The sequence below is a fragment of the Rana temporaria genome, chromosome 9, assembly GCF_905171775.1.
Source record: "Rana temporaria chromosome 9, aRanTem1.1, whole genome shotgun sequence".
NCBI lineage: Eukaryota > Metazoa > Chordata > Amphibia > Anura > Ranidae > Rana > Rana temporaria.
In genome coordinates this window covers 144,190,135-144,300,827 of record NC_053497.1, presented here as the reverse complement: position 1 = coordinate 144,300,827, position 110,693 = coordinate 144,190,135, and the positions used below count along the sequence as shown (strand labels likewise).

At 44.0% G+C, this 110,693-nt stretch overlaps 2 protein-coding genes across 3 annotated transcripts; one reads left to right on the top strand and one right to left on the bottom strand.

Moving 5' to 3' along the window:
* Positions 1-14,290: 14,290 nt before the first annotated feature.
* ZDHHC12 (zinc finger DHHC-type palmitoyltransferase 12) lies at positions 14,291-65,769 on the bottom strand. 2 transcript variants are annotated; one of them, XM_040324728.1, is made up of 5 exons: positions 65,621-65,769; positions 51,977-52,137; positions 51,411-51,497; positions 25,509-25,675; positions 14,291-15,102 (listed from the first exon to the last, which is right to left on the bottom strand). In XM_040324728.1, the coding sequence occupies exons 1-5, from the start codon at positions 65,715-65,717 to the stop codon at positions 14,787-14,789; spliced, it is 828 nt and encodes a 275-aa protein (XP_040180662.1). In that variant the 5' UTR covers positions 65,718-65,769; the 3' UTR covers positions 14,291-14,786. The 2 variants fall into 2 exon arrangements, with proteins under 2 accessions (XP_040180662.1, XP_040180663.1); XM_040324729.1 differs by having other exon boundaries at positions 52,004-52,137; positions 65,621-65,768.
* A 15,164-nt stretch (positions 65,770-80,933) lies between these two features.
* PTRH1 (peptidyl-tRNA hydrolase 1 homolog) lies at positions 80,934-102,245 on the top strand. Its single transcript, XM_040324727.1, has 5 exons — positions 80,934-81,072; positions 89,834-90,053; positions 91,648-91,747; positions 101,043-101,088; positions 101,790-102,245. The coding sequence occupies exons 1-5, from the start codon at positions 80,965-80,967 to the stop codon at positions 101,991-101,993; spliced, it is 678 nt and encodes a 225-aa protein (XP_040180661.1). The 5' UTR covers positions 80,934-80,964; the 3' UTR covers positions 101,994-102,245.
* The last annotated feature ends 8,448 nt before the right edge of the window (positions 102,246-110,693 follow it).

The window sequence follows — 110,693 nt, the reverse complement described above, 5'->3', positions numbered from 1 at the left end:
TAACATACATACACACACACACATACATGTACATACATACACACACATACATACATGTACATACATACACACACATACATACATGTACATACATACACACACATACATACATGTACATACATACACATACACACACACACATACATACACATACATACATGTACATACACACATACATACATACACATACATACATGTACATACATACACACACACACATACATGTACATACATACACACACATACATACATGTACATACATACATACACATACATACATGTACATACATACACACATACATACATGTACATACATACACATACATACATGTACATACATACATGTACATACATACACACACATACATGTACATACATACACACACATACATACACACACATACATACACATACATACACACACATACATGTACATACATACACATACACACACATACATACACATACATACATACATACACGTACACACACATACACACATGTACATACATACACATACATACATGTACATACATACATACACACACATACATACACACACATACATGTACATACATGTACATACATACACACATACATACAGTTACATACATACACACACATACATGTACATACATACATACATGTACATACATACATACATGTACATACACACACATACATACATGTACATACACACACACACATACATACATGTACATACACACACATACATACATACACACATGTACATACATACACACACACATACATACATACACACACATACATACATGTACATACATACACACACATACACACATGTACATACATACACACACATACATACACACACATACATACACACACATACATACATGTACATACACACACATACATACACATACATACACACACATACATGTACATACATACACACACATACATACATGTACATACATACACACACATACATGTACATACATACACGTACACACATACATACATGTACATACATACACATACATACATGTACATACATGTACATACATACACACACATACATGTACATACACACACATACATGTACATACACATACATGTACATACATACACATACATACATACATACATACACGTACACACACATACACACATGTACATACATACACACACATACACACATGTACATACATACACACACATACATACACACACATACATACATGTACATACATACACATACACACACATACATACACATACATACATGTACATACACACACATACATACATGTACATACATACACACACATACATACATGTACATACATACACACACATACATACATGTACATACATACATACACACACATACATACATGTACATACATACACACACATACATACATACACACACATACACACATGTACATACATACACACACATACATACATGTACATACATACACACACATACATACACATACATACACACACATACATACATGTACATACATACACATACATACATACACACACATACATGTACATACATACACACACATACATACATGTACATACATACACGTACACACATACATACATGTACATACATACACATACATACATACACACACATACATGTACATACATACACGTACACACATACATACATGTACATACATACATACATACATGTACATACATACACACACATACATGTACATACATACATACATGTACATACACACACATACACACATGTACATACATACACATACATACATGTACATACATACACACACATACATACACACACATACATACATACACATACATACACATACACACACATACACACATGTACATACATACACATACATACATGTACATACATACATGTACATACATACACACACATACATACATACACACACATACATACATGTACATACATACACACACATACATACATGTACATACATACACACACATACATACATGTACATACATACACACACATACATACATGTACATACACACATGTACATACATACACATACATACATGTACATACATACACACACATACACACATGTACATACATACACACACATACATACATGTACATACATACACACACACACATACATGTACATACATACACACACATACATGTACATACATACACGTACACACATACATACATACATGTACATACATACACATACATACATACATGTACATACATGTACATACATACACACACATACATACATGTACATACACACACATACATACACGTACACACACATACATACACATACATGTACATACATACACACACATACATACATGTACATACATACACATACATGTACATACATGTACATACATACACACACATACACACATGTACATACATACACACACATACATACATGTACATACATACACACACATACATACATGTACATACATACACATACACACATGTACATACATACACACACATACATACATGTACATACATACACACACATACATACACATACATACACACACATACATACATGTACATACATACACACACATACATACATGTACATACACACACATACATACATGTACATACATACACATACATACATGTACATACACACACATACATACACATACATACATGTACATACATACACACACACACATACATGTACATACATACACACACATACATGTACATACATACACACACATACATACATGTACATACATACACACACATACATACATGTACATACATACACACACATACATACATGTACATACATACACATACATACACACATGTACATACATACACACACATACATACATGTACATACACACACATACATACATACATACACGTACACACACATACACACATGTACATACATACACATACATACATACACACACATACATACACACACATACATACATACACATACATACACATACACACACATACACACATGTACATACATACACATACATACATGTACATACATACACACACATACATACATGTACATACATACACACACATACATACATGTACATACATACACACATACATGTACATACATACACATACATACATACATGTACATACATACACATACATACACACATGTACATACATACACACACATACATACATGTACATACATACACGTACACACATACATACATGTACATACATACACATACATACATACACATACATACACACACATACATGTACATACATACACACACATACATGTACATACATACATACATGTACATACACACACATTATTACATGTACATACATACACACACATACATACACATACATACACGTACACACACATACACACATGTACATACATACACATACATACATGTACATACAAACACACACATACATACACACACATACATACATGTACATACATACACACACATACATGTACATACATACACACACATACATGTACATACATACACACACATACATACACACATGTACATACATACACTCACATACATACATGTACATACATGTACATACATACACACACATACACACATGTACATACATACACACACATACATACACACATACATACATGTACATACATACACACACATACATACATGTACATACATACACACATGTACATACATGTACATACATACACACATGTACATACATACACACACATACATACATGTACATACATACACACACATACACACATGTACATACATACACACACATACATACACATACATACATGTACATACATACACGTACACACATACATACATGTACATACATACACATACATACATACATGTACATACATGTACATACATACATACATGTACATACACACACATACATACATGTACATACACACACATACATACATACACATACATGTACATACATACACATACATACATACACGTACACACACATACACACATGTACATACATACACACACATACATACACATACATACATGTACATACATACACATACACACACATACATACACATACATACATGTACATACATACATGTACATACATACATACACACACATACATACATGTACATACATACACACATGTACATACATACACACACATACATACATGTACATACATACACACACATACACACATGTACATACATACACACACATACATACACATACATACATGTACATACATACACACACATACATACATGTACATACACACACATACATACATACACATACATGTACATACATACACATACATACATACACGTACACACACATACACACATGTACATACATACACACACATACATACACATACATGTACATACATACACATACACACACATACATACACATACATACATGTACATACATACACACACATACATACATACATGTACATACATACATACACATACATACATGTACATACATACATACACATACATACATGTACATACATACATACACATACATACATGTACATACATACACACACATACATACATGTACATACATACACGTACACACACATACATGTACATACATACACATACATACATACACGTACATACATACACACACATACATACATGTACATACATACACACACATACATACATGTACATACATACACACACATACATACATGTACATACATACACACACATACATACATGTACATACATACACATACACACACATACATGTACATACATACATGTACATACACACACATACATACATACACATACATACATGTACATACATACACACACACACACATACATGTACATACATACACACACATACATACATGTACATACATACATACACATACATACATGTACATACATACACATACACACATGTACATACACATACATACATGTACATACATACACACACATACATACATGTACATACATACACATACACACACATACATACACATACATACATGTACATACATACACACACATACATACACATACATGTACATACATACACACACATACATACATGTACATACATACATACACATACATACATGTACATACATACACACACATACATACATGTACATACATGTACATACATACACACACATACATACATGTACATACATACACATACATACATGTACATACATACACACACATACACACATGTACATACATACACATACATACATGTACATACATACACACACATACATACATGTACATACATACACACACATACATACATGTACATACATACACACACATACATACATGTACATACATACACACACATACATACATACACATACATACACACACATACATGTACATACATACACGTACACACATACATACATGTACACACATACATACATGTACATACACACACATACATACATACACATACATACACATACATACACATACATACATACACGTACACACACATACACACATGTACATACATACACATACATACATGTACATACATACACACACATACATACATGTACATACACACACATACATACATGTACATACATACACATACATACATGTACATACACACACATACATACACATACATACATGTACATACATACACACACACACATACATGTACATACATACACACACATACATGTACATACATACACACACATACATACATGTACATACATACACACACATACATACATGTACATACATACACACACATACATACATGTACATACATACACATACACACACATACATGTACATACATACATGTACATACACACACATACATACATACACATACATACATGTACATACATACACACACACACACATACATGTACATACATACACACATACATACATGTACATACATACATACACATACATACATGTACATACATACACATACACACATGTACATACACATACATACATGTACATACATGTACATACATACACACACATACATACATGTACATACATACACATACACACACATACATACACATACATACATGTACATACATACACACACATACATACACATACATGTACATACATACACACACATACATACATACACACACATACATACATGTACATACATACATACATACATGTACATACATACACATACATACATACATGTACATACACACACATACATACATGTACATACATACACATACATGTACATACATACACATACATACACATACATGTACATACATACACATACATACACATACATGTACATACATACACATACATACACATACATGTACATACATACACACACATACATACATGTACATACACACATACATGTACATACATACACACATACATGTACATACATACACACACACACATGTACATACACATATGGATTTCTTGCTGTATGGAGCCATATAAAAACTCTTATATGGCTCCATTGAATGTACTTACCCTAAATACACAAGGTCTAAACATGTAAAAGATGTACAGAAATAATGGGCGCAGCTTATCTATGTACAGCTCTGCGCTTTAGGAGATACACACTCAAATTGTCCAACTTCAATAATGATGTACCATGGATAAAAAGCAGCTGCTAAAAAAACAGTCCAAAAGTGCAAAAGGCAGAAAAGTAATAAGTTGACTCCCAATGGGTCCAATACAGTCCTGCAGCAGCGCTGCAAACTCAACGTTTGCTGTGATCCTATACAGTGTAGAGGTAGAGAAGATGTGCTCCCAATCACCATGGTTGTTCACCACGTGGGGGATAGGAAACCCCTTCAGGGGATGCACTTACCAGATGGTAGACAAGTAACAGCATGTAATCCACCTCACTTGGTAATCGTCAGACTTTCACCATACTCATGATATTCAGCATGTATGAGGAAAAGAAAGCTCATATAGAGTAGTAACGTTTTGAAAAATGTATTGAACAAAACTCCCCCAAATGTGCTTTCTCCTTCAATAATATGCGTACCACATAAAAATGAAAAACAGGCATGTAATCAATAATTGTTTGGCTCACGATTGTTGACCCTGAAGACCGCTCTACCTCGTTTCCTCGCAGCGGCTTCCTGTTTCTTTCCTCGTGGAGCGCAAACGTCACTTCCGGTCATTGTGTTTGGAGAGTCACGTCCTGATGCGTTTCGTCACTTCCGGACTTCAACTGAGGGCGTGACTCTCACAGGCACAGACCGGATTTATACAGAGCAGCACCGCCCATCATCCACGAATGATCTACGCCCCCTTGCGTCATTCGCGTCATTCGAAATGCTTGGCTGTGATTGCTCACATTATTTATACTGAGGGCGGAAGTCTCTGCATGCACTATGTACTGCGCTACTGATACCAGACCCTGTTGCCACCATAATCTGGCCCAGAAAGCGCGCTGACACGCTAACTAATGCTGCGGTCAAATACATCGAATAATGGTAACAGTATTAGGGTAATCACACCAATATTACCAGATATATATAATACAAATGTATCAGCAGACAAGTGAGGTGACTCCACACTTAAATGCTGTCCATGCTCAAACACAGTGTTGTATAGCCAATATAGAATCCATGCTACATTCGTATTACTACTGTGGAGCACAATATAGATATACAAAGGCATAATATCTGTATAATCAAAAATAAAATCACAGATAAAAATATCTAAAATATCTAAAAATATCTGTGCAAATAAAACATCCCTATAAAATTAATCCTCATAAAATATGACTATAAAATTATGCAATGAATAAAATCAAAGTACACACAATTACATAAAAATCCTTATGCGCCATATATTGGTCTCTTGCTCATATAGATGCTTATCTATATGTAAAATATAATATGTTACAAAATAAATATAGAATATAAAAATACAGCATAATACATACATAACCATCCTCCTAACAGAAAAAACAGTCCACCCTAGTTCAACTGAGATCGTAGATGTATTAATGGCTAATTCAATTATATCTGTCGGAGCGTCTGTATAGTTATGTGATGAATGTATTCATTTTAAATATGTAAAGCCATATATTTATCTAAAAAAATATATATATAGAAAAATATAAAAAACACTGGACTTGCAATATAATTCTCACCACTTGGGGCAGATAAAAACAGGGTCAGAGAACAAAGCAACAGTATCCCTGAATAATATAGTTCCTGTTAACATAATAAGGGTGGTTATATCTCTTCAGAGTGGAGAATAAATGTTAATAGTGGTAAGATTTAAATTAGGTCATTTGATTAAAAATCTTTATCATACTATTATTGGAATGGCAATTGGAATGGTCTAAACATACCTCATAAACGTACTAAAGTTTTCAGGTCACTTTCAGCATCAAAAGCACACATAGTCTGCCTCCAGGAGACTCATTTCACTGAATCCTCCACCCCTAAATATTTTGGTGCAAGCTACCCCCAGGTTTATACAGCCTCAGCCAAGTCCAAACACAGAGGAGTGTTAATAGCATTTCACCGAACTACACCCTTTTCCCTAGAAACCGAAATCAAAGATCCAGAAGGTCGCTACCTCATACTTATAGGCAACCTATGCGATATCCCAATAACAGTAGTCTCATATTACGCACCCAACAAAAGACCAACATCATTTTTATCCCACCTTCTTCAAGTTATTGATACACATAAAGTAGGCATACTCCTGATTTGTGGAGATTCCACTCAAACAATTTATCCCTATTTAGATAAATCACCAATCAATCTAGATCGTTTCAGAGACTCCTTCAACAACATTCATTAACAGATTCTTGGCGTGAAATTAACCCATCCAAACGTCAATACTCCTATTCTCACCCTCACAAATCCTTTTCCCGTATTGATCACATTTTAATTTCTATTTGTATGTCCCCTGAATTGCTCACCTCATATATCAAACCCTATACATAGACCGATCACTGCGCTATAATTTCCACCTTTAACTCATTACTTCCAAAAGCACAAGACTCAATGTGGCAAATAAACAACTCTCACTTATCACACCCTTCACTCTCTCAAGACCTAGAAAATGCCCTAACAGAATACTTAAAAAATAATAAATCCTCAGATATATCCCCACTAACACTATGGGAAGCGCATAAGCCTGTCCTTAGAGGGTATTGCTTACGTCAAGCATCACATCAAAAGAAAGAAAAGAAAAAACTGCAACAAAAACTTGAAACTGAATTTAACAACTGTCATAATAAATTCCAATCTAGCCCTACACCGCAGAATAAAACACAACTCGAGAAAGCTAGCTTAAATCTAGACCTATTTTTATCTGAATCTGTAGATAAAGCTCTTCGTAAATCCAAACAAAAATACTACTTCCAAGCCAATAAACCTGGCACTCTCCTTGCACGTGCACTTAAAAAATGAAACAACCCATCCAAACCAATCCGACTGAAAATCTCCCATGATAAATATACAAGTAATCCAGTCAATATCCTTCATACCTTCCACAAACATCTTACCTCCTTGTATAAAAAAGAAGGCTCTTTCGACCAATCCTCAGCAGAAACTTTTTTTTCTCAAATAAAACTCCCTACTGTATCCCAAAGTCATTATGAAAGCCCCATCACTCCCATTGAAATTGAACAAGCAATCAAATGCCTCAAACCTAATAAGCGTCCGGGACCAGATGGGTTTTCAGCCCTTTACTATAAAAAATTCTCACATATATTAACTCCCATGATGTTAGAAGCATTCAACTCCATCATTAATAAACAATCATTCAGATCTGAAACTCTAACAGCAATTATATCTATGATTCCCAAGCCACAATCTGATGACTCTTCCTGTGCTAATTTTAGACCTATATCGCTCTTAAATCTAGATATAAAATTATTAGCGAAAGTGATTGCAACCCGATTGAATAGCATAATAGGTACCTTAATAAGTAACGACCAGGTTGGTTTTATCCCAATGCGCCAAGCAACTGATAATGTTTGTAGGGCCTTGTTGCTGATCCAAGCAGCCAAAAAAAGAAGAATCCCTAAGTGTCTACTGTCACTAGACATCAAACAAGCCTTTGACATGGTAACGTGGCCCTACCTACATTTCACTTTACAAAGATGGGGCTTTGGCCCACATTTCCTTAGTTGGGTCACATCTTTATATAATAACCCAAAGGCATACATCAAGTATGCAGGGTATAAATCAGCTATGTTCAATATTAACAGAGGCACTCGCCAGGGGTGCCCCCTCTCCCCACTGTTATTTGCCTTACTCATCGAACCCCTAGCTCAAGCTATTAGAACAAATCCATCAATTAAAAGGTATAGAACTGGCTGGCCACCATCATAAACTCTGCTTATTTGCTGATATTTAAATTTTCATGTCCCCCCCGCCATATTACAGCTCCCAACGTTATAAACAAACTTGACCATTTTGCCCATATATCTGGATTAAAAATAAACATGCAAAAATCTATGGGCCAGATTCACAAAGAGATACGACGGTGTATCTACAGATACACCATCGTATCTCTGACTTACACTGGTCCTATCTATGCGCCTGATTCATAGAATCAGATACGCATAGATAGGACTAAGATCTGACAGTGTTACACGGTGTTACACTGTCGGATCTTTTTTTAAATTTAAAAATGGCGCCGGGGGCGTTCCCGCTGATTTACGATAAATAATATGTAAATCAGCGAGATACGCAAATTCACTAACGTACGCGGACCCGACGCAGTCTTCTTACGACGTTTCCGTAGCGGCGTACCCGTCGTATACTTACCCCTTCTTTTATCAGGCGCAGCCAATGTTAAGTATAGCCGGCGTTCCCGCGTCGAATTTGAATTTTTTAACGTCGTTTGCGTAAGTCGTTCTCGAATACGGACGGACGTCGTTTACGTAAGCGTCGAAACCACTGACGTCCTAGCGACGTCAGTGGGAGCAATGCACGCCGGGAAATTTCGCGGACGGCGCCTGCGCAATTAAATCGGCGCGGGAACGCGCCTGATTTAAATAGTACACTCCCCTAGCCGCAGAATTTGAATTCCGCCAGGGGATTTAGGATCCGCAGTCGCAAGTTTGGAGGTAAGTTGTTTGTGAATTAGCCACTTGCCTCCTAAACTTGCGGGAGCGGATCTTAATTCACATAGATCGAGCGGATCTATAGATCCGCTGCACTACGTGAATCTGGCCCTATAGCTTTAAACGTTTCTTTGCCCCCAGATATACTTCAACAAGCGAAGATATCCCTCCCTTTACATGGTCCGCGACACATCTCTCATATCTAGGTATTGTACTTACCCCTGATCTAAAAGATATTTTCTCCGCCAACTACCCTCCACTGTTACAGAAAATTTCAAATTATTTAAAGCAATGGTCCACTCTCCCCTTATCTTGGTTAGGTAAAATAAATGTTAGAAAAATGACTATATTACCCAAAATGTTATATCTCTTTAGAGTTTTACCCATTCCTATTCCAGCCTACTTCCTCAGAAACCTACAACGAAAAACACAATCATTTATATGGAGCACTTTAAAATCTCAAATCTCTCCACACACCCTATACCTCCCTAAACTTAAAGGAGGTTTAGGTTTCCCAAACTTTGCCAATTATTTTCATGCTGCGCAAATAGCAAACATTCCCAAATACCATGTAAGCCATGAAATCCCACTATGGGTAGTAATTGAAACCACTGATAGCGACCCAATCTCTATACCAAATCTCATATGGTCCACCTCCTCTAACCACAAAATAATCGACAATGAGATTACAAAACATACAATCACTATTTGGGAAAGATTTAAAGTGACACAGGGTTTACAATTCCCACATGTACCCCTTGTATATCTTTTAAGAGAAACTCAAAGTTTTACCCAACCCTCACATTTCCTAGAACCTTCACAAGATGGATTTCAGCGGGTCTAACACAATATTGTGACTTTTTAAAACCTGCCTCATTTAAAACATTCCCAGAAATACGTGAAAGTCATAAACTTCCGGCATCAGAAATTTTTCACTAGTTACAAATTAAAAATTTCTTTGCACCATATTTACAAGGTATAAATAAATTGAGTGACATGACGCAGTTTGAACGAATATGTAAACGAGTTCCTCATTCAAGAGGACTCATTTCAATACTATATAGCCAACTAAGTACTAAGCTTGCCGCAAAATTACCTTCATATGCTGAAAAATGGATGAACGACCTTGGTTTCAATATAGATATATCTACCTGGAATAAAGTATGGTCAAATACTAAAACGTCCTCCCAAAATATACTTGCTATGGAAACAAATTATAAAGTTCTCATGTACTGGTATTTGGTTCCTGTTAGAATAGCATAATTTGCTCCCCATTATTCCCCGCTTTGTTTTTGCGGCTGTGGTGATCCAGGAACACATTTACATATTTTCTGGGAGTGCCCTGTTACAAAATGTTACTGGAAAGAAATATTGCTCATGATTTCAGCAGTTTTCAAGAAATCCATTACTCCTGATCCGACTAACGCACTCCTAAATTTAAAACCGGATTGTATTTCCTATGCTCAATTTAAACTGTTCCTACAAATCACCACAGCCGCAAAGCAAACCATCTCCAAAGCTTGGAAAACAGCTATGCTTCTAGATTCTAAAACCAGAAATAGAGTACACCAAGCCATGCTCCACTCAAAATCAGAAGCCATAACCAATGATTCCATAGACATATATGAAACAATATGGAACCCATGGGCGACCTATACTATCTCATCAAACCCAGATGATTCTCTATTGAGACCTTGGTAAGATATTGTAAGCCAGTAACATTTTGGATACAGTCTATCTATATTATTACTATCTCTATTATGTAACAATCCCGGAGCCTTTCCTCTATCCTGTACTCCCTTTCCTATCCTATTGTTTTCATCACTTTCCACTTTTTATACTCCACATTCTGTCCTTTTTCTTTCTTTTTATCTCTCACTTCTTCAAATATATAGCTCAAGCTATCTCATTATATAAAATGGTAAATGTGAATATGTAAATACGATATCTAATTTTGCTCCTATTGTTTTAATATTTAACATGAATAAGATCCTTCTCCCCCCTATTTCGGCCAGGTTTTGAACCGATTCATTGCTAAAATTCCAATTGCTCCATAGCTATAGTTCATATCATAATTATATCCGGTTCCATTTATATCACAATATTCTATAATATTTGAGTTCAAATGCAATAGACTAACATGATTGGTTTGACTATAACCTGCTTTAATGATCCCTTTAATATTCCTCATAGGATCTACAAATATTTATTGGATTTTTCTATGTTTCAAATACTCTTATTACATGATACCATTTTTATTTTTCTGTAATCTTTTATTGTCAATTGTATCTACTGTTTTCTCTTTACTTCAAACCCAATAAACTAATTTGACAAAAAAAAAAAAATGACAACGCAGCAGTGCTGGATTAGGGCTGGAGGTAGGAGAGCAATGTAGTTCAATTTTAGGGTGAACCTCTGCTTTAACTGTTACAAGGAGAACATTTTTACAATAAACTTGTACTTTAGTAGCACATAACGACCCTTTTTTGCAGTTTACTACCACTTTAATTATAGAAAAAAAAAACACACAGCACAAATTTCTATTAAATCTGCAAATGCTTTATAAAACTAGAACTCTTTGATTTCATTTTAATTATAAATGAGACATAAATATGGCAAATATATACGATACACATTCTGATTTACGGATCACGATTAATGTACAAAACTTGTTTGTGTTCAAAAATAACTTAAAGTGTAACTATAAAAGGAGGGTTATAAACCCCCATCAGTTTTTTATTATTTTGTCATCTGTATCCCACTGGGGAGATTTCCTGTCCCCTAGCCGAAGCGTCACCGGAACTAGTGTCTCCCTTGGAATATTTTTTCTCTTAGGCCCCTTTCACACTGGGGCGTTTTTTCGAGTGAAGCCTCATCTGCAACCCCAATGTGCTGGTAAAGCATCCGCTAATACCCTAACGTTTTAGGGTGTTTTTTTAAAAAGCCCATAGTTTGTAGACTCTATAACGTCGTTCCCACCCACAAACCAATCACTATACACTTATTGGGATTTTTTTTTTTTTTAACCAAAAACATGGCCTAAATTTATGAAGAAAGTTTTTTTTTGTTTTTGCACAATTGTCTGGCATTTTTGTTTATAGTGCAAAGAAAATATAAAATTCAGTGGTGATCAAATACCACCAGAAGAAAGCTCTATGTGTGGGGAAACAATGACATAAATGTTATTTGTGTACAGTGTTGCATGACCATGCAAATTGTCATTTCAGTAACTCAGTGCTGTATAGCAAAAAATGGCCTGGAGATGAAGGGGGGTAAAATTTTCCAGAGGTCAAGTTTTGATAATAAAAGCTGATATGCACAGCTGCACCAGATTCCCTGTGCACCCGCTTTAGTTAATCTCCCTCAATAACATTTGTCTTCCGCATAGTCCCTGGAACTTCCGATCCAACTCCAGGGCAAGCTGTTGTCCGTTTATCCAATGATTTGTAATCCCAGCTGACAGACGTAAGTGGCCAATGTATTCTCCAGAATGTGTATTATTCTGAAGATAAAAGTGAAGACTTCAGTGCTGCTGACATTCTCTGTAAACTAAAATGCAGTAACAATTGTTCTGCAAAATAATACAGATATGAGGTCCGATCCTTTTACTCGTTTGGCAAACAGTAGTCCAGGTTTTGTCCAGAGTCACGAGGGGGGTTTCATACTGAGTTGTAAGCATTCCTCAAATATACCCACTCCCAGGTCACAGGACCGTGGGTGCAAAAGAAGTTCCACAAATTCCGCACTGTTCCCCTGTCAAAGGGGTTGGAGTCAAAGTCGCACTGCTTGAGGTAGGAAATGCGATAATAAGACATGAATTCCCAGGTGGTGTAATTGCAGGAGATTAGGTAGAGCTGGCATACAATCAGCAGGCACACCACTACTGTGACAATACTGATCAGGATGAAAGCCAGGAGCAAGAAGAGATTCACACGCAGCCATTCACTCCAAGTGGCTTCAGAGTAGAAACCCGACCTGTACCAGGAAAATCACATCGTTAAAACAAAACGCTCAAGGAGAAATTGCTTATACTCAGGGTCTAATTTAACAGCATTTTGCCACTTTTTCATGTAAAAGCAATCTTACTCACAACACCCCCCCCCCCCCCCCCCCAAAACCATAGCTTAGTGCAATGAGCCGTTGTCAGGATAGGTGTACCATGTGGCACAGGGGTGAGGAATTGCCATAAGGATAGGTGTACCACAGGGGGTGAAGAACTGCAGTCAGGATAGGTGTACCCAGTGCTGTGTCTTGGCCCAGGCTGGCACTTTGGGGGGGGGGGGGGCCTCGTAAAAGACCCCTGACCCATTTTCCTGAGTCCAGCTTGCTGTAGCGCAGCACTTGTAAATATTATGGGTGTGCTTGGTCGGGTCCCCCAAAAGCAGCTGGTGACTGGCCAGACTGGCTGCACATAATTTGACTGGCAGAGCCTAATGCTCCACATGGCTTTCCTACACTCTATCTTCTAGCTGGCCTGGGGTGGGGTCTGTCTGTGACAATAGGAGAGAAAGGATAGCAGGTAAAATTGATTGTTACAATTATTATTTGTAATGTGCGTGTGCCAAGCAGCCAATCACATTTAAAGGGCTTAGTATGGAAACAAAATATACAGATCATGATATTGCAATAAAGTGATCAGTGCTGCAAACTCCTTAAGCCGTTCACATTCAGTGAAAGTACAAGTACTGCAAACTTTGCAATACATGAGCATTCACTGAATGTGTACGGTTTAATGAGTTTGCATTGATTTCAGCATGTGCCAAGTGCTCCATGCATGCTTAAATCAATCTAAACTCATTAACAAGGCGTTCCGCCCACCACGTGTACCACAGGGGTGAGGAGCACCATAGGGGTGAGAGCAGTGTTAATTTAGTCAACTAAATGAATACTATTTTAGATGACTAAAACTAAAACAATTGAGATGACTAAAACTAAAATAGCATTTTAGTCAAAAGACCGAGACTAAAACTAAATTGAAATTTGACTTCAAAATTAACATGGTCTGTAGTGCATGTTCATACCTCAATACCATAAAATATAACATATTAGATTTTTCACTCCGACTAAAATGGACTGGAGAATTAGTCGACTAAATAGGACTAAAACAATTGCAGAAGACTAAAGTGGGGACTAAAACTAAAATGCCATTTTAGTCCTAAGACTAAAACTAAATCGAAATTTGCTCCCAAAATTAACATTAATGAGGATGGTGTTCATCATAGGCAGTTCATCCGTTTGGCACCCCCACTCTACTCGTGATCTGGATTTTTGTACTCACCGTAAAATCCATTTCTCTGATCTAGGATTTTTGTACTCACCGTAAAATCCATTTCTCTGATTTCATGGACAGACACAGCAGCATTGACCTTAGGGTTATGTACCTTTTATCTAGGAGAGACTAGGCAGAAAAAAACAGCACTTTTAGTGTTAAAAACACTTTTCAGTACAGCATCTCCCATGGGGGCGTGTCCCCCGGGTACATCCCACTCTCTGGAAGCATCCAGCCTCAGTTCGTAGACAAGCAGTACAAACAAAGGAGGGGTGGGTGCTCTGTCCGTCCATGAATTCTGAGAAATGGATTTTACGGTGAGTACAAAAATCCTATTTTCTCTTTCGTTCATGGACGGACACAGCAGCATTGACCTTAGGGACGTTCCCAAGCAGTGTCAAAAATTTCGAGGGGTGGGAAAAAACACAGCAAACCAGGTTTCACCCCAAACAAACCAGAGTTCCTCAACGGAGGAACTTCAACCTTAAACTGCCGCCTGTAAAACCTTGCGGCTAAAGGAGGCATCCGAAGATGCACTCACATCCACCTTAGAAAATTTGGAGGTGTGGATTAACGACCAGGTCGCCGCCTTACAAATCTGTAAGACAGCCGCTTGATGACGGAAAGCCCAAGAGGCACCAATCGCCCTGGTCGAATGCGCCGTGACCTGAAAGGGAGGCGCCCGCCCCTTTAGGGCATAGGACTGGAGCACGACTTGTCTGATCCACCTAGAAATGGTGGCCGACGAGACCGCCAGACCTTTTTTAGGACCAGTCACCAACACGAACAGTGAGTCCGACCTCCGAAACGGAGCCGTAGCAGACAAGTACACCCGTAGGGCTCGAACCAAGTCCAAGGAATGTAAAGTGGTCTCCTTTGAGTTTTTTCGGCTGAGGGCATAAGGTTGGAAGAATAATGTCCTCATTAATGTGATAGGCCGAAACAACCTTTGGAAGGAATGATGGCTGAGGTCGCAGCACCACCTTATCCTTATGGATAACTAAGTAGGGAGTAGCAAGACAAGGCCGCCAGTTCAGATACTCGTCTGACCGAAGTAATTGCCACCAGAAAAACTACCTTCTGAGACAGAGTCAACAAGGGGATCTTCCGAATGTCCTCAAACAGAGCTTCTTGAAGCGCAGAAAGCACTAAATTCAAGTCCCATGGAGGTAGCGGAGGACGCACAGGAGGGGCCACATGCCGGACCCCCTGCACAAACGTACGCACCAGGGAGTGCGACACCAAGGGTCGCTGAAAGTAGACAGCTAGAGCTGAGATCTGACTCTTCACCGTACTCAAGGCTAGAGCCTGATCCACTCCACGCTGTAAAAACAGCAAAATTCGGGACACCACGTATGTACGAGGGTGCCACTTCATCTCTTCACACATAGAGATGTAGGCCCTTCATGTATGATGGTAAATCTTTTGTGAAGTGGACTTCCGTGCCTGTAGCATGGTAGAAATCACCGGGCCCGACAGGCCTCGGTCCTTCAACACCTGGCTCTCAACAACCACGCTGTCAAAGCCAGCGACTATAAAGCAGGGTGAAAGATAGGACCTTGTGACAGCAGGTCTTCTCTCAGGGGTAGACGCCAAGGGACGTCTGCCACCAACCGCACCAGGTCCGTGTACCAGGGACGGCGCGGCCAATCCGGGGCGATCAGGATTGTTGGTATCCCTTCGGCTTCCACCCTGCGTAGCAGGCGAAGAAGAACCTGCAGGGGAGGGAAGGCGTATATTAGGCGGTAGTGACCCCAAGGCGCTACCAGCGCATCTGACGCGTCCGCCCACGGGTCCCTCGATCTGGTCACAAATCGTGACACCTTCTGATTGAGACGGGACGCTAGAAGATCCACGTCTGGAGTGCCCCATTTCTGGCACAGAGTCTGGAACACCTCCGGGTGATGTGACCATTCTCCTTGGTCCAGCTTTTGGCAACTTAGATAATCGGCTTGCCAATTCAGCACCCCCGGAATGTACACCGCCAACAGAGATGGAACGTAGCTTTCGGCCCACCGGAGGATGTGCGCGACTTCCGTCGCCTCGCTTCGTGTGCCCCCCCGATGATTGACGTATGCCACGGCCGTGGCATTGTCGGACTGGATTCTGACCGGTCTGCTTGTAGGCCCAGAGACCACTTGGAGAGACACAACTTGATCGCTCGCAGCTCCAGTACATTGATCGGAAGACGGGACTCCTCCTGAGTCCAATGCCCCTGGGCTGACTGGACACCCCAGACACCCCCCCAGCCGGAGAGGCTGGCATCTGTTGTGATCACTGTCCAGTGACACGGCAGAAACGACTTTCCGTCCCTGAGTACCGGAGATGTCAGCCACCACACTAGGGAGGACTTGGTCAGTCGACTCACCCGAATCTGGTAATCCAGAGACGAAGGAAGCTTGTTCCATCGTGACAGAATCTCCCTCTGTAACACTCAAGTGTGTAATTGGGCAGACGGGACTGCCTCGAAAGAGGCCACCATCAGACCCAGTACTCTCATGCAAAAGCGAAGCGACACCCATTTCTGGGTCACCAACCGCTGCACCGCAGAGTCTGTCGCTTCTCTGCTGGGAGGAAAACTTTTGCCTCCGAAGAATCCAGGACCAACCCCAGATACTCCAGCCGCTGAGACGGTACTAGTACTGACTTCTGTATATTCAGTAGCCAACCGAATTCCCAGAGGGTCTGACAGGTGATAGACACGTCCTCTTCTAACTCTGAGCTTGAGGAAGCTCTCAGAAGATCGTCCAGGTATCCCACGATAGCGATCCTGCTCTGCCGCAGCAGGGCCAGAATCGGGGCGAGCACCTTGGTAAAGACCCAAGGTGCCGAGGCCAGGCCGAACGGGAGGGCCACAAATTGAAAGTGGTCCTCTCCGATCGCAAAACGCAGAAATCTCTGGTGTTTTGCACATATGGGGACATGCAGGTACGCGTCCTTGATGTCCAAGGACGCTAGGAAATCCCCCTGATGGAGCACTGCTATTATTGAGCGTATCGACTCCATCCTGAACTTTTGTACTTTGACAAAGCAATTGAGGGCCTTGAGGTCCAGGACTGGACGGACCCCGTCCTTCTTGGGGATTACAAACAGATTGGAGTAAAACCCCTGAAAGCGTTCCTGTGAGGGAACCGGCACAATCACTCCTCTGACCAGAAGATCCTGGACAGCCCCTGACAGATCCTTTAGGCGACCCGGAGGAAGCCGGAGGTTGGAGGGAAAAAATCTGTTTGGCGGACAAGAGAGAAATTCTATCTTGTACCCTGAGGAAACTACTTTGCAAACCCAACGGTCGGAAAGAAGAGACCTCCACCGAGTCGCGAATTTGCGAAGCCGGCCCCTCACCTGCGTTGTGGGCGAAGGCAAACCTTCAGGCGGAGGCAGGTTTGTCCGCAGGCTTGTTGGGCTTGCGGTACCAAGTGCGCTTTTGTCCTTCAGTGGACGTCTTAGCACCCTGAAAACGTTTTCCTGTCGCACTTGGCGAACGAAAAGACCGCTTGGGGGTAGTAAATGAGGGCCCTTGCCTACGGCGAGGCTCCCTTCCCAGACTGCGGGAGCAGAGTGCTCTTACGCCTGTGTCATCCTTTATGATGTCATCCAGGGAAGCCCCAAAAAGCCATTCACCCTTAAAGGGTAAGTTCACCAGGGACTTCTTAGAGGACTGGTCCGCAGACCAACACTTCAGCCACACAATGTGGCGTAGTACCACCCCGGAGGCCCTGGAAAGCACGGGAAGCGTATCCAGGGCTGACTCACAGACAAATTTTAGACCTTGGACCAACTGGTCGGCCAGGTCAACGCAGGTCTCAGAAGCATTCTGCGCTTCCAGCTCCTGCACCAGGGACTTAGCCCGTTCAGTAAGAGTCTGTGACACCAGAGCCCCGGCCAAAACCGGTCTCACTGCCGACCCCACCACTGTGAATAACGAGCGGGCCTCAGCCTCACCTCTCCTGTCTGCGGGGTCCTTAAAGGCGGGAGCCCTTTCCACAGGCAATGTGGTAGCTTTGTTCAGCCTGGACACAGGGGGTCCACTGACGGAGGAGATACCCTTTTGGGGAGGATTTCCAAAAAGCAGAAGCAGTACCTGATTCTGCGTCAGTGACATCCCCAGAAGCAGGCTCAGGGAGGGGGCGCTTTTTACCGCCCTTCTGGCCACTAGCCGCTTCCATCCTGGCAACAAATGCCTCCAGGACTGCCGTCACAGCATCCAGCGAGGCCACAGGAGCAGGGGCACTAAGGGTTAAGTCTGTCATGAGTGGGGAAGAAGCCTCACATGAGGGCCCTGGTGGTTCAGACTCCATGCTGTCCACCACAAAAAAAAATGCCACCTTAGCAGCAGACCCAAAAACAGGACCCACCGGTCACCCTCCTGGCTGAAAACGAGAGCAGGGACCCCCGGGGACTCACCACCCAGGACAGGCTGTACCACTGAGCAGAGCTGAGAAAAGTGCTGTCTGTGCTGTGTCGTTTCCCTCAGAGAGAAGCCACGGTGTGCACGCCGTTATTTCAGGCACTAGAGGCCAAAGAATTTCTTAAATGGCCACCGACATGCACAAAACAGCATGCAGGCTACAGTAAAATGGCCGCCGAATACATAGAACCGCGGCTCTGGCAAAATGGCGGCCGTACACGTGCAGATACACAGTAAAACACACAGCCCAACACAGACAGCACCTCAGTAAAAAAATAGCAGCCCAGTACAGTAAACACATAGTACCCCTCAGAAGAACAACCCCCCCCCCGGCAGTCGCAGAGCCCCCCCCAGGTGGACCCCCACCTCACAGCCGCCACCCAGAAACGGGGAAGGAGGGAGAGGAAAGCAGGGCGGACCCTCAGTTGACCTCCCCAGGAATGCACCAGCCGAAATCACCCCGCCGAAGCAAGGGGACACTACTTACCCGTCCTGCGACCACCGGCTGGAGGCATTCTAGACAGAACCAACGTCCGCATGCGGCATGGCTGTCGGCCCGGCACACTGTGACACAGCCATAGAGACCGGTCATATGTGCGCCCTGGAACATGTAGTTCACCGGCCGCCCCTGGAGCAACGGGGCATGTCGTGGACGGCCTAGTAAAAGACCGGCACACGCTCGATGGCCGAACATGGGACGACTACAAGGATTCAAAATCCAGCCTGTCACCCAGTCGGCAGTTGATAGAGATCCCAGGATCCAAAAAGCAGGAACAAAAAATAAATCAAGGCGAGAAAAAAAATCGCAAAAAAACTCCAAAGCACATGGACTCCAGAAAAGGCCAAGCTCTCCTGACGCTAGGCAGATGAAAGCTGAGGCTGGATGCTTCCAGAGAGTGGGATGTACCCGGGGGACACGCCCCCATGGGAGGTGTTGTACTGAAAAGTGTTTTTAACACTAAAAGTGCTGTTTTTTTCTGCCTAGTCTCTCCTAGAGAAAAGGTACATAACCCTAAGGTCAATGCTGCTGTGTCCGTCCATGAACGAAAGAGAAATATTTTCCTCTTAAAGTCTGACAGTAGCTGATAAAGTAAAAAGTAATGTTTTGCATTATAACTAGTTTGATACCTGTTAAAATCGAGCCGTTTTATTCACCTCCGTCACTCCTGAATCATTATTCTCACTAACTTCCTGGTTTGCGGTGCGCATTCATTCTTGCTACATCACGGCCTAATGGGAACTACAGTTCCCATTAGGCTTAGCCTCCATGCCTGTGAGGGATAAGAGAGCATCTTTACACAGGGCTGTAGTCATAGGGAGGGGGTGAGCACATTCTGCTTTCCACCATGCAAAACGGCGAAGATGCTGGTGGAAAGCAAGAAGAGGAGAGACAGGAAATGGCATTTTCAAACCTGGATTACTGTATTTTGGAGGTCAAAAGGAAAAACGAGGTAAGTGATATTTAAATGCTCTAGCTAACAGCAATCAATTGATCTAATAAAAAACGAACCTTTAGTGTTCCTTTAAGAGTAGCAACCCTTCCGCTGCATACAGACCTTTCAGTGTTGTCACTCTATTAACAGAAGTTTCTGGGGTCAATCTTTGCATATATTTTTTTACTAACAGTCTGGAAGCATTTAAAGTAGAACACATGCCAAAACACTGATCTACAGAGGAAACTTTAAATCTCTTTAGATAGGGGACTTAAAATTTAAACGAAGACCTGTTACATCACCCCCTCATCTTTATGTAAGTGGAACTTTACCTAGAACAACTTATAATTAATAAATTAAATAATGTTTTTTGGCAAGAAATATACATTCCACATTAAAGTGGATGTAAACCCACTGTCATCATTTTTAAAGAATTGCCACATTTCAAATATATAAGGCTTTACATGCTTCCTGCAGTTGTCCGTATATTTTTATTGTCACCCCCTCACTTGCTAGGAGCCTCCGCAATATTCCCGAATCTGTGGGCGTTTTAGTTCTCGGTGGGCGGAGACGTGACGTCAGACGACTGCTCTGCCCACCACTACACTGCCCTGGCCAGCCAGCATTGCGAGGACGAGCCTCACGCCTGGTGACACTGCCGTGCATGTGCAGGAGTGACAGAGCGCATTCTGTGAAGAAGCAGAACGTGCTCGCGGCCCCGTCACTTCTGCACACATGAGAATGTCCAGTGACAGTCGGGGGATGATCGGTGCGACGGGACAGCTGTGAATACCGCGATCCCCCTTGCATGGTTTTCATCAGCCGCTTCTTCTCTCCCTCCCGCGGCTTTCACCTGAAAAGCTAGGTATGGGGGATCGGTGTTCACAGCTGTCCCTGCTGCACCGATCATCCCCGACTGTCCTCCATGTCTGCCTCCTCCAGCGGCCCCCTTCTTCTCTGGCCCCCTCCTCATCCGCTCGCTGTGTCTTTCCCCTCCACCCCCTCAGCCACCAGCTTCCCTCTCCTCTCCCGCAGGCTGGGGGGGGGTTGGGAAATCTGTCACGATGGAGAGCGGAGAAACGGGCCAATTACCGATCACTGCCCCACCGACCACTGCCCCCGACCAACTCAGCCGTCAGCTTCCCTCTCCTCTCCCACAGGCAGTGATTTTAATAATGCTTAAAGTGAAACAATAAAAATGAAATATTCCTTTAAATATCATGCCTGGTTGGTGTCTATAGTATGCCTGTAAAGTGGCGCAATTTTCCTGTTTTTAGAACAGTCCCGGAGCAAAATTACATATCTAAAAAGGTAAAAAAAGTCATTTAAAACTGATCGCGGCTCGAATGAATTGTCGGGTCTCGGCAATATAGATAACATGAAAAAAAACGGCATACCCCAAACCAAAATTTAAAAAAAAGAAATGGCGTAGGAGTCCCCCCAAGAATCCATACCAGACCCTTATCCGAGCATGCAACCTGGCAGGGCGCAGAAAAAGAGGCGGGCACAAGAGAGCACCCCCCTCTTGAACCGTACCAGGCCCACATGCCCTCAACATGGGGTCTGACCCCAAAGCACCTCATCCCCACAACTCTTGCTCGATGGTTGTGGGAGTCTGTGGGCGGGGGGCTTATCGGAATCTGAAAGCCCCCTTTAACAAGGGGACCCCCAGATCCGAACCCCCCTAAGTGAATTGGTAACGGGTACATTGTACCCCTAACATTTTACCAAAAAAAGTGTAAAAAAAAGACGAGACAGCTTGGGACAAGTCCTTTATTAAAAAATGTCCATTGATGTAAATCCACGTCGCCAGAAAAAAAAAGCAATAGTTCCACCTCCATGGGAGACTCCTGCCGAGTGACACTTCTTCCACCAGTGACAGCTGTTATATAGCGGAGGACGGGGCTGCCCAGGAACGTAAACGTATGACCCTGACCCCACGGGGAAACCCCTGTGGCATCAGAGGGGGGCGGGGTCACCCGTTTAAGTCACCGGGTGGGCCCTGCCCTCAGCTATATAACAGCTGTCAGAAGCATCACTTGGCGAGAGTCTCCCATGGAGGCGGAAGCTGTTGTGGCTTTTTTTATTTGTATTTTCGGTACGTCTGGCGGCGTGGATTTACATCACTGGAAAATATTTTTTTTTTAATAAAGGACTTGTCCCAAGCTGTCTGTTGCCTTTTTTTACAATTTTTGTGTGAAATGGTAGGGGTACGATGTACCCATTACCAATTCACATAGGGGGGGCGGGATCTGGGGGTCCCCTTGTTAAAGGGGGCTTCCAGATTCCAATAAGCCCCCCACCCGCAGACCCCCACAACCACCGGGCAAGGGTTGTGGGGATGAGGTCAGTCCCCAAAGCACCCTCCCCATGTTGAGGGCATGTGGCCTGGTACGGTTCTGGAGGAGGGGGGCACACTCTTGTCCCCCTCCCCTCTTTTCCTGTGGCCTGCCAGGTTGCGTCCTCAGATAAGGGTCTGGTATGGATTTTTGGGGGACCCCTATGCCATGTTTTTTTTTATTTGTCGCAGGGCTCCCCTTAATATTCATACCAGACCTGAAGGGCCTGGTATGGAATTTGGGGGGACCCCCCCCCCGCAATTATTTTTTACATTTTTGATTCGGGGTTCCTCTTAATATTTATAACAGACCCAAAGGGCCTGTTTTTTTTCAATGAGTTTTATGTATATTGCAGAGACCCGACAATTCATTACAGCCGATCAGTTTTAAATTACTTTTTTCCTTTAGAAATGTAATTTTGCTGAGGGACTGTTCTAACCACAGGAAAAATGTGCCACTTTATAGGCATACTATAGACACCACCCTAGGCACGATATTTAAAGAAATATTTCATTTTTATTGTTTCACTTTAAGCATCATTAAAATCACTGCTCAATGCTTGAAAAAGGAGTGCGCCTGGTAACTCAGAGCGCATGCTCCAAAAACGTTGTCGCTTTTACTACTGCCCATGACTTCATCGCGCCCGACGCTGCGCTCCAAGCCTCGCTCTCAGCATCCTGACCATCTGGATTTCCTGTTAGACGAGAGGACGAAGATAGACAGTGACAGGAGAACCATCACAGCCTGTACCTATTGCGGATTGATGCCACACTATGGGCCAGTTATAGGACTTGTGCCGGATACACAGTAATTAGATGTAAGTGGATACATGTGTCTGTTGTAAATTAAAGATTACACTGTTTATAATCTGGAGGCGCCTTCTCTCTCGTATCTACTAGTAGAAGTCTGGAACAGAAATATCTACTTACCAAGCTAAGTGGAAGGCCCATAGAAGAACAACAAGCTGGACAACCAGATATAACATAAAGACTCGATGGTTCTTCTCTCCAACGCAGTTCTCAATCCAGGGACAATGATGATCATACCTTCTCACACAGCGATTACATGATTTACAATGTCTGGCCCTCATTGGCCTCTGTAAAAGAACAGATTAAAGTGTTTTAGTTTTTTTTCCCCTTTCCATTTCATTCAGAAGTACATAGCCCTACCACAAAGCACAGCCAGCCATGTGCCCTGAATTTTCTCTACTGTGATAACCCCACAGCTTGATCACCTTACTGGAATGTGAAGAAGCAGCAACATACTAGTGAGGTAGTCTTTGTTCTTGTACTTTCAGAAAGATTGTTACCAGCACATGTGAATGCACGACACCTATTGGCCTCAGAAACTGCAGCCTGGTAAAAATGTCCTGCCCTAGGCAAACCAGACACAAAAATTCAGAGACTGTTGGGTCATTCCACAGCTTACAGGGGAAGATGGAAACTGCGATAACAAAATTGAAAAAATAAATAAAGTAACAGCTGCTAGCAAAAAAAGGAAATATATCCAATCCTTCAAAGCAATAAACATAAAATATGCAGCGCTGTAATGATTAATAAACGTGAGTTACATAAAAATAAGAGTCCTGTGTTAAAAAAAAAAAGTCCAATGTTCCCACTCAGTAAGTGCAAAAGAATGTGTCTGACCACCATATAGACTGAAGGCTTACCAGAAATTGTTATCTACACAATTAAGTGCAGCAAAGGCACTTTGATGATGCCACTCTATGATGAATCCTCTCCTTTGATCCTTATTTTTGGAACTCCAGATAGGCCAGAAAAAGGAAAAAAAACTAATATAGTGTAATATTGTTACCTCTCTGATAAATTACACCCAAGTGAGTAAAGCTCCATACTTAAAATATAAGTGCAACTACCGATCACCAGCCTCCACCAGCTTTCTCACCAATGCAGTGCGCACTCACCAAACATAAGATCATAAGAAGCATCAAAAGGTGAAAATAGGATTTTTACGTCATACTTGCCTGTAAAATCCTTTTCTTTGAGTACATCATGAGACACAGAGTCAAGCTAATATTCATTACCTGCTGGGTTATACTTCATCATCAGGTGAACTGGTAGACCAAAAGTCTTTAGACAGGAAGTGATCACTCCTCCCATATGGGAAGCACATCAGTTTTGTAGCAAGCACTAAATCCCCAAAAAAGAGGGGAGGGATCTCTGCGTTGCATGATGTACTAGAGGAGGAGGACAAGCTCTGGATTATCCAATGTGCTCATCTCCTCAGGCATGCTTAAGCCTAAACTGGTGGTTACAGGATCAGAACCTGCAAAAGAGGAAAATCCTTTCTCCTGGTAACTTGGAGAGCCCTGACTACAGATGCCAGTCTCTCAGGCTGGAGAGCGACCCTTGGGCTCTTAGCTCAAGGGAAAGGGTCAAGGACAGAATGATCCTGTTCATCAACGTCATGGAATTACGGGAAGTACGTCTGGCCCTTCTAACTACTTAGAGTCTGGAGACTCTAAGTAGTTGGAACTACAAACTTGGCCGTTAGGACCAGACAGTCCTTGATTGAAGACCCTGGATGGATGGTATTTTGGATGGATGGAACGCAGGGCCAGATTAAAAACATCATGGGCCTGGTGCTGAGGATTTTGGTGGGGCCTTTTAGGCTGCATTCACACCTCCGCGACAAGTAACGCCGCGTACGCGGCCTATTTTGCCGCGAATAGTGTAACTTTTTTTTTACAAATCCTTCCTATTGCTTTGTATGGCCGAATGCCAATGCCGCCTGGAAAAAAGGGTCCGGGACTTTTTTTCATGCCGCAGGTGTACGGCGTCTATGAGATGTGAACCATCTCATAGACAGCAATGGGAATTCTCCCCTCCAGCGGCACGAGCGGCCGGCGTCGGGCGTTTTGTCGCGGAGGTGTGAATGGGGTGTAATAAATAATAAATAAATGCGTGGGAATGACATGAACGCAGCCCAGCCAAGGCAAGTGACCAAAGGCACAGAACCCAGAAGGAAGACCGGGTGAAGATAGAAGTGTCCAGGCCCCGCCTGATTCATCACAGCGCTGGAGGGCTCATTCTGAAAATTGAAGTGTACACTAATGTGCTAATATGCTGTGCATACTTGTACGTTGTGGCATAACCTACCCCAGGGCCTCTAAAAAGTAGTAATGTCAGGAAAGTTTACTACCGCTTTATTATCACAGGATCCCAGGAGCCTCTCATGGGGCCCCCTACTGACCCGGTGGACGGTGGCCCTTGGGCAGTGCCTAAGTGCACAGTTGCCAACATTTAAAAAATATTTTCAGGGACACTTTTTTATATAAGTGCTATATTTAGAATAGCTAAGATCCCCGATGTTCCTCTATACATCATAGTAGTAATCACAAAATTAAATGAGTACTAATAATGGGGCAGAACAAATATGAGAACTGAGATTTCCTTTAGTTGAACTATCAAAAGTGTGTCCATTCTAGAGCTGGTAACATTGAGGATATTCAGTATAATTTTAAAGAACTGTTTTTGTGGGTAAGCGACATAGGGGAGGAGTATGGACGGTATATAAGTGGGAAGTATGTGCAGGTGAGGGAGAGGAATGTGGAGGGTCTAACAGTGGGCACTATGTACAGGAGAGGAGTACAAAGGGTACGGAAAAAAGCACTATGTACAGGAGAGGAGTGTGAAGGGTATGACAATGGGCAGTATGTACAGGAAGAGTGAGGGGGTATGACAGAGGGTAGTACGTACCAGAGAGAAGTGTGGAGGGTATGATGGGGCAGTATGTACAGGAGAGGAGTGTGGAGGGTATGACAGTGGGCAGTATGTACAGGAGAGGAATGTAGACAGTATGATAGTGGGCTCTATGTATAGGAGAGGAGTGTGGAGGGTATGACAGTGAACACTATGTATAGGAGAGGAGTGTGGAGGGTATGACAGTGGGCACTATGTATAGGAGAGGAGTGTGGAGGGTATGACAGTGGGCGGTATGTACAGGAGAGGAGTGTATGACAGTGGGCACTATGTATAGGAGAGGAGTGTGGAGGGTATGACAGTGGGCACTATGTACAGGAGAGGAGTGTGGAGGGTATGACAGTGGGCGGTATGTACAGGAGAGGAGTGTGGAGGGTATGACAGTGGGCACTATGTATAGGAGAGGAGTGTGGAGGGTATGACAGTGGGCACTATGTACAGGAGAGAAGTGTATGACAGCAGGCACTATGTACAGGAGAGGAGTGTGGAGGGTATGACAGTGGGCACTATGTATAGGAGAGGAGTGTGGAGGGTATGACAGTGGGTACTATGTATAGGAGAGAAGTGTGGAGAGTATGACAGTGGGCACTATGTACAGGAGAGGAGTGTGGAGAGTATGACAGTGAGCACTATGTACAGGAGTGGAAGGATATTTAGGGACTGAGTAGTGGTTAAGCGGGTCATACATGGATTGAAATTACGCCAATTATGCAGAGACCAGCCATAGTCAGTCTATGTATGGGCTAGCTGGTTTTACACAAGTCAATCTATTAATCAACTTGAGTACAACCAGCCTTTTTTTTCTTAAAACAATCAGTGCTGCCAGGTAAAGTTAGCAACACTGATCATTGTACGCACTGGCAGAACACAATAACACTGCAGGAGTGATTCCCCCATCCACAGGTCAGCAGGTGAGAGGGTATGTGGGGACAGGCTGGGGAGAGATACTAGTCAGTGGCTGGGTAGTGACTGGTAGTATCAGAGCCAGATACACACAGGTTACATACGCCACGATCGTTAGAGCGAGAACAATAATTCTAGTACTAGACCTCCTCTGTAACTCTAAACATGTAACCTAAAAAAATGTAAAGCATCGCTTAGGATACCAAAAAAAATTGTGCTAACTTAACTAACTAACTGTTTTTTTAATGAATGAAACATTTTTTTCCAAAAAAACATGTTTGAAAAATTGCTGCGCAAATACCGTGCTAGAGCTGCACAATTAATCGTTAAAAAAATTGTGATCTCGATTCAACCCCCCTGACGATCTTCAATGCAGAGTTTGCTGATTCTTTCATATAACAAGTGGAGAGACTTTCAGCTGTCAAAAGAAATTATCTGGGCAGTCTGCCAAGTTTTTAACAGGAAACATTGTAACTGACACTTCCTTCTTAGATCAAAGGGATACACTTCTGTGTGTAAAGAACAAATCTGGGCAGTCTGCGAAGTTTGTAAACAAAATGAAACATTGTAACTAACTAACATTGTAACTAAATTTAACCACATTTCTTAAGTTAGAAAGCAATATTATTTGCTAGAAAATTACTTGGAACTGCCAAACATTATATATATTTTAGCAGAGACTCTAGGGAATACAATGGCTATTGCTGCAATATTTTATGTCACACTGCATTTTCCCACTTCAATGAATAATAAAAACCATTAAAACAAAATAGTGAAGTTAGCCCATTTTTTGGTTTTAATGTGAAAGATGATGTTACGCCGCAACAATCGTGAGAGAATCGTGATCTATCTTCTAAGCAAAAAAATTGCAATTCTCATTTTAGCCAGAATCGTGCAGCTCTGTACCCTGCAACATAAAAAGTGCAAAGACCACCATAGAGTAATTTTCTAGCAAAAAAACAAATGATGATTTTTACATGTAGGAGAGAAGTGTCAGAATTGGCCTGGGTGGCAAGGGGTTAATTACCATGAGTAATATACAAATAATTATGATAAGCACTGTGATCCTATCAGTCTGCTGCAGTGTGTCAGCTTGTATTTATATTGGCCGCTCTGAATGTAGCTTCTGACAGGCTGTGCAAGCAGGCCCGTATCTCCGGAACCATAAATGATAGCCGTCCCATATTTTAACCAGTTGTGGGGTAGCTCTTCCCATGCCTACCCCCAAATGTGGGGTTTCTGTGACCTCTGGTCATCGAGCTACAACCCCCCAAATTCGATCTTAGAAAAAAAAATTCTTAAAAAAAAAAAAAAAAAATTTTTTTTTTTTTTTTTTTAGGAAAATGGGCCTATTTTGAGAAAGGGGCCTGGAGCTGCAGCTCCATCAGCCCCATTGTTAATCCGGCCCTGATGGAACGGACCAGAGCTTACAGGGCATCCGCCCAGCTTCCAACGGGTGTTGAGAAATGGAAAAGAACCCCCAATGGGGTTAGCAAGGCACGATGGAACAGCTCCAAAAACTAAATCCAACAAGTCATGCAAGGAAAAAGAAAAAATGGTGCAGGTCAAAATGGTATAAAAGGTTTTATTGTTATAAAACCAACAAAAACATGACATTAAAAGTGATCACAACTTGAAAAAAATGAAAGATAAAAGCAATATGGGGAGTGGCGTACCAAGCCCCACGTGTTTCGTCTGACTAGGACTTCTACTGGGGCATCTACCTGCTCCCCCATATTGCACATGTATTTATAATAAACACTCCAAACTAAACTGAAAAACTGGCCAATGAGACAAGTTTCACAACGTATGTCTGCGATTGGAGGAGAGTCAACCACATGACCTGCTGAGCTCGCACTCTCCAAGCACAGACCAATCACATTTGAAAACATATAAAACCCCTCTCAGGTCAACAATGACACCTGTCTAAGACCCGGAAGTGATCTCTATTGAGCCAATGACAAGCATTAGAAAAGCCCACCAAAATGCTGGGGGGGGGGGGTTGTGACACGCGGTGATAAACACCCACGTGTTTGCCCCCCGTACTGCATTGGCCGGGTCTCAAAAGTAAGTGGCCAATGAGAACACTTAATCGAATTCTCCAATGAGAACCCAATGGAATGAGTATAGGACAAAAAGGGGGAGGGGAGAATGGTGTCAAACGCTGCAGCGTCACTGATGGGCCAATCACCAAGACAGACTCACAGCACCACACAGCCACATGACCCCTGTAAACGAACAACCGCATGTGCCAAGTCCCCGCAATGGACGAGTGGCAAAGGGCACACGCATGCCTGTAACACCAGGCTAGACACAGAGCCACGCCGCAAACATGACGTTGTGACGTACAGAGGAACGTCGCAGCCGTCACATGCAGCACAGCAGTGGAACGCAGCGCATAGCCGAGCACGAAACCACGCCCCAAGAGTGATGTCACGACGTACAATAGACGTCGAAACCGTCGCGCATAGGTAGTAATGAGGTGCAGTGCGCCGCCGGGTGAAACCCTGGTCAAAGCTGGACATATATCCTATGGGGCCAGATCACATGGTATCTGGACTAGGATAGAGCAGTGCCATCTTGTGGAAAAGGAAGGTACTACAAACGTCCGGATATGACAAACATCAAAAATGTTCACATGGGGCTGGCAATATGTGCAATATGGGGAGAGCAGGTAGATACCCCAGTAGAAGTCCTAGTCGGACGAAACGCATATGGCTTGGTATGCCACTCCCCATATTGCTTTTATCTTTCATTTTTTTCAAGTTGTGATCACTTTTAATGACAATGTTTTTGTTGGTTTTATAATAAAACCTTTTATACCATTTTGACCTGCACCATTGGAGCTCCATTTTTTCTTTCTCCTTGCATGACTTGTTGGATTAAGTTTTTGGAGCTGTTCCATCGTGCCTTGCTAACCCCATTGGGGGTTCTTTTCCACCTCTCAACACCCGTTGGAAGCAGGGCGGATGACCTGTAAGCTCTGGTCCGTTCCATCCATCCAGAATACCATCCATCAAGGGTCTTCAATCGAGGACTGTCGGGTCCTAACGGCCAAGTTTGTGGTTCCAACTACTAAGATTCGCCGTTTTGGGATTTTCCATGCCTTTATGATCTGCTGTCGCTGACAAGTAGATCCACTGGTTCTGGTAAGCTTATTCCATCTATTTCACATAGTCAGAAGGAATGTTTTCCGCATGATGATCCACGTGGCTATATGTTTTTCAGCGTCAACCCACGTTTCATTGATGGACATTTATTTGTTTGTAATTTTTCTCCTTTTTGTGGACTTTTTGGCACATTCACTCATATTGATAGTGACACGTACCTTGGGAGTGAGCCTGACGTGCAGAGGGAGACCTCTCGTACCGTCCTGGTTCCGGGGTCACTGGGGTTGAGACAGTGACCGTAGGAGCACAGTGGGGTATGAGTGCCTGCAGAGTCTCTGAGATTGGAGATGAAGTCTAATGAGAAGGGCTGAAGCGCTGTAGGTGCAGGTCAGCTGGATGCAGATCAGCGGATGCTGATCAGCGGATGCAGGTCACCGGATGCAGGTCAGCGGATGCCGATTAACTGGTTAGCAGGATGCTGGTCAGCGGGATTCAGGTCAGCGGATGCAGGTCTGCGGACGCAGGTCACCGGATGCAGGTTAGCGGACGCAGGTCACCGGATGCAGGTACGCCTGAGAGCAACATGCACATGCAGGTGCAGGCGACAGCAGGAGAGGAGTCAGACAGGCCAGGTCATACACGGAAGATCAGTACAGACAAAAGCAGCAGGCAAGGAATGGTCAGATTTCAGGCTGGATTCGGCAACAGAGGATCTTGCAGACAGGTAAACAGAGCAGGTCAGGACTGGAGATGGCAGCGGAGTCAGAAAGCCAGGTCAGAATGATGCAGGTTCAGGATCAGGTCTCTGGATAAAATGCAGATCAGACAGCAAGGACACAGTGCTGCTGAGGGGTTTAAATAAGGCAGCCTGTTGCCAATCATTGGAATCAGTCTGCACTGTTAACCCTTAGGTGGCAGATCCCTGACATTGCCCCCCCCCCCTTATGGGCAACCTCCGGGTGCCCAAAAGAGCTCTTTTTTGAGGGTGGCTTCAGAAGAAGGCCTGGATCAGCTCTTGGGCATGCACATTCTGCTTGGGTTCCCAGGAGTTCTCCTCTGGTCCATACCCCTTCCATTTGACCAAGTATTGTAGTTGGTTACCTCTTTTCCTGCAGTCTACGATAGCCTCCACCTCATATTCCTCGTCTCCATCAACCATCACAGGTTCAGGTGGCCCCGGTCCTCTGTCTGGGAAGGGATCAGGTACTGTGGGTTTCAGCAGGGACACGTGGAACACCGGGTGGATCTTAAGTGAATTAGGTAAGATAAGTTCATAAGACACTTCATTTAGTTTTTTCTTGACTGAAAAAGGCCCAATAAACTTTGGTGCCAATTTCTTCGAGGGACAAGCCATTCTAAGATTGGTAGTAGACAACCACACTTGGTCCCCCGTGTTGGAGACACAATTCGCCTCTTCTCTTTCGGTCATATATTCTCTTATTAGTTGCCTGTGCCTTGACCATAGTCTCTTGTAACAATTTGTTGTTGCGACCCAGGAAGTCAACAGTATTCTGTACTGCTGGAACTGGAGATTCAGGGATAATGTTAGGTAAGAAGACAGGATGGAACCCATAATTTGCAAAAAATGGAGACTGACCCGTAACCGAGTGACTGGCATTATTGAAGGCGAATTCTGCCAACGTTAATAGTGCTACCCAATCGTCCTGAACAAATGTGGTAAAGCATCGTATATATTGCTCAAGAGTCTGGTTCGTCCTCTCGGTTTGTCCATTTGTCTGAGGATGGTAGGCAGAGGACATAGATAGTTCAATTTTCAGGGCCTGGCATAGTGCCTTCCAAAAGCGAGAGGTGAACTGGACCCCTCTGTCAGACACAATGTTGGTTGGAATTCCGTGTAGCCTTACAATCTCCCGGATGAACACCTGGGCTGTTTCCATTGCAGAAGGCGTCTTTTTCAGGGGTATGAAGTGGGCCATCTTGGAGAGGCGGTCGACCACTACAAAGATGGCTGTATGTCCTTCGGATGGGGGTAACTCGACTATAAAGTCCATGGCTATCATACTCCAGGGACGGTCAGGGACTGGTAACGGTCTTAGAAGACCCCAGGACTTGGTCCTAGCAGATTTGCTTTGGGTACAAACAACACATGACTGCACATATTCTTTGCAATCCTTCTCAAGCCTGGGCCACCAAAACATGCGCTGAATCAGGTCAAGGGTCTTGTGGACCCCGAAATGGCCAGCCAAGGGATGATCGTGACACAGGCTCAGAACTTTGGTCTGGAAACTTGCCGGTACAAAGATTTTACTGTCTTTCCAAAGTAACCCATCCCTGGGTATCAAGGACACCCCTGGTGGACTGGGCATTCCTGCTGAAACTTGCTTTAAGCTGGACATCAGATCTGTCTGGACCAGCAAAAAGTTGCCTTCGGATAGAATAGTATCCGGAACTGAGGCATCCTTTGGATCATCGAACATGCGTGAGAGAGCGTCTGGCTTGGTGTTTCTTGATCCTGGCCGATAGGTGATGTGAAATGCAAATCTGGAAAAGAATAGCGCCCACCGTGCTTGACGCGGCTTCAGGCGCTTGGCAGTTCTCAAATACTCCAGATTCTTGTGATCTGTATAAATAAGTATGGGATGTGCTGCACCCTCTAAGAGATACCGCCACTCTTCTAGTGCGGCCTTAATGGCCAAAAGTTCACGATCCCCCACATCGTAATTTCTTTCGGCTGGGGAGAGTTTACGGGAGAAAAAAGCTATGGGATGCATGAGATCTTTGAGGCCTTGACGCTGGGAGATAACTGCCCCTACCGCTGTTTCCGAAGCATCTACCTCGAGTAGGAAAGGTAGTGCGGGATCTGGGTGGCTCAGGATGGGAGCAGAGGTAAAAAGTCCCTTCAGTGTAGAAAAGGCAGCCTGGGCCTCGGAGTTCCAGTGGAAACGGATGTTCTGCTTTGTGAGCTGAGTAATGGGGGAAATGATTGCAGAGAATCCTTTTATAAATCTCCTGTAAAAATTGGCAAAGCCAACAAAACGCTGCACCCCTTTCTTGTCTGAGGGTGCAGGCCAATCCAGAACAGCTGTTACCTTTTGTGGGTCCCATCTTAAACCCCTCCGTGGAAATAACCAAGCCCAAGAACTGAATAGTCTGCCGCTCTAATTCACACTTTTCTGGCTTGGCATATAACCCATGCTGACGGAGGCGGCAGAGTACCATCTTAACGTGTTTCCGGTGTTGATCCAAGGATGTGGAAAAAATCAGGATGTCATCAAGGTAAACGATTACAAAGATATCTAGCCAGTCTCTGAAGATATCGTTTACAAAGTGCTGAAAAGTGGCCGGGGCATTGCACAGGCCGAAGGGCATCACCAAATACTCAAAGTGGCCGAACCTGGTACGGAAGGCCGTTTTCCATTCGTCCCCTGCACGGATACAAACTAAATTATAAGCCCCTCGAAGATCAAGTTTAGTAAAAACAGCGGTAGTTCTCAGTCTCTGGAACAGCTCGGGCACCAGGGGTAAAGGATACCGGTTCTTAACTGTCACTTTATTTAGTTCCCGGTAATCCACACAAGGACGTAAGGAGTGGTCTTTTTTCTCCACAAAAAAGATTCCGGCCCCTGCTGGAGAGGTGGATGGTCGGATGAATCCCCTCTTAAGGTTCTCGTCTACATATTCCTTTAAAACCTCTAGTTCCCGTTCGGACAGGGGGAAGATCCGCCCAAAGGGGATCTCGGCTCCAGGCAATAGCTCAATTGGGCAATCGTATGAACGGTGGGGAGGAAGAGTCTCAGCCCCCCGTTTGCTGAACACATCTAAAAACTCGTGATATGGCTTGGGTACTTGTGAGAGTAACTCTGTATCAGATTCCAGGCATAGCAGCGGGCCCGACACCTTAGGAAGTGAGGGCAAGCAATGTTCTTGACAGTAAGAGGACTGGAACTTTATTTCCCCGGTGACCCAGTTAACTTGCGGATTGTGGGCCTGGAGCCATGGTAGGCCGAGGATGACCGGGAACAAGGGAGATGCAATTGCATCGAGTTTCAGAAGTTCCTTATGACCCGTGGCCGTAACTACGGGTAAAAATGGAGTCTCCTGGGTGACCAGGCCAGATTTAATACGGGAACCATCTGCCAGAAAGATGGAGAGTCCTTGTGCCCTGTGCTGGAGTGGAATGCACTGTTGGTTGGCAAAGTTCAAATCAATAAAGCAACTACATGCTCCAGAGTCTATAATTGCAGTAGCAGGCACAGTCCTTCCTGGGAGCTGGAAAGAGATGCAAAGGGCCAGGTGAGTTGTATTGGCAGAGGGTGCTGGTTGGCTGGTAGGCGAGATGGACAAACATCTTTGGGTTTTTACTGGACATGAATGTACATAGTGGCCGGCCCCCCCACAGTACAGGCAGAGATTAAGCCGTTTCCGGCGTGAACGTTCCTCAGCAGATAACGAGGGTCGTATTAAACCGACTTGCACTGGTTCAGGAGAGATTGGCAAAGATCTAGCTGAGACAGGTCTGTTGGCAGCAGGATGTGTGGTCATGACTGTGACGGTATCGGTATGATATCCCCGTAAAACATTCCCTCCTCTCCATACAAGAACATCACAGGATTCCCCACACATGAGTCAAGACTGGATGCTGGAACCAAGACACTTTATTGACACAAAAACTCAGCTTATATGTGGTTACAGCCTGTTAGGAAGGCCCCCTCACACAGTGGGGTTTCCCATACAGATTATAGGAGACAAGTCGGAGCGACCCTGCAGACACGTTTCTTTAGATAAAGACATCACTGGAGTTAATTACTACACTGAAGCAATCAGAATAATTAACATACTACTTCTCTAATCAATTTAGCCTGATGATACAATACACATCTTTTAAGGGTAAACACAGATCTTCTTTACACAACACAATAGATCAATTAACGTTTAGAATAGTGAGGGGACATTAGCACGTCAATAACCTGTCAGAGGAATGAATCACACATGAAATTCCTTTCTACCTCTACCCATGGGCTAGCAGGGAGCAGTACACTGAGACATATAGGCAAATGTATCACAATGGCCCCCCTTTTGCTCCCTGCTCCGGCAAATCCGGTTGGACCTCCCTGGTCCAGTAGGGTTGACGGGTTCAGAGCTTTTTAGTCCGAGGTTAACTCCGTTTGCATGACTGACCTCCCTTGACAACTGCTTCAGACTCAGGTATGTCACCGGGTCGTCAGATCACACGCCGGTCAGTCCCAAGTCTTTGTGCAATCTGCAGAGTCACCAGAAGTCAGTGTGAAGACAGCGAATGGGTCTGTGCTCCGCCGTCTAGGTGTCCGCTATGGGAGGGGGCAGGTTTATGGCTCTGAAGTGACAATCACAGGAGATTCATAAAAAGGAAAAGTTATATTTGTTGTAGCACTGGTGCTCAGAGTCCGGGGGGGGGGGAGAGAGAGGGGGACTCAGAGCCCCATAAGGTCAGCCACCCCCTGCTCCCTCCGCAGCCGCCGGTTCTCCTCTTGGAGCTTCTCCAGCTCCATCTCCAGTTCATGGAGCCTGGGGGGGTCAGCCTGCTGTGACCTCAGGTGGTTGTTCTCCTCCTCCATGCGGCTTATGCACTCCTCCAGCTCTATGTACTCACGGATCAGATCCTGCTTGCTCATGTCCTGCAGGCTCTCCACGTGGTCCTTCATCATCAGGAACTGGGTGGTGGTGTAAGGGGCCACCGGTGGGCCCTTGGCGAACATCTCGTCCCGCATCTGGGACGCCCGCTGCGACTCCCTCTCCTCCAGTCGCTTCTTCTCCTCCCAGGTCTGCTGGTTATATGACTTCCAGGACCTCTTCTTCTTGAAGGATGGCCGGCAGTGCCTCTTTCTGCCCAGCTCCCTCCAGGGCCCCTCCGGCTCAGGGCTGGAGCCCATGACCAGCTGACAATGGTGTTCCCTGTTGTCCGTAATAGCAGATTGTACCATGAGGGCTTCGTAAGGGGTGCCCAATGGTTCTTCCCGACCCCGCTCCTGGGGATCCCAAGCCGAGTCTACACAATGGGCTGCTGCTGGTGGGCGGTACCCAGGTTGAGACCAATTTGACCTGGTGTTGTCATTCATGGGGCAATTCTGCTTGAAGTGACCCAACTGTTTGCACCGGAAGCAGCGTTGTTCGTTGTCCTCCTGGCGTGGATAGCGAGGGCTAGATGTCACCGGTCTGTTAGGAGGTTGGTATCTAGCGGCTGGTGGGTGTGAGGGCGCCGTGGTCGTGGAGGTTGTACCCGTGGTGTGACCTGGTTTGTCTTGCGAGTATCCGCATATTCATCCGCCAACTTCGCGGCCTCTGGTAGAGTCATGGGCCTGCGATCTCTCACCCAATCTTTGACATCCGTCTGGATGTGATTGTAAAATTGCTCCAGGAGCATTAGTTGCAAAATGTCCTCTGCGGTGGTGGCCTGGCTGCTGTTAACCCAGTTAGAGGCCGACAGGGACAGCTGGCATGCCCATTCTGCGTAAGAGTCTTTCGTGGTTTTGCGTGAGTCCCTGAACTTCTGTCGGTGGGACTCTGGGGTTACTGCATAACAAACCAGGAGCACTTCTTTAACCCGGGCGTAGCTATGGATATCCTGATCTCGCACGGTCCGGAAAGCATCAGAAGCTTTGCCTGACAGTTTGCCTGACAATATTGCAACCCACTCTCTTCTAGCTATTCGGTGCAGGTTACATTGTCGCTCAAAATCCGCCAGGTAGTTATCAATTTCACAGTCCTTTTCATCAAAAGCTTTAAAAGCGCTAAACGGAATCTTCCTTGCGTCTGCTGTGCTGTACTCACTGTTCGGAGAAGGTGCGGCTGCTTGTTGGACTGCTGCCAGTTTAACTGTAGTTCTGCGTCCCTTATTTGTTTATCCTTCTGTAGTTCTGCGTCCCTTATTTCTTTAGCCTCCTGTAGCTCTGCGTCTCTTATTTCTTTAGCCTCCTGTAGTTCTGCGTCCCTTATTTGTTTAGCCTTCTGTAGTTCTGTGTCTCTTATTTGTTTAGCCTTCTGTAGTTCTGCGTCCCTTATTTGTTTAGCCTCCTCCGCTAACAGGTCCATCACTTTCAGCACCACATCCGGCGTTGGGTTCGGGCCGAACCACGCTAGCTTCTCTCTCATTAGCTTGTTGGCTGGCGATTCCTCCTCCTGAATCACTGGTGTATCCATCTCTTGTACTGCTGGCGTTGCTGCAATCCCGTCCTCCTGGTCTATCTCCATTGATTCCGCTATGATGACCCGCTTGGTTTTGTTGCTAGCAATCCTTCCAGTAGTTCTTCCAGTGTCTGCTTGGAATCCGGGTGTGAAGGAGAGTAGAAGGGAAGATCCCGCTGCTGCCAACCAATTTGTGACGGTATCGGTATGATATCCCCGTCAAACATTCCCTCCTCTCCATACAAGAACATCACAGGATTCCCACACATGAGTCAAGACTGGATGCTGGAACCAAGACACTTTATTGACACAAAAACTCAGCTTATATGTGGTTACAGCCTGTTAGGAACGCCCCCCTCACACAGTGGGGTTTCCCATACAGATTATAGGAGACAAGTCGGAGCCGACCCTGCAGACACGTTTCTTTAGATAAAGACATCACTGGAGTTAATTACTACACTGAAGCAATCAGAATAATTAACATACTACTTCTCTAATCATTTAGCCTGATGATACAATACACATCTTTTAAGGGTAAACACAGATCTTCTTTACACAACACAATAGATCAATTAACGTTTAGAATAGTGAGGGGACATTAGCACGTCAATAACCTGTCAGAGGAATGAATCACACATGAAATTCCTTTCTACCTCTACCCATGGCTAGCAGGGAGCAGTACACTGAGACATATAGGCAAATGTATCACAATGACCACATGGGGTAACATCCAGGTGGGACGAGTCTGTTTTATTTTTTCTGCACTGCGTTCCCGAAGGCGCCGATCTATCTGGATAACCAATGCCATTAGGTTCTCCAAAGAGTCTGGTATGCCAACTCGGGCCAGTTCATCCTTTAATCTTTCAGACAGGCCTAAGCGGAACTGGTGCCGTAAGGCTGCATGATTCCATTGGGTATCTGCACTCCAGCGCCTAAAGTCCATTATATAGTCCTCGACCGCTCTGCGGCCTTGCTGGAGTGCATGAAGAGCAGCTTCGGCTGTGGAAATCCGTTGGGGATCCTCATAAAGGAGCGACATGGCCTTGAAAAAGGACGACAAGGAGTCCAGTGAAACATGATGTTCTTCAAGCAAATTATGTGCCCAGGACTGAGGTTCCCCCAGCAGTAATGAAATGACAAACCCCACTTTAGTAGTTTCCTGGGAGAACGTTAGGGGTTGCAGGGAGAAGTACAACTTGCATGCCTCTCTGGGATGGGGACCCTTGGCTCTGGAGGCAGCATTGTTATAGAGGGTGCAGAAGTGGCTTCTGTAGGTATCCTGTTGGTAGGTGGATCCGTGGTGGTAGCCTGGTGTTGCATTTGTCCCTCTAAGCGTGCATGGCAATCCTGGAGACACTTCACCTCTAGAGAGAGATCAGAGAGGAGTTGGCAGATCTCGGTGCAAGAGGTCCCTCTTGCAGGCTCAGGCATGGCTGTCTGATACTGACACGTACCTTGGGAGTCAGCCTGACGTGCAGAGGGAGACCTCTCGTACCGTCCTGGTTCCGGGGTCACTGGGGTTGAGACAGTGACCGTAGGAGCACAGTGGGGTATGAGTGCCTGCAGAGTCTCTGAGATTGGAGATGAAGTCTAATGAGAAGGGCTGAAGCGCTGTAGGTGCAGGTCAGCTGGATGCAGATCAGCGGATGCTGATCAGCGGATGCAGGTCAGCGGATGCAGGTCAGCGGATGCCGATTAACTGGTTAGCAGGATGCTGGTCAGCGGGATTCAGGTCAGCGGATGCAGGTCTGCGGACGCAGGTCACCGGATGCAGGTTAGCGGACGCAGGTCACCGGATGCAGGTGCGCCTGAGAGCAACATGCACATGCAGGTGCAGGCGACAGCAGGAGAGGAGTCAGACAGGCCAGGTCATACACGGAAGATCAGTACAGACAAAAGCAGCAGGCAAGGAATGGTCAGATTTCAGGCTGGATTCGGCAACAGAGGATCTTGCAGACAGGTAAACAGAGCAGGTCAGGACTGGAGATGGCAGCGGAGTCAGAAAGCCAGGTCAGAATGATGCAGGTTCAGGATCAGGTCTCTGGATAAAATGCAGATCAGACAGCAAGGACACAGTGCTGCTGAGGGGTTTAAATAAGGCAGCCTGTTGCCAATCATTGGAATCAGTCTGCACTGTTAACCCTTAGGTGGCAGATCCCTGACAGATAGTCTAGTATATATTTGTTTCACATCCAGTGATTATGTGTACTCAGTGTGATACTGAGTTCTCTTCACAATCACCAGCGCTACATTTATATATTTTATACTTTTCAGAGGTCCGATATTGTTCTATGTCCTTGATTTATTAATTGTAATATTCTAATTTTCTGAGATTGTGAATTTGGGGTTTTCATGAGCTGTAAGCCATAATCATCATAATTATGACAAATCACGGCTTGAACTATCTTGTTTTGCATGTAATGTGTCTATCTCATATAATAGTTACACCTTTTAAGTTGCATTAGTGAAATAAATTAACTTTTGCACGATATTCAAATTTTTCGAGTTTCAGCTGTAGGTCTGGTTAGGGTTGCAAATCACTCCATGAATAGAGAATCATAGAAAATAAATATTCCACATAGCGTGATCCTGTTTAACAATTTTAATGCAAAACCCAACCCCCTAAAGATTGCACTTACAAACAGTTTAACATAGTCACCAGTCCACTGATACAGGAGACCGCCAGTGTAGGTTACACAGAATTCCCCCTGGTTTTCTCTCGCTGACTGTGACACTCATGCGTTACTTACGGTCACCACGAGGTCGCATCCAGACACGTTTCGTCATTACGACTGTCCCCACAGCACAACATCCCGGCTATTTGTCGATCCTTAACTCAGCTTGTTAACCTTTGTTGTGCTGGCCAATCAAACCCACAGTGGTGCGTGCTAGCAGCGATATCCTTACACACAGGTAAAAGACAAAACTACCTAAGCGATCGGATCTCAAACTTATTACCAGCAAAAAAAAAATACTAATGAGTCCAAGTGTTCAATAGCCACCTAAAACAAATTTAAAACTAAAACTAAACATTAGATACTAATAAATCATCATTCTATATACACATAATTAAATGGCAATAAATTACATAAATCCAAATAAATCGTATAAGTAAACAAGATAAAATCAACAAGCTCATTACTCTAACCCAGTATTAAAGAAGCATTGCTGATAATACAGTATATGCATTAATCATATCATAGATCCAATATACATATGAAACACAAACTAAAACCACTTAATGCATATAGTGATATTAATAGTAATAAAATAAAATTATAAAATCACTATATAACTAAAAATTTATTTATTAGTATAAAATTTCATTAATCTATACCTCAGGATAGCGTGAATGGAGGAATCTCAATGAAAATGTATGTGTGTATGTCTAGCCTACACTCAGATTTTTCCTTAGTCCTCAGACATCGCCCCTTTCTTGCCTTTGTTCTGGGAGGATTTTACCAGAGTCATGCATGATTTTATAGGCCAAATTGCATCTTTGATTGCTGACTCTGCCTTCAGAGGTCAAATGCATGCTTCTCAACTTTGCCTGCAGAAGCCTTATCAGATCAGCCCAAGGCCTCTCAGGCTTTAGCCACCAATGTTCTATCAGATGCTGACCCTTTAAAGTCCTTAGCAGACGCTTCTACACCTGAAAAATCTCAGACATCAACCATTGCTCCCAAACGTAAAGACATCACATTAACTCTTATTGACGCAGTTTGCACTACTTTATAACCAGCCTGTAGCTTCTACCAGTACAATTTCCAGCCTAGAAACTTTTAGGCTCCCCAGGACTGCAGCAAACTTTCCAACGCTCCCTGTTATTTCCTGTCACCTGTGCGGAGACTAGGGTTGCCACCTTATCCCTTTAAAACAGAACACATATTAATTACACAGGTTCTGTGGCTAATTAAGGTGGTAATTAGACTCATTTGGTGCCTTACCTGCATTAAATTAGCCTCAGAACCTGTGTAATTCATATGTGTTCTGTTTTAAAGGGATGAGGTGGCAACCCTAGCGGAGACTGAAAGAACTCTGCTAAACTATTCACCGCCTCCCAAGCAACTAGCAATTCTGTACCCACCTGAGGAAGACTTTGCTAAAAAAATAAAAAATAAACTGCTGTTAAATCGGCAGTATCCCATCTTAACTATTCCTGTAGCAGATGCCGTTTTCAAAGACCTCATGGCCAAGCAACTAGAGGCCGCTATGGATCCAGCAGTGTCCCGTTTTAACCATTCCCAATCGATTGAAGGCCCTTTCTTAAACTTTAATTTTTCAGGATGGTTCTGCTTTGAAACCTGCCCTGGCCATATCAGTAAACCTGCCCTAGCCACATCTGTAATAGGTCATCAGAAGGGATCGATTTGCTATTTAAACTGATCTTTTGCTTATGGAACGCATGCTTGCAGCCTTGAACTACTATTTGGACATGTTGCTAGAGGTCTCCCATCTCATTTTACATACCAGTCTTCTGTCAGAGAAGATGAGGTGGATACTATAGGGCTCAGAACTAGCATGTTAAAAGCATCTGCTTTGCATGCTCTTCTAGAGGCAGAACCTATTCAGAGCTGTCATGGACACCCTTATCCAGGATGTCATCAGGGGCAAGAATACCCATCTATCCCAGCAGAAAAAGCCTAGTGCTCAGTCTGTAAAGGACTTCCTTGAAGCCCAAAGTTCCCGTTTTTTCCCAGGCCTCAAACTCCACAGCCAAGCCCAAGTCTGGCAGCCAGTCTACCTGCAATTCATGGTCTTCCAAGTCCCTTAAGCCATTTGACAAGTTTTTTTTCAGCATGAAGGGGTACCCCCAAAAGGCCACAGTTCCCATATTTCCACTGGCCTGCTTTACTGCACACATTAGCAGACCTCCACGCAGCCCTTGTGAGTCTTTGGGAGCAAGAGGTCATCAATCCCAGTACCTGTGCTGGAATGGTCCTACACCAACCTGTTCAGTTTTCAAGCCAAAAGGGGGCATTCATCCCAATTGGGGCAGCCTCACAGATCATGGGTGACGCGGTGGGTGGGGGGGGGGGGGGGGAGTTACAAGCACCGATCTTATGCCACGTACACACGGTCGTTTTTTTGTCTTGGAAAAAAACGTTTTTTATCATGAAAAAAAACGACGTTTTTCAAACTTCATTTTAAAAAACGGCGTTGCCTACACACCATCGTTTTTTTCAAAAAGCTCTAGAAAAGCGCGGTTACGTACAGCACGTACGACGGCACTCTGTTCCATTCAAGCTTGCGTCATAACTTGCTTCTGAGCATGCGCGGGTTTAAAAACGTTGTTTTAAACGTCATTTTAGCCCACACACGGTCATTTTTTTATGACACAAAAAACGACATTTTGAAAAACGACATAAAAAATTGAAGCATGTTCGAATTTTTATTTGGTCGTTTTTTAGAAGACAAAAAACAACGTTTTGCCCACACACGGTCATTTTAAATGGCGTTTTTAAAAAATGTTGTTTTTTTTCATCACAAAAAACGACCGTGTGTACGCGGCATTACACACACAGTTGTGCAGAATTTATGATTACTTGGCCATTTTTCAGAGGATATAAATGAGAACACAAAAACATTTCTTTCATTCATGGCTAGTATTTGGCTGAAGCCATTTATTATCAATCAACTGTGTTTACTCTTTTTAAATCATAATGGTAACAGAAACTACCCAAATGACCCTGATCAAAAGTTTACATACCCTGATTATTTTGGCCTGATAACATGCACACAAGTTGACACAAAGGGGTATGAATGGCTATGAAAGGTAACCATCCTCACCTGTGATCTGTTTGCTTGTAATTATTGTGTGTGTGTGTGTATAAAAGGTAAATGAGTTTCTGGACTCCTGACAGACCCTTGCACCTTTCATCCAGTGCTGCACTGACGTTTCTGGATTCTGAGTCATTGGGAAAGCAAAAGAATTGTCAAAGGATCTGCAGGAAAAAGTAGTTGAACCGTATAAAACAGAAAAGGGATATAAAAAGATATTCAAGGAATTGAGAATGCCAATCAGCAGTGTTCAAACTCTAATCAAGAAGAGGAAAATGAGGGGTTCTGTTGAAACCAAACCACTGTCAGGTAGACCAACTAAAATTTCAGCCACAAGCTATGAGTAAGCATCACATGATGTGAAACATGTCAGCCACCTTAAGAGCCGGTTCACACAGGGGCGGCACGACTTCGGGGGCGACTCGGCCAGGCGACCTGAAAACGACTTCCAAGGCGATTTGCAAAATGACTTCTGTATAGAAGTCAATGCAAATCGCCCCGAGTCGCCCCCGAAGTAGTACAAGAACCTTTTTCTAAGTCAGAGCGACTTGCGTCGCTCCTATTAGAACGGTTCTATTCACTACAATGGGACGCGACTTGTCAGGCGGCTGTGTCGCCTGACGAGTCGCCCCAGTGTGAACCGGGTCTAATTCTGCTGTTCACTTCATTTTGACTGCATCGCTTTGGTTTTTTGGATTTCATTTGTACAATAAAGACATCGTTTTAAGGAGTGCAGCAGTCCAGGATCTTCTTCTATCCAATGCACCACTTTAGTGGGATGGAATCAGCAGTTTTTAGAGCGGTATCATCTCTCACTTAAAAATTCAGCCACAACTGCCAGGAAAATTGTTCGGGATGCAAAGAAAAACCCACAAATAACTTCAGGTGAAATACAGGACTCTCTGAAAACATGTGGTGTGGCTGTTTCAAGATGCACAATAAGGAGGCACTGGAAGAAGGGTGGTAGCTGCATGGTCAAGATGCCAGAAAAAAGCTATTACTACGCAAATGCTACAAAGTATCCCACTTACAATATGCTAAACAGCACAGAGTCAAGCCTTCTGCCACAAAGTTATTTGGAGTGATGAGACCAAAATTGAGCTTTTTGGTCACAACCATAAGGCTTCATTTCCATGGACGTTTTTACAGCCACTTTTCTGAGCGTTTTTTGCAGCTTAAAAACAGCTCTCCATGTTAGTCTAAGGCCTCATGCCCACCATGACGTTTTTGAGCTGTAGATGGCTGAGCCGTTTTTAAGCTGCAAAAAAAAAAAACCAGGACCAGTGCGTTCTGAAGCTCCAGCATTAGAGCTGTAAAAACGCCAGATGTTAAAAAACGCTCAAAAACGCTACTGCAGCGTTTTTGAGCTCCAGCTCAAAAAAATAATAAAAAAAATAAAAAAAACATGGACAGGCGTTTTTAAGCTGTAAAAAAAGGCTAAAAAAAGTGGCTGTAAAAACGTCCATGGAAATGAAGCCTAAACACTACATTTGGAGAGGAAGGAGTCAACAAGGCCTATGATGAAAGGTACACCATTCCTACTGGGAAACACAGAGGTGGATCGCTGATGTTTTGGGGAAGTGCGAGCTACAAAAGACACAGGAAATTTGGTCAAAAATGATACCAAGATGAATGCAGTATGTCATCAAAAAATACTGGAGGAACATTTGCATTCATCAGCCAGGAAGCTTCGCATGGGACGTACTTGGACATTCCAACATGACCAAGATCCAAAACACAAGGCCAACCCTTATTCCCCCTTTTTCGTCCTAACTTGGCACGGCACTCGCACAGACTCCCCGCCTGGTTCGTACCCAGGTTCCGGTGGTCTGGCGGACAACTTAGTTCTTCCCCCTCCAATGCACCAAGCTACGATTGTTTGCCCCCATACCCTCTTTGGTTGCTGCCCACTTGACTACCTGGTTGCCCTGGGAGCCGGGGCGGCTGCTGGCGCCCCTCCGGGTGTTGGCTGCTGCGGCGGCCCTCATGGTTCCGATTATGTTTATTGCTGATTGTTTATATATGCATATACAGTGTGCCATGTCTGAAGTATGTTTTGTTTTAACTGTTTGACGGCCCTTCGAGGCCGGATCTTAACACAGGACACCCTGTTGGACATGCCTGACATTTGTCTTATGTGCTTTCCCCCCCCCCCCTCCCTTTTTCTGTTCTTCTGTTTCCCTTTTCATTTCTTCAATAAACACTGATTATACAAAACACAAGGCCAAGTCGACCTGTCATTGGTTACAGTAGAATAAAGTGAAGGTTCTAGAGTGGCCATCTCAGTCTCCTGACATCAATATCATTGAACCACTCTGGGGAGATCTCAAATGTGCCATTCATGCAAGACAGCCCAAGAGTTTACAAGAACTGGAGGATTTTTCCCAAGAGGAATGGGCAACTTTACCATCTGAGAAGATAAAGAGCCTCATCCACAAACACCACAAAAGACTTCAAGCTGTCATTGATGTTAAAGGGGGCAATAAACGGTATTAACCACTTAAGGACCGCCTAACGCCGATATACGTCGGCAGAATGGCACAGCTGGGCACAATCACGTACCTGTACATCCTCTTAGTGCCCAGCCGTGGGTCGCAGGCATGGTCCCGCGATCGCTCACAGAAGCTGAAGAACGGGGAGAGGTGTGTGTAAACACACCTTCCCCGTTCTTCACAGTGGCAATGTCACTGGTCCTTTACCTGCATATTGGTCCGGGTCTTAAGTGGTTAAAGTGGTTGTAAACCCTTACAGACCACTTCAACCTACAGGTATAGAGCCATGACAGGTCCTTTTATACTCCTTTATACATGTATAAAGCCATGACAGGTCCTCTTTATACTCCTATACATGTATAGAGCCATGACAGGTCCTCTTTATACATGTATAGAGCCATGACGGGTCCCCTTTAGTTATCATGAAAATAATGAATGTGGGGGCCTTTTGGTAGGCGTGATTTTTTTTGGGGGGGGGGGCAGCATTTCATTCTTGGTCCCAGGCAGCACAATGTCTTGGGCCGGCACTGGACGCAGTGCCGAATCGCAAAAAGGGGCAAGGTCCTTTAGCTGCATTTTGGTCCGGGTCTTAAGTGGTTAACCTTGTATTTAGTGTCACGGTTCATGCCGTAAGCCCCCTGACCTTAAAAACCGCACTCTCAAGCTAGGAGGTAGCATGCGTGGTTAGGCAGCAATTGTCAGACTTTAGATAGATTACCTTTCACACTCTGGCTAAAGATAAAAAATAAGGCACAGACAAAAGTAAATAAATTAAATAATAGATCAAATACAAATCTTTCAGAGGACTGCAAAATTTTAACACTAATTTAAGACTAAAATGTCAGAATCTGGCATAAACCCAGTCAATGCTGATAATATTTATGGCTCTCTTTAAAGCAGACCTTCAGTCGTTTTTTTTAATTTTCCATCTATTAAACCTTCCGCTCTTGTTGTTTAAAAATTGTTTTTTTCTGCCAGTAAATACCTTATACTGCCCACTTCCTGTTTCTTGTCTGGTAAAAAAAAAGCCTAGGCTTATGACATCATGCACAGCTCTCTCACTCTCACTCTTGTGAGAGTTTGCAAAGAAGGGAGGGGGGATAAGTCATAAGCAGGCCAATGAGAGCTGCAGAGCTTGAGGCATGTGTCTGTGTAGATCCAGGAAGTGAACAGGCAGCAGCAGCTTCAGCTGCCCACAGTCAAAATGGCTGCAGCCAGACTTGAGGGAGGGAGATTTCTGCAGCATATTTGGCAAGTACAGAATCACAGTATATATAAAATATGTAAAATGGTTGGAGGGAAGCTTCAGAATAGCAAAGATGTTTTTATTACAAATTATGTAAGCAGACTGCAATTCCTCTTTAAAGCAGAGCTCCACCCAAAAGGGGAAACCGCTTGTTCGACCTCCACCCCCCCCTTCCACTGCCACATTTGGCACTTTTTGGGAGGGGGTACCTTGTACCCTGGTAAGATCACCGATATTTGGCATGTCCGGCCCCTCCTCCTCTTAGCTGCCTTCTGGGACCTGTGTGTCCCAGAAGACGACGGGACCATTCAGAAAGAGCGGTAACAAACCGGCTGTGACGCCTGGAGGCATCACAGCAAGCTTCCCCTTACTTCAATGCTATCGCCTTCACCCGGAGCTGATGAACGAATCAGCTTGGGGTGCAGACATTGCGGGATCCCTGGACAGGTAAGTTTCCTTATATTAAAAGATAGCAGCTACAGTATTTGTAGCTAATGACTTTATTGAATTTATTTTTTATAGGCTGGAACTCCGCTTTAAGGTCCTTATACAGTCAGTGGGTCAGTCTTTTTATAATGTGGAGGAGAGAGCAATGCCAAATGTAACTAAATTTGGGCAGCACAGTGGCCACTTGGTTAGCACTTTCACCTGACAGTGATAGGGTTGTTACATTACATAGTCAGGTTGAAAAAAAGTCCATCTAGTTCAACCATAAAATAAATAAAATAAAAAATATCGTACAATCCAATATACCCATTTCTATACCCACAGTTAATCCAAAGGAAGGCAAAAAAAACAGCAGAGCATGATCCAATTTGCTACAGCAGGGGAAAAAAATCCTTCCTGACCCCCCGAGAGGCAATCGGATTTACCCTGGATCAACTTTACCTAAAAATGTTAGTACCCAGTTATATTATGTACATTTAGGAAAGTATCCAGGCCTTTCTTAAAGCGGGAGTTCACCCATAAAACAATTTTTTCAAACAATCCCCTTAGATGGATGCTCATTTTGTCTAGGGGAATCAGCTATTTGTTTTAAAATATGAGCTGTACTTACCGTTTTTGAGATGCATCTTCTCCGTCGCTTCCGGGTATGGGTCTTCGGGAGCGGGCGTTCCTTCTTGATTGACAGTCTTCCGAGAGGCTTCCGACGGTCGCATCCATTGCGTCACTAGTAGCCGAAAGAAGCCGAACGTCGGTGCGGCTCTATACTGCGCCTGCACACCGACGTTCGGCTTCTTTGGGAAAATTGTGACGCGATGGATGCGACCGTCGGAAGCCTCTCGGAAGACTGTCAATCAAAATAGGAACGCCCAGTCCCGCAGCCCATACCCGGAAGCGGCAGAGAAGATGCATCTCGTAAACGGTAAGTACAGCTCATATTTTAAAACAACTAGCCGATTCCCCTATACAAAATGAGCATTAAGCTAAGGGTAAAAAGTGTTATGTATGGGTGAACCCCCGCTTTAAAGCGGAGTTCCACCCAAAAATGGAACTTACTCTTTTCAGAACCCTCCCCCCCCTCTGGTGTCACATTTGGCACCTTTCAGGGGGGAAGGGGGGTGCAGATACCTGTCTAAGACAGGTATTTGCACCCACTTCCAGGCATAGACTCCCGTGGGAGTCATGCCACTTCCCTCCCACTGTCTCCTGGGAAACACACTGGTCCCAGGAGAGAGCAGGGACCAGTGAGGCCTTGCGCAGTAGGGAACCGGGCAGTGAAGCCGCAACGCTTCTTTTCCTGATTCCTTCACCGAGGATGGCTGCGGGGGGCAGCCGAGAGACGAGCGATTGCTCAGCCTCGGCTGCCGACATTCGGGGAGCGCTGGACAGGTGAGTGTCCATTTTTTTAAAGTCAGCAGCTGCAGTATTTGTAGCTGCTGGCTTTAAAAAAAAAAGAATTGGGTGGACCTCCACTTTAAAACAATCTACTGAGCTGCCCAGTAGCTGGTTGTTGGTTTAAATCCCAACCATGGCACTACCTGTCTTGAGTTTGCATGTTCTCCCTGTGCCTGCATGGGTTTCCTCCCACAAGATATGCTGGTAGGTTAATTGACGTCTAGTAAGTGTATGTATGAATGAATGTGGGTTAGGGACCTTAGATTGTAAGCTCCTTGATGGCAGGGACTGATGTGAATGTGCAATATATGTGTAAAGTTCTGTGTAAATTGATGGTGCTATAAAATTACCTTTAATAATAAATAAAAGCTAATAGGCCATCACCATACTCTTATACCATTAAGGTAGGCGACTGGGCTATTATTTGGAGAAAAAGACTTTTCCTGGGTTATGGCTGATACATGCATGTCTGACAGTTATCAAAGTATGCTGGAATCCAAGCTATTAGGAATTTGATTAATAAACAAAGCATTACCATACAGTCCAAAAAATCCTGGCCTTATCTGTACATAAATATCCATGCAATGCCAGAGGAATGTATTACTCACAGACATACTTTTAACAAGCAGTATCCACACCGCCTCATTGAAACTGTGCTGGAGATCATTGTACTTGTCTCCTGCTCCGCAAGCTCTGAAAAAGTCTTAAAAAAAAAAAAAAAAGTATAATTAGTTTATTCAGACTGTCAATTGTGCTGGGTGGTATAAACAGCAGATGTTACAAGTAGGCATACAAACAGAGATGTGCCTGCATGTTCTCCAATATGTTACGTTTTTCAATTAAGGTGCTTCTTATTACCTCATAAAAGGGCAGAGATGGCTAAATTATCATAACTAGTTCTTGTAATTGAGGGCATTGCTTGCTATTCTCATGCTTTAACACCCTACAGGGGGGCACTGTTCCTCCCGCTGACACCAACAGGGGGGCACTGTTCCTCCCACCGACAAGGATAGTAAACTGGCCCTTTGTTTAAAAAGTTTGGAGACCCCTGATCTAAAGGAATTACAAATCAGCTTCTTCATTTCTCATTTCCAGTGCAGATCAGAATTGTGAAGAGAAGCCGATCGGCTACTTTACACAACAAAAAATATTCTCCCTCAAACATTTTACACCAAGACATACATTGTTCTGAAAGACTGGAACCATCACCTTCTCGCTGTCAGAGAGTACATAGCCCGGGTCCATGAGTGATACAGCAAAATACAGCCCCACAGAACACAGGACTGTTAAGATGAAGAGAAGAGGCTTTAGGTATATCCATTTATTCTCCTGGTTATAAAGATCTGAAATAGACATGACAAACAAGTTTTAGGCATCAAATACTACTAAACAGTACTGGATAAAAATGTATTCTCATTATCTACAACCTTTTTAACACCAAAGGAATCCCTGAAATAATTTTCAGGTCTCAAGAGAACCCATGCTAAAAATTATTCTAATTGCAACACTTCGTACGTTAGATGTCGATATGGCACACCTACCTAGAGTGTATGACACCAAAGTGGGTTATTTTTTTTAACATTTGCCTTTATCTGACAGAATTATTTTTCAGTAACATTCACTATTAAAAAGTAATCAATGAATCACCAGAAAGGAAATTAAGACAGATCCCCTTAATTTCCTGGACAGTGCAGGGTTTCCTTCCATTGGGGGTCAGTACAAAGTATTCCACCTCCACTGAAGGAGAGTGGGAATAATGCGTCTTTTTTTTTTTTTTTTTAAGAGCTTGCTAATCCTAAAGTGATTCCCTGTTTTAGGGGTGACTTTAGTCTGTTGGCCCACCCATTCTGTATCAAAACTTGGTCAGTATTGCACAGAAACATGCCCTGGATTTTGCATGTATTCTAGTACAGAATGGTGAAAAAAGGGGTTTGTCAGCCAGATATCTGAGGAGCAGGGCACCACATCCCAAAAAGTTATAAAATGTATAGAAGAACCAAATTTGGGAACTTTTAAGGTGCCAGACACAAACAACACATACAGTGTTTCCCCCGAAAAAGAGCCCTACCCTGAAAAATAAGACCTAGCATGATTATCAGGGAGGGCTGAAAAATAAGCTCTACCTCGAAAATAAGCCCTAGTAAAGTTCATGTAAGACAAAATTAATCCATTATATAAAACTATTATAACGTGCGTGTCTCTCTTTGTAACTGTATTATGTAAAATACTGTATTTACAGTGCCACTGACCTGCCTGAGGTCTTTTTCTCTCCTTCTGGTTGACTGCGGCCCCTCTCTCTTCAGTGCTCGGAGCGGGCTGACGTCTGCGGCTCCCTCGGGATCTCGGAGCGGAGAAGAAGAGCTCAGACAGGTCACGTGAGCGCCCAGGGGCGCTGTATATAAGGAATTTCTCATAATACAGTTACAAAGGGTGACACACTGCACCTTATACCGGTATAATCTTTTTCTAAAACAAATTACATAATTTTATATGGACTAGATAAGACGGAACACAGGAACTTTAAAAAAAAATATTTTATTGTTTTATTCCAAGTTTTTTAGAACATAAATAAGACATCCCCTGAAAATAATTGTGTGTTTTTTGTAGCCAACATTTATATAAGAGCAGGTCTTTCATTTTGGGAAAACATGGTACTACATCAGGATGTAAAATCCACATCAAATGTTATTTGGAACATGTTTTAAATACTTTGTAAAAAGGAAATATAAGAACGAAGATCACATGCGATCCAAGTATATGGTACAGCCATTATTGCTCAACACGTTTTGACAAAAGATGGCTTCTTCAGGAGACTTTTTAAAATTACTGTACAGAATATTCACTGTAAACAGAAAAACATACATTTAGAAACAGCATAACATAGGGCCATACAGCCCTGTTATTATTTATACATAATTAATTGGTATACATCAAAATTACAATGAATCAGCATGAGAGACCGCTCATACCCCAGAGATGCCACCAGGTATGTATATGTCAGCGCAGGAGCCACAGAATTACCATCATAGGAATATTAGTGTATCATAGGAGGACCATGTCCCTAAAACAGACGTCTATGAAAAATATCAGATAATTAATTGGTATATATTAGTATAAATTGGTATTATGTATGAATAAAAATAACAGGGCTGTATGGAACTATGTTATACTGTTTTTTTCTGTTCACAGTGCATATTCTGTTCAGTAATTTAAAACGCTCCTGAAGAAGCCATCTTTTGGTGAAACATGTTGGCTGTACCATATACCATACCATATACCTGGATCGCATGTGATCTTCATTCTTATATTTCCTTTTTAAAGTATTTTAAAAATGTTCCAAATAAAATTTTATATGGATTTTAAATCATGATTTAGTATAATGTTTGTATCTGGCACCTTAAAAGTCCTCAAATCTGGTTCTTCTATATATTCCTGTACAGCAGGGATATGCAATTAGCGGACCTCCAGCTGTTGCAGAACTACAAATCCCATGAGCCATTGCAAGACTCTGACAGCCACAAGCATGATACCCAGAGGAAGAGGCATGATGGGACTTGTAGTTTTGCAACAGCTGGAGGTCCGCTAATTGCTTATCCCTGCTGTACAGAATTCAGGAGGGATGACACCAGCTGCTGTTTGGCTGGATCCTTCTAAATGTTAACCAAGCCTCTTTGATTGAGACCACACGAACAATACTGTGGCAATAGTAAAATACAGTTGTATTCAAAATTATTCAACCCCCCACTGAAATTGATTGTTTTGGCCAGTTTGACATTGATTTTGATCATTCAGTCATCCTGCTTACAATTAAATCAAAGAGGCACGTGTAGGTCAGACAAATATAACATAACATTTATAATAAAATAACCACAAATGTCTTTTCTGTGCTCACATCATTATCAGTTTTATTCAACCCCCAAGTGACATTTAATCTTAGTACTTAGTACAACATCCTTTTACAGTTATAACAGCTTTTAAACGTGAAGCATAGCTTGACACAAGTGTCTTGCAGCGATCTACGGGTATCTTCGCCCATTCGTCATGGGCAAAAGCCTCCAGTTCAGTCACATTCTTAGGCTTGCGCACTGCAACTGCTTTCTTTAACCTGCCTGGCGGTATTCCCGAGTCTGACTCGGGGTTAGATTTTCCTGCTGCGAGCGGTAACCCCGAGTCAGACTCGGGCTTGCCTCGCTAGATCCACAGGCATGGTTTACTTACCTTGTCCCTGGATCCAGCGATGCCACCGCGCTGTGTGAGCGAGCGGGACCTCGCTCGATTCACACAGTGCCTCCGTGTGACGCCGATCTCCGTTCCCTGCGACGTTACGACGCACGGGGACGGAGAACGGCGCCAAATTCAAAAAAGTAAACAAACACTTTACATACAGTATACTGTAATCTTATAGATTACAGTACTGTATGTAAAAAAAACACACCCCCCTTGTCCCTAGTGGTCTGTCCTGTGTCATGCATGTCATTTTATATAATAAAAACGTTTCTTTCTCCCTGCAAACTGTAGATTGTCCATAGCAACCAAAAGTGTCCCTTTATGTCAAAAATAGTTTTAGATCAGCTAAAAAACAGCGATAATAAATTATAATCACTTGCAGAATTGTGCGATAGCGATTTGTGGGGAAATTCGTCATAAAAAAAAAAAATAATGACAGCGACAATTCTGCAACTGAAAAAATTTCAGTGATTTTGATTTGATTACATTATTGAATAATTTTTATTATAATTATATTATTATTTGTTATAATTATTTATAATTATTTATTATATTATAATTTATAATTTTGTTTTTAAAAAAATCTCATACCCGGGATGCCTATTAGAATCTTGTTTGGTCAGATTTAAGTGAGTTATTTCTAAAAATTACAGACCTACAATATAAAACGCCAAATTTCCTTGCAAATAATGGTACCGCTTTCAGCATGTTTTTTCTGAAAGAATCATACCGCCAGGGAGGTTAAGTCCCACCAGAGGTTCTCAATCGGAATTTAAGTCTGGTGACTGCGATGGCCACTCCAAAATGTTCCAGCCTTTAATCTGCAACCATGCTCTAGTGGACTTGGAGGTATGCTTGGGATCATTGTCCTGTTGAAAGGTCCAATGTCTCCCATGCCTCAGGTTTGTGACGGACTGCATCACATTGTCATCCAATATCTCCTGGTACTGAAGAGAATTCATGGTACCTTGCACACGCAGAAGCTTCCCTGTTCCTGCAGAAGCAAAACAGCCCCAAAGCATGATTGAACCCCCGCCATGCTTCACAGTGGGCAAGGTGTTCTTTTCATCATAGGCTTTGTTCTTCCTCCTCCAAACATAGCGTTGATCCATGGGCCCAAACAGTTTCATCAGTCCTAAGAAAACAATCCCAAAACTTCTGTGGTTTGTCCACATGACTTTTGGCATACTGCAGTCGACTCTTCTTATTCTTTAGAAACAGCAAGGGGGTGCGCCTGGGATTTCTGGCATGGAGGCCTTCATTACGCAGTGTGCGCCGTATTGTCTGAGCAGAAACTTCAGTACCCACATCTGACAAATCTTTTCTCAGTTCCTCAGCAGTCACAAGGGGACTTTTCTCCACTCTACGCTTCAGGTAGCGCACAGCAGTCGAAGTCAGCATCTTCTTTCTGCCACGACCAGGTAGCGTTTCAACAGTGCCCTTTGCCTTGAATTTGCGAATGATGCTTTCTATGGTGTCTTTTGGTATGTTTAACATCTTTGCAATCTTCTTATAGCCATTGCCCTTCCTGTGAAGAGTAATCACCTCTTCTCTTGTCTTCCTGGATCATTCTCTTGACCTCACCATGTTTGTAACCACACCAGTAAATGTCTAGAAGGAGCTGAGTATCACAGTCATTTTAAAGCTGCCTAATTAATGCATATTAGGCTTTATTGCTGCTCCTTGACATCCACAGGTGTTTTCAATACCTGATTGAATACACTTCAATGAACCTCTGTTCTTCAGAGTGGTAGTCTTTAAGGGGTTGAATAATTGTGTAAATGAAGAATTCACAAAATAAATATTTACTACTGTATTACAAAACCAATTGATGTCATTTTAGTTGCATATGGTTCTTTAGAAGTCCTTGTAGGATTTCATTCTGAATACAATTACAAATGTACACTAAATTCCCTAAAACCCTTTACAGCATTGGGGGGTTGAATAATTTTGAACACAACTGTATGTTGTCAGAGGGAGACCAACTTCTGGTAATTTTTTTTTTTTACAACACTTTCACTTCTACTAACATTTATTAACATAAAAAATAAAAAAGGTACTGATCTCCTCCATTTATTATATTTTATTGAGCAGCATCCCAAATGCATACTCGCTTCTACCCCACAAATTAGTGAGAATGTATAATAGCCGGACCAGACCATTGAGATCTCAACTATTGTTAAATTCTAAGTAATCAGCTACCAATTGGAATTGTTTCCAGACACAACTTAGCAGGCAGCAAAGAGAATTCTCAGTTGGGTGGACAAGGAAACCTGTACCAAGACGGTATAAAGGCTGCCACTGCTGGTCCCTCCTTCTTGAAATGCTAGATGCCGGGTTGTCATTGCTGAATCAGTTGTTTCATGCTGATCGGAAGTCTGTTCTCTGATTTCTCTCATCAGCTGAAAAGGAGCTCAGGACTGGCAGCTTTCATTATACCTCAGTACAGGCCTTCTTTAACCACTTAAGCCCCGGACCTTTAGGCAGCTAAAGGACCCGGACAGTTTTTGCGATTCGGCAGCGTCGCTTTAACTGACAATTGCGCGGTCGTGCGACGTGGCTCCCAAACAAAATTGGCGTCCTTTTTTCCCCACAAATAGAGCTTCCTTTTGGTGGCATTTGATCACCTCTGCAGTTTTTATTTTTTGCGCTATAAACAAAATAGAGAGACAATTTTGAAAAAAATGCAATATTTTCTACTTTTTTCTATAATAAATATCCCCCAAAAATATATAAAACATTATTTTTTTTCCCTCAGTTTAGGCCGATACGTATTCTTCTACCTATTTTTGTAAAAAAAAAAAATCACAATAAGCGTTTATCGATTGGTTTGCGCAAAATTTATAGCATTTACAAAAAAGGGGATAGTTTTATTGCATTTTTATAAAAAAAAAATGTTCATGACTGCGACATTATGACGGACACTTCGGACAATTTTGACACATTTTCGGGACCATTGTCATTTTCACAGCAAAAAATGCATTTAAAATGCATTGTTTACTATGAAAATGACAGTTGCAGTTTGGGAGTTAACCACAAGGGGGCGCTGATGGGGTTATGTGTGACCTCATTTGTGTTTCTAACTGGGGGGTGTGGCTGTAGGTGTGACGTCATCGATTGTGGTTCCCTATAAAAGGGAACACACGATCGATGACAGCGCCACAGTGAAGAACGGGGAAGCTGTGTTTACACACAGCTCTCCCCGTTCTTCAGCTCCGGGGACCGATCGTGGGACTCCAGCGGCAATCGGGTCCGTGGCCACGGAGCTTCGGACCAGGTCGCGTGCACGCATGCGACCCCACGGCTGGGCTTAAAGAGCCACGTACGTGGATGTGCCCAGCCGTGCCATTCTGCCGACGTATATCGGCGTGAATGGGTCCTTAAGTGGTTAATGGCCAACTCCAAAAACATCCCCATAAATTATTTATTACCTCATGCTATTATTTTTTACTATCATGTTTCTATTTTTGTATTTATCCAACCTTCTGATGTTGCATATACAGTGAAACTTTGCATTGCGAGTAACGCGGTTAACGAGCGTTTCGCAATACGAGCATTCTTTTTTTTTTTAATCCTGACTCGGTTTGCGAGTGTTGGAGCAGGATTCAAGCCACAGCGGAATGCCGTACTGCACATACAATACACCATTCCCGAGTTCAGCCGAGCTGTCTCCGAGCCTTTCCGAATATTTCCGAGGCTCTCTGGCACCCCCTTTGGCCAAATGCGGTATTGCATGCCATTGAAGTCAATGTGGAACAAATTATTTTCATTTCCATTGACTTCTATGGGGAAACTCGCTTTGATATGCGAGTGCTTTGGATTACAAGCATTCTCCTGGATTATACGAGTAATCCAAGGTTCCACTGTAGTTACATAGTAGGTGAGGTTGAAAAAAAACACAAGTCCATCAAGTTCAACCTATGTGTGTGATTATATGTCAGTATTACATTGTATATCTCTGTATGTTGTGGTCATTCAGGTGCTTATCTAATAGTCTCTTGAAACTATCGATGCTCCCTGCTGAAACCACCGCCTGTGGAAGGGAATTCCACATCCTTGCCACTCTTACAGTAAGCAGTTTAAGGCAGTTTAATCTAGGAGCCAGCTAAAAAAGTTAGGAGTCAGAAAACGCACCCCGTCCCGACGAGCTTAAGTAAACGGTGTTCAAACCAAACATGTGAGGTATCGCCGCGATTGGTAGAGCGAGAGCGATAATTCTAGTCCTAGACCTCCTCTGTAACTCAAAACATGCAACCTGTAGAATTTTTTAAACGGCGCCTATTAAAAATTTTAAAGGGTAAAAGTTTGTCGGCATTCCACGAGCGGACGCAATTTTGAAGCGTGACATGTTGGGTATGAATTTACTCGGCGTAACATTATCTTTCATAATATTAAAAAAAATGGGGATAACTTTACTGTTGTCTTATTTAATTAAAAAAAGTGTAATTTTTTTCCCAAAAAAGTGCGCTTGTAAGACCGCTGCGCAAATACAACGTGACAGAAAGTATTGCAACGATCGCCATTTTATTCTCTAGGGTGTTAGGATAAAAAAAATATATAATGTTTGGGGATCCTAATTAGAGGGAAGAAGATGGCAGTGAAAATAGTATAAAAATAACATTAGAATTGCTGTTTAACTTGTAATGCTTAACTTGTAATACCAACGGCCACCATCAGATGGCGACAGCCCACCTTCCAAGCCAAGTCGCCAGGACACTATTTCTAGTCGCCATGGTGACCGGGATTTGTCGAGCCCTGGTTTAAGGTTAAACCTCTTTTCTTTAAATTTTAATGAGTGGCCACGTGTCTTATTAAACTCCCTTCCACAATTTTTTTTTATCCCTTTTGTGGGGTCACCAGAAGGGCATTTGTAAATTGAAATCATATCCCCTCTCCATGTCTCTTCTCCAGAGAGAACAAGACCATGCTAATCCTCCGGATGTTCCCATTGTGGCTTTTGTTTGCTCCGCCTCCTCAGCTTCCGAGCTGGATGCACTACACGCCCACCATCTTGATATCCAGCGTTTGGCGATTTATTTCAGCCCGTCGGTAAGTATGAGGTCTCTGCTTTAGACCTCTCTTGCCAATCATTCCGCCTGCCCCCATTCATCAACATACTTCTATTGATTTTATCACTTACATTGAAAATACAACATTCATGCATCCGCCTCTGAAGAAGCGAGCAGGGTGTCGCAAAACGCATAGGGATTTATTGATGCTTGTTTTATGCCGGTACATGCTGGATGTTATTGATGTCTGCATTATGTTTATATACTTCCCTGTCTATATTTATGTACATTTTATTTTCTTATTGTGTATGTGTATCCACTGGCCCACATTTTGTGTTGCTCATTGATGTATAACATTGGTCATAAATCTTTATATATTTACTTATATCTGTGTTGTGTCCATTGCTTATTATGCCGGGTAACTCGCAATCGTTTTTTTGACGCTCCATTACATAACATTTTGAAACAAATAAATAGATTTTGTCTCATTGTGCGCTGTGAACATTGGCTAAACCTCTCTCACCCCTCTACATAGTTTAATGTTAAACCTCTTTTCTTCTAATTTTAATGAGTGGCCACATGTCTTGTTAAACTCCCTTCCACGAAAAAGTTTTATCCCTATCGTGGGGTCACCAGTACGGTATTTGTAAACTGAAATCCTATCCCCTCTCAAGCGTATCTCTTCTGCAGGGTGAATAAGTTCAGTGCTCGCAACCTTTCCTCATAACCAATATCCTTCAGACCCTTTATTAGCTTTGTTGCCTTTCTTTGTGCTCTCTCCATTTCCAGTACATCTTTCCTGAGGACTGGTGCCCAGAACTGGACAGCATACTCCAGGTGCAGCCGGACCAGAGTCTTGTAGAGCAGGAGAATTATTTTATCTCTAGAGTTGATCCCCTTTTTAATGCATGCCAATGTTATGTTTGCTATGTTAGCAGCAGCTTGGCATTGCATGCCATTGCTGAGCCTATCATCTACTATGACCCCCAGGTCCTTTTCCATCCCAGATTCCCCCAGAGGTTCTCCCCCCAGTGTATACAATGGGATCATTATGGCAGCAGAGACAAAGTTGAACTTAACCCAAAATGGTTAGTTCTGTTTAAACACTGCACCCCCTGCAGCCTTTCTGAACTAGGCCAGAAGGACGTTGTGACGGTATCGGTATGATATCCCCGTCAAAGATTCCCTTCTTCCATAAGAACATCACCCCAATATTCCACTAGGAGGAATATTCCTGAGATCGCCCATTAAGCCACACACATTAGTCCAGGCTTACTGCTAGAACAAGACAGACTTTAATGTTATAACACACAGCTTATATGTCATTTCCAAAACTGTTACAATGACAAATCTCCGCCCCCCTCACACTGGGGCTTCCATACAGATGATTAGGCAGACACGACGGAGCCGAGTCTGAAAACACATTTTCTTTAGACAATGACATCAAGGACGCTGATTACTAGTTGTACTGAATACATTAACTAGACCGCTCGACCCCGCATATAGAGAGATAATTACCACACTGGAGCAATCAGAATAATTAACACAAGCCACTTAAACACAGATCTCCTTCACACAACACAATAGATCAATTAACCTTTAGAAATAGTGAGGGGACATTAGCACGTCAATAACCTGTTAGCCGAGGACAGAATTACACAGGGCAAGCAGGGAGAATTAGACTGAGACATATAGGCAAATGCATCACAGACGTGTCCCTGGTCCAGGAGCCTCTTGGGATACTTGCATCACATCTTCCAGGAGGCTGCAGAATCGGGGCACTAAGCATGGCCAGAGGATAGGCCCAGCGCATCATTGGTAACTGGCTAGAAGACTCAGCCAGCTGAAGTGGATATGGATGGCAGTGTGGGGCCCAGATTATGCCACTGACCAAACAAATCGCAGCAAGACAATGATGGCTCAATGTGCAGACGAGTATGTATTTTGAAGAAAACGTAGGAATACAGGTAAGAGGGGAATAAAAAAAAAAAAAAACATGGGAGCTAGATGATGCATTAAAGCAGAACTAGAATTCACTTTCCCAAACTGTGAGCAGGCAGGCTCTTGATTGCAGAAAAGACATGCAATGGGGAGAATAACTAAAACTGGAGCTCACAGAATCTGGTGCAGCTACGCATAGAAACCAATCGGCTTCTGTATTTTATTATCAAAGCTTTAGGCCAATTTCACACAGGCGGTCTGATCAGGTCTGCCAGTCAGTTTTTCAGGTGGATCTGATCGTCCCAGCCATTGTTCTCTACGGAGCGACAGATGTCACCCGCCGGCATCCGATCCACCAAAAACAGATGGATGTGGGGACCCTTTCCCCATCTGTCGGGCGGATCGGATAACAGTCGGATTGAAACAGACAGGCGGTCCATTTCCATCTGACTGCCCCATAGAGAACAGCAGGGCTGTGTCCGTTCTGCTTAGCGGAGTGGACACTGACCTGTCATCCACCTGCTTAGCGAGGAACAGCCAGCTGAAAGAACCCCTAATAAAAAAATGGTGGATAAACATTACGGAGTCCACCCCGTGTAAAAGGGACCTAACTGTAGTTAGAATCTGATTGGTTACTATGAACAGCTGCACCAGATTCTGAGTAAATTTCCTCTAGTGTCTCCTCTGCAGTAAAATACACCTACCTGCCTGCTCACTATGTCTGCATGGCATGTAAACTGAGTAAAGCATGTGCCGCTCAGCTTACATCCCCGACACAGTCCCTATGAAGAAGACCAGCACCCAGCAGAACATGGCAGCAAGGGACAGGGACTGAGGAAGGAAAGGCGAGTTTAGCTCAGTTTTAAGTAGATCAGTCTGCCCACCATCATTCCCAGCTGTGCTATGTCTACAAACTCCACGTGAAGGCACAGTCTGCATGTCAATGACAGCCAGGCCACAAGGGAAGGATGATGAGGATGACGATGGACGTCATCCTGTCCTGAAGTTTCTCTTGGTCTGCAGTGGAAGGATTGTCTACCTACATTACAAATCATAGTCCGTTCCACAACATTATAATCCCACTCATGGGGGTGGAGGGGCTTCAATGCTGAGCTCATAAAGCAAAAAATAACCCCTTCTAGCTAAGCTGTCTCTGGAAACTATAAAAATTTAGGGTAGATTTACTAAAATTGGAGCACTCTGAATCTGGTGTAGCTGTACATGGTAGCCAATCAGCTTCTAACTCCAGCTTGTTCAATTAACTACTTGCTGGCCGACGGCCACAGTATAGTTAGTTTTTAGTATTTGCTAAAAGTGATCCTGGCAGCAGATTCGCCACGGGATCACTTTTGGTGGTGGTGGGTAAGGTGCCCCCCACCACCACTTTCCAGTCATTGTCCGGGTTTACCAGAGCCGTCAGTAACCCGGGAAGCGATCCAATGGGTGGATAGGCAGAAAGTCGAGTGAGGCCCCTACTCAGCTCTATGCCCTTGGAGGACCGGAGCGACCTCCGATGTCACTTCCGGTTTTTGGGCTTAAAAAGGGTTGTAAAGGTAAAAAAAATTAGCCCATATGTGATCTCTGTGCTATATATATATATATATATATATATATATATATATATATATATATATATATATATATAGTGAATATAGTTATTTTTTTCTTAAAATATATAGTTACCTGTTAAACAAGTATGTTATTTATCCACTTCCTCAATCCCTCTCACGATTCTCTCCTCAACTTCCGGGTTTCAGAGCGCGCTCACTAAAGCAATGTCAGAGTATCAAAGGAACTACATTTCCCTTGAGGCTTTGCACATTCGCAATGCCGCTTTTTCGCCTTCTCACATAACGAGAACAAGTAGAGTCCAACTCTCAATGCAGCAAATACGTGAGGCAGAGCTACAGAGGCGGAGCCTAGACACTCCCGCCGATCCCCTTCCTCCCGTGTCTGTGAACGTTCACAGCATCTCCCCGCAGGGATGTAGTCCCAAGGGAGGGGGCGAGCATGCTGACTAACCCCCAGCTATATATATAGCTGGGGGTTAGTCAGCATGCTCGCTGGGTTATAGTGATAAAAAAAAAAGGGACAGTGTAAAAATACAAAATAAAATAAATAATTTAATTTAATTTGCTCCCCATTCCTCTGTGTTCACATATGCAAGTCGTACCCGCATATCTAAACAGTGCTTAAACAACACACATGAGGTATCGCCGTGATTGTTAGAGTGAGAGCAATAATTCCAGCACTAAAGCTCCTTTGTAACTCTAATCTGGTAACCGGAAAAATGTTTAAAGCGTCACCTATGGAGACTTTTTAAGTACCGTAGTTTGTCACTATTCCACGAGTGTGTGCAGCATTAAAGCGTGACATGTTAGGTATCTATTTACTCAGCATAACATCATCTTTTATGTTATATAAAAAAAAATTGGGCGAACGTTGGTTTATTTATTTATTATTAATTAACCACTTCAATACCGGGCTTCAAATATCAGCTTTCAGCGCTGTAACATTTTGAATGAAAATTGCGTGGTCATGTAACACTGTACCCAAATAAAAATGTGAATTTTTTTCCCCCAACAAATAAAGCTTTTTTTGGTGATATTTGATCACCACTGGGATTTTTATTTTTTGCTAAACCGAAAATTTGGGGGAGGAAAAAACGTTTTTCTTTGTTTCGGTTATAAAATCTTGTAAATAAGTACGTTTTCTCCTTCACAGATAAAGGCAGCACTGATTATAAGGCACAAATATGTGGTGGCACTGATGGGTACTAATAGGTGGCACCGATGAGGAGGCACTAACAGGCATTACTGATGGGCACTGATTGGCATCCCTGGTGAACTTCCTTGAAGGGTCTGCACTGATAATCAATGCACTGATCAGTCCAGACCCCATCTTATCAGGAGAGCTGCTGATCACTTCTCCTCTACCAGTGCTTTGTCAGTGCGAATAGAGGAAAAGCCGAGAAACGACACTTCCTGGTTATCACGTGATCAGCTGTGATTGGACACAGCTGATCACATTGTAAAGGGTCTACAGCTTAGGCTATTTACCAAGATCGGAGCTGCAGTGTGTCAGAGCGACCCACTGCACTATCGTTGGGCTTATCCTGCTGGATGACGTACGACGCCCAGCCAGGATAACTGATCTCTGCTGCGGCAGGTCATTTTACAAAACGGCGCAGGGGAAGTAGTTGAAATGTAATTTTTCCCAAAAAATTACATTTGAAAGACCGCTGCGCAAATAACTTGTGACATAAAATGTTGCAAAGCTTGCCATTTTATTCCCATGGGTCTCTGCTAAGATATATATTTATTTATATATATATATATATATATATATATATATATATATATATATATATATATATATATATATATATATATATATAAAATGTTTGAAGGTTCCAAGTCATTTTCTATCAAAAAAACAGGATTTTAACTTTAACAGAAAAGGCAAGTGGTTTAGCAATAAAAACTGGAAGCTAATTGGTTTCTATGCATATCAGCACCAGAGTTTGCACTCTCCAGCTTTAGTAAAAAAGCCCCTTTGTCTCCTAGCAACCGCTCACATACAGGAGGCATACTAACAACAGGCGGTGTCACAGTACACCGTGCAGTCCCTGGCCCCGTCGGATACTTGCCAGTGTCGTGCAGAAACAGCACCAGTGTTACCCCCCAGGTGAGCAGCGAGTGTCCCGTCCTCACCAGGCAGCCGGTGCCCGTCACACCGCGCTCCATTTCTCTTCCCCTTCCCCACCCGGAAACCCAGAGACCGCCGTGGAACGCGGAAGCTAACTGCAATGGTTGCGAAAGGCCGATTGGTCAGCTCAACGTAGGCTGTGATTGGCCGGCTCATTCTGATCTGTAATTGGCCTGCTCATTTTGATCTGTGATTGGAAAGTTGCGGCGGAAAGTGCTTTCGATTTTGAATATGGAAGCGCTCTGAGAATGGAAGCCTTTCCTGTGCTCCTTCTTTATTAATGACTACTTCCTTCTGTGTAAAGCTGTTTTCCCAGTAATAAAGAATAGTAGTGTTGGAGAGAGTGAAGTATAAGAATAAAAATGTGTATATAGGGCCAGCTAGGGTTGCCACCTCATTCCTTTAAAACAGAACACATATGAATTACACAGGTTCTGTGGCTAATTAAGGTGGTAATTAGACTCATTTGGTGCCTTACCTGCATTAAATTAGCCTCATAACCTGTGTAATTCATATGTGTTCTGTTTTAAAGGGATGAGGTGGCAACCCTAGGGCCAGCTAACAACTGTTTGCTGCATTAAAGGCACCTCACATTACAGGCACCGTCACATTACGGCGCCTCCCATTACAGGCACGTCACATTACGGGCACGTCACAATACGGGCACGTCACATTACAGGCACCTCTTGCGAGCACCTCACATTATGAGCACGTCACATTATGGGCACATCACATTGCAGGCACCTCACATTACGAGCACGTAACATTACATTAGGGTGACCAGACATCCCCAGTTTCAGGGGACAGTCCCCGGATTGAGGACACTGTCCCTGGACCAAGTCTGTCCCTGGTTTTGTCCCCAGATTTGATTTGAACAGGGGCTGGGACAATTTCAAAGAATAAAAAACAAAATCTGAATTACACACCCCGCCGCTCCTACTAGCTTGGGGGGGTGTATTGCGCCTCCAATCTCCACTGAGGTGTCACGTGGAGATTGGATTAACCGCACAGCTTTTACACCGTCACCTGGAGGTGTGGGACTTTTAATATATCACCGAAGCATTACCGGTCACGACTGTGGATTGTTTGATTTATTATTACTTATTTCACATCTATCATGGAGAATAGATGTTGATATGGACACAGTCTTTTTTTATTGTGTGATTCTTCTTTTATGACACCAACAGTTACTAATATATTTATTTTGGTAGTAACGAGTGGCTACTCCATAGTTGCCAACATTTGAAAAAAATTTCCAGGGACACTTTGCAGCACAGCTATTAATTAATTACCACACTCACTTCCCCGAAGCTCCACCCACTCTGCATAATCTTCGCCTACTTATCAGATTATAGGGTCTACTCAATAAAGAGAGAATTACAGGAAATTGAAACGGGAATTTTAAACATGGGTGTAGGAACCCTTACAAATCTGGGGGGGGGACAGCATTTTTACTCGCCAGGTATATTCGTATCTCAAGCCAATAAATCAAACTATTAAAGCAATCCAGAGAGGGTAATGCGAAGAGCAATAAAAAAATAAACCATCATAGCATTAGTAAAAATAAACCGACATATAGCATTAGTAAAAATCAATGAATCAAGCAATGCTATGCTGAAATGTTAGTTGAGTTTTACTGATGTGCTCCTGATAGTATCAGTAAAACTCAACTGACACATGGCATCAGTAAAAATCAACCGGTATAGCAAAAACCAACCCACATGGCATCAGTAAAAATTAACCCACATGGCATCAGTAAAAATTAACCCACATGGCATTACTAAAAATCAACCCACATGGCATTACTAAAAATCAACCCACATGGCATCAGTAAAAATGAACCCACATGGAATCAGTAAAAATTAACCCACATGGCATCAGTAAAAATTAACCCACATGGCATTACTAAAAATCAACCCACATGGCATAAGTAAAAATTAACCCACACGGCATCAGTAAAAATCAACCCACACGGCATCAGTAAAAATCAACCCACACGGCATCAGTAAAAATCAACCCACACGGCATCAGTAAAAATTAACCCACATGGCATCAGTAAAAATCAACCCACATGGCATTACTAAAAATCAACCCACATGGCATTACTAAAAATCAACCCACATGGCATCAGTAAAAATCAACCCACATGGCATCAGTAAAAATCAACCTACATGGCATCAGTAAAAATCAACCCACATGGCATCAGTAAAAATTAACCCACATGGCATCATTAAAAATTAACCCACATGGCATTAGTAAAAATCAACCCACATGGCATCAGTAAAAATGGTGGCACAGTGGCTGCATGTGATGGGCACAGTGGCGACAATTTATGGGCACAGTGGCTACGTTTGATGGGCACAGTGGCTGCATGTGATGGCACAGTGACTGCGTTTGGTGGCACAGTGAGGCTGCAATTAATGTTTTTTTTTTCTTTAGTCAGAGAAGGCAAGCTCAAAATAACAAACATTTTTTTAAACTGCTATTTTTTATTTAAAAAATTATGGTGACCATAATTTTTTAAATAAAAAATAGCAGTTTAAAAAAATGTTTGTTATTTTGAGCTTGCCTTCTCTGACTAAAAAAAAAAAAAAAAACATTGAGGTCCTCAGCTCAGTCCAACACCCCCCCTCCCCAATACACAATACTTTCTTACTTTTTACAACCTTGTCTCTGTCTTCTTGCATACAGTTTTTACTGTAGAAAGTAAGGCAGGCCAGGCCCAGCAGCAGGCACCTCGTGAGTCACGACTTGTCTGTCTTGTTCTCTGACTGGCGCCGACAGTCACTCTCGCTCCCTCCTCCCTCTCTCACCCCTCACCTCCGGCCGCCAGCGTGACGTCACATGGCGCACGTCGGTGGAATGAACCAAATCAATCCTCCATGGGGGGGGCGAGGAGACGCACAGGAGGAAAGGGAGCCAGCCAGGAGCGCACGTGGCAGCCAGTGAGTCAGCGCCAGCGGGCACACAGTTTAGTGACTGCGCGGTCACATCTGGGGGGGGATTTTTTACCATACCTGTCCCCCCCGCATTATTTCCTGGGGGGGATGCGTCCCCCCCGGTTCCTACGCCCGTGGCCGAGACCCAGAAGCCACACCTGCCTTCCCCACTAACCGGGACAAGTCCCGGCAGGCTAAATTAGCCGGGACTAGGTCCTATTTGACAGGACTGTCCTGTTAAAAACGGGACAGTTAGCAAGTATGCTACTCAACACCATTCCAAAAAATTCACCTTTACCATCACAGAAGTGAGCTCTTTCTCTAATTCTAACCCCCTCACAAGTGATTTCCCCTGATGCAGTATTTTATAAGATAATCAATAGCTCGCTATCTACATTGTTTGCCTTTTTTTTTTTTACTTATTTTTTCTTCTCAAGGGGTCTGAATCAGTCCAGTGGAGGCCTGATCCATTCTCTCCAGTAAAAGATAATTTTTAGGCCCCTTTGACATGGCTTTCCAATCAGGTTCACCTGTCAGTTTTTCAGACCATGCAGGTCTGTTGGTAGGAGAATGTAAACAGACCATCCAGGTCCATAAGAAAAACTGCACCCTTTTCTGCTTTTCTGGAGCTAAATGTGACAGATTGGAGGTAGCATGATGTAAGTGGTAACAAGCAGTGGCGTCTCCAGCTTTCATATTTAGGGGGGCACATGGGGGGACAGGGACAAAAGTAGGGGGGCCAACTATAAAATGCAATTAAATATATATATATATATATATATATATATATATATATATATTAGTGCCGTCAAGCGATTAAAATTTCTAATCGCGATTAATCGCATTAATGTCATAGTTAACTCACGATTAATCGCGCGATTAAGGAGGTTCACCCTTTAAAACATTTTTTTTTTGTTTTCTTATTTTTTTTTTTTTTTATAATATTAAATTGTGTTTTTTTATTTTTTTACATTTTGATCACTTTTATTGCTGTCACAAGGAATGTAAACATCCCTTGTGACAGCAATAGGTGGTGACAGGTACTCTTTATGGAGGGATCGGGGTCTAAAAGACCTCCGAGCCCTCCTTTGCACTTCAAAGTATTCAGATCGCCGAAAACGGCGATTCTGAATACTGTGTACTTTTTAAAATCCGGCGCCATTGGCAGCCGAGAAACCCGGAAGTGACGTCATGACGCCGCTTCCGTGGTTTCAATGCGGAGACTGAATCAAAGCCGTTTACGGCTTAGTGTCAGTCTCCGCCTGAACACAGAATGCGGCGGATGGAGGATCGGGTCTCCCGGTGGGACGGGAGGCCCGGTCAGATCGGCGAAAGGCGGCGGGAGGGGGGGGACGTCCCCTCCCGCTCCTCCGGCATAACAACCGAGCGGCTTTTAGCCGCATCGGTTGTTATGTTTGGATAGCCGATCGCCCGCTCTAAACAACGGTACCGGGATGATGCCTGCGGCTGCAGGCATCATCCTGGTATAACCCCCGAACGTTAATCGCGCGATAAAAAAATTGACGGCGTTTACATGGGTTTGTGTTAACGCCGTTAATAACGCGTTTAACTGACAGCACCAATATATATACATATATATATATATCCTGGGGCCCTTTACTACGAGCTCCCTTCCTACTATACTGGGGCCCCCCAGGGTGGCAGAAAACAAGAGATATATGTCACCAGCACACCAAGAAAATATAAGGGTCCAAAGCAGTGGGAGAACTATCATTGTTGCAAAGGTTGTCTTGCCACCGGGCCCTGGTGTTCTGCCACAGTGGGGATCCCCAGCTGTCCTGTCCCTGCTATTTACAGCGCTGGTCTGGCATCTGTCTCCTTGGCAGCGGCGGCAGTCTATTAGGACCTAGTGCTGGTGACATTAAGGGTGCATGCAGGGGAAGGCTGGCACTATTGGTTATAGAGAGCCGAGCCCCCAGCTGGTCACCTAGCAGCAGTAATGCTGTATAACCTTCTCTGTTGACATGCTGATCGGGATGTGATCCAGGTGATGCTCCCAGTCAGATCTAATAAACAGTATTTATTAGCATCAAGAGTACAACCACATAAATATAATCAACCGTATGATCAGCAGCCATGTGGACTCTATGCCTGTAAAGTGTGGGCTTTGATCAATAAAATCACTGATATTTAGGACTAGGATTTGACTAAGAGCATCACCTGGATTGCATCCCGATCAGCATGTCAGAGAAGGGTCTACTGCTGCTAAGCAACCTGCAGGGAGCTCAACTGTCTACAACTAATAGAGATGGGCTCGGGTGTGTTTGAAATCCCACATGCCCGATCACGCCAGGAAGCCGACACTCCACAGTGCTAATCAATGTATGAGCTGCCTAAGAGCTAAGACCAGCCATAGACAGTTTAAATCTCAGCTGGTTCAGCAGAAACTGGCTGAGATTTGAACCATTAATGAGCAGACTCTCTTATAACTATCACTAGTGGTTGCTGTATAGCCACTGGTGATAATCACTGTTTGTCGGGAGAATATAATTGCTGGGCAGGAGGGATATTCCCCTGTCACCACTGTCTGTTGATGGGGGAATCATGCAAGTTTCTTTCCTGCAATCTATGGATGCAGGAAAGAAATTTGCACCGTATATTATCTTTTTTTTGTTGGTGAATGAGTAGGAGTACTATGTTCCCCAATTCTCATTCACGTAGGGGAGGGCTGATAAGCCCTCCACCCGCAGACTCCAAAACCACAGGCCCTTGACCTCATCAACATGGGGACAAGGTTCTTTGGGCGGTTTCCCCTCAAAATCAATACCAGACCCGAAGGGGTCTAGTATGGCTTGTGGGGGGAACCCCATGCTGTTTTTCTCCTGAATTTTTTTATTGCCGGCAATTATTTTTATTACATTCAGCTGCCAGCTGAATGACTAATCCGTTGTTAGGATTGCGAAGGGAGGGAAACTCTCAGAAAGGGATGGAGGGGGGAAAAAGAGAAGGGAAAAGGTAGGACGGGCTAAATTGAGAATCAAGAATGGCAGAAACATTCCCTAGGTCAGTGATGGCGAACCTTGGCACCCCAGATGTTTTGGAACTACATTTTCCATGATGCTCAACTACAATGCAGAGTGTATGAGTATCATGGGAAATGTAGTTCCAAAACATCTGGGGTGCCAAGGTTCGCCATCACTGCCCTAGGTCATAATTCCAGTACAAACCTGATTTGTTACAAGGCCAGAATCCAGGCCAGCGACCTAATGTATCTAGTCAAATTTAGCCAAGTAGTTGGTATCTAGAGAACTTAAAGTCGTTCCAATAATACAATTTTGTGGTCAGAGATCTTGTCTTTGAAAGCTGCTGTAAGGTCCTCTATCTCTTAAATATCATTTATTCTGGCAAACCAATGTCTCAGCAATGGTGGGGATGAACTCTTCCAGGAGCTAGGAATACATGCTTTAGCTGCGTTTAGTAGCTGGAGCAGCATGGACTTGTATATTTTACATGACATGGAGAAGTATTGCTGTCATGTTACCAGCTAAGGTATACCTCGTGATGTGATGGATGATGTCCAGAACTGGGCGCCAGAAAGATTGAAGAACTGGACACTCCCAGAATTCATGTAGCAGAGTTCCTCTGCGAGTGCCACACCTCCAACAAAGATCACTCTGTCATGGGAATAGTCTAGGCAACTGAGGACTTCCTGTACCACTGAGTGACTATCTTGTAAAATATTTCCTAATACTTGTAATAGATTGAGGCATTATGGGCAAAAATGAGGATTGTAGTCCGTTGTACATCTGAAAAAGTCATGCCCAGGTCCTTTTCACTGGATCCAAATGAGAGTGGGCATCAAGCTATAATCGGTATGAGAGAGGCAACGTCTGCCCCTCTGTGATACATGCCTGATTGATAGTATTATTATATTATACAGGATTTATATAGCGCCAACAGTTTTTGCAGTGCTTTACAACATTAGAGCAGACAGTACAGTTACAATACAATTCAATACAGGAGGGATCAGATGGCCCTGCTCATTAGAGCTTACAATCTAGAAGGAAGGATCAAGTGGAACAAAAGGTAACAGTTGTGGGGGATGATCAGATGGAGAAAATGAAAATACGGTTGTTAGGTGTGGGTAGGATAGGCTTCTCTGAAGAGGAGGGTTTCAGGGATCATCTAAATGCTAATAGAGTAGGAGATAATCGGACAGATTGGGGTAAGGATTGGAGAGGCTTTGGGAAAGTCCTGGAGATGAGTATGGGAGGAGGTGATGAGGGAGCTAGAGAGCAGGAGCTTTTGAGAAGAACGAAGAGAACGATTAGGTTGGTATTTAGAGACTAGGTCAGTGATGTAGCTGGGGCAGAGTTGTGGATGGCTTTGTAAATAGTTGTTAGTATTTTAAATTTAATTTGTTGGGTGAGCGGAAGCCAGTGGAGGGATTGGCAGAGAGGAGTAGCAGACACATAGCGATTGGTAAGGGGGTTGAGTCTGGCAGCAGCATTCATGATGGATTGAAGGGGGATAGACTATGTAGAGGTAAGGCAATGAGGAGAGAGTAGCAGTAGTCGAGGCGAGAGATGACCAGGGAGTGAATAAAGAGTTTTGTTGTGTCATTGGTTAGAAAGGGGCGTATTTTTGAGATGTTGCAGAGGTTGAGGCGGCAAGATTTGGACAGTGATTGGACGTGGGGCTTAGAGAAGAGTTCAGAGTCCAGGACTACACCTAGGACCTTGACATGTGGGGATGGGCTGATAGTTGTGTCATCGATTTTGACAGAGATCAGGGGAAGGGGCACGTGGGGGGGGGGGGGGGAAATTGTAAGTTTGGTTTTGGATAGATTTAGTTTGAGGAAGTGGTGTTACATCCAGACTATATCGGATAGTAAATTAGTGATACGTGAGGAGAATGAATGAGTGAGCTGAGGGGTAGAGAAATAGATTTGGGTGTCGTCAGCATAGAGGTAGTATTAGAAGCCATGGGAGGCTATCAGTTGACCCAAGGAGGAGGTGTGGATTGAAAATATGAGATGTCCAAGAACAGAACCTTGGGGGACCCTAACAGAGAAAGGAAGAGGAGAGGGGAAAGTAGAGTTGTAAGTAATGCTAAAGGTGTGGTTGAATAAGTAGTAAGAGAACCAGCGAAGAGTACAGTCATGGAGACCAAAGGCGTGGAGTGTTTTGAGGAGGGGGTGGTCAGCAATATCAAAAGTAGCAGAGAGGTCCAGTAGTAGGAGTACAAAATAGTGTCCATTGGTTTTGGCTGGTAGTAGATAGTTTGTTAGTTTTAGGAGAGCAGTTTCTGTGGAGTGTTGAGGACAAAATACAAACTGAAGGGGATCAAGAAGGCTATTATCAGCAAGGTTGTCGGTTGTAGACATTCAAGGAGTTTGGATAAAAAGGGGAGCAAGAAAACGGGGCATAGTTTGGTAAGATTGGATAGGTTCAGGGAGGGCTTTTTAAGTATGGGGCTGACTAGTGCATGTTTCAGAGAGTTGGGGAAGATGCTAGAAGAGAGGGAGAGATTGAAGATGTGGGTTAGAGAGTGTAAAACAGAACTAGAGAGTGAATGTAGCAATTGCGAGGGAACAGGATACAGGAGGGAAGGTGGTAAGATGGATGTTAGCAAGTAGTTTAGCAACCTTGTCTATAGTGGTCGGGTTGAAAGAGGGAAGTAATGATTGTACCTGTAGGCATGAAGTGTAGGGTGGAGGGTATCTGAACAGTAGAGATCTCCTCGCAAATTGTATCAATCTTCTGTTTGAAGTGATTGGCGATCTCCTGGGGAGTGAAAAAGGTGGTGGGTGGAGGCAGTGGAGGACGAAGTAGAGCGTTGAAGGTAGAGAAGAGTTGACGGGGACGGGATGACAAGGTGTTAACCAGAGAGATAAAATAGGTCTGCTTGGCAGTGAGGAGGCAGTATTTTTGATACCTAGTAAAGATATGTAGCCCCTTTGTACTTTTCAGTACAGGTGCTATGTCAAATTTAGTGGGATGAGGGGTTTATTTTACTCTCATCCATGTTGATTTATTCAAATTCGGCTGTTGCCAGCCCTTGACTGTCCTGTGAGTCGTTCTGTGCTCCAGAGATGTGGTTCCATCTCTGGATGGCAGGTGGCGCCAGAGGGGTCCAGGCGGAGGCGCCCTTTCTCCAGCAGCCAATCAGAGGAGTGTTTCCCTTGCGGGGCATGCTGGGGGAGGGTATTTCTGTGGCAGACGCCATTTTTCAGGGTTCTTCGCGGGTTCCTGGTTCCAGGTGCGGCACCCACCTTTAGGGTGTGCGCACATCACGGGCCCCGGCGATATGGCCTACCAGGCCGGGGCGCACGTGCTACGGGGAGTTCCTGACTCTGGGCCCTCATGGCCCGGAGCAACTGATGCTGCCAAGGGGCCCCAGTGACTTACTGGGTCCCCCACTTCTTATTAAGAAGATCCCAAGCGTGCTGTGCTGTTCGGTGGGGAGTCGGTCTGAGGTGAACCCGGAGGCAGGTGATCCAACAGGGCTTAGACAATCCATCGGGGATCTGGGCGACCGGACACTGGCAGGTTGTATGCTGCAAACTGTCAGTCGGTGGCCCCAAGCTAGCAAGTCTACCCGAGGAAGATTCAGGCAAAACTGTGTTTACTGGGAGGATATGCTCTATCATCCATCTTCACGAGTATTGGGCCTGTGGCAGAGGTCTCACTACAAATCCTACTAGAGCCAAGTCGGTGGCAGAGACTTGTTCCTTCCCAGCAGTTTCGAGTGACACCCTGGCTGCCAGGCTTGTGAGAGGGACCTGTCCAGTGGCACTATACCCACTCCGGCTGGAGAGGCGACGAAGCAAGATTAATCATTGGAGGCAGGACTGCTTCTTTTATCCATAGCTTGAATCTGCAAAGTTCTCTCCTTTTCATCAACCTTTCTCTATCTACCTCAAGTTGACTGTTGGACCCAAAATAAAGGCACAGAAAACGTCAACCAATTGTCTGGACATTCCGTCATTGCTCTCATCATCGTCATTACCCCTAGACACATCACAGAGGTAACATAATTATGCCAATCCCAAATCTAACCAGCGGCTCCTGAGGGGGTAGCGCTACAGATACTTAATACATTTGTATATACTAATTTATCCAAATTGATCTGTGTCAAACCCACATCTTTTATTGCAGTCATTTAAATTGTTTTTCATTATGACCATTACCCATTACATGTACCACTTGGCTTCTTGCACTGCATAAATCCTTCTTCGACACAGTACTCTCTGCTGCAATATGTCCCTGGAAGGTATTACAATGTAAAATAAAGCTTTGTGTGGTGTCTCATACAGTAGATATCTGGAATAGCAATAGTTGCTGCACTGGTTCTTGTGTACTTTGTTCACCCCAGTTATTGGTATTGTACAATTTGTTATGCCTCACCTTTGTGTGGCCGGTAGGTGTGGGAGGGCAGGAGGTGCCAGACTGTGCGTCCTCCTAGGAATTCCAGGAATCTCAGATTTAGGGAGAGGGAAGAAGTGGTGAAAGAAACGCCTTAGACTCCTCCTAGCTATAATTATAACACGTTATGTTTTCCAACAAAAGAAATGTTTGCCCACCTCCTCCTGGACAAATAGAGAAATACAGTATACTGTACATACTGTTTATTAGTGGTCATTTAAAATATAAGTAGGCACACCTTTTTATGAGTCAAAAATTAGAACAGAGAAAACAAGAAAGTGGACCTTGCACTAGAAGGAAGTTTCTCTTATTTACTCTGGGCCCTCTTTCCTGTGCAAACATGCTACACCAAAAAAAGTATAAAGGAGAAAAAAAATGTAAATATACGTATATGTTCTTCCCAATTTCTGTACTGCAGGGCAGGGGTGTATTTAGGTTTTGTGCCGCCCTAGGCCTGGTGAAACTCGCGCACTCGGGAAAGCCTGCCGAGAAAAGAACCGGCAAACACAATTAATATTAAAGCGGTTGTAAACCCGCATCAAAATTATTATTATTTTTTTCTCCTGCAAGGCAAAAGTCATGATGAGCTAATATGCACCGCATATTAGCTCATTATGAAATACTTACCTCGGAACGAGGTGTGTAAAACTTACCTGGTTCACGCCGAGCGAGAAATCATCTTGCTCCGGCGTGTCTTCCGGGTATTGCCGCTCCAGCGCTGTGATTGGCTGTAGCGGCGATGATGTCACTCCCGCGCGTGCACGCGGGAGATTTAAATTCGGCAAGGTCCGGCGGCCGCGGATCCCCCCTGCGCATGCGCCGTTGCAGTCAGCGGCGCAATGCGAGGGGAATATCTCCTAAACCGTGCAGGTTTAGGAGATATTCTTTATACCTACAGGTAAGCCTTATTATAGGCTTACCTGTAGGTAAAAGTCATAAAGTGGGGTTTACAACCACTTTAAAGCAGGAGTTCACCCGAAAAAAATGTTTTAACATTAGATTCATGCTCATTTTGTCAAGGGAAATCGGGTAGTTTTTTTAAAAACAAAGCAGTACTTACTGTTTTAGAGAGCCATCTTCTCCGCCGCTTCCGGGTATGGTCTTCGGGACTGGGCGTTCCTATTTGATTGACAGGCTTCCGACGGTCGCATACATCGCGTCACGAGTAGCCGAAAGAAGCCGAACGTCGGTGTGGCTCTATATGGCGCCTGCGCACCGACGTTCGGCTACTTTCGGAAAATCGTGACACGATATATGCGACCGTCGGAAGACTGTCAATCAAATAGGAACGCCCAGTCCCGCAGCCCATACCCGGAAGTAGCGGAGAAGATCGCTCTCTAAAACGGTAAGTACTGCTTCGTTTTTAAAAAAACGACCCGATTCCCCTTGACAAAATGAGCATGAATCTAATGTTAAAAATTAACATTTCCGGGTGAACCTCCACTTTAACCTTCCTGGCTGGGGCAGCGTTAAACTCTAAGCCAAAAGCACTTGCCGGAGACTGGCAGGTGAGCAGAAAAGGGTCTTTTCTGTGCAATATCATTGCCCAGAGCAGGAACGTATAATGAACAAATTGACTTTAATACCATATTAAAGTGGAGTTCCACCCATTTTTTTATGTTTGTCTGTGCTGCGTGCTCTAATCTCATAGTGTTCAGAATGGACAATTTTTATTTAATTTGTTGCTTGTAAATACCTTTATTTTGTAGTCCTTCATTACTTCCTCCTCCTTATTTGCCTAGGCTATTTGCAAGGGTTTCTGGGATAGGCATCATGTTTCCCAGTAGTCCTTGCAAACCTGACTGAAACCTATTACATTGCTTGTGCACTGAGCATGTGCGAAATATGCAAAGCTGAAATCCAGGAAGTCTTACAGTCTGGCTTCATGATGCCCACACTTAAGATGGCCACAGTCTATTTCTAGATTATAAACTATCTAAATGCTGTAACAAACTAACAAAACTGACTTTAGTTTACAGACTAACTTTACTAGAATACATTAAGCTTGTGTATTACAGGGGTATTTATATTTAAAAAGTGAAATTGTGGGTGGAACTCCCCTTTAAATCTACTAAACATTATCCATCTAACAAGCAATAAAACAACTGACAGTGGTTCTAACACTGGCCCACTCTGTGCACAACTACAAAAAAGTGACTGAACCTGCATTGTAAACACTAATATTACTCTCCTATTATCCCCAGTGCCAGAGCCGTGGCACTAAATAGTGAACAGTGCCGTCATCCGTAGACATTTTGGTATCGGGTAGTTGAAAAGGAAGCATTAATGGAGGATGAGCACTGGGGGGAGCACACTTAGAAACAATAAGCTTTTGCATACGTCTAAAGAACTGTAGTGAACAGTTGTTTCACCCAAGGCCGTTTTAATGCATGGGCATTCCTGGGCACTACCCAGGGGCCCCAGATGCATGGGGGCCCTATGGTAATCTTGCATTACATCATACTTGCCAACTATCCTGGATTTTCCGGTACAGTCACGCTTTTTACTAAGCTGTCCTGGGATGGCTGTAGCTCGGGCAGCATCCCATAAAACTGTGTTGTGCCCTCCTGATCCCAGTATTGTGCCCTCCTGACTCCCCCGTACTATGCCCTTCTGCCTTCTCCCGTACTGTGCTCTTTGTGTTGATTAGTCTTTGATTTATGGCATGTTTTCTTATTGTTTAAAAATGTATTTTATTGAAAGTACTAATAAATAGTATGTTTAATTGTTTAATTCTATGGACTGTGTATACTTTAATTCTTGAGAGTAGGTACGTAAATTGGGACAGGCTGGTAGGGGACCCAGTGAATTACTTTGCCCAGGGGCCCATAATGCTATTAAGATGGCCCTGGTTTAACCCCCTCTTTGATACTGTGTGGGGCTACTGCATAGCAGAGTGCTGTCATAGTTACATAGTAGGTGAGGTTGAAAAAAGACACAAGTCCAACCTATGTGTGTGATTATATGTCAGTATTACATTGTATATCCCTGTAGGTTGTGGTCATTCAGGTGATTATCTAATAGTTTGTTGAATCATCGATGCCCCCTGCTGAGACCACCGCCTGTGGAAGGGAATTCCACATTCTTGCCGCTCTTACAGTAAAGAACCTCTACGTAGTTTAAGATTAAATCTCTTTTCTCCTAATTTTAATGAGTGGTCGGGTGTCTTGTTAAATTCCCTTCTGCGGAAAAGGTTTATCCCTATTGTGGGGTCACCAGGATGGTATTTGTAAATTGAAATCATATCCCCTCTCAAGTGTCTCTTCTCCAGAGAGAATAGGTTCAGATGCAGTGCTGGCAATGTCAAAGTTTGACATGCGGGCAGGAGTGGGTGCATGGATCTGCATGGAGGACAGGCTTAATCACCTATCTAAATGAATGAGCCCTTAACTGCTTGTCGACCAGCGCACGACTATATCCGGTGGCAGCATGGCACGGACGGGCAGAAGGACGTATATATACGGCCCCTTTAAGAGAGAGCGGCATTGTGGGCACGTGCCCGCCGCAAGCCCGACCGCGGGTCCTGCGGACTCGATCGCCGTAGATATACCCGCGATTGGCTCACGGTAAGGAAGAACGGGGAGATGCTGATGTAAACAAGCATGTTCTCGCTCTGCCTAGTGACATACAGTGATCACCGTTTCCTGTAATCGGAAGCAGTGATCACTGTCTTGTCACGTGTAGCTCATCCCCCCCTACAGTAAGAATCACTCACTAGGGCACACTTAACCTCTACAGCGCCACCTAGTGGTTAACCCCTTCACTGCCAGCGTCATTTTCACAGTAATCAGTGCATTTTTATAGCACTAATCGCTGTAAAAATTACAAAGTGTCCGCCATAATGTCACAGTCACGATAAAAAAAAAAAAAAAAAAAACGCTGATCACCGCCATTACTAGTAAAAAAAAAAAATATTAATAAAAATGCCATAAAACTATACCCTATTTTGTAGACGCTATAAACTTTTACACAAACTGATCAATAAAGGCTTTTTGCGATTTTTTCTTACCAAAAATATGTAGAAGAATACGCATCAGCCTAAACCAGGAATCCTCAAACTAAGGCCCTCCAGCTGTTGCGGAACTACACATCCCATGAGGCATTGTAAAACTGTGACATTCATGGACATGACTAGGCATGATGGGAATGGTAGTTCCTGAACAACTGGAGGGCCGTAGTTTGAAGACCCCTCGCCTAAACTGAGGAAAAAAACATTTTTTTATATATTTTTGGGGCATATTTATTATAGTAAAAAATATAGAATTTTTTTCAAAATTGTCGCTCTATTTTTGTTTATAGCGCAAAAAATAAAAAACGCAGAGATGATCAAATACCACCAAAAGAAAGCTCTATTTGTGGGGAAAAAAAGGACGTTTTGTTAGGGAGCCACGTCACACGACCGCGCAATTGTCAGTTAAAGCGACGCAGTGCCGAATCGCAAAAAGTGGCCCGGTCATTTGGCTGCATAATGGTCCAGGGCTGAAGTGGTTAAACAGCACCTGATGGCAATACAATCTTGTAGTAAATCTGTCTCACAATCTCACTGCTCCTGTTTAGCATTGCGAAGTATGTACAGATGAACAGACGGATGTACAGACCCTCCGACATGGCCCCCTCCAGCAGGGACAACTCACATCGCCCCCCCATCATCTCTCTTTCTTTCGGATTACACTTGTTTGAAATGAAAGCAAACCCATCACAAGAGTCCAATGGCTGAGCTCAGGTGAGTGGAGGCAGAAAGGAGGAGAGATGACCAGGTGAAGAGTGTGTTGTACCTTCCAAAGTTGGTCACATTGGAGGATCTGCATGTATTCTAGTCCTAGGGAATCTCCATGTTGTTTACAAAGCAGTGCTGTTGTCATGGAAATGGTAGGACCCCCTGGGCTGTCCTACAATATGCCTGTTTTTTAGTACATGAGGCTTATCTCATGCCAGGCACATGTCAGGGCTGCCTATAGATGGGAGGAAGTTACAGCCATTCAGGGATCATGTGGATATGGAGTGTGCTCGCTCGGTATATGAGTCAGACAGCAGTTCAGGGTCACAGCAGAGAAAAGGTCTTCATGGTGAGTCAATGAACTGCATTCAGCGTGGCAGCTGTTCTTAGGTCATCAGTGTGACGGTATAAAATAGACCTTATTCCTAATACTAATCCTCTCTGTATAGTATTGTCATCTCCTGCAGGGTTGCCCTATGAACAGCAAACTATGGTACAGAAATATGTAACACTTCAGTCTCCAGCAAGTGCCGAGAATATGCCCATAATCTCTTCTGTACACAGCAAGGCTGAGTCTGTGTGTGGAACGTCCTCTGCTATCAGGGCTGGACTGGGACAAAAATGTGGCCCTGGACTTCATCCAGACCAGCCCAGGGCACAACACATCAGGGTACAATGCACATAAGGGCAGGGCACAACACATCAGGGTACAATGCACATAAGGGCACAGTACAGGGCACAACACATCAGAGTACAATGCACATAAGGGCATGGTACAGGGCACAACACATCAGGGTACAATGCACATAAGGGCACAACACATCAGGGTACAATGCACACAAGGGCACGGTACAGGGCACAACACATCAGGGTACAATGCACATAAGGGCAGGGCACAACACATCAGGGTACAATGCACTTAAGGGCACGGTACAGGGCACAACACATCAGGGTACAATGCACATAAGGGCACGGTACATGGCACAACACATCAAGGTACAATGCACATAAGGGCACGGTACAGGGCACAACACATCAGGGTACAATGCACATAAGGGCAGGGTACCGGGCACAACACATCAGGGTACAATGCACATAAGGGCACGGTACAGGGCACAACACATCAGGGTACAATGCACATAAGGGCACGATACAGGGCACAGCACATCAGGGTACAATGCACATAAGGGCACGGTACATGGCACAACACATCAGGGTACAATGCACATAAGGGCACGGTACAGGGCACAACACATCAGGGTACAATGCACATAAGGGCACGGTACAGGGCACAACACAGGGTACAATGCACATAAGGGCACGGTACAGGGCACAACACATCAGGGTACAATGCACATAAGGTCACGGTACAGGGCACAACACATCAGGGTACAATGCACATAAGGGCACGGTACAGGACACAACACATCAGGGTACAATGCACATAAGGGCACGGTACAGGGCACAACACATCAGGGTACAATGCACATAAGGGCACGGTACAGGGCACAACACATCAGGGTACAATGCACATAAGGGCACGGTACAGGGCACAACACATCAGGGTACAATGCACATAAGGGCACGGTACAGGGCACAACACATCAGGGTACAATGCACATAAGGGCACGGTACATGGCACAACACATCAGGGTACAATGCACATAAGGGCACGGTACATGGCACAACACATCAGGGTACAATGCACATAAGGGCACGGTACAGGGCACAGCACATCAGGGTACAATGCACATAAGGGCACGGTACAGGGCACAGCACATCAGGGTACAATGCACATAAGGGCACGGTACAGGGCATAGCACATCAGGGTACAATGCACATAAGGGCACGGTACATGGCACAACACATCAGGGTACAATGGCACGGTACATGGCACAACATCAGGGTACAATGCACATAAGGGCACGGTACATGGCACAACACATCAGGGTACAATGCACATAAGGGCACGGTACAGGGCACAACACATCAGGGTACAGGGCCCATCACAGAACACCACATTGAGACACAGCACATCAGGGCACATAGCATATCAGGACAGGGGGAACATAGCTAACAACAAAACCTGGGGAATGCCCAGGGAAAAAACAAGCCTACTTACCGACCAGCTTGCAGAATAACCACTTAACCTGCAATGCGTGAGCCACAGAGCCGCGCCAAGGCACCCTGTAATCTGTGGTCCTAACACTAAACAATGAGCATCCCCACAGTGGAGGCACATGCATTTCAATGGATAGATAGGGGGAGGTGGACTGAAGGGGAGCCACCCCTGCTTAAAGGTACAGGAGCACACCAAGCACCCAGCATATAGCACAATGGCTGCAAAGGTGCTGGTGCACTGCTGGACCAATATAAGCACCACAGGTGAAACACAAACATGTCCACCGCCCCCATCTATAGCTGGCAATCGCAGTAAGTAGCATTGGAAGGATAAAGCAGATAACAAAAAAACCTGGGGAATGCCCAGGGAAAAACCAAGCCTACCTACCGACCAGCTTGCAGAACAACCAATTAACCTGTCTAACAGTATGCGTTAAAAACAGGGGTTTTGTCCGCACGCATTTGGAAACACATGCGTGTGCATGGGGGCACATAGCACATCAGGACAGGGGGCACATAGCACATCAGGGCACGGAGCACAACCGGACAGGGGGCGGCACATAGCACATCAGGGCACGAAGCACATCAGGACACAGTACATCAGGGCACGGGGCACATCATGACACAGAAGCACATCAGGGCACATTGTTTACCAGTCAGCATGCAGAGTAGCACAGGCAGGAAGCGTGTGTAATAAGTTGTCTCTCATGTCTCGCTGCGGCTGCTCCCCGCCCCCCCGGCGGCCTCTCCTCTCTTCTCGTCCATCCCAGATGATGTCACAAGCAAATGGGGATGGACGAGAAGAGAGGAGGGGCTGCCGGGGGGTGGGGAGCAGCCACAGCAAGACATGAGAGACAACTTATTACACATGCTTCCTGCCTGCGATACTCTGCATGCTGGCTAAGTGGCTAAATCTCGATCTACCCGTCAATCGCCAGCTGTCGGCGATTGACGGGTAGATCGCGGCAGACCTCCGACCGGCCCACTGAGCCATCGGCCCACTGGGAATCTCCCGGTAGTCCCAATGGCCAGTCCATCCCTGTCTGCTATGAACCCATATTTATGGACCATGAAGAATTAAAGGGCTAGTTCACTTACAGTGCAGTCAAGGGACCACAATAGTTTACAAATCACGGTGCAATGTAGAAAAATGTAGCTTCTTTTAAATTACATAGCCCAACAGCGGCTTCCCCAAAGCCTGGCAAAAAAAAACAGCTTTCAAAGTGATTGCCACCATCCTGTATATAAGCTAAGACAGATGGTTCATTGAGCATATTCCCATCATCACAGGAACGAGTGTGGAGCTACTGTATTGCTAGTCCAGAATTACACACATGCGTATCGCGCTCTCCCTTGTCCACCAATTCGCACATGCGTAGTGTGTGCTCTCCCTCGTCCACCAATCCACACATGCGTAGTGTGCTCTCCCTTATCCATCGATGCACACATGCATAGTGCACTCTCCCTCGTCCACCGATCCACACATGTAGTGATTTTTTTCCTTTTGAGAGTCGGAGAATTGCATATCAAGGTCAGACTCCCAGCACGAGAGGAATGTAGAAGAGAAGTCAGGCGGCGGCCGAGTCAAGGCAGTGTAGATGGTAGAGAGGCCATGACGAATTGGTTCTCCCTTATGACACGGACATTCCAGCCCAGTGTGCTGGCGAGATATACCTGGAGCGCGAGAACATGTCGAAGCTGGAGACCACTCCAGAAGTCTGAGGGAGGGTCGGCTGCAGAGGCCAGCGTGGCTGGGGAAAGTTTGCCATCTGACCCCAAGAAATCCCAAAGATGTGCACGGCTGCCGGAGAAACTGGGGGTTCCAGAGACCAGGATCAAACTCTGGATTTCCCAGGATAGGGATCATGGGGGTAGGGCAGAGGAGCGATCGAGGTGCTACAGAATGTTGCCCTAGATCAGGGGTGCCCAACCTTTTGAAGAGTGAGGGCGTCTTGGTAACTGGTCATGGGCCAAAATGAGCGGAGTGGGCAGATGACAGGTCCGTGTCTGCTCTGTATATGCAGAGCGGACACGGACACAGCCCACTATACTCGGATTGGTAGGACACAAGTCGGTTTACATCTGCCACTCCTTAGAGGTGAATGGAGGGCCCAATTGGGTCAGACTGACCATGTGAAAGGGGCCCAAGGCTGCTGTCACACAGATGCGCTGCAGTTTACCCGCACTGCTGGTGCAATGCAGTGTACCTTTTGCTTTCCTGCACTTTGCAATAGACTTCTATTATATTCTGCAGGTTTGGTGCACTTTCAGAAAGCTCACCAAACTCGTAGGTAATAAAAGAAGTCTATGGCTCAGTGCAGGTAACCCACAGGTGCACTGCTCTGCACCTGCAGATCAGTTTAAATGCAGCCCAGTAACCACTGCAGAACAGATTTGCCCATATATACACTGTGATTTTAGTAATAAAACTGATCTTTAATAACAGTATTCTATTCTATTCCATGCCAGAGCAGGAGGTCGCGGGCCATACCCGAGGGCTCTGTGAGCCAAATGTGACCCCCGGGCCACTGGTTGGGCAACCCTGCCCTAGATACTTGTAGGGTGCTTGCCAATGTGGGGTGGTCACTAAGTGATCTCGGGAGCGAGAAGGTAATCCACGGCCAACTTTTTGCCGAACTGCCTGAATCCTCCAATTCCATAGCCACCCAGTGCTTAGCATCTGCATGACAGTACCAGTCAACCAACCTTATGAGAAGAGCCGCCCTGTAATAGGCCCGCACATCAGGCAGTCCCACTCCACCCCAATTTTTAGAAAGATGGAGGAGCTGAAGCTGGATGCACGGTTTTCGATGGGACCAGACAAACTCATGAAATAGGGAAGTTATGCTTTTGAAAAAGGAGGGGGCAGAAGCATGGGAAGCGCCTGCATCAAGTACATGATCCGAGGTAGTAAGGGCATTACAGTGACCGAACCATATCAGGGTAAGCATGTGTCAGTGTAATAGATCGGCCCTCACTCGCTCTAAGCAGCGGATCAAAATTGGCTTGATAAAGGGCAGCCGGGTCCAAGGTAATGTTAACTCCCAAATAGCAGATAACATCATGCGCCCATCAGAAAGAGAAGGAGGGCCAGAGGCTATTAACCATGGCCTGATCTAGCAAGATGGGGAGAGCAGAGGGCTTCGACAGGTTAATTTGAAAGTTGGACAATGTGCCATATGTCTACCGAATTTAAAGCGGAGGTTCACCCTAAATTTTGACTTTGGCTCAAGTAAAGTAGCAGGCATAGACAATAACTAATCCGTTGTTTGTTTTTTTTTTAATCGCGATCCTTACCTTAGTACTGCAGCAGTTTCTCTCCTGTCAATCACTATTCCCCGTGGGAGTGGGCGTTCCTAATAACAGGCTGTGATTGACGTGCTTCCGACCGGCGCATACTGCGCGTCACGGTTTGCCAGAAAGAAGTCGAACGTCGGTGTGGCTCTATACGACGCATGCGCACCGACGTTCGGATTCTTTCGGCAACTCGTGACGCGCAGTATGCGCCGGTCGGAAGCACGTCAATCACAGCCTGTGATTAGGAACGGCCACTCCCGCGGGAAAGCCGGGGGTGAAAATAGCCCTATAATGGTATGTACGCAAAAAAAAAAAAAAAAAAACAACAGCATACTGTCGGTCTCATAGGTCGGCTCCATGTAATGTTAGAATTTTTTTTTAGGGTGAACCCCCACTTTAACAGCTTTGGCAGAGACGCCAGTGGGTCAGACAAAAAGAAGATCAGATCATCCTCCAAAGCAGCCACCTTATGCACACCAGAGGCTTTTCCGTAGCCCAGGATTTCAGGGTCTAACCGTACCGTACACAGGAAGGGTTCCAGGGAGAGGATAAAAATTAGAGGCGATAGAGGACAGCACCGACGCATTCCGTTTGTGATCGCAAAAAAAATTTGAGCGAGTTTCATTGACTTTAAACGCAGCTGAAGGGTGTGAATAGAGAGAAAATGTAGCTCATCATTGAAGACCCTAGCCCAATATGTTCCAAGGTAGCATGCATGAACTGCCAGCTTACCCTAGCAAAAGCCTTCTCTGCATCCATAGACAGCAAGAGAAGGGAGCGACGGGCAGTTCTGGCAGCATGGACCAGGTTCACCACCCGGATGGTGTGGTCTCGGGGTTACCTCAAAGGAACAAATCCCGCTAGGTCTCTGTGAATTAAGTGTGGAATGTGGGGAAGTAGCCTGTTGGCCAATATTTTTGCAAATAGCTTAAGGTCAGTATTCAATAAACCTATTGGCCGATAGCTTCCACATTGTGAGAGGTCCTTAGGGATCAAAAAGATGTAAGCTCTCAAGGTATCTATGGGTATGGATTGTCCCCATGTAAGGGAGTTGAGCGCAGAAACAGTGTGGGGACAGAGCCTCAGAAAATACTTAATAAGCCGGAGTGAGCCCATTCGAGCCAGGGGCTTTCTTGGGCTTAGAATTCGCCAGGGACGCCTCCAACTCCTCCGCTGTAATAGGCTCCTCCACTGCCTCCCACACAAAATCTGTTTTTTTTGCTATACAATTACTTAGAACTCCCAAACATAGATATCCAACATGTCACGCTTTAAAATTGCACATGCGCGTAGAATGGTGACAAACTAAGATACTTAAAAATCTCCATAGGCAACGTTTTAAAAATGTTTACAGGTTACCAGTTTAGAGTTACAAAGGAGGTCTAGAGCTAGCATTGCTCTCGCTATAACGTTTGTTGGGATACCTCACATATGTGGTATTAACGCTGTTTACATATGCATGCGCGACCTACATATGCGTGCAAGCAGTTTGTTTTATTTAACAACGTTTATTTTATTTATTTTTGATGGTATCACAAGAAACGTAAACATACTTTTATGATAACAATAAAGCACAGGTCCTCTTTATGAAGACATAAGGGTTCTATAAGACCCCAGATCTCTCCTCTACCCTTGAATGCATCAGATCAGAAAAAAAAACAAACACATTTATCTGTTGCTTTCCCCCCAAAAAGGGCAGTGTTTACATCAGGAAGTGACGTCATGATGTCTTCGGCCTCCTAGATCAGAGGCCGCCGATGCTTCCAGCCTACTAGATTATAGAAGTGAAGAAAGACCATCGTGCAAGACGGGTAAGCCAGAGAAATAGCAGCTAATCAGCCACTCAGATTGCTTTTAGTGAAAAGAGAATCACCAGCTGAAAAATTTATTTCCAGGGTTTTGGCTGTAGCCATAGCCCCGGTAAACTGCTTCAAAACCGCATATATATATATGTATTGTGGTTTTTAAATGGTAGGAGAGGCACTCTAATAAGGTAAGGGACAACTCACTGTTGTTTCAAGAGACCCGATAGCTATGAAATCTGCACTTAAATGGAACTTTAGTCAAAAAATTCAAGTGTTTGTTACCCAATAAATAAATAAAAAATGGATCCTATTTCTTTAAAGCATGTTACACAGCACAGTGCTTGTGCTGTGTAATTTGGCCCCCTGTAACACCTGAAATACCTGGCTGATCCTGCCAGTTTTTGCTATCCGAATACGCATAGATTGATAGGTTTGCGCAAAAGTTATATGGTGTATATATACTGTAATTTATTTTTATACTAGTAACGGCGGCGATCAGTGACTTATAGCAGGACTGCGATAATCAATCGGACACTGACACTAATACAGTGATCCGTGCTAAAATATGAACAGTCACTGTACTTATGGCTGGGAAGGGGTTAAAAATCTAGGGTGATCTAAGGGTTAAATTTGTGCCTAGCATTTTTCTGTGTACACAGTGTGATGCTTTTACTAAGTGACTGATTTAAATACCTGCATTGCGGGGAAAGTAAATCTATTACTTCCCTGCCGACAGGACAGGGTTCTGCCTTGCCTTGTTTTATAAAGGCAGAGCCCTGTCCGGTGTGTGTGTTCTGGATCATCGTCAGGTGCCGGCGGTAATAATTTGGTGGCTGGCACTTACTGAGCAGCATCTGCTGTATAAAATCACAGTAGAGTCAGATCGCTGGTGGCGAGCACGTGCCCCCTACCTGGACATGCCAGATCACGTACTAGGTAACACAGTATCTATGTTATACTGTCGACAAGCCGTTAATTGTATGATCCTTGCTAAAGAACAGTGGGGTAGATTCAGGAAGCTATTACGGCGGCGCATCTCCAGATACGCCGACGTAATTTGATTTTTGCGCCGGCGTATCGTTACGCCGATTCACAAAGGCAGATACGCTAAAAAAATAGGCTTCCTCCGCCGACGTAACTTGAATGCGGCGGCGTAGAATTGTGTGCAATATTACGTTGGCCCCTAGGGGCGCTTCCACTGTTTTCGGCGTAGAATATGCAAATTATCTAGATACGCCGATTCACAAAACGTACGTGCGCCCGGCGGTAGTTTTTTACGTTGTTTGCGTAAGGCTTTTTCGGCGTAAGGTTGTTCCTGCTATTAGGAGGCACAGCCAATGTTAAGTATGGACGTCATTCCCGCTTCGAAATTTGAATTTTTTACGTTGTTTGCGCAAGTCGTTCGCGAATAGGGCTGGACGTAATTTACGTTCACGTCGAAACCAATACGTCGTTGCGCCATACTTCGAAGCAATGCACACTGGGATATGTACACGGAGGGTGCATGCGCCGTTCGTAAATCACGTCAGGTCATCACATATTAGCATAAAACACGCCCCCCTTCCCCATTTGAATTACGCGCGCTTACGCCGGCCCCATTTACGCTACGCCGCCGCAACTTACGGAGCAAGTGCTTTGTGAATACTGCACTTGCTCCTGTAAGTTACGGCGGCGTAGCGTAAATACGATACGCTACGCAGCCCTAAGAAACGCAAGTACCTGAATCTACCCCAGTATTTTATTTATCAAGTCGTTATGGGTAAAGTTCCGCTTTAATAATAAAAAAAATATATTATATATATATATATATATATATATATATATATATATAAAAAATGATGAGCATCACTCTGCTAATGTATAACTTGTGCATTTTCTTCTATGTAGGTGGTTGGTTTGGGTAACCATGGCATGTCGGGTACCAGACACAGTGTTGGAATGACAGCTGTCAATCTGTTGGCACGAAGACTGAAAGTTGCAGACCAGTGGAAGACAGACAGGAGGACTGGAGCCGATATCATCACCACCAAACAAGATGGAATGCAGCTAGTTTTACTAAAACCTCGTCAGTTCATGAATGTCAATGGAACAAGTGTGGGTAACGCAGGTAGGACATTTACTAATACTACTTACTAGTTCCTAATACTAGTACTAGTACTACGCGTTTACTCTGTAGAAAAGTTTTAATTATGGGCAAGTTTTGTCACAAGTGTTTTCTTCCATGTGAGCTGTAGACCGGAACAGTACTATGCAAAGCACTAGAATTCTGATGGGCCCTTCTTCTCCCAGTTGAGTACTGCTATAGTAGGAAGCTAATATACATGTAGCGCTCATGTACTTTATGGTATGGGTGCTAGTCAAATTTAAGTATAGATCAGAGTGTAGTTAAACTCTGATCCAGATTGTTAGTAGCAAATTGCAGTCTCTTTCTCAGCTTGGCTGTGCTGTGAGCCCATTCTGCTGTGCTGGGGTGTTCTTCCAACCCCGGTAATGTAGGTGGCAGCAGTGGAGTCGAGGTTTGGGTGCTCTTCCCAGCAGCCAATCAAAAGGGTTTGTCCTCGCTGTGCATGCTAGGGAGGGGTATGTATGGGACAGACGCCATTGGTTCTGTGTCTTCTTCGTCCAGTGTGGCACCCAGCTTTAGGGTGGCCACATCACGGCGCTATGGCCTACCTGGCCGGGGCATGCGTGCCACGCGGTGTTCCTGGTTCTGGGGCCATGTAGGCCTCCGGGCATCTGAACCAGCAATGGGGACCCAGTGAGCGACTGGGTTCCCTCTTTTGAAGATCCCAAGCTGGGTGCTGTTCGGTGGGGGAGTCGGTCTGAGGAGCGCCATTGAGAGGCTGGCAGTCCAATAGGACTTGGACGAAACCACCGGGGATCACAGGTAACCAGACACTGCAGGTGTGATCACCTGTCAGTCGGTACCTGAGCAACAAGTTGAAGGAGATCCAGACGTAACTTAAGTAAGGAGGCATATCTCCAATAATCCAACCCAGAGGGGACCTGTGGCAGAGGTATCTTCTGAGGCTCTTTGAGAGGGGTCTGTGGAAGAGACTTTCTCCCAAGTTCAAGTTCACCAAGGAGGGTCTGTGGCAGAGACTTATTCCTATAATTGTCCGAGTGATACTCCGGCTGCCAGGTCAGTGAGAGAGGCCTGTCTGGGTACACTGCACCCACTCCGGCGGGAGTGGCGAAGAGAAGTGTTACGTTTGGGAGCAGGACTGTTTCCTATCATTACGCCTAAATCTGCTATTCTTTCTCCTTTCAACTTTACTCTCCTCACCGCAAGTTTAATGTTTTTACCGGGCTGGCTAATAAAGAGCACAGCAAAAGAGCACCTGTCTGGACATTCCTTTACTTCAGTTAATGCACATACGCATCACTCGCCCCTAGAGAATTCGGAGGAGCCACGAGTTAACACGCCGCCCAAAAATCCAGCAGCTCCAATGGGGGTAATGCTACATACACATGGGTATTCATACAAGCTGTGTTTATGTTAATACATCTTAATGATTGCTTGAATGACTGCATAACTGGATAAATTATTTTAATTTGACTGCTGTTCTGCTTTATAAAGAAAGTGGGCTTAAAGAGCCATAATAACATTCAGTTAAAAGTTACTGCGGCACTCAAAATAGCCATCTGAATCCAATATTACTTGGATAACTGCTTTGAGTAAAATTATTTTTCTTTTCCAGCTGGAAAATTCCATCTCGTCCCTGAGAATATTTACCTGCTGCATGACGAGCTAGACAAGCCTCTTGGAAAGGTGTCTCTTAAGCTTGGTGGGAGTGCAAGGTAAGTGGACAATACATTTTTTTTTTAAATTAGAACTCTTCCAAAATGTTAAATGAAGTTCATGAAAGGAGGTGGGGATGTAGTTCATGGAAGAAGGTGGGGGTGTAGGTCATGGAAGAAGGTGGGGGTGTAGTTCATGGAAGGAGGTGGGGGTGTAGTTCATGGAAGGAGATGGGGGTGTAGTTCATGGAAGGAGGTGGGGGTGTAGTTCATGGAAGAAGGTGGGGGTGTAGTTCGTGGAAGGAGGTGGGGGTGTAGGTCATGGAAGGAGGTGGGGGTGTAGTTCATGGAAGGAGGTGGGGGTGTAGTTCATGGAAAGTTCATGGAAGAAGGTTGGGGTGTAGTTCATGGAAGAAGGTTGGGGTGTAGTTCATGGAAGAAGGTTGGGGTGTAGTTCATGGAAGGAGATGGGGGTGTAGTTCATGGAAGGAGATGGGGGTGTAGTTCATGGAAGGAGATGGGGGTGTAGTTCATGGAAGGAGATGGGGGTGTAGTTCATGGAAGGAGATGGGGGTGTAGTTCATGGAAGGAGATGGGGGTGTAGTTCATGGAAGGAGATGGGGGTGTAGTTCATGGAAGGAGGTGGAGGGTGTAGTTCATGGAAGGAGGTGGAGGGTGTAGTTCATGGAAGGAGATGGGGGTGTAGTTCATGGAAGGAGATGGGGGTGTAGTTCATGGAAGGAGGTTGGGGTGTAGTTCATGGAAGGAGGTTGGGGGTGTAGTTCATGGAAGGAGATGGGGGTGTAGTTCATGGAAGGGGGTTAGGGTGTAGTTCATGGAAGGAGGTGGGGGTGTAGTTCATGGAAGAATGTTGGGGTGTAGTTCATGGAAGAAGGTTGGGGTGCAGTTCATGGAAGAATGTTGGGGTGTAGTTCATGGAAGGAGGTGGGGGTGTAGTTCATGGAAGGAAATGGGGGTGTAGTTCATGGAAGAAGGTTGGGGTGCAGTTCATGGAAGAAGGTTGGGGTGCAGTTCATGGAAGAAGGTGGGGGTGTAGTTCATGGAAGAAGGTGGGGGTGTAGTTCATGGAAGGAGATGGGGGTGTAGTTCATGGAAGAAGGTTGGGGTGCAGTTCATGGAAGGAGGTGGGGGGTGTAGTTCATGGAAGGAGATGGGGGGGTGTAGTTCATGGAAGGAGATGGGGGTGTAGTTCATGGAAGGAGATGGGGGTGTAGTTCATGGAAGGAGATGGGGGTGTAGTTCATGGAAGGAGATGGGGGTGTAGTTCATGGAAGGAGGTGGAGGGTGTAGTTCATGGAAGGAGATGGGGGTGTAGTTCATGGAAGGAGATGGGGGTGTAGTTCATGGAAGGAGGTTGGGGTGTAGTTCATGGAAGGAGGTTGGGGGTGTAGTTCATGGAAGGAGATGGGGATGTAGTTCATGGAAGGGGGTTAGGGTGTAGTTCATGGAAGGAGGTGGGGGTGTAGTTCATGGAAGGAGGTGGGGGTGTAGTTCATGGAAGAATGTTGGGGTGTAGTTCATGGAAGAAGGTGGGGGTGTAGTTCATGGAAGGAGGTGGGGGTGTAGTTCATGGAAGGAGGTGGGGGTGTAGTTCATGGAAGGAGATGGGGGTGTAGTTCATGGAAGAAGGTTGGGGTGCAGTTCATGGAAGAATGTTGGGGTGTAGTTCATGGAAGGAGGTGGGGGTGTAGTTCATGGAAGGAAATGGGGGTGTAGTTCATGGAAGAAGGTTGGGGTGCAGTTCATGGAAGAAGGTTGGGGTGTAGTTCATGGAAGAAGGTGGGGGTGTAGTTCATGGAAGAAGGTGGGGGTGTAGTTCATGGAAGAAGGTGGGGGTGTAGTTCATGGAAGGAGATGGGGGTGTAGTTCATGGAAGAAGGTTGGGGTGCAGTTCATGGAAGGAGGTGGGGGGTGTAGTTCATGGAAGGAGATGGGGGGGTGTAGTTCATGGAAGAAGGTTGGGGTGCAGTTCATGGAAGGAGGTGGGGGTGTAGTTCATGGAAGGAGATGGGGGGGGGGGTGTAGTTCATGGAAGGAGGTGGGGGTGTAGTTCATGGAAGGAGGTGGGGGTGTATGGTTGCATGCACCTTTACAGCCCTAATCTATCTATCTCCAACTGGTTCTCCTGCCTTGTTTAAATTTGGTGCCAGACCTCATACTTCACTGGGTAACTGTCCCAGACAACAAACAACAGTGTGTGTAGTGAGAATAGATTACCAGAGGACCTTTATAGTGTTAATCAGGGCCATGAAAGGCTTAAAGTGGTTGTAAAGGCTCAAAGTATAATACTTCCCTGAGCCCCAACTTGATCCAGCGATGTGCATGAGCGCAGCGTCTCTCCTGGGTCCTTGCCTTCTCATTAGCTCCCGCTACTGTCAATCACAGCTAGTGAGCCAATAAGGCGAGAGCAGGGGCTGAGCCAAGCTATTTGTGTGTGAATGGATACATAGAGAAATGGCTCAGGAGCAAGCTTGCTTGGGAACTTGGCAGGAGAGAGGAGCCATGAGCACAGGCAGGGGACACGAGAAAAGAAGGATCGGGGGCTGCTCTGTGCAAAACCATTACACAGAGCAGAATAAGAATAACATGTTTGTGGTTTAAAAAATAAAATAAAAATCTGCCTTTTAATATCACTTTAAATAGTTACTTTTCATTAAAAATTTAAACGTTTATTAGGATAATATGGAGAAGGGGTATATCATCCCTGGGGTTTATGTTACTGTCCCCCCTTTGTAGAGGTTTACCTGGTGTCCTGGAAATTCCACTAAATTAAACTTTCTATGTCCCCTCTGAGGAGTGTCTTTATGATATATTCCTGTGGAGAATCTATACACATGACACGTCCCCACTGAACTCTACAAAGCAGTCTGTGAAGAACGCACTCCAGAGAGGCAACCAGCAGTAAAAGCCCCACATAGGGGGGTTAACCCTTATAGATCTTGGTAGGAGTCTACGTTTATATACAAGAGCTGCACAATTAGTCGCTAACATTTTTTTGGATTCACCCTCCTCACGATCTTAATCCGGCATTTCCACGATTCTATGTAACAAGTGCAGAGCCATTCTCTGTCAAAAGAAGCTGACAAACGTTTATCAACATTGCTCAGCACCGAGAGATAACTATAAACATTGTATCATTTGGTTCTTTTAGATCAAAAGGGATGAACTTCGGTCTGTAAATTAGGTCACTTAAAGTGGAACTTCAGTCATTTTTTTCATCTTTCCATCTATTAAATCTTCTGCCCTCATCGTTTTACCTTTGGATAGTAAAACATTTTTTTTCTGCCAGTAAATACCTTCTAAAGCCCACTTCCTGTTTCTTGTCGGTTAAAAAAACGTCTAGGCTTATGATATCATGCACAGCTCTCTCTTTCACTCTCGTGAGAGTTTGCCAGGAAGGGTGGGGGTCTGAGTCATAAGAGGGCCAATGAGCGATGCAAAGCTGGAGGTATGTCTGTATAAATCCAGGAAGTGAACAGGCAGCAGCTTCAGCTGCCCACAGTTAAAATGGTTGCAGCCAGACTCAGTGGAGGGAGATTCCTGCAGCATATTTGGCAAGTACAAAATCACAGCATATATAAAATAATATGCAAAGTGGTGTGAGGGAAGCTTCAGAATGGCAAATATGTTTTTATTACAATCTATGTGAACAGACTGCAGTTCCTCTTTAACCACTTCCTTACTGGGCACGTCGGGAAGTGGTTAAAGACTAATGCTGCATACACACGATCAGAATTTCCGACAAGAAAATGTCTATGTGAGCTTTTGGTCGGAGATTTTTTGCACGTCGGAATTGCATACAGACGATAGGAATTTCCGACAAGAACTTTTCCCGTCAAAATTTGAGAACCAGGTCTCAAATTTTTGCTGTCGTAAATTCCGACAGAAAAAGTCCAATGAAGCCTACACACGGTCAGTGAGGGCATCAATTTGTTGCATGCTCGGAATCATCAAACTTCATTTTTCTCGGCTCGTTATAGTGTTGTAACACGTCACGCGTTCTTGACGGTCAGAATTTTGTGTGATCGTGTGTATGCAACACAAGTTTGAGACAAAAATCAGTCTGAAAAAATTCCACGGTTTTCTTGTCGGAATTTCCGATCGTGTGTACGCCTTTTTCTGACACTTGTTGCTTGCAAGTTAGTGTTTTTTGCTAGAAAATTTAGAACCTCCAAAACACACATTTATATATAATTAGCAGAGACCCTAGAGCAGGGGTCTCTAAACTGTGGCCCGAGGGCCAGATGTGGCCCTTTGCTAGCATTTATCTGGCCCTTGGGGCACAATTCCTTCCAATGATCTGAGGTTCTATTCCTCCCATTAACACCAACAATGGGGCACTGTATCTTCCATGGATACCAATGATGAAATACTATTCCTCCTACTAAGAGGGGGAATACTCCTATTGACCACCAACCCTGAGGCCATATTCATTCTCACTGATTTTGGGCCTGTGACATTTTCTACCCCTGCTGGCCACAATCCGGCCCTCCTAAAGTCTGAAAGACAATAAAGTGGCCCTTTAATTAAAAAGTTTGGAGCCCCCTGCCCTAGAGAATTAAATGGTGGTTGGTGCAATATTTTATGTCACACTGTATTGGCGCAGAGGTCTTTCAAACACAAAACAATACACTTCAATGAATAGAAAAAATACTGAAACCCAAGACAGCCAGCTAACGAGTATTTTCAGAAAGAGGTAAGCATTGACAGCCTTATCTCTGTCAGTATATCTGGGCCTTTGGCTCTAATCATGTGCTTCAAAAGAAAAAACCCTTATTGGAATCCATGTGTCCGGCGTGTAGATCAGAGGGCCAGACACATGGACAGTAGGGGGTGGCACCTGTTTGCCCCCTATGGACAGGGTGCCACTGCTAACACCCCTCCAGACTGTACAGGAAATAGTAAATGTTCCTGCTCAAGCAGTGTCGTAAAAGTGTGCCAGGCACAAGATTGGCTAAACAGAATTATGGTTCCTTTGGTCAATTAAAGTGTCACTTACCCGACAGTTTTAGAAAAAAATATCAATAACTGGCGTTCTTACCCACTCAGTGACTACGAGATTCGTTTTCTGTATTCTGCAAAAATGAAGAAAAGATGATCAGCACTCCGGTCAAAGAAAGACAAAATGCAGCGCCTTCTAAGCGTAGCAAGTGAGTTTAATCGAGGCAAATCGTTAAAAGCATATGAAAAACCTACTCACATTACAGACGTAGGTACAAGCGAAAATAAGAGTGTCATCCGCGGAATCCCCGGGGACGGCACGATGTCCTAGTGCAGGCGGCGTGGAGATGTCCTTCCCTGTGCAGCAGCGGCGGCAGGAACCGAGGCGCCCTCGGAACTAACAGGCTGAGGTCAGGTTTCCACTGTGGGCTGCAGTCGGCGTCACTTCCGGACGCGGGAGGTGCGCGCGTTCGAGACTTTCGAGTCTCTTCTTCAGGCTGAGGTCAGCACTCCGGTCGTTGCTCTTAAACAATTGATGTATTTATTGACAAGCCACAGTAGACAAATGCAATAGGAAAGGGTGACATGTTTCAGCCTATAAGGCCTTAGTCATAACCACTGCAAAAATACCTGGTAGATCCGGATGTTCTTTATCTCCACCTTCTGTCCATGCTAGGGATTTTGTAGCTGTGGTGGCAACTCTGCACATCTATGCCGAGTATTTCCTCGCTATCACATCTGAGCAGCTCATGTGACTATAGACTGACACATGTGGATGTATACACAGTGGTTAATGACAGCCCACTCCCTACCTCCTCCATGCCCACTAACCAGCGAAACACAATGGGGATGGGATATTACATGTAGATTGATGGAGGCCTCAGCTCCCTCTTATTCTAGGACAAAGGCTGGAGGGGTGTGACACAGCCTGTTACTGGCAGAAATACCCAAAACCATGTTATTTCCATAAAATAATAAAGATTTGATTTCAAATATACTGTATATTTGTATGTCAATTTAAAACCGCTTATTAATATTATTTATTTTTATTCGATTTTATTTTATTCTTTTAATTAAAATAAGTATAGTGCGATCATCCCCATACAGAAATAGAAGAGCCAATGTAAATTAAACAGTGCGTGTTTAGTCACTTTAAAGCGGTGGTTCACCCTTAGAGGGCACTTTTTCCCCTTAGATTCCTGCTCGTTTTGTCTAGGGGAATCGGCTATTTGTTTTAAAATATGAGCATTACTTACCCGTTTACGAGATGCATCCTCTCCGTCGCTTCCGGGTATGGGCTGCGGGAATGGGCGTTCCTTCTTGATTGACAGTCTTCCGAGAGGCTTCCGACGGTCGCATCCATCGCGTCACGATTTTCCGAAAGAAGCCGAACGTCGGTGCGCAGGCGCAGTATAGAGCCGCACCGACGTTCGGCTTCTTTCGGCTACGAGTGACGCGATGGATGCGACCGTCGGAAGCCTCTCGGAAGACTGTCAATCAAGAAGGAACGCCCGCTCCCGAAGACCCATACCCGGAAGCGACGGAGAAGATGCATCTCGAAAACGGGTAAGTACTGCTCATATTTTAATACAAATAGCCGATTCCCCTAGACCGAACGAGCAGGAAGCTAAGGGGAAAAGGGGAAAAAATTAATAAATGGGTGAACTCCCGCTTTAACCGCTTGCTGATCGTCCCATAGCAGTTTTACTGCTACAGGGTGGCAGCAGTGCGACTCATCACATGTGTGTAATTTATTATATATATATATATATATATATATATATATATATATATATATATATTATATATATATGTTTGGTATAAGGAAGGGAAATGGGATAGGGGAATCTGCGCTAGGTTAAAGCAATAATAAAGCAATTAAGGGTGGGTCCCGGGAGGGACGTCCTGCAGCTGAACACAAATGTTTAGATACAAAAACAAAAAAAAACGTATGGAAAAAGACAGTGCAGCGCTAGACAAAATATAACATCAAGTGTAAAAAGTGTGTCAATAGAATATTTAAATAAATGAATAAACCATGAATGAAAAATTATATAAGTGAAATATAAAGATAACACAATCTAATATGGCAATTATCCTCTGAAGTAAACAGGACTGTTTGACACACTTTTTACACTTGATGTTATATTTTGTCTAGCGCTGCACTGTCTTTTTCCATATATATATATATATATATATATATATATATATATATATATATATATATATATATATATATATATATATATATATGTGATCTGGGTCTTTCGGTGGGTATCATGGACTCAATATCCACCGGCACCCGCTGATTGTTTAGTACACAAGCAGAACAGCGATCTAGGTAGATCACCGTTCTGTCAACAGGGAAGATATTGATCCTGTGTTCCTGCAAAGCAGGGACACTGCTTTATGCCTTCCCTTAGTAAAATCACCTCCTCCACAGTACACAAAGCACAAGCTAGGAACACATTTAACCCTTTGATGTTAACCCCTTCCCAGCCAGTGTCATTAATACAGTGAAGTGCATATTTTTTTTAGCACTGATCACTATATTAGTGTCACTGGTCCCCAAAAGGTGTCAGTGTCCCAACTGTCTGCCACAATATGGCAGGTTTGCTATAAAAGTCGATGATCGCCACCATTACTAGTAAAAAAATAAATAGAAATATACCATCGCTTGTAGACGTTATATATTTTGCGCAAACCAATCAATATACGCTTATTAGGATTTTTTACCAATAATTTGTAGCAGAATACATATTGGCCCAAACTGATGAAGATTTTTTTTTTTGCTTATAGCGCAAAAAAAAGGAAGGGGATCAAATTCCACCAAAAGAAATTTCTATTTGTGGGGAAAAAAGGACAAACATCTTACTTGGGTACAGTGTCACATGCCCACGCAATTGTCAGTTAAAGTAAAGCAGTGCCGTATTGCAAAAAATGGCCTGGTCAGTCAAGGGGGTACATTTTCCAGAGGTCAAGTGGTTAAACAGTAAGTATATGTTTTAGGGGTTTAACTGGAGTGTAGCTTCAAGGACATATTGTATGTTACCCAGGGCCGTCTTTAATGTTGATTGGACCCTGGGCAAAAAATTTTCTTGGGGGCCCCCCATGCAATTTTGCTTTTTCCACCTGCTCTGAGACATACAATACATATCAGCAAGACTTAAAATCAGTTTACTGTATCAGATCAGGCAGTGATTGCGATTGGTTGCCAGATGTTACAGTATATCATTACCACTAAGGCCCTGTACACACGATCGGACAAAACCGATGAAAACGGACTGAAGTTCAGTTTCATCGGTCCAAACCGATCGTGTGTGGGCCCCATCGGTCAGTTATACTTCGGTCCAAAAATTTAGAACTTGCTTTAAAATTGAACCGATGGACGCCTAACCGATAGGTCAAAACCGATGGTTAGTACGCAAAAGCATCGGTTCAAAACCCGCGCATGCTCAGAATCAAGTCGACGCATGCTTGGAAGCATTGAACTTCATTTTTCTCTGCACGTCGTCGTGTTTTACGTCACCGCGTTGGACTCAATCGTTTTTTTAACTGATGGTGTGTAGGCACATCAGACCATCAGTCTGCTTCATCGGTTAACCGATGAAAACGGTCCTTCGGACCGTTCTCATCGGATGGACCGACCGTGTGTACGCGGCCTTACTGACTGGTTGATAGAGGTTACAGCTCACATTACGGCTCACTGATTAGTTGCTAGAGGTTACAGCACATAATTTCTTCTTGTTGATTGGTTTCTAGAGATTACTGTACAGTAATACTGCTCACTGATTGATTGCTAGGGGTTACAGCACATCATCTCTTCACTGCAGAGGGGCATGATATACATCTTAATGCTGCTGCACTCAGCTATTTACATATGAATGCTCCCGTTATTTACATATGAATAACGGTTATTTACATGTAAACACAGGGTCTGCATGTGAGTCATCTGTACACAATAATAGGGCAGAGCTAGGCAGCATTAGTAGCAGCACTTCACACTGAGATATCAGGACACAGCACATGACTAAAACTTCAAGGGGCAAGAGAATTTAAACCAGGATAGTTGGCAAGTATGACGCTGCTGCATTGGGCTCCACAACAATGACAGGGCCCAGGGCAGCTTCCCCTTTTGCCCTGCCTTATACGGCCCTGATGTTACCCCAGTAGTGTCTGCCATCCAAGGTGTTATGAAATTATAGTGAAGAGAAAAATAATAAAAAAAATCAGTGGCAGGGGTCTAGACCATCATATCCTTGTTTAGTAATTTTAATAGACCAGATCCTACCCTTTGAAGTTTCCTTCTCCTTTATTTGTTATAGCCAGTTTCTTCACTTCCTCCTCTGTAGCTTTTATTTATTAGTTGATCAGTTTTTTTTTTACATTTCAGAGGCCACAAAGGTGTTCGTTCCTGCATTGACCATCTAAAGTCTGATGTAAGTTTATCATTTATGATGCCTTTTGGCTAGTGTTATTTATAGTAGTCCAAGTTTATTGATTGACGAGGAACTAGAAACTCTAAAGGTTGTGCCCAAAAAATGTCAGACAGAAGGCAAATTACTTTAGTCGGTAGTATGGTCTGTCTGTAGCTGATCTTTCATTATTTTAATAATTACTGACTTACGGTACTTGACCTTGTTCTGCATGCTCTATGTCAGGGGTAGGCAACCTGGGGCCCTCCAACTGTTGTGGAACTACATTTCCCATGAGGCATTGCAAGGCTGACAGTTAAAATTACTCCCAGAGGCATGATGGGACTTGTAGTTCTGCAACAGCTACAGGACCCCAGGTTGCCTACCCCTGCTCTATGTGGAGGTGGTCATTTTGGTAGAGGCAAAGCTTTGCTTCCTCATGTCAGATCCTCCAAGCAAAGAGAACAGTTCAATACTACTACAAATTTCATTAGAATAACGGCCAGAGGCTGCAGTTCCTTAGATCTCGCACTGCAGATGTACTATGAGGCTGTAGGTACCTTCACATACCAAGAAGTGCAATGCTATTTTTGAAGAGGAATTCAAAACAAGATACATTTTGGGGTACTGCCAAGTATTAACCTTTGTAGATCAGTAATATAGTAGATCCTCATTTTTTGAGCTTATGCCCATTCTAATTTATGTTTTTTTTTTTTTTTTAACAGACTATGACCAGGCTCTTGATTGGGATTGGACGTCCAGATGACAAGTCCTCAGTAACGGCACATGTGCTTGGACGCTTTACAAAACCAGAGCAGGAGATAGTACCTCAAGCTCTGGAGCAGGGTATAGACTTGTTATTGTCACATATCAAGAACAAAACAGGGTTGGACTCTTCGACACATGCTGCGTCACCGAAAACCACGTGACCTTGGTGAAATCCGATTGGGAGAAAGAAGTTTTAGTACAGAACTGACCCAAGTACTGGTTTTACAAGAAGTACACAACTAGAGGGTGTTCTGGATGTGCATATTTATTGGAATTATAGTGTTTTGTCAGCCCAGAAAGGACTATGAGGTTTGAAGGCCCATCTATTGGTATAGGTACAGTTTTGTTCAAAATTATTCAACCCCCCAATGCTGTAAAGGGTTTTAGGGAATTTAGTGTACATTTGTAATTGTATTCAGAATTAAATCCTACAAGGACTTCTTAAAGAACCATATGCAACTAAAATGACATCAATTGGTTTTGTAATACAGTAGTAAATGTTTATTTTGTGAATTCTTCATTTACACAATTATTCAACCCCTTAAAGACTACCACTCTGAAGAACAGAGGTTCATTGAAGTGTTTTCAATCAGGTATTGAAAACACCTGTGGATGTCAGGGAGCAGCAATAAAGCCTAATAAGCACCAATTAGGCAGCTTTAAAATTACTGTGATACTCAGCTCCTTCTAGACATTTACTGGTGTGGTTACAAACATGGTGAAGTCAAGAGAATGGTCCAGGAAGACAAGAGAAGAGGTGATTACTCTTCACAGGAAGGGCAATGTCTATAAGAAGATTGCAAAGATGTTAAACATACCAAGAGACAACATAGGAAGCATCATTCGCCAATTCAAGGGCACTGTTGAAACGCTACCTGGTCGTGGCAGAAAGAAGATGCTGACTTCGACTGCTGTGCGCTACCTGAAGCGTAGAGTGGAGAAAAGTCTCCGTGTGACTGCTGAGAAACTGAGAAAAGACTTGTCAGATGTGGGTACTGAAGTTTCTGCTCAGACAATACGGCGCTGGAACATTTTGGAGTGGCCATCGCAGTCACCAGACTTAAATCCGATTGAGAACCTCTGGTGGGACTTAAAGAAAGCAGTTGCAGTGCGCAAGCCTAAGAATGTGACTGAACTGGAGGCTTTTGCCCATGACGAATAGGCGAAGATACCCGTAGATCGCTGCAAGACACTTGTGTCAAGCTATGCTTCACGTTTAAAAGCTGTTATAACTGTAAAAGGATGTTGTACTAAGTACTAAGATTGAATGTCACTTGGGGGTTGAATAAAACTGATAATGATGTGAGCACAGAAAAGACATTTGTGGTTATTTCATTATAAATGTTATGTTATATTTGTCTGACCTACACGTGCCTCTTTGATTTAATTGTAAGCAGGATGACTGATCAAAATCAATGTCAAACTGGGCAAAACAATCAATTTCAGTGGGGGTTGAATAATTTTGAATACAACTGTATGCTTGTGTACACTGTAACTGGGGATTCTAGAACAGAAAGACTGCATTTCTTATTTATCAAATTAGGTTTTGAAATAAACCAGTAGAGTTCGGTGTGGTGGGAGGACACTACGATGCCCTGGCATTTTACCCATCTCCACACCCTTAGGCTGGGTTCACACCTGTGTGTTTTTAAGCATATTTTGAGAAGCACGGGAATGCAAGACAATCGATTTCAACAATGGGTCCCATTCTAAGCAGTTTCCTGCTGTGTATTTTTGGAAGAGGTGCAGGGACTTTTTCATGCAGGAAGGTGTGTTTTTGGTTCAATAGACTTCAATACAAGAGCATGAAAAACACATGTACATTAGTTTTTGGTAGGGTTTTTTTGTCTGAACAACCAGACTCCTCCTCCACACCTAAAGCATAAAAAACGCACCAACAAAAAAAAAAGGGTGAACCTACACCCACCCTGACCCACTAAATCTTAAAGGAGACAGACGTAGAGCCAAAGCTTGTTTGGCTGTACTTCTCCTGTGATCCGTTTTCAGCAGACAGCGGGCTGAAGTCATAGAGCAGGTTCAGGCTGGGGAAAGATCACGATCATATGGTCAGGATCCATCCAAATCCCTGGACCAGCACCCGGCTCAGCGATCCACTAATGCCACGCACACACGATCGGAAATTCCAACAAGAAAACTGTTTTTTTTTCTCCGACGGACTTTTGGCTCAAACTTGTGTTGCATACACACGGTCACACAAAATTCTAACTGTCAAGAACGCGGTGACGTACAACACTACGACGAGCCAAGAAAAATTAAGTTCAATGCTTCCGAGCATGCGTCGACTTGATTCTGAGCATGCGTAGGTTTTTTGTGTGTCGGAATTGCATACAAACAATAGAAATTTCCTTCAAGAACTTTTCCCGTCGGAAAAATTGAGAACCAGCTCTCAATTTTTCTTGGTGGAAATGCCAACAGAAAAATTCAGATGGAGCCTACACACGGTCGGAATTTCCGACCAAAAGCTTACATCGGACTTTTCCTGTCTGAATTTTCAATCGTTTGTACGCAGCATAAGAGCCTGAGCTCCCGCCCCTTCACAGCCCAGCACTCCAGTAAGTGCAGGGGGGGGGGGGCGCATGAGCAGATGAGTAGAGAGGCAGTGATTAATGGTCACCAGCTTGCTGCTCATGGAGCTCCGAGAACCGAGCAACCATCGGTGTCTGATCACTCAGTTCTCAGTGTAGGAGACGCCAGGGGACAGATGCAGCATCAGAGTAATGCTGCATCCACCTAGGTAAGTATGAAAAACAAAAATCCTTAACTTCTCTTTTAACCCTCAAAATGAAACTTGAAACTTTTAAGTTACCTAATGCCATTCCTCTTGCCAGCCCATAAAATAAATACCTGTCCATACTGGATGTTGTAAACTCCTTTCCCTTACTTTTAACATTCGCTTTCTTCGTTCCTCATTTTTTAAGTGGCTGGAGCCATTTTTCTTCTTACTTCTGATTTCAGGCAATAGAGGGAAAAAAAATAAAAAAATCATGTACATCATCCTCATCACGCTAATATCCTAGTTCAAAGAAATTACACTCCCTGGGCACAATAAAACATTTCACTGAAAACCTGCATTTATAATCCTTTTTATGGCAAACTTTTTAGAAACCTGGGCAATTCAAACAAAGCATATGATGAAAAAAAATGCATAAGTAGAGTTCATCTTTGGAGGAAAACTTACACATCTAGGAGAATAGCGCAATGAAGTGGCATCTCGACACATCCCAACTGAATGCACTACCTAAAGCTAAACTCCATGCAGATACAGAAGACACAAATTAATGTCACTTTGTATTTAGTAACTTTATTTTCTCAATTTTTTTGGGGCAACCTCTAGCATTGTAGGTCAGTTTGTACTTTGGCACCACCTGGCTCACCAGGCCCACCCAATACTGCAGCGAAGGAGGGGCCGGGTCCCTCCATCTGAGAGCTATTGCCTTTTTGGCATAACAGAACAGTATTCTGAGCAGCGTCTTCCTTGATTCAGACAACCCCTCTTCCTCCAGATCCCCCAACAGGCACCTGGCTGGAGAATAGATATTCGGGAGGGCCAGAGTATCCTCCAAATACTGCAGAATCGCCTTCCAGAATCTCACCACATGGGGACACAGCCACACCATGTGAAAAAAGTCACCCACTGCACTTCTGCATCTATAACACTCCGGTGTATCCAGCCTTCCCATCTTATGTAAGCGTTGCGGGGTGTAATAAATCCTATGCAAATAATTGAATTGTATCAGCTTGTCTCGTGCTGACAACATTGAGTCCAGGGCCTCGGCCCAGGACTCATCCGACAAGGATGGAACATCAGCCTTCCATTGCACCGCCACCCTCTCCATTCTGACAGAAGAGAATGTCCGCAGGAAAAAATAATATCTAGAGACAAGCTTAGAATGATCCTCTTCAGCTATCATTTTCTCCGTACAGGAAGGGAGAAGTAACACCTCTCACCCCCCATATTGGGCCCGCGCTGTGTGACGCAGCTGCAGATATCAAAAAAAGAAATTATTAGGCAGTTTATATTCAGACTTGAGATCCACAAACTATCTGAACCTTCCGTCCCTAAACAATTGGTGGGCATACTTGACTCCTTACACAGCCCAGCATGCGCCATCCGGGATTTTGCATATTTCCTTCAGCTGAGGATTGTGCCACAATGGGGCATTCGGAGAACCAGACAGGCTGGCACCTCCCATCCTCGTATTGCACATATGAAATATCTTATAAGACAGTTTCAGTATACCCGCACCCTGTACCGGATATGGGCCATTCCGATACAGAACATTAATTAGGGCCTCATAGGAATGCACCTGAGCTGCCTGGGTAGACACCGAGGCATTTTGCAACCTCGGGAAGCCCCACCAATGCACTTGCCTCAGCTGAGCCGCAAGATAGTAGCACTGCAAGTTTGGTAATGACAACCCTCCCACCCGTATCGGCAAACATAAAGGTATCCAAGGACACCCTAGCTGGTTTAGCTCCCCATAGGAAGGGGAGAAGCAACGCATTGATATCCGTAAACTGTTTCTTAGGTATGTATATTGGCGCATGCCAGAGCACGTAGAGAAATCTAGGGAGATAAATCATTTTGAATATATTTACTCTACCCAGGAGGCTAAGGGGCAGCATTACTCCAGAATTGCAGACTCTCCCTGAGGCTCGCCACCATCGGAAGTTATTCTTTATATGTATTCAGTGGCAGTTGTATCTCGATTCCCAGGTATCGAAAGCGGGGAACCACCTGTAATGGGATCCCCGGGGGACTTAGAGGCGCATATTCGGGGGAAAATAGGAGGACCACAGACTTACTCCAGTTCACCTTGAATCCAGAGTACATCATAAATCCAGAGATTCTATCCAGTGCTTTGTTAATGAGCCCTCAGCTTCAGCTAAGTACAGCAGCATGTCGTCAGCATAGAGTGACGTTTTTTCCTCCCTGTCATTAATAGTACAGCCCTTGATCTCTTCATCCGCCCTCAAGAGGGCCGCCAGAGGTTCTATAGCAAGGGCAAACAGCAGGGGCAACAATGGGCACCCCTGCCTAGTGCCTCTAGCTATCTCAAAGGGCTCCGTAACAATATTGTTCACCCGCAGACGAGCCACTAGTGCAGCATACAATAGTCTCACCCAAGCTATAAATTTGGGACCAAATCCGAACCGCCCAAGGACCGCTATCAGATATGGCCATTCAATTGAGTCAAAAGCTTTAGGAGTGTCTAATGACACCACTATTCTGGTGCCAGGAGTAGGTCCTTCAGTTTGTAAAATAGTAAAGAGTCTTCTTAAGTTTATTGCCGTTGAACGGGTCGGTATAAAACCCGTCTGATCAGGATGTATAATTGAAGCTATGACCTTATTCAGGTGAGCAGCTAAAAGTTTAGCTAGGATTTTAGCATCCACATTAATTAGTGAAATAGGCCTATACAACTCATATAGCTCATGGTCCTTGTGCGGTTTTGGGATCAGTACAATAAGGGCTTTTCGTATACCTCCAGCAGTCTTGGAGCCAAACATTCCGCATACGTATCATACCACTCAACCGGATAGCCATCCAGTCCTGGTGTCTTATTCGGGCTGAGTGAATGTACGGCGGACACCATTTCCTCTACAGTTCCAACTCCTTTGCCGCCTCCTCAGAAAGTTCCGAGATTGGAATAGGGGCCAAGTAGTTACGCACCTCCTCCTCCCCATAGTCCACCCTGGAAAAGTATAAGGTCGAATAGAAATCAAAAAAGGCGTCAGCTATGTCCAATTGTGACGTGCAGAGGTTCTGCTGCCCATCATAGATGCGTGGAATAGAAGCAGCAGGCTGCTGCGAGGGAGCCAGGTAGGCCAATAATCTACTATCTTTGTTGCCGAATTCAAATATGCGCTGGGATGGATACAGAAGCTTTTGAGTTTTTTCCACCAATACTAGATCTAGTTGCCTAACTCCCTCCCTCCATGTCCTAGGAGTATTCAGATTGGGGTTCCTAATATAGTCCACCTTGGCTTCGGTGGCAAATTGTTCCGATTCACTTATCTTCCATTCCCTATCTGCCCTAGTTTGTTTAACCACTAGTCCACCGGGCCTATTTTGGCACTTCTCTCCATGTAAAAATCTCAATTTTTTTGCAAGAAAATTAATCAGAACCCCCAAACATTATATATATATTTTTTTAGCAGACACCCTAGGGAATAAAATGGCGGTAATTGCAACTTTTTTTTGTCGCACGGTATTTGCACAATAATTTTTCAAACGCCTTTTTTTGGGAAAAAAAAACAGTTTCATGAATTAAAAAAATAACAAAACAGTAAAGTTAGCCCAATTTTTTTGTATAATGTGAAAGATGATGTTATGCCGAGTAAATAGATACTTAACATGTCATGCTTTAAAATTGCGCACACTCATGGAATGGTGCCAAACTTCGGTACTTAAAAATCTCCATAGGTGATGCTTTAACATTTTTTACAGGTTACTATTTGAGTTAGAGGAGGTCTAGTGCTAGAATTGTTGCACATGCTCTAACGCGCGCGACGATACCTCACATGTGGGGTTTGAACAGCGTTTACATATGTGGGCGGGACTTGCATGCGTGTTCGCTTCTGCGCGCGAGATAACGGGGACAGGGGCGTTTTGAAAACATTTTTTTTTATATTTATTTTACTTAATTTTTTTTAATTTTACACTTTTTTTATTTTTGATCACTTTTATTCCTATTACAAGGATTGTAAACATGCCTTGTAATAGGAATCAGTGTGACAGGTCCTCTTTATGGAGAGATGTGGGGTCAATAAGACCCCACATCTCTTCTCCAGGCTTACAAGCATGAAATCGGTGAAAAAAAATAAAATCACATGCCGACAGCCGCGATTGCGGCTTTGTTTACGTCATAACGTCGCGCCCAGGCCTCCGACGGTCATAGAGATGACTGGTGACCATCTGGTCACCAGTCATCTCTATGCTTTCCAGGCAGCGCCGACCAATTTGCTCTCTGGGCCCACGATGGCAGGAGGGGGGGACGTCCCCTCCCGCTGCCTATAAGAGCGATCAAGTGGCGGAACTGCCGCTTTGATCGTTTTTATCATGCACAGAATCGGCGGATGAAGACGGCGATATCTGAATGATGCCTGTAGCTGCAGGCATCATTCAGATATCACCGCACAAAGTGGAGGACGTCATATGACGTCCTCCCGTGTACAAGTGGTTAATGACTCCTGAGACAGAGCCTCTAAGCGTGGCCTTAAATGCGTCCCATGTAACTCCCACAGGAATCTCCTCTCTATTTTCCCTCCAAAAGGCATTATTAGCTGTCAAGGTGGATCTCTCAAAGATTTCCTCGAGCCACAAAGGGCTCAGTCTTCATAAAACAAATCCCTTTGGTCCCTCGGGGGAGGTATTGGACATCCAGGATCCTAGGAAGGAGCTCCCTGGAAACAAAACACATGTCCAGTCTTGACAAGGTGTTGCATGTGGCAGAGTAACAGGAGTAAGCTTTAGTGTTAGGATTTTTCCACCTCCACCAAGTCATGGGGTTTTACACATGCCTCCAAAGGGGAGCTGTCCATAGGCGCCATACCATATCTATCCATTGCTGGTGACAAAACCACGTTCAAGTCCCCTGCCATAATTATAGGCCCCTCCGCCACTTTAAGCACTTCAGACATAATCGTGTCCCATACTCCTACTGTAAATGGGGGTGGTATATACACTGCCACAAAAGGTATGTGATCTTAGTCCTTATCGTGAATAATAAATCTACCAAATGGATCTGTTTTAACCAGCTTGGTGGTATACAAAAGAGATCGGTACACCAACACTGAAACCCCCCTTGCATAGTTTAACCACTTCCATACCAGGCCTATTTTGGCACTTCTCTCCTACATGCATAAATCATAATTTTTTTGTTAGAAAATTACTCAGAACCCCCAAACACTATATATATTTTTTTTAGCAGACACCCTAGGGAATAAAATGCCGGCCATTGCAACTTTTTATCTCGCACAGTATTTGCGCAATAATTTTTCAAACGCCTTTTTTTTGGGAAAAAAACGGTTTTGTGAATTAAAAAACAAAACAGTAAAGTTAGCCCAATTTTTTTGTATAATGTGAAAGATAAAGTTACACCGAGTAAATAGATACCCAACATGTCACGCTTTAAAATTGCGCACACTCATGGAATGGCGCCAAACGTCAGTACTTAAAAATCTCCATAGGCGTCGCTTATTTTTTTTTTACAAGTTACAAATTTAGAGTTACAGAGTAGGTCTAGTGCTAGAATTGTTGCTGGCGCTCTAACGCACGTGGCGATACCTCACATGTGTGGTTTGAACGGCGTTTACATATGTGGGCGGGACTTACGTGTGTGTTTGCTTCTAAACGCGAGCTACCGGGGATAAGGGCGTTAAAAAAAAAATTTTATTTTTTATTTTACTCAATTTCTTTTATTTTTACACTTTTTTGGTCATTTTTTTTTGATCACTTTTATTCTTATTACAAGGAATGTAAACATCCCTTGTAATATGAATGGTTAGTGACAGGTACTCTTTATGGAGAGATGCAGGGTCAATAAGACCCCACATCTCTCCTCCAGGCTGGAAAGCATTAGATCGTGAAAAAAAATTCACCCATCTAATGCTTTCAGCCGCGATTGCAGCTGTGTTTACATTCCAGGACCCGTGACGTCATAACATCGCGCCCGGGCCTCCGACGATCATAGAGATGACTGGTGACCATCTGGTCACCAGTCTACTCTATGGTTTCCATCGGACGCCGGCGGATCGTTTCTCCGGGTCTCCGATGGCAAAGGAGAGCCCGGAGAAGCACCGGATGGCGGCGGGAGGGGGGGCGTCCCCTCCCGCCG

Excerpts from the sequence above, each read along its gene's own strand:
- ZDHHC12 (XM_040324728.1), bottom strand. The coding sequence starts at position 65,717 with ATGGAGCGCGGTGTGACGGGCACCGGCTGCCTGGTGAGGACGGGACAC. Across the intron at positions 52,138-65,620 it reads GCTGTTTCTGCACGACACTG|ATCTTTATAACCAGGAGAAT; the intron begins GCAAGTATCCGA and ends TGTCTATTTCAG. Across the intron at positions 25,676-51,410 it reads GTGGATACTGCTTGTTAAAA|AGGCCAATGAGGGCCAGACA; the intron begins GTATGTCTGTGA and ends GTTCTTTTACAG.
- PTRH1 (XM_040324727.1), top strand. The coding sequence starts at position 80,965 with ATGGGAGGAAGTTACAGCCATTCAGGGATCATGTGGATATGGAGTGTG. Across the intron at positions 81,073-89,833 it reads GCAGAGAAAAGGTCTTCATG|GTGGTTGGTTTGGGTAACCA; the intron begins GTGAGTCAATGA and ends TCTTCTATGTAG. Across the intron at positions 90,054-91,647 it reads AACAAGTGTGGGTAACGCAG|CTGGAAAATTCCATCTCGTC; the intron begins GTAGGACATTTA and ends TTTCTTTTCCAG.